The following is a 144,179-nucleotide window of genomic DNA, read 5'->3' on the forward strand; positions in this document are numbered from 1 at the left end:
TGTCTCACTTCCAAACTTAGGAGAAAAGTTTTTAATATTTCACCATTGGGTATGAAATTTGCCAGGAGGGATGAGAATGTAATGTTTTTTTTTTAATTTGTTTAAGAAAATTGCTTTTTATTCTCAGTTTGCCAAGAGTTCTTTTACCATATAATAAATGAGGGAGAAATAAATTTTGTCAAATTGTTTCTCTGCATCTATCAAGATATTCATATACCCTTTCTCCTTTTCTATATTAATACGGTTGGGTTGATTTTTAAATGTTAAACCAACCTTGCACTCCTACAATAAGCTCAATTTATTTGTCACCAGATTCAGTTGTTAAAGATGGTTACATCTATTTTTACAAAAGATTGGTCTGTAATTCTCTTTCTTGTAACGTCCTTGTCAGGTTTTGAAATGTTGGTTGTCCGGTCTCAGAAAACTTGCCTTAGAAAAAGAGCTGTCTTGTCTGTATTCTGGAAGAGTTTGTGGAAGATTCATGGTACTTTTTTTCCCCTTAAAATTTTTGCAAGAATTTACTAGTGAAACCATGTGAGCCTTGTGTTCCCTTTGGGGAAGATTTGACTATTAAAAATTAAATATTTTAATAATTATTGAGCTATTAAGGATTTCTACTTCTGACAGTTTTAAAAAGTTGTATTTCTCTAGGAATTTATCTATTTCACCTAAACTGTCAAAGGAATTGGTGTTAAAGCATTTCATTATTAAGCAGTTGACATTATTTTAGTTACATATTTTTAAAATCAATTTCTACCTTGATTCTACTGTGGAGAGAACACACCATGAGTGGCTTTAATTTTTTCAAGTTTGAAAATATCCAGGTGAATCTTTTGAGTAAGTCCTTGTACAATATATGGTGGTCCGATTATTAGGAAAGATACTAGAAATGGAAGTATAGGTTTCATTATTATTTCTTTTGAAACTATGTTTTATTAATTTTCCTATATATTCCAAGTTTTTCCATGTAGAGAGCGCCAAAGACTTGTTTCTTTAAATTGGCAAGATGAAAGCACAGTAGGATGTTACTCTTTACAATGATATTGTGATACGTTCATTACTATCAGGTAATCAAAATCAACCATCTCACTCCTGTTTCTCCTCCCACTTCACAAATACTAATTAGTATTCAAATCACTAATGCACCGTGAGTAAGAGCTTCACAGAGATTATTCACATACTTCCTGGTTCCTGGGGATCCAATTTGTCCACCTAGCAGACTGGCCACACAGGAAGTGACTAACACGTGTGTTGGGTCACATAATGAGACAAGCAAAGCAAGTAGAATTCCTTGAGTTGAAAACTTCCAAAGGGAAAAAATTCTGCCTTTGGAATTGTGTCCAGACACTGTCCAGGGCTTGATTATCCAATGTGCATCTTAATATTTTAAAAGTGCATACCTTAGTCATAGGATATATTTCTTGTTGCCAACTTGTGGCTATCTGCAAAGACAGATTCTGAAATCATTCAGGCCTTACTCCATGTGATCATGTATGCTGAGTCCCAGACACGGAAACAGAATTTTTTTTAACACACATACCCTTTCTGATCTCATCTGTATTCTAGAAATCTTCTCATAAACACAGCCCTAGAGCTGGGTCCTTTCCATCCTTAGATCAAAAAAACTTCCCCCCATCTGCTATTGTTATTAGTTCCCGAGAGTTATTTTTTCATCACAGAATTCTGTTTGCTTTGTTCTTAGATTGAGCAAAATCTGTATTATCTATTCTATATTTTCTTAATCAGGATCAAGAGGAGTTCAATTTTATTGACCTTTTCCATTTGGTAAGCATTATTTATCTTTAGGTTTTTTTAGTTTTATATTCATTAATTTTTTTCCATATCTTAAAATTTCATCTTTTGGTTTATATTGCCAGTCTTTTTCAGTGTTCTTAAGATACAAATTATGAATCCACTCCTCTTTTGTTTTTCTTCTTTAATGGTGAGGACACCTAAGGCTAACACATTCACTCCGTGGTGTAGCTTTGGCGGGCATCGCAGGTTTTCTGTGTAGTGATCTCCTGGTGGCACTCGCCGTGGTTCATAATTTGTTTTGAATTCATCCTTAATGCAATAGTTACCTAGAAGTGCATTTCTCAGTATTCAAGTACTTAGTTTGTAACCATAGTTCATTATGTAATATTTGATACATTCAAAAGACTATATGTAAGAATCGGTACCCATCAATCAAACTAAGAAATGAAACACTAACAATATCATCAGTACCTTGTGCTCTCTCTTCTTTTCAATCGACCACTTTGAATAACCCTAAAAGAAAAGTTCACTATCTCAATACTCTAGCTTTATAATAAGAGCTCTTAATAACTGTTACGGCAAACCTGTATGCTACTCTATTTCTTAAAAAGTGTTTGAGGAATGTCAGGAAAAAAGACACAGTAAGGAACTCTGAGGGCCCCAACAGGAAAAAAACAAAACAAAACAGAAAAAAAACCCTGCCAGAATCAACTTTATCCGAACTGCAGAAATCAGTAAATTTTTTTTTCCAGCAAATAGGCAAACAGTTAATCAAGAAAAGGGTAATTAAAATCTACCAGGGATTCTCTGTAATTCTTTGTGATTCTATTTTAACCCACCCTTGCCCCATTCTACCCTTCCCAACTTAGTGGTGATCTGGAAGTTATCAGCCTTTCGGGGGAGCACCGCTAACCTTGTTCTCAAAGAATTATGGTTGCCTTTGACCTCTGATCATGCCCTGAAGGACTAATGCAAAGAGCTTGTTCTATTTTGCTTGACTAGGAAATCTCTCAGGTTAAAGAAGCTGCTACATTTTTCAAAACCTTTTACAGGCATGGCAATTACTTTCTGCCACCTTGGACTAGGATATCAGTTGAGATAAACAATCAATGCTCCAAGAGGTGGTTATGAGTTGAATTGTGCATTCCCCAAAAGTATTTTGAAATCCTAAACCCCAGTATCTCAGAATGTGATCTTATTTGGAAATAGAGTTGTTATAGAGGTGATCAAGTTACAATGAGGTCATGAGGGAGGCCTTAATCCAATGTGACTGGTGTCCTTAAAAAAGGAGAAAATGTAGATTCAAATAGACAGAGGGAGGTGGGGGTGCATGGGTTGGGGGAAAGCGGTGGCGGAAAAATGGAGACAACTATACTTGAACAATTAAAAAAAGCAAAAAAATTTAGTACATTTTTATAAAACCAAAAAATGAAAACAATAACAAAGAACAGAAAGAGGGAAAATAATGTGAAGATACCCAGAGAGAGGTCAGCTATATGATGCAGCTACAAGCCAAAGAATGCCAGTGATTGTCAGCAAACACCGGAAGCTGTAAAAGAAAAGGAAAGATTTCCCCACAAATGGGTCGGAGGGACTACGGCTCTGTTACCACCTTGGGACTTCTGCCCTCTGGAACCTTGAGACCATACAATTTCTATTGTTTTAAGTTGCCCAGTTTTTGTCACTGCTGTGGCAGCCACAGGAACCTAGTAAAGGGTCTTCATAACCTATGACTTGGCAATGGTTACTTAGCAATGACGGGGAAAGCACAAGCAAAAATAAATTAGGCTTTGTCCAAATTAAAAACACACTTGTGCATCAAAGGACCCTAGCAAAAGAAAGAAAATCCAATTTACAGAGTAAAAGAAAATATTTGAAAATCATATCTTATTATGCAGCAATAAAAAGGCAAACAGCCCAATTAAAAATGGGCAAGGAACTTAAAAGGACATTTCTCCAAACAATATGTACAACTAATCAACAAGCATAAAAAGATACTTATGTACAAAGATGCTTATATTTGATTATATATACAAATAATCAGCAAGATAAGAAGATGCTTGATATCTCTAGCCATTAGGGAAATATAAATGGAAACGATGAGATATCACTTCATACCTACTAGGATAGCTGTAATTTAAAAACAAAAATAAATGTTGGTGAAGGTGTATAGAAACTGAAGCTCTTGTACATTGCCGTGGAAATATAAAATGGTGTAGCCACTCTGGAAAAGAGTTTGGTGTTTTTTAAAATAAGTTAACCATAGAATTACCGTATCACTCAGCAATTACCATATGACTCCTCTCCTAGGTATATAACCCAAAAGAATTGAAAAGAAGTATTCAAATGAAAAGTTGGACAAAAATGTACCCAGCAGCACTATTGACAATAGCAGACAGGTGGAAACAACCCAGCAACTGATTAACGCACAGACAAGTGAGGCGTATTCATACAACAGAATATTACCGAGCCATAGGAAATTGTAAAGTTCTGATATATGAGACAACATGAAGGACCCACACAACATTATGCTAACTGAAATAAACCAGACACAAAAGACAAGATACTCTACGGTTCCATTTATGTGAAATATCCATGCTATCCAAGTTCACAGAAACATAAATCAGATGATTGGTTTTCAGGAACTAGGAGAAAGGAGAAGGAGGATGGATTACTTAGTAGGTTTGGGATTTCTTTTGGGGGTGACACAAATGCCCTGAAGTAGATGGTGATGATGACTGTGGAAAGTGAATACACTAAATACCACCGAACAGTACACTTCGACATGGTTAAAATGTGTACTTTCTCACAGTAAAAAAATAGGTGACAAAATAGTGTCTGGGTTCATTTTGGGTCATTGTTTGTCCATGTAAAATTTTAGATGAGCCTAATAGAATCCTTGCCATCACACTTTGGAATCTGTAAATCTATTAGCATAGTGTAGGTCTCTATGTCTTCTTTGTATCTTTTTAGTTTTAGTTTTAATTTGTTCTATTTAAAATTTGCACATTTTTTAGATTTATTTATAGATACCATATTTTACAATGATGTTTGTAAAATGTCATATGCATACAGGAGACTACAAATCATAAATGTGTGTTGATAAATTAACAGAAAGTGAATAAACGTATGTAAGTAACCAAATCAAGAAACAAAACATCACCAGTTCCCCACCAGAAGTTTCCTTCGCATTCCTTTCAAGTTACTAACTCTACCCTCCTCCCCAAAGAAACTACTCTTTTTACTTCTAATTTTAATGTAGTTCCATTTTTCAGTGTTTCTGTTGTAATTCACGCTTTTTGCTTCCAGTTCATAAAAATCTCCCCCAAATCAATTAAAGTAGTTCCCCCAAGTTACTGTATTTCAGATGCTTCCATTATGACTTCTTTGAATCATAAATTATGTAAATATAGTTGCTTTGTCTCTGGAAAATTGGAGGCATTTTCTAGTTTTTATTATGGATTTCTAGTTTAATCCCACCAAAGAGTATATTCTGTATGTTTTCAGTCCTGTCAGATTTGTAGAGATCGTCCTGTGGCCTAACGGGTGATCCGTTAAGATTTGTTCTGTGTGCACTTGAACACAGCAGGATTCTGTGACTGTGGGCACACTGTTCTGCATGTGTCATTTATGTCAGCCTGCTAATCCTATTATTCAAATCGTCTTTACCATTAATGATCTTTTCCTTTTTTTCTTACATTCTTGGCAAATGCAAGCACACCGTACGGGATTGTTAACTATAGTCGCCGTGTGCACATTAGATTCTCAGTACTTATTTATTTTATAACTGAAAGTTTGAACCTTCGACCCACATCTCTACATTTTCCCCATTCCAGCCCCTAGCAACCACCATTCCGCTCAGTTTCTACGAGTTCCACTTTCTGAGATTTTACGTACAAGTGATGGTAGATGGTATTTGGCTTTCTCTGTTTGGCTCATCTTATTTAAGGCAATACCCTCCAGGTTTATCCATATTGTCACAAATAGCAGAATTTTCTTTTTTTGTTATGGCCAAATAATATTCTGCTGTGTATATGTAACAGTGGGGAACTATAACCCACTCCACCATTCTTATGGCATTGTTTCTGTAAGTGCTGACTCTGACTATATATATAGTCTCTCTCTCTCTCTCTCTCTCTATCTCTCTCTCTCTCTATATATATATATATATATAATATATATAATGGCTGATCACATAATCTATATATATAGATTATATATATATATATATAGAGAGAGAGAGAGAGAGAGAGATTTTACTTATTTATTTTTAGATAAATTTCTTTTTTAAGATACCAGCAACATTTGAATGTAGGTTGTGTATGTATTAGATGACATTAAGGAGTCATTGTTAAATTTGTTGGAGTTGGTGATATCTACCAGAGATACAGACAGAAGAGTTTATGGGCAGAATATGTAAACATTTTATAGAACTTGCTCAGAATAAAATTGAGAATACTGAGAAATCTATTTCCTTTAAGATTTTTACACTGAATACCTTGTCCTACTAAAAAAGATAGACATTATAAATAAATTAAGCTACTTGACTTCACTTAGCAAGCTGGCCTGTTATTTTGTGAAAGCCTTAGTCAAACATAGACAAAAACCTCCTTTTTTTTCCTATTTCTATATATGAGCCAACACAACTTTGGGAAAAGCTAATCCAGTACGTATAGTTGTGGGTGCATGGGAATATTTTAAGAGTGAAATGAAAACCCATGTGATGGTTAATTTTTTTGATGGCTAACTTGACTGGGCAAAGAGATGCCAATAGCTGGGAAAACATTTCTGAGTGTATCTGTGAAGGTGTTTCTGGAAGAAACTTCCCATGTTTTATCAGGATGATCATGGACTGTTTTGCTACAGGTGAGTGACATCTTCAAGGGGCAGGGAGGTTCTGGTTTTTCAAATGACCTTCTTTAAGGGAGAAATCATTGGAGTATCCCCAATGTCTCATGCAAATTTCTCAGACAGTATTAAACAGCCTGCTGGGTCAGTTTCTTCAACAAAAACTTGCCATAATCCATGATCATTACATGTTCTTTTGGTGACAATAACGCAAAACTTTTCTCTCTGAGAAAGCAGCACACCGGCCCTGATGTGCCTTAGACGTGAACAACTGATATGTCACAATTTGCCATGTCTCTTTTCTTCAAGAGACAAAAGTATCATTCAATCCATGGAGTGTGTTTTAAAAAGGACTTTACTAAGGAATTGCTGAAACGAGGGTAAATTCCTAAATGCTGACTTAAATGATATCCCTTTTTAATTTTGGTAAATATCAAAATGCCGTCTAAAAAGTAGTTCAAGTGCATATTCCTACAAGATTTGCTATCCTGAACCTCATCTCTCTCCACACGCATTCTCATCCTGTAAGCTACTAATGTTCTGGTTATAGAAAATAGAATTTGTGAAAGATAATATCTTGCTTTTCAATTGTGTTTTAAAAGTATGAATGAGTTTTACCATCACACAGTTACTTTACTTATGAATTGCCCATCCAAGAATTTCTTTTAAGCATCTCAGTTTATAATGACTCCACTTCTGGTTGCCAGATGCTGTGGAAATATAATTTATTAGTGCATATTACTATATGTAAAAACTATAAAGCTTGTTTTTCATTATGTAGTTATGCTATAAACCTGTCCTTAAGAACTGTGCCCTGGCTGGTGTAGCTCAGTGGATTGAGCGTGGGCCTGCGAACCAAAGGATTACAGTTTGATTCCCAGTCAGGTCACATGCCTGGGTTGCAGGCCAGTTCTCAGCAGGCAACCATACATTAATATTTCTCTCCCTCTCTCCTTCCCTTCCCCTCTAAAGATAAATAAATAAATTTTTTTTAAAAAAGAACTGTCTTATATGATGACCAAGAAGAAAATTAGATAGTGTAATAAATTGTCTGCAAAGATAACTCTTCCTCCCATTGAGCAGTGAAGACTGTTTCCCCTTCCCTTGACTCCAGCTGTTCTTGTGACTTACTGTGATCTATAGAATGTGATCGAAGTCATGTTTTGTGCATTCTAGGCCCATCCTTTGAGATGTATGGCAGCTTCCACTTTCACTTGTTTATAGGGCAAATAAAAGCTGAACTATAATATAAGACAGTGAGAGATCCAGCTAACTCCCAGCCACTCTGGTTACCCAGCTGAGGTGCCCAGAATGCAAGTGAAGCCATCTCAGGTGTTCCAGGTCATGTGAAGCTCCCAGCAATTGAAGTCACCTGAAGAATCCTAGTCAATACCACGTGAAGAGGAAGAACCCACTGAGCCCAGCTAACTTGCAGAATCATGACAATGAGATTGAACACTAAGGTAGGAACTAAACAGTACCTAGAAAGAAAATCATGTGAAATATAAAACAAAAACCAATTGTCATGACAGGGAAGCTCAGTATAGATGGATAGGGAAGGCCCTAGACAATGGGGAGTACAATGAAGAGTTAGGGTTCAATGGCTGGGACCAGCCTTCTAGACTTTTGTTTCTAATAGAGCTTCCTGCAGTGAAGGAAATGTTCATTTGTGGCTACTGAGCACTTGAAATGTGACCTGTGCATCTGTGGAGCTGAATTTTAGATATTATTTAATTTTAATTAATTACACTTAATTTAAATGCCCCATGTGGCTGGTGACTGCCATGGTAGACAGGATACCTTTGACATCACATGGAGGACTTCACCCTGATGAAGAGCTAAAAATCAAGTAACTCACCCTGAAATTGTGTCTTTTTATCTGCTTCTTCCTCAGAATCCTGAGTGGAACCTCATTACTCAGACCTTGATCTGATTAAGAGTCCCAGAAAGGTGCTTAGAATGACCGTACATCTGTCAACACCTCCATTTGGAAAACCAAGAATCGGAATAAGTGGGTTCCCATGTGTTGTGGTCTTTGGGTAAATAGAGATGGGGCTTTAAAAGAGTCTGTCTTTGCCTTTTATTCTATGTCAGTAAATAGTCTTGAGTTAAAAAAAAACAACACCTATTTTGGAGGAAAATTCTAATAACTTTAATTAGGGCATTAAAATTCAAACCCAAAGTTAATGTAGGTATGCTGTGTTTCTTAAGCTTCTCCCAATATAGAAAAGTTTTTTTTTTTCTATGTGTGATCTCTATTAACCTCTTGCAACAGCAATAGGATATACTTTGGGAATGCTCTTTTAGAAAACTGCAGAAGAATTTTTATTAAACTAAACTAAATGTCACAATGAAATATTGGATATTTCAACCATGAGTACTACATGATAATTTTCCAAGATCAATTCCATTTCCTTAATTAGAAAAGTAATCATTTGAGATTATTAAACAAATATGAGGTAAGATTAAAATGATCATTTTCATTTCCTTATAGGTTAATTTTTAAATATTTAACCAAAACAGAATAATACTCTCTTCTCAGAGAAGGCAAGACTGTAGCTGAGACTTAATTTAATTATATGGTAACAACCCCCTAAAACTTTCCGACACTGTTTTTAACTTTCTTACCCGAGGAAGGCAATATTGACATTCACACGAATAGAGTCGTCTTTCTTCTATACCCACCTGGCAATGAGCCATGCTTTCCGAGGAGCCAAGGGCAAATAATTATTTCAAGGACTTTTTGCTAGAGAGAAGTTCTTGCTTTCTTAGGAGAATAGAATTTGTCCTGCTTCACTGTCTGATTTAACACCGATGAAATTGAAAATGTATTATTTCCACTTCCTATGAGCCCTCAGAGGACTCTCCTACCCTCTGGAGTTTGCTCCGAATGGATTGTCAAATTGAGGTAAACCAGCAAATGAGTCCAATCACTTAAACATGTGGTTAAAATGCGATGTCTCTGCTCCTAAAATTCTTATTCATGAAACTTTGCTGTTGACAGCAGTCCTCCAAGATCATTTTCCTCCATGGTTCTCATGGTGGCTGCATATTAGAATTATGGGGAGTGAAAGGCAGTTGGTACAAATACAGGGACCTGGGCCCCCCTGCAGGCTAATCTCAGCAGGGGACGGGGGAGGCATAGACACCTTTAAAGCCACGTGGGAGATTCTAATGACTATTACAGCAGTGAGCTGGTTCATCCTGCTCACTTTACAGACGTGGAGACTGAGGGCCAGCGGCGAAGGACAACGTTGCCATTTTGTTTCTCATTTGCGAGTCTGTGAAAACTGGCGCATCTGGACCAGAGGTGATTTTCCAGCTTGTACGTGAGTCAGTTACAAGTGTCGTTTTCAGGGCCACCTCAGGGGTGAAAGGAAAAGGTGAAGGAGGGGGAGTCTGATCTCCCACCAGAGCACCTCCCTCCTAGCTATTCGTATATTGAGGTTCTTCATACAGGAGTGGACAAAGGTAGGCGAAGGAACTCTGTGCCAAACTGGGCTTGGGTATAGCAAATAGACTATGAGAATGCGTAAGTAACCAAGGCCGGCAATTTGAGCACTTACAAGGTTGTACCTAAGTGCTCTGTGCCACTGGGACATTCTTTTGAGTTAATCAAGCTATTATAATAATCATAACCTTGTCATATGAACAACTATAAACCTACTTTTGTCCCCCTGGTATTTAGTTTGGAGAAAGGGTTCCATTGCTGAGGTATGTCAAGTTTGAAAAATCACGCCTCTGAAATGTGAACATCCTGTGCCCGTTTCTGAGATGTTATCAAAGTACCCGGGGAGCCAGACAAGAGTTCAACAATTAACGAAACATGAAAACACTTAAAAGAATAAAGGAGTGCTTATTCTTCAGTCACATTTTCCTTGGGTGTTTGATGAGTTCTAAGGGATCTAAGCTCAAATATTTGCGCCTATGAAAAATATGTGTAGGAGGTAAGAATCTCAGGGCACAAGTGTGTGTTTTTAAAATGTATTTCATTTTTCTGCAACTTACTTAATTTCTGTTTTTACATAGTATTACCCTGATATGTGAAGTACTCTGCCTTCTGACACGTGGTTGTGTCTAATCCAGGGGTTTAGGCAATTCCAAGACATCAAGGAAGAACTCTGATTCCTGGTCCTCATCTGTCCTCAGTGGCATCCTTTGAAACATCCTCTTTCCTCCCTAGCCTCAGGTCAGTGGTATGTAAGGATCCCGTTTACTCCCAACCACAGAGTCTGGTAGGTACAGCTCTCTATCAACAACCTTTGGCCATCACTTGGTCTCTTGGGAAAGCAATCTGCAGCTCCCCCAGCCCTCCTGGGTTTGGAGGAGCAGGTGAGGGGGAACTAGGTTCCTCTGCTCAGACATCCTTCTGTCAGACCTTCTCCATTGCTTCCCTACCATGCAGCCAATAGGGGGCCCATGAAGCTTGCTGCCTCTCCTAGCTCTATGCAGAAAGCTTTCTCCAGGACTAGACCCAGCAGTGAGGACTAAGGTACAGGCCCCCCCTGTACACAACAGCAGTGTCTGTGTCCTCTGATTCTTCTTTCTTACTGATACTCTAGTTGGGAGGGTGAGTAGTCTTGAACTGAGAACATTTTCTTTCAAAACCATTATTCTCTTTGTAAGCTTTCAGAATCCACACTCTTGAAACTCAAAGCAAGACCATTGTTTCTGCTGTGATTCTAAAGGCTTGTTTTAAAACTCAGGCATGAAGGACTGTCTACTTGTTCTCCCCTCTCTCGTGTCATCTCTTCCCAGAAGCTGCCTCAGTGGAGGTGAGAAGAGTCACAAGAGACGAAAGAGGACAGGAGGAAGAACGCATTTGTTAATATATCAGTATCATCTCTTCCTACACATGCACGTAGGGGAAATATCAATCGGGCTCTGGTCAATTTCTTGACCTCCCTTCAACATTCATCACTGTGTCATCCCTTTCTCCTTGTTGCATACATTCTCTAACCAGGATTAGCTACTCAATTTGAGGGACTCAGCATAAAAAAATGCCAGGCTCCTTGTTTACAAGTTATTATTAATTTCAAGAGGTCTATGTTAAATCAGGCGCAGGGGCAGTCTGAAAACGGTGGCCCAGGACAATTGTGCAGTTCACACTCATGAAGCTGGCCCTATTCCTGCCCTTCAGACAGGCTCTTTTTTTTGTTTTGTTTTATTTGTTGTTGTTGCTTAGTCAAAAGAATATTCAAATAGCTTTACATGAAATGAGTATTTTTAGAGTAAGAAACAAGCTGTTGGAGAACAGGGAGATTTCAAATCCAAAACTTGGATGAAGTGCAAGGCCTGACATCACAGGATGGCCTTTAAAGCGAAAAGAAGCCTGATCTATAATGATTGGATGTTACAATAGGGGTTTGCAGGCAGCAGGGAATTGGTTAAAAGTGATTATCTTCTGCTATTTTAGAAAGATGACTTTTGCTTACAATTGTGAGAGGTATTGACAAGAAACAACCTAAGCTTCACTTATGTTCATAAAATAAGCTAGATTTAGTTTTGCTTACATAGCTTAAATTGCTATGTCTGCTTGGAGAGTTTTCAAGCCTGCTTTCCATTTTATTTTGTTTTAATAAGATTATCAAAATAATGTAAGAAAATATAAACATCTAACGATGGGAATTCATAATATAAATGATAGAATTGCCATACGATAGACAACTACGAAGTTATTTATAATTACATGGGGACATTAAATAAGGAAAAATGTTATTATGATTTGGCATATTGGAAAAGTTAATGTGCCTGTCCTCAACAGTCGTGGTGGTAAAGAAAACAACCCCACCCAACCTTCTCATGACAGGGAATTGGTTAAAGCTTGTGTGGCCACATGGCTCCTCCCTCCACAATTGCTGGTTGGCTCAGAAATGAGTAACAGATCCAAGAGTAACCAATCAGTAGGCATGCCAGCAACCTATTTTCTGCATGGGCTTGATGGAAAATGAGAAGAGCAATGTTTGAAGTTTGTACTAAAAACCTAGAAGTATGATCCAGGAAGGGTAAAACTGTTCAAAGTTCATAGGCAGAGCCGAAGCTAGAGAAGCTGCTGTAAGAAACAGTAAACTGAAAACTGGGGAGGGCAGCAATTAAGAATCAGGAGAAAAAGCATCTGGAAGCAGGGCGCAAAGACAGATGGAGGGCAGCCAGCCACAGAGTCAGCACTGCTCCGCAGTGAGGACTCCAGCTCCTGATGCCTCTTGGCAGCTGCCTGGGACCCAGATCCCACTCCAACAAGGTCTACAAGGGTCCTGACTTATCCTAGTCCCTGCTTGGAGATGCCCAAGAAAATGTCTTCATCATTCATTGTAAATCCTTTTACTACTCCCTTTACATGGACTGACCTTAGTGGGCTTCTGTCTTGCAACTGTTACAAGAGTATGCAGACTATGAGTCTGCAATTTTACATTTTTCATGTGTGATTACATGTATTTATGGATATAAAGTAGTCATAAACTTACCAAAAATATCCTTAGATGTACCAATATTATGTGGCTTCTTTATTTGTCTATCAGTCAATCTGATCGCTTAAAAGATACTTCTCACTGGGTGCCTGGGACAGTTAGACTTGGCAATGTTCCAGTCATCATTGGCATGAATGTCTCCATCCAGTTTACATCTTCATTTAAAGTTCAACCCCCTAGGTTTTTGTTGAAGATGCATCTGCATGTAGACAAAATAACGTATTTATAAGGCTATCCATTGAGCTGTACATTTGCAGTTTGTAACAGCAAAATTTGATCTATGTACATCAATAAGGAAAGAGCTAGATAAGTTATAAAACATTCTTACACTGAAGTGCTCTCCAAAAAAACAAACTCCAAAATGAGTATATTATATGCTTATTGCTATGAAAATTCCAGTGATATATTTTCAATGGAAAAACAAGGGTCAAAAATAGTTATGTTACCTTTTACTTAAGAAAAGGGAAAGAAAGATGAGGAATATGTGTTCCCATTTGCTAACAATAGCATCGAGAAACTGAAAACATGCACGGAGAGGTCAGTTTTAAATGGTACCTTTGGGGGGAGTGCTGTTGTGCGACTAGGAATGGGGTGGGTGGGAAGCAAGACTTTTTCCGGTAACTCTTTCTATGTTGTTTCAATTTGTGGATCATGTGACTGTATTACTGTAAAAATGAAGCATATTTTTTTAAAGGCAGTAACATTAACCACCTCTGAGAGTGATTTATACAGTATCTTCTGTGTGCCTCTGGGTAAAATATTGGTCCATCAAACGTACCTGAATTCTCCCTGCATAGAATCTGGCTCGGGGTAGATTTGGTCATCTCACCGAGGTGGAGTACGGAGGACCAGGATTCATGGTGGTGATCTCTCTCTGTTCTGCCTAGTCACGCTTTCCCTGCTGGCATTTGCAGCTGAAGTTAGTAACTGGTCTTTTTTACATTCTGGGTTTACCAGGATGGCTTGGTCTTACCTCAGTGCTTGCTGATGCTCAAGGCCTCCTGGGTCTCTCCCATACCCTCCCTCCGGCTCTGCGTTCAGTCTGATCCCACAGCTTCTGCTGTAAGATCATCCTACCCAGGCCTACTGGCTTCTCTGGAGTAATCTGGTCCCCCTTCCTTACCCCATTTCCCACCACCGCTTTCAGGCACCAATTGATATGATCCATGGCACGCAGGAATCAGAAGAGTTCTAGAAAGCTAAACTTCAGTTCTCCATGTGCCTATCATGAAGAGAACTTTCAAGTGTACACTGATGTGGCCAAATCCCAGGTTGGTATGTGGGAAACTTACAAGGCTGCCTTTGCCAGAGACCCAGATGTGAATCCGGGCAAAATCCCTACCCTTAGCATCAACACTGCCCCCCGCCCCCCAACCAACACAACTTTTCTTACACACTTGGTTTTAGCCCAGAGACAGGGGTAAAGTCCCCCTTCCCACAACCTCAGCCATTACTCCCCCCCCACTATCCGGATAGATAATTGTCTCAGATCACAGTGTGTCTGTCTATTCAGATCCAGGCTAGAAACAGATAAGGAGAGATAACTTAGGTAGTTCTCCCATAACTTTATTTTTTCTTTTTAGGTTTCAAAATCCCATGTTTGATGTCATTACTCTTTGGTCAAGAGAACACTGACCTTCTTTATTAGTAATCGCAGATTTTATTCAAGACAAAGGTGTCCTCAGAAGAACACCATCTTTTCCCACCTCTCTTGTGCCACAAGCTCTCAGAGCAGGTCTCTCCCTTCCCTTCAGGGATGGCATGTCACCTGCATAACAATCGAGTTCTACAGCACTCACTGGTACACTTTAATTATTACCTCTCTGAGGGGTAGCAAGCACTCTCGTGGACCCATTATCTTCATTTAGACAAAGGGCTTGGCCTCTTCTGGTAGTTTCAGAGACTGCTGTGATGATTAAAAGAGGCATTTTGGTGGTTATGTCCTTATTGCCTGCAGACCCACTTGGCGTAAAGTGGTCCTGTGCAAGACACTAACAAAGTCTCATATTTAGTTTTGTAAAAAAAAAAAAAAAAAAACCTGTGGCAATTCTCCAGCAGAGTAATTTGATTTCTGAAATTATTTTCCCTTTTGTGTCTTTAAAAAGTCTGAGTTATATAGTCTACGTAGGAGAGAAATTCTCCAGGCAACATGTAGAATTAACAGGGGTAAAAAGGAAATCATTTTTGGTGGTAGAACAAGACTCCCTGTTACCTTTCATTTGTGTAGAAAAAGCCCAGCCAAGCCCATTTATCATTATCAAGAACAATAAGTAATTTAGCCTCCTAAAGACTTTCCCATTCTTGTTCCACATTGTAAAACATTTTTCAAAAAGATCCGTGTCCAATACCACAGTCAATATGTTTCCCTACACAACATGCCTTCTATAGTTTCAACACATTTATTGCTAGTCTAGTATTACTGGAAGGCAAGAAAAATATTCGAATGGTTCTAGTTGCATAACAAAACCTATATGCCAAGAATTCTTCGAGTCACAATTTCAAAGGCACCTCTGAAAACAGGCAGTCCTGTTTCCATCACCCAAACAGCACTTGAGTGGGTTAGCACATCCTGACTCGAGAAGCCTTGAGTAACTGAACGATACTGATGGCAACGGATTCGGCCAGAGATAGCCCACAGCACAGGTATGAGGCTTGCCTAAAGCGCAGAACTCGAGAACCTCAGCACTCATTTCTTTGACTGGGTACATTTAATCCCAACATACCATTTTTAAGAAAGTGTGAAATTGCTTGCAATATTCGCCTCCTGTGACAGTGGACAGAAATGTACTGTGAAATCTCAACAATTTTCCGTGACTTCTGCAATAATTAAACCAGATCCTGAAGTGGCTGTTCTAAAACAGGTGCAAAGTGGATATTAGACTTCTCAGGAGCTCACTTTGTAAGTTACATAAATGTCTAAGCCCTGTGTTGTACACCTTAAGTTGATGTGATATTGGATGTCAACTGTACCTGAAAACTAAAAATATAACATAAATACATAAATAAAACATGGCTGCAAATTCTTTGATACTCCTCCCATTGAGAGGTACGGTGTCAGATCCTCCACTTGGATCTCAATAAGCTTGTGACAGCTTCCACTAATAGAGTCTGGCAGAAAGGATGCTACGTGATTTTCAGGGCCACATAGCTCCTGCCTTGTTCCCTGGAGCACACTTCTTAAAGCCTTGGACCACTGTTGAAGACTCTGAGCACCTCAAGTCTGCTGTGCTGGAAAGGCCTAGGAGAGGCACCCCAGTTCACAGTCTCAGGTGAGTGGAGGGTCCCAGCCTCCACTCTTGCCGAGGAGACAGGTTTATGGGTGAAGCTGGCTTGGACCCTCCAGATCAGCCCATTTTCCAGCTACATATTGTCAAGCAAAGAGAACAATCCCCCAAGTAAACTCTGCCTGATCTTGGCCCACAAGATCATGAGATGCTGTTTTATTCACCAAGTCTTTGGGAGTTACTATCGTAACACCAGGTAACTCCTGTCCAAAGTCCTCATTTTAAAATTAAAAAGCTGTGTCCTGAGGAACAAAGCATCTTGCCAGGCATTATGCCTAGTTATTGGCCAATCAAGTGTCACGATTTCTATTTGGGCAGTTTCACTATGTTTATACAATTAGCCTGTGCTGTGTGCTGTCAGCAAGAACCAAGATTGAGATGAGTTAGTTTACACCGTCACTCTCTATGGAACACCTGTCAGGTACCAGTTCCTGTAGTGGGTCCCAGCAACGTGGTGTTGAACCAGGTGGGCGTGGCCATTGCTCTCATCTGGGTTACCACCAGACAAGAAAGAATCATCAACAAGTAATCCATGGGATCCCTTCCTGCAAATGGCTTCTGTTTCCATCTTATTCATAACAAGAACTATTAATAGAGATAACATTTAAAAGTCATATCATTCAGAATCTTGCTGAGGACAAATGTTAAATTGTAATGGGAAGAGGAAAGAAGCAGGGAACTATAATAATCAAAAACAAGAATAATGAGGTCTCACTTAAGCAGAGTAGGGCCCTGTGGGTAAGAGCACGAGGCAATATAGACGTGTTAAATTGTTATAAAATCACCCAAATTAATATTTAAGGTTTTATCCACTTCTTCCTGTTGTTTATTTAGTTTTGTTTGAGAAACATCATGTTAATTATTCCAAGAATCTTTTGAAGTACTGCATGTTTCAGGTGGCATTCATATAACATGCTTTATCAAGATCAAACTAAACACAGGTAGGAATGTGAGATAGTGAGATAGTTTTGAAAAAGAAATAGGCCACTTGAGAGGGTATGTGGGCCTGAGTGACTTTTGAGCGTCTTGAGATAACAACCCAAACTATCTCATCGATCCAGTCGGAAAAACTCCATCTCTCCAGGCAAAACCAACTGTGGAACTTGTGAACCAAATAACTCTTAATGACCGGGTTTGTTCTGTGGAATATTCATTTCTAAAGGTGCAAAAGATATGTTAAACTTTCTGCTTTAATTGAAATTTAAATACGTAAATGTTCTGCTTGAACACTTGAGAAAGGCTAGCTGTAGCCATAATATCTCCAATTCATTCTCTCCTTTGAAAGACTCAAGTTTTGGCAAAAATCATCTTAAACTCATGCACAAACCCCTTAGTTTGCAGGGTCAATAATTTAGACCCAAAAGTGTTGCTTATTAATAGAGAAAGTTTATTTATCTGGCACTGTTGTCATGGAGCAGTATGTTACATACACAATAGGTACACAGATTTTCTCTCTCCAGATCTGAGGTGAACTCTCTGTGACTACAGCCTGTCTCTCAAAGCTTTGTAATAGCCATCTCTTAGCACAGAAGCCCAGCTCAAAGACAGTACTCAATAAATGTTTGTTGAGAGAACAGACAATAAATAGCACTTTATCGCATTTCACTTACACCGATTAATTTTTATTTGTTTTTCACAACAACCTTATGACTGAGGAAGGTGGACTACAAAAAAAGGCTTAGAATATTTGTCACTTTTACAGCCATAGAATTATTGTATGGCGAAACCAGACCTGGATTTTTCTGACCAAATCCCACCTCCTTTCCACTCCTGGACTCTACCTCCCATCACAGAAGGAAGAAATAAAAGCTGTCACTTTCTTCGTGTGCTTATTCTGTGAAAATAAATGTGTGTTATAGTAAGTTAGTTCATTCATTCATTTATTCTCTGGCACTGTGTCTTTTTCATTTGCTTCACAATACTTATTATAATTTATAGTTCCTTACATTTTTGTTTGTTTGTTTGTTTGTTGTCTGTCTCCCCGACAAGCCTGTAAGTCCTACATGGGAGAGGGCAGGTCAGTTTATTACCCAGAGCCCAGCACAGTGCCTCGTGCATAGTAGGCATTCAGAAAATTTGTGTTGAATGAATATTCAGTGAAAGTTACAGAAAATGGTTCGTTCTGTCTGCAGTCCTCGAGCTTCCACAGTGTCCAGCAGCGTGCTGACTCAACAGGGGCAGGTGACAGTGGGCAAATGGCACTAGAGCCAGGTACCCCGGATCCTGGCCTTGTGTTTTGACCACAGTCTCAGAGCCAAGTAACTGACATTCACTCTCAACTATTAGCTTTTTGTCTCATTTTGATGTTTGCAATAGAACCTGACATTTTCATCCAGGATTGACTTCCTCCATAGGAAAAATAAAGTTTAGAATCCTTCTTATTACTTGGCAGGTGCTTCTTGTAATTGTTTTAAACTTTTTTAAATTTTGGAAGTAAAACATACACGTGATAGAAATTCAAACGAATAAAATACAATTCTCCCCCAAACGTAGTCCCATTTCCAAAGAAAATATTGTTTCATTTCTTTGCAAATCTTTTCAGGGAAGTTTTATTCCTGTACTCCTGTGTATGGGGACATGTGTGACATAATTGATTATCCAAACCAAGACACTTCTGAAGGTGAAAGAATGTACTATTAGTCATTATTCATATGTGGTCACCCAGCCATAAAGTGTTGCCCGAGCTCCCTTGCCGGGTGCATCGAGTTCGTGACCACCATTAAGGACCTAGCTTGGTGAACTGTCCAGTTACTCCGTCTTTCTGCTTTAGAACTTAATCTGTGATGAAGCTCTTACTGGTCCCAGAGAAATAAGAATAATTAATACTCAATTATGGGATTTTTTATAAAGCTAACCTGATCCAATTTTTAAGAATTATATTGTATTCTGAAGTTATGTCCTTCCCACCCTGTTTTGGCAATTAAATGTCATCTCAAGTGTGTAATGGCCATTTTTTCTTTTTTTACTTCTCAGAATCAGTTACAGTTTCAATTTCAGTTACAAGGAACAATAACACACTAGAATAGATGTAACAAAAAGTTTGCACCTAGGTAGTCAAGGGCTGTTGTGAGTGTTCAGTGATATCACTAGAGACCCAAGCTCCTTTATTTTACCTCCACTATTCTTAGCACGATACCCCTTCACCTCGTGGCAGAAAGACAGATGCTGAAATTCCAGGCATCACATTCAAGTTCCAGGCAGACAGGTGAAAGGGCCAAAAGCCCTCTATCCATGACACTTAGTTCCTATTGAAAGTTGGGCCAAAGAAGCCCTTCCCTGTCCATGTCCTTTCACACTTCAATGGAATGAATGAATGTGTTACTACATAACATATAGAACAATAACTGGCCTGAGAAAGACAGCTATAGAGCTTTTTTTTTTAAAATTCCAGATATGTCATGCCTCTGTTCACACTTCCAGTGGTTCTCCCACTGTACTCCGGGTAAAAACCACAGCGTACTCAGCCCCACACCACGTGACCTCTCTGCTGTTTCCCCCTCACTCATGCTATCTCCAAACACCCCTCCCCTTTGCTGTTCTTTGAGGACACCCAGCATGTCTGCTCCTCAAGACCTCTGTGCTCCCAGTGCTCTCTCTCTGCCTCCAGAGAGCAGTTTGTCTCACCCTGCCATGGGGGCCATCTCAAGGCAAAGCGGAGTGACAACCATTCCCCCGCTCAAACCATCTCTCCTTGTCTCATGGTGCTTCGCGTTTCTCCCTAGCCCACCAATCTGCAACTGTATTTGCTTTTGTATTTAGTTACTGTTTGTTTCCTCCAATTAGACTACAAGTTCCTTGAAGGCAGGAGCTTTGTCTGTTTTGTCCACTGCTGTATCCTTAGTGCTTAGAACTGTGCCTGGCTCATAGAAGCTGCTGGATTAATACTGAATTAATGAAGGAATGAATGACCACAGTGGTCTGGAGTCTCATGCTTCACCCTGAGGCCTGAAATAGAGGCCTGTCTCTCCTAAAATCAAGGGACCTCCCCAATCTGACTGAGCCCATCTGGCTCCTAGTGGGGTGGGAAGTGCTGCTCAGTAGGTAATAGGCAGTACTTGCTACAATGTTTTTACCTGGGAAAATGAAAAATTGAAAACTGTCTGTGGGTTCCACCCATTTAAAAAATAAAACCCATAATTATACTACTTAGAAACCTTTTTGACCACCACCATTTCTACCTCCCTGCCTATTCATCTTTGCCCTGCCCCTTCAACAGGGCTAATGACCTTGGTCCTCTCCGCTTCTGAGTTGGGCTGGCCTTGCAGGTGCACCGTCACGTCTAGCTGTCTGCCCTCTCTGGGTTGACCCTGACAGCCTCCACTTCCCAGGGCCACCCTGCGGGCTGCTCCTTCTCCATATCCCAGTCCCCTCTGTTATGGAAAATGGGACTCAAACGTATAAAACAATCTTCTACGTCTTAAATGTGAATTCCTAAGAAGCAAGCCATCAGTGAATCCTAATGACTACATCTGTCAAAACTAAACATATATTAAAGGACACATGCATAAAATGTTTAGCAATGAAATAATTTCATAAGTATTTAAGTAGAACTCATAAAGTATAAATTCTCACTCTACTACTAATTGGAATCAAGATTTTAGTTCTCAGTCTTCCATCACCATTGGAAATGTAATTAGATTATAACTAACATATTCTAAATCAGTCTTGTAACTCTCACAAATTGTGTTCTGCCTCTGAACTATCCCTCAGCCTCCACTTCTCCCCGGGTCATTACAAATGTATGAGGAATTCTTCTCTATGATTAGCCTAAAATTATTTTTTTGGAAAATAATGATCAAATGTCAGGAAATTAGCAGTGCTCTGTGAGCTCCTGTGTTTCACAATTTGGGGAGTGGATGTGCCCACGATACGGGGAACAGTCAGTGGGGCTGTGGGTGGGAGGCAGGGAAAGGAAAGATCACCCAGCCCCTGGCGTGCATGGAACATCTGTTCCTTCATATTAAATGGAAAAATCAGATGCACCACAGCATGCCAAACCAACTTCTGAGGTATAATTGAGTAGTTAATGTTCAAAAGAAATAGTATGCTCTGTAAAAACAAACCATTTTCTCCTGGCAAGTGGGACTTTACTTTTGAAATTTGTATAAGATTACATGATCTCATCACCATTTCAATGTTGGATTTCAAAAAATACTGAAAAGTGTTTTTTACATATTTGGCCTTAAAACAATAAACAAAGGTGGTGGTCCTCTCCCTCCTTCTCTGTTCTCTGGGTTTAACTTTTACCAAAGTCCCATTGGTCTATCTATTCTTATGTCAATACCATATTGTTTCAATTAATGTAACTTCATAGTAAGTCTAGTGGAATTACCCCTCTACCGAGTTCTTCTCCAAAACTGTCTTGGCTATCCTTTTATTCATTTTTAGGGGGATAGTTTTGCTAAAGGGTTTCCCATTTGTTTTTAATTTTATTTTGCAGATAAACATATCTTAATGCATGCTTTTTTGATGGGCATAGTTTTATGAATGGTAACACAGATATAGATGCTCATAACTACCCCCAAGCCAGGGTGAGGAGAGTCCCAGGCCCCCCAAAATTTCTCATGCTACCCCTAACCTCTCACAATTACTGATCTGTTATCTATTGTTAAGAGTTTTCCCTTTAAAAAAGTTATATAAATGGAATCATACAGTAGGTAACCTTTTGAAATTGGCTTCTTTCACTTAGCACAACGTCTTTGATATTCTTCCAAGCTGCTGAGTGGCTCAATAGTTTGTTCCTTTTTATCACTGAGCAGAAAGAATTCTACTGTGCAGATGTATCTAAATTTGTTTGCCTATTCACACTTTGGAGGACCTTTGATTGTTTCCAGTTTTATGAAGAAAGCTACTATGAACATCTGTGTATGGGGCTTTGTGGGAACACAGGTCTTCATTTGAATTAGGAAACTACTACATAGAAAGGGGATTGCCTGATACTACGTGGATGGTAAACTGTATAAGGAACTGCCAAATTGTCTTCCAGAGTGGCTGTACCATTTTGTATTTCCATCAGCAACGTTTGAGAGTTGCAGTGGCAGGGGGTACGCGATACCGTCTTTTTTTGAAGCCATCCTAATAGTCTGAGGTGGTTCCTCAGCCCTCGTCGGCCTCAGACGCACCAAACCCTGCACTTGTTGCATGTTCGCATGCAACAATGTCTCAGCACTTGGCGCTTCCTCGGGACACGCAGCACTTGCTGGAACTTGTATGAGTCACCTGCAAAAGAAGGCACTCCATCCTTTGGTACTCACCGACCTCAGCACTTGTCAAGAGTTCTGAAATGAGTTCATGAGGAGCACCAAGGTACCACTATATTGGCCATCGACTCTGTGGCAAAGTGTCTATTCAAGGCTTTTGCTCCTTTTTGGATTTGGGGAGTTTATTTTCTTATTGTGGTTTAAAAATATATTTTTTTAAAGATTTTATTTATTTATCTCTAGAGGGGAAGGGAAGGAGAGAAGGAAAGAAATAACAATGTGTGGTTGCCTCTCTTGTGTCCGCTGCCAGGAACTGGGAACCAGGAACTGGCCTGCAACCCAGGCAGGTGCCCTGACTGGGAATCGAACCGCGATCATGTGGTTCACAGGCCCGCGCTCAATCCACTGAGCTACACCAGCCAGGGCCTAAAAAATATTTAGGAATACTGAATATGAGTTTTTTTTTGTGGTTCCACGAATTGAAGGTGTTATCCTCATCTATAACTTGCTTCTTCATGCTCCTAACTATATCCTTCACAGAGCAAACTTTTTAATTTGAGAGACAACGTTGATGCTGGTGGTGCTGCCAAAGACTGGCTGCAGCAGTGACTGCGGCAACCCCCCGAGAGCCTCAGGGCACTGTGGTGCCAGGGACGCCTGTGGTACTGGGTGCAGGGTTCCCTAAAGGGGGCCTACTGGAGTGGTGTCCCTAAAAGTCTCACCCTTCAAGCGCGGCCTGAGCATGTGAAGTAGCAGCGGCTGAGGTGGTGAGGGAAGGGTGGGTGGGAGCAATACTGTCTGGGGTTTATGGTGTGACAAATCTTAGCAGAATTTCCCTTATTAAAGTGGAATTCAGAGGAAGAGAGATCCCTTTTGTTCACAGAGGTAAATTAAGGTGAGCTCTTTTATCCCAATGCACCTTAAATTGTAGCATTTCTCTTTTTCCTGCCCTGGGTGTCCACTTCACTGACTGCAGCAGGTTGAATATTCAGTTAGCTTGGCACAACATAAGAACACTCTGTCTTGCAAAATAATTACCTGGATTCATCTACAACAACAACAAAAAAAACCTTTCCAATAAAATCCAATACAAAGACACATTTTAAATAAGCTGTGCTTGCCTGCTCATAGTTTCCTGTGTCAGATTCCCAGAGAAAGCCAATTATTCCTCCAAATGAGTTTCCTGATCACTTAAACAAAGAGTGCATTCTGTGTCTCTCATTACTTGTCATAATGAATATTCTCAAATTAATGCATCACACAGTTACTATGTATGGCATTGTTGTTTTCTTGTAAGTTTGCTGTCAAACTTTGAAATAAACAGCCTCATGGCAGCAGAATAGATCTGTATGGTTTCAAATATTTTTAAAGCTCATTTCTATTCATATCATTGTAATTTCTGAAAGAATAACAGAAGCATAATGAATGCCTCCTTTCTTGAATATAATTTCTTGAATCTAATAAAAAAGCACTAAAAATGCGAAGCCTTAAAACTGAAATCTTTCACTATTTGTCCCACAAAATATTAGCTTCTCTCTCATGTTCAGATGTTGACTTTAATAGAATTTATAATTTTCTATTGCTGTTGGTTGTTAAAGTAGTGAAAAGAGAGTGGAAAAGAAATGAGAAAATTCCCCATTTCTACAGAGGAAGATATTTTTATAGACGAAGTTCAAGATGTCTATAAATATAGTTCTATTCCAAGTCAATATGAACATTAGGACACTTTGGGAATAATACAAGTTTAAAGAAATAATTTTACAACATTCCTTTGATAGCATGGGCAAAGTCAAGAAGAATAGATCTGCATTTATCAGACAAGAGATTCAAAGAGATAAAGTGACTTGTCTTTGTTTTTTTTGTTTTTTAGAACAAATGGGTGCCAAGTTCAGCATGATCAGTAGTAAGACTTGGGTGTTCTTGGCCTCTTTTCATAGGACCCCTGACAGAGGACTTTTCTTTTGTCCTTTAAACCCCCCTCGGTAATTTCCATTCCCTCACTCTCTCCCCTCCTCTTTCTGAACTTTTTGTACAATTTTGAACTTTTCAGTACTATTCAGTGGCGGTACAGTAGGGGTGTAGGAACTCAAGTTTTCACAATAATTATGGTAAACATGTTCCGGAATATGGGTAAATGAGTGCGAATGGGTCCTTGAAGACTCAAAAGAAGGCCAAGCCAATGTTAGCTTTAAAAAGTTGTATTATCCGAGGAAGACGACTCTGGAAGCCACCAAATAAACTTGAGTTTAACGACATAGCTTCTTGGTGAACTCACTGAGACCAAACTAAGAAAATGCATCCTTTGAAAATGGGTTGTTAACTCTATGTAGGGGAATATTTCCCAAACTTGATGACTTCTTTCTTCAGTGTTAAAGTCTTTTTTTTTTTTCTGGCAAGTTAGAAAACTGGATCAGTTGTCAATTTCATGGCTGACCAAAATTAAAAATGCTCTGCTCTTAGGCTTCGATATATTAATTAGAGATGTTGTCACAAGAAGTTACAGTCGAATAATCAGATTTTAAATCCCCGAGGCATATTGGACGGGCCCTGCCTTACCCGCCCTGTCCCTACTTCCCAGCCCATTGTTTGTTCATGGAAGAAAAAAGAGAGAACCTAGTAAACTTGTCCAAGGCCGCTGGGGGAGTTCGAAGTAGCCTAGAATTAGCCAAATGCCCCAAGAGCTCACCTGCCTCTTGATTTTGCTCATGGTGTTCTCACCACCTCAGTCTCCTGGAACTCAATTGTCATCTTACCCACCCAGAAAGTTTGGGGAAGACTTTCACCTCCCCCCTGGACTGAGTCAGGTGCCCCCCCTCTGCCTTTCCTTGGCCGGAAAGTGCACCTGGCATTTATCTGCTTTTTGGAACCAGTGATGTCGGTCTAACTCCCTCTCACTCCCTCTTCAGACTGGAGGACGGGTATCCTGAGTCTGAATTTCTGTATCCTCAGCATCTACATAATACCTGGAATATGTATATGAAGCTTAATGATCTGTATTTTTAAAAGATTCAATCATTAGAATCAAAGCCTTCCTATTCCCAAGACTACATGTTCACTGTACATTTTATAGTAAACATTTTATACTTATGAAGTATAAACATTTGTTTTTATTATTTCACTGAACACCTAGATTTTGTTGTTGTTGTTGCTTATTTGTTTTGATTGTCTGTGAGCATCCACCTCTATTTTTTAGTTAATGACACGGGAAATCATTCAGCTCCCTGGATAGTTTGGATCAGATAAAACCTACCCCCAGCCTCATGGGTGCTCAGGAGACCTGGTCACTATACTTCATGTCCTTGGCTGGAGACATTTTTTCCAGGGAAGGGTAGAGAAGTCGAGTCAGAGGAATCTGACTAAATCTTGAGACTGACTCTGTTCTCTGTGGAGGTTCTCCTCAGGCTAAAATTGACATCAGTAAATTTGATGTTAGTTTGAACCTCCTTGGGGCCACTACCTGAGGCCTGAATGTACAGCCAATATTGAGAAAAACAGATAAAGACTTCATAATATCCCTTAAGCTTCTGAACATAACCATGCCTGAAATCAGCACTATCAATGAGGATGCCTTTGGCCACAAATAATAAAACATTCCATTAAAATTGGGCATTTCTTTTCTTCCTATAACAAACAGTCCTCGCACCGATTCAGTAGACCAAGTCAGGGCTCTGGGCCCACACCTCTTGCCCAAGCACTGCAGGACCCTATCCTGACACAACTGTGGCCATAAACAGAAAAAAAACCAGAAGTGGACTCTCCTCTCTCCTCATTTTCATCAGGAATGTCTTTCCCAGGGACCCCGGGTTGAGTTCTCTGCATGTGTCATGGGCCAGGATTGGTCACACGGCCACTCCCTAGCTGTAAGGAAATGGGTAAGTGCAGATCTGTCATTTTTCACCTCCACAGTGAGAGACAGAGTCTTCCAGCAAGGGGGGAAAAGGCAGTATGGGGAGGTTGGCCACAGCAGGGTCTCCTATCCTGATTTTCTGTGGCCTTTTCACGTATTTGAGGGCAAATAGTTCATTTATTTGAGCTGCTTTGAGTCAGTTTCTGTCTTTTACAACCAATCATGCAGTGATATCTCATTTAAAATGTATCTATTATATATTTTTAATATTTAAGGGAATCTCTTATAAGTTAGTGTATTGTTACCAAATAAATAAAAACTTATAAAGATTATTCGTGTTTACACATCCGTTTTCTGTCCACATTTTCATATAGATTCACCTAAACGTTCATCTGTGTGAAGTATGCTGAGAAGATAAATGAACTATTATCTCAGAAACGGGGCTTTGGTACAATATCAACATAAAACTAGCTTTATTTAATAGGCTTCTTCATCTTTATCTTGTTTTTGATCTTTGAGATAAAAATATTTTTAGAATTCAAGATTAATGTGCTCTTCGATTCATCACACATTCTACAAATGCATGTTTGCCATTTTATTGCTCACTGTTCAAAGTTTTGGGGGGTTTCTTGGTTTGATTTTTCTTACAGAAAAAGAGAATAGAGCATAAAAACATATAAGCTGTACTCAGTTGACTGGCAGAATTGGGACTCAGAAGTTTTCTTCACTTCAGAAAAAAAGTAGGCTACTTAAGTAAAAAATGTATTTTTTAGTGCATTTTCAGTCAGTTTAAAGACTGAACCATTTGTAAATTAGATACTCTTTCCAATTTTTTCTAAATGATGTTGCTTTATTTTTCAAAAGCCAGAACAGATGGCTTTTTTATTTTCCAATTTAATTATAGCTGTACATATGAGAAGCAAACTTGTTACTGCCTTTTGCATAATTTTTCCCCCAAATTTTGAAGACGATTTTATAAACACTAAATTTTCTCAGCTTTCATAATAGGTTCAGAAAATAGATATCAGCAGGCAGCTGGACTAATTTGGAATGAGTAACATAGAAAAATGAGCTTTGTATCCCAAGCACAGTTATTTGAGATATCAACTCTTCTGGGTATAATTATATTTTAATGAATAAAAATGTAATCTGATCAGGGAACCAAGGTAAATGCTAATCCTAACCGCAGTTTTTAGCCCTCTCTGAATCATTTAAATACTTTTTTTAACCTATGGTATATTTCAAATCATATGTTAAAAATGATTGAATTTTATGTAATTCAAACAATGTTTAAAATGTGAAGATGATAAAAATATCCAGACAAACTGGAAAAAGTTGGAGGGAAATTGAACTTGACTTTGACCATGTCTCTAGAGTATTTCGACCTTGACATTACTGACACTGAGCTAGAGAATTCTGTGTTGAGGGGAAAGGGGTTGTCCCCTGTACTGCAGGACTTTTAGCAGTATCCTGGGCCTTTTTCCAGCAGCACCCTTCTTCACTGTTACATCCACAAACGTCTCCAGGCATTGACAAATGTCCACTGGGTCACAAAATTATTACCCACCCCTGCCCCCACAATGAGGACCGCCATTCCAGACACCACTACCCATTTACAAGAAATTCGGAGGGCAGGGAGCGCAAGCAATAAAATCCCAACTCTGGGAAAGTCTACGAACATCTTGGTTTTTCTCTACAACAGTTGCAAGCAAGCAAGAAAAAGATATTGAAAGAGATTTAAGAGGCATATTGAACAATTGTAATGTATGAAACATATTTGACCTGATTCATAAAAACAAGGTATGAAAATACTTTGCAACAATAAGAGAACTAGGAACACACTGACTAGATATTTGATAGGAGTGAGGAATTATTGGAATTGTGGGATTGTGGTTATGTGTCTAAAGAAAGATTTCATTTTTTATGGAGCCTACTGAAATGCTTTTAGAAGGAATGATATGCTGTTTGAGATTTGTTTCAAACTGGCCCAGGCCTGGGGCTGGAAGGAAGGGAACAATGTAGATAAAATAAGATAGTGTTGAAGTTAGGTGATGGGTTCATGAGAATTTATTAAATTATTCTCTTTACTGTAGATTATGTCTAAGATTTGCCATAATAAAGAAATTTAAAAATATTTAGACATGTCATTTCTAATGATTTTGGCCTTATACACTATTCCTATATTAACAGCTTAATTTTTTTTCTGGGTGATTTAAGTTATCAATTACTAAGTTAATTATCCATACAAAACCACAATGCATTTGCTTTAATTTAAATTTACTGGCTCTATTGATCAAGTTAACAAAAGTTTTGCGAAATAATTTTTTTAAAGATTTTATTTATTTATCTTTAGAGGGGAAGGGAAGGAGAGAGGGAGAGAAACATCAATGTATGGTTGCCTCTCGTGCGTCCCCTGCCAGGAACCGGTAACTGGCCTGCAACCCAGGCATGTGCCCTGACTGGGAATCAAACCACGATCATGTGGTTCGCAGGCCCGTGCTCAATCCACTGAGCTATGCCAGCCAGAGCAAAATAATTTTTTTATATTGAGTAGACAGAGCAAAATCTATCACAGTTGCCTGTGTAGTCAATTTCAGGTAGTGCCTCTCACCAAGCCTGGGGTTCCACAGAAGTGCTTTCAGAAATATTTGATTCAGATTCCATGTTCTAAATATTTTTTCAGTTATTTTTAAAAATAACTGAATTAAAAATAACTGTCATAAAAAAACCCACCGTGGAGATTTACCTACCCATTACCATATATATATATATATATATATATATATATATATATATATATATATGGTAAGACAAGTGACAACAAGTGAAATTACTTCTGCCCTCACTGTTTAATTGAATAAAGAACACCCTGAGATTACAGGTGAGTGGTTGAAAAGTAGTACAATTTCCATTACTAGTTGGTGTGAAGCTAAATTTTCTCAGCATTTTGTAAATCCCCCCAAAATGTGAAGGTTTAAAGTATTTTATGACTGTAGCTTGCAATCATAATATCTGAATATTAATTTTCTGTTTATTATTGTAAATCAGTGTAATATAGCAGAAATATTTTTTGAAGTACTTAAATCACTTTACACTGATCAAATGCAGACTTATTTACTTTATACATTTGAAAAAAATGGTTTGGCTCCAGTAAGAAGTTTGAGTATTGATGTCTGTATGGAAAGCAAAATTAGGAGGCCTGGTGAGACCTAGGCATCAGCTCTGAACAGACGTACAAGCTGTATCTGCAGCAGGAACACATCCCAAGAAATGAGGTCTCCTGTGGAGGAAATTTCATTTTAGTTAGAAGCCCTACGGGGTCAAGAATCATGTCTGGTGTGTTCACAACTGTATACCCAGACCATTACCAAGGAGTGGCATCTTTTAGCTTTCACCAAGACACTCTAAATTCAAAATTTTTAAAATAAAAATAATAAATAACTGTATCAGTTGGGGTACCTGCAGGAAGAAGAATCCGGATCAGAAGATTCAGGAGACTCTGAACAGAGTCAAGTCTCTTTCCTGAGCTGTGAGAGGAGTGAGGGAAACGAGGCAGGGCGAGGTACCCAGGGTCTAGCAGCAGGGGGAAGCGGTCGGGGCTCTTATGCCTAAGGGAGAAGAGAGGAAATAATGTTCCTGAAGGCCAATGGCAGTTGGAACCTCAGAGTAGAAGCTGAACCTGGGAAGGGTTACAACCACTACTCAACGCAGGAGGGAATGAGGAAGAAACACTGGGGCCTCTGCCCGCCCCTGCCCCCACCCCTCGCCCTGCCCAACCTCCAACTAGGGCCAGTGACTCCCACTGGTTGAAACAACCAGAAGCCAGCAGGAAAGGAGGCTGAGGCAGGTCACAGGGCTCAGCCTCCAGACCACAGAGCAGAGCAAAGACAGTGACTGGATGATGGGGGTGGGCAAACACAATAATTGGAAACTGTCTCCCTCCCCAAGAAAATTGACAAAAGAATATTTAAAATCCTCACGCCAATGATATCACCAATTAAATAATAAAAGAACAAAATCAAGTAAATCATTCAATGTAAGGTGGGAACACTGGGTGACCAGCAGGAAGTTAAAACAATCCTCACTCTAGCTCCTATTTAAAGATTCCAAGGCACATCATAATCACATTGGCCAAGATTAAAATGAAGGAGAGAATCCTAGAAGCAGCAAGAGATAAGGGGACAGTCACCTACAAAGGAGTTCCCATCAGACTGTCGGCGGATTTCTCAAAAGAGAACTTCCAGGCAAGAAGGAGCTGGAAAGAAGTATTCCAAGTCATGAAAGGCAAGGATCTACATCCAAGATTGCTCTATCCAGCAAAGCTTTCATTTAGAATGGAAGGACAGATAAAGTGCTTCTCAGATAAGGTCAAATTCAAGGAGTTCATCGTCACCAAGCCCTTATTATACGAAATGTTAAAAGGACTGATCTAAAAAAAAGAAGATAAAAATATGAACAGGACAGCAAACTCAGAGTTATTAACAACCACACTTACAAAAAAAAACAAACTAAGAGGACAGCTAGATCAGGAGTGGAACCATAGAAATGGAGATCACATGGAGGGTTAGCAACAGGGGAGTGGGAGGAGGAGAAGGGGGGAGAAGGTACAGAGAATAAGTAGCATAGATGGTAGGTAGAAAATAGATAGGGGGAGGGCAAGAATAGTATGGGAAATGTAGAATCTAAAGAACTTTAGACATGTGGACATAAACTAAAGGGAATGGTGGGGGAGGGGTGTGCAGGGTGGAGGGGAATGAAGGGGGGAATAGGACAACTGTAATGGCATAATCAATAAAATATATTTTAAAAAAGATTCTATGGATGTGAACAGGGTCCACATATTCCTAGTAAGTTTTAAGATTTCATTTCATGGTGATCAGTTTATTCTCTCTCCTGGGGTGGCAGTCTCACACCATATCACTGCCTCGGGGAGGGGTCTCTCGTTGCAGCAACGTCTACCTTCAGTGACATCTTCTGAGATGGCTACTATCTTGCTTGTTCCTTCATTGCAGGTCCTCACAGGTTGCTGGGAGCATCCCTTCAGGCCCACCTGCAAGATCCCTTCAGGTCTCGCACTCCCCCTGCCACTTCAGTGCCACTCTCAAGGTGCCCTGGGACCTGCACGCCACTGGGGAGCCATGCTGGGCCCTGGGCGCGTGCTCAAGAACCTTTCCCTCGGTGCCGTCACTCTGTTCCTGCAGAGTGACAAGGGAAAGAGCCGAGCCCGTCTCTAGTGCATCTGCTGGTGTGGACACTTCACAGGTAGCTCCTTTCCGTGGCTACACTGCTCTTCCAGTCTCTACCCAGGAGTGAGGCCCAGGCCCTGGTAATTTCAGATCCCCAACTTGCCTAGCATTTCTGTCAACACCCGTCTCCCAGGGACACAGTTTCTAAACTCTGAGTTTCCCCTCACATTTTTCACTATTCTTATTAATATCAGTTGAATTTTTATCAGGTTTGGAAGTGGTTACGGGGATGCCTTCTGGAGTTTACAATACATGTCTCCAAATCTTTCTTTGGTAGAGATCAGAGTTTTGACTTTTTTTTCTTAATAGCAACAAACATACGGTTCTAAACCCTACCAGACACAGCCTCTTGTATTGTATTGTATTGTATTGTATTGTATTGTATTGTATTGTATTGTATTGTATTGATGCCATTGTAATCTATCCTATTCCATTCCATTGCAATTGGAAAGATAGTATAGTAGGTAAGCTCTAGAATCAAGCAGATACGATTTAAATCCTAGCCAGGTTGTTCACTTATTAGCTATGGGAATTCAGCAAGTTACTTAGCTTGTGAGCCTTCTTCCTTTCCTCTTCTGTATTTACCTGCCCCAGGGTTGCAAGGACTAACTGAGATAGAAAATATAGAGCACCAAGCATCATGACTGCAGAACAAAGATACCAAGTAAATATTAGCTGCTGCTGTTGCTGCTGTTATTATATGCAAAGTCTCTAATTCATACTTTATATTATAAGACTACTGAAAAGATTAAATTATTATCTAAGTGGACAGGCTTCAATTCCATTTTCACAGGGGGAGAATATTTAGAAATGTAGAAAACACTTAGAAAAGTGGTTGCTTTTATAAGCATACCATTTATTCAGCACAGAAGTAATTTAAGAGTAAGTACATGAACTATAAAGTCCAAATCATTAGGAAAACATATACTGCTTTTCAGTAATGTAAGGAGGAAATTGACCCCAATTAAGTTAAATGATAAACTTAATATTAAGAATAATTGGCTGGTACAATGTTTTTAAAATGTGTTTTCAAGCCCTGACTGGTGTGATTCAGTGGGTTGAGAGTTGTCCTGCAGACCAAAAGGTCTCCAGTTCGATTCCCAGTCAGGGCTGCAGGCCAGGTCCCCAACGGGGGCAAGTGAGAGGCAACCACAACGGGGGCAAGTGAGAGTCAATGTTTCTCTCACATATCAATATTTCACTCCCTCTCTTTCTCCCTCTATTTCCCTCTCTCTAAAAATAAATAAATAAAATCTTTAAAAAATATGTTTTCAAGATATCTGCTTATCTTTATTCTGCAGTTACTTTCACATTTTTTCCATCTTAATATTCACGTGTAACTTAGAAAAATTGCTAAATAAAATGGTAAATTCTACAAGTACTTAAAGGGAATGACTTTTCTCACAAACATGGTGGAGCAAAAGTTGGTTTACAGTTGTTTGTGTAGAGAATAACATAATAACTAATAAATAATAATACAATAATAAACTCTGTTTCCTGTACTCACAATGGTAAATCTACTTACCCTCCACCCTCTATAGTAACCACAGAAGAGCTTAACCTTTGTCAGACTCTCTACATCTCTTGAACATGACTAAGAATTAAAAATTTAATACTCTCGACATTTCAGATCTGTATTCTTAATTGAAGCTAACTGGGTAATATGACTTTGTTAATATTGTTTCCTCTGCTTAGAAAAAAGGGCAGGTTTGATTCTTAATCTCTTGGATTCTAGCCTAAGTTAGTGAAACATTTGTGTAGCAACAATGAGTCTCAAAAATCCAAATCATAGAACAAAATAATTAAAAAATTAAAGACATTGTACTTTATAATGTGTCCTTCTGTACTTTTAGCTACGCATCTTCACAATGTTTCCCCTAACCAATAGTGTAATAGTGAGAGGAATGTTTGTAGTATGAAGTCAAATATAATTAATTTTAGAACAAATCAATTTTTACAAAATGTATTAGAAGCAGAACTAATAAAATTACTGTGGTATTATCATATTAGTGCACAATAATTAAAGAGAAAATGAGCATGTCAAATTTAAAGGATGAAAACATGATTTATAATATTCTAAGGATTAATAACTTACAAGAGAATCACTCATTTCTTTAAACAGTTTTGATTTATTGAAAAGCAGAAGTGTAAATGACTAGGACTCATTTTGTATTGATCTACTTTAGAAAAAAAAGGCAACTTGATTATTAGGAAAGCAAATGAGAGCCTAGAGAAATAATCTATCCTAACTGATCATCAATTAATTCTGACTGGCTATTCTTGCTAGACATTTGTATGAAATAATTCATATAGAAAGTACCTCGATAATTTAGCCAACTACTTGACATGAGTTATTTTAATGATACATGAAAGACCTCTTGTTCACATTCTGGTATGAATAACTTTATTCATTTAACCATAAATATGATGTTCATAATAGTTTGTGGTCTCATTTGTTAAGTTGATTACTATGGCATCAGACTGACATTTTACCTAGTGTTGTGTAACCTTTTGATATTAATCTTGTTCATTTGAGGTTTGAAATGTAGCCACAGAAATAAATAATAATGATCCTGAGAAATGACTTGCTTCAACATACAAAATTTTACAAAGTATAGAGGTGTATTGAGCCTGGGGGTAGAGATGTCAAATCTTTTTATTATACTTTTCATCTGTAAATTAAAGATTTAAAATCCAACAGATGAAATGCTGTGTGTGGTTATACTGCTAATGGTAATCTTTCTCTGATAAAAGCCTAAAAATAAAATCTTTTGGCTTTAGAGAGAGAGGGAGATGTGACTATTATTCAACTGTTCTGTCATAAAAGTTAGATTTGGCTTTATTTTTTGAAGAGAAAAATTGCTGCTACTGTAAGAAAGAAAAGCGACTTTCTCAGTGGATGAATGAATATGTTTGTTCTATGGTGGGTGCAGCTGTACCACAGTGCAGTCAAAGAAGCATTTTATTTAAAGAGCATTGCCACTGGCAAGACCCCGGAGCTCCTGGGTGATTAGTGAATCTTACATAAACTATGACAATTGGCTATAGATGGCAGGAAAACAAGGAGCACAGCAGGATCCTTAGTAATGGGCATCTTTTCTTTCTCACTCTTCCTTTTCTTTCCATAGAACTGTCCCCCCCACCCCACCCCACCCCACCCCCCCACCCCCACCCCCGTCCAACAGCACTTATAACTTTCAGACTCACAGCTGGAGAGACAAATCTCAGCCACAGCCTTTCATATGTTGCTATTACAGTTGAGAGATAAACATAAGAAGATAGTCCTTGGAAAAATCATGTATTGCTATCTGGGTGAAACCTTTGCCAATACTATAAACAGTCATTTTTACATGATGGAAAATATTGTGGTGTATTTATAACCAGTTCACATCTCAGTAAATGTTGCCATCCAAAGGCCACATCAGAAAATCATTTTGTAAAATGTTCTTTTGTCGGATATAGGATTTGTACCCCAAGATGACAAATAGTATAGATAAATGTTTATATGAAAACATAATAAATGAGAGCTAGCAATTGATCATATTACTAAAGGTCTTTAGGAAGGGATTGCCAATATGCACCAGTAGCATAATAAGGCACTCAATAAGTAATAAGTTCTTTTATTTTATATCATTTCATAATGATCACATTGTTTCTTCCCTCTTCTATAAAACTTTGAATTAGAACTAGATGGATACTCTCTAAGGCTTGTTCTAATGTATAAAATTCTGTGATTGAATCTTCTTTGCTTTTACAGTCCAAGTCACAGAAATTTTTCCAAGTCATTTTTCCAAGTCACATACATTTTTCCAAGTCACAGAAATTCTGACCTGACTACAACCCATGGACATTAACAAAGGTGGGGATTACTGGAGGGAATGGGGGTACTGGGTGGAGGGGGGAAAGGTGGGAAAATGGGACAACTGTCATAGCACAGTCAATGAAATACACTTAAAAAGAGAACTGACGTCAACTTAGACCTATTATTGCTAACACTGATACACAATACATTTTATCTTGTACCTTTTAAACACATAAGTATAGCATCTACCTTGTACATTTGGTGATAATTACCAAATCATTTTCATGTTCAAAATACGTATGATAAAATCTATCTATTTAACAAACCTAATCAGGTGGTCTATTAAAATGGATCCTCTGAGACAGCCTAAATTTTTTGAGGGGGGATTATTTTGTTTGAAAAATGCAAGGTAATTAATATGCACAATCAATAGTTAGTTGTTGCCCCTATTAATGAGTTAAGATATAGAAAAAATCAGTAAGATACACTAAGGGCTTTTAAGAGTTCTAAAAATTTCTACAGCCATTTTCAAAACTTATAAAACTCATTTTTTGTTAAGATTGCATTATGTTAGAAAGTAATTTATGGTAATCCTAATTTCTTTAATAACTATTTTTATTTTATGAATATTATGAATTTTAAACATAGCTAATAGAGGTAAATTTAGTTTCAGTAAATAAGGTCAAAAAGCAGAAAATAATTTTACTTTAGAAAATAATATATATTATTTTCTATGTAATTTCCATAATTAGCTTGAACATAAGAAACTATTAAGCAAAGAAGCCAAGCAGAAGTCAATGAAATAAAAACTATACAGGAAAATAAGATATTGGGCATCAGGAAAAAAATTCTCCCATCAATGGCGCTACTTGGTATTTTCTATTTAAAATGAGTTTCTTTTTTCTGAGGATAGTGATAATTTAAAAGACAATTTTGGTTAGACACTTTTCAAATATGAAGAAAGTATATGATATTAAATCTGCAGGTAAAATATCCAATTTTATTTATACAATGCTAGAGAGAAAGAGTGACACTGTTATACCAACATCCACAAAGAAATAAAACTCCCAAAGATGAAGGTATTGTCAGGTCATAAAAAATAAAGATGTATATCTGGTGACTACATTCATTAGCATGCACAAGTATCTCTCCAAGGAATCAGAGTCACGTTATTTGAGTTACAGGTAACAAAAAGTTTCTTGGTGATACTATGCACTATTTTACGATGTATTTATTTATTCCAACTAAAGAATTTAGTGCATGTTTCACAAATGAATGATTTTCCTTCTTTCTTGAAGAAATGAAATTATATCATGGCAGAGTTAATAGAGAGAAATTAGAACAACGGTCAAATCTTTTCTCAAATGTCGCCTTCTTAGTGAGGCCTTCCACAAGTAGAGAAAATTATAAACCTCTCCTGCCTCAGGTTCTAGTAGCCTTTCTTGGTTTGTTTTTCTCTGTAGCTCTTAAACCTTTTGGTTTGTTCTTTGTGTCTATTTGTGTCTTGTTCCCTCTTTTCCAGTTAAAGTACTTTAGGTTTGAACTGCAATTTCCTCTCTAGTCTCTGCAATGGGCTCTACTTTGTAAACCAGAAGAATATGATTTAGAAGAAAACAAATTTCTGCATCAGTAAGTCAGATGGTTTTATCGGGTGATTTCAGTCTGAATGTAAATTGTTCTCTGGAGAAAAAATAATATTTCCTAAGGCCAAAATAAACCTTTTTCTTCTAAAATTATCTTTGGTGTTATTTTTGTTAGTCACAACATTTTAACTTACGACAAAACTCCAAAAACATTGAAAACTCTTTAAAGGAGCTTGTGGCCATAAAAGGAGGTTTGTGTAGTTTTTTTGATATGTTAGGTGGAATGATCACTAGCTTAAGTTGAAATTATCAAGTCATTCATTCCACTGTTATCTGATTTAAATCTGGAGTTTCCATATCTCCCCTATGTTTTCTTCTTGGGGTTGGCATTATATAGATAGGAATAGACCAATTCGATCCTGTTAAGATACTACTGGCATATTTTCGCACATGCTTTACATTTTTCAAACACATTTGCAAACACTGGATACCAAAAACAAGTCTGTGAAGCAGACAGGGTGAGAATTATTAGTCCGACATCCTAGGCAAAGAAACCTGGAGTCAGAGATGTGAAGGCTAATATTACACTTTAGATGCTCTTCTCAGTGGATCAGTCAAGATGGGCTAGGTTATGCTGCAGCGACAAACAGTCCCCATATCCAGGGGCTCAAAACAACAAAGATACATTTCTTGTTCTTAATACATGCCCATCACAAGATGCCTGGGGGCTTTCTTTAGTTCTCTCTTTCTGAAACCCAGGATATTGTACCACTCACTATATGAAAAGTTGCCTATCACTGGGACAGAGGAAAAGAAAATTATAGTAAATCACACACTTGCTCTTCAATCTGGTACAGAAATACTCCTGTTCATGGTTCATCAGCCAAATCATACTTCATAGTCATGGGTAATGACAAATTGGCAAACCTCTGAGACAGAGCCAAACCAGAAATATTTGGCAAGTATCACTGTCAGTCCTTTGAGGCACTAAATATTCAAGCTACTCCCGTTCCCTTAGGCAATACGTACTCATTCCTTCCCAAAGGAGAAAAAACAGAAGTGTCATTTAGTGAGGACATCAAGCTCAAAGAAGAGGAGCTAGGAGTGAGTGATATTCTGTAGTCCCTACATCAGGGAGAAATGTATTTCGGTGTTTTGGGAGAAATGTCTAGGTATCATTCCTCTTGAATCAAAAACTTATGAACTAAAAAGGCAAGTCATCTGCTCCCCAAACATCCAACATAAACTGGTAAAACATGTTCAGGCAACCTCAATAACTATTCCCACTTAGAAGAAGATTGGGAGACAGAGCAATGCCAAGTGTGAAAGCTCACTGGGCAGATGCTCCCCTGAGGGGAGAGAGATGTTCCCTGGTTAGAGCTGGAAGGGACTTTCCAGTCTACTTATTCCCCGTGGCTCTTTGTTCTCCCTGTCTTTTTCATTTTCCTCTTTGTACACCTTCAAAGTAAATATTAGGGAATATGACCTTGTTGAGACACTGAGTAAGTTTTTCCTGTGGCTACATTTGCCAGAGAAAAACAAAGATAATATGGTGAGTTTCCCTTAAAGCCACGATTATTATCCATACTTAGTTGTCTACATAGAATATCCCCCAAAGCCAACAGTTTATTATAAATATGAAAAGAATTTAGCAAGGTATATGGACAATAGACAAAAATCAGTTTTATTTCTCTATACAAGCCATAGACAGAAGACACATTTTTAAAGAATTATTTAAAATAGCAAGAAGAGATATAAGGAATCTGAAACTACCGGGTGGGGCAAAAGGAAGTGTGAGTACATGAAACACAGTGTTTATTTTTGCATTATTATTTATTAACTGTGACCGTATTTTCCACACAACCAACTGAAAACCTATTTTTGCTCCATTCTGTATTTGGAACAAAAGATATGCAATGCCTATGTGAAAAAAAAATCCTGTAAAACTCTATTAAAAGAAATTAAAGATGTAAATTGGCAACATGGATGTTCATGGATAGGGATGCCAATAACCTAAATATATCATTTCCTTCCAAATTCAATGCAATTCCAATAACAATTCCAACAGACTTCTATTTTTGTTTCTTTAGAACTTGAGAAGCTGATGCCAAAATGTATGTGAGAGAGCAAAAGCTCCAGAATAGTCAAGGTACTATTGAGACTGAGAAAACATGGGTGAATATCTATAGGGAATATTTATAGAGCCAAAAGAGGGAGAGAAGAATTTGTTCTTAGCTTAATCGATGGCATTAATACACCTAAAGAAAAAAATCACCTAGAGAAGGAGCTGAGTCTCTCTGGGAAACTGGAGGTGTGTATGGGGGACTGTGAGGGTGATGGAAGTGGAAGAAACGGAATCACAAAAAAAAAAAGTTGAGGAAGTAAATCTGCAAGAGTGCTGTTAGGCACGGATGCCTCCAGGTATTGTAGTGCAATGCTATTAGATATGAGTCAGCGATTTCCAAAATATTTTTTGCAAACACCTAAAAGATTTAAATAACTTTTTATCTTTTATGCATCTTTAAAGTGGCATCTGTTATGTTTTAGTCTATGTTTAAATAGTTACATAAGAAATAATTGCTGGTGTACTGAAAATAATAACAATTTAAAATATAAAACATTATATTTATTAAGTGTATCCAAGGAATCCAAAATGTTAAAGGTTCAATATTCAGATGCCATCATTCATTTAAAAACATGTATGAACAATTTTATCTGTAAGTTGGAAATTTTAGTTATTCATTTTCCTATTTGAATTTGTATTTTTTATTTCACTTCCTCCACAGAATATTATGCCTGTATGAAATATTTTTATGCTTGAGAGGTCTTTATTGTTCATCTTATCATGTTTCTCTGCAACAAAATATGCATATAAATTGGAATTTTATATATTTTTTACATTTCGTGTGAGTATAAGATTTAATTCAAGAGTTTTCTTTTGGACTGCATTATTTAAATTATTGGTAGCACACAATTGATAAGAACAAAATAAGTGCATAACAAATCATAAAGTGGACCAGATTTATACATCAAATGAAAATTTTTCCTGGAAATGACTCTTAGTGAGATAGATAAATTCTTTCCCCCCCTGCAATTATTTTATGTCTACATGGGTATTATATAATGCTAAAATGACACGGGTTTCAACATCAAGTCCACAGCTGGTTTTCACTTTTATAAATGTAAGCCCTGAGCCTCTGGTTCATCACAGCGACATCAACACCAATAAACTGAATTGTCCCTTCAGCCCCCAGATGGATTTTATACCCTGGGGCAACATGGAAGGAATGGGTTAATGCGAAGCCTTTCTTTGTTCAGTGGGAAAAGGAAATCGTTAAAGGGAAATTCATGTGAGGCCTAGACAGCAGACAAGTTGTTAGATTTTTAGGATGGGAACCATAAAGTGAAGGTCTCGATAATGATTCCTTTTACACTACCCAAACCTATATAAACCTTGAAAAGTCTTTGTGTGCCACAGTCTGAGAATCATTTATTCAAGTCATGTAACTAATTTCTCTGGCTGATTTGCTTGCTCAGTAAGGAGCCCTCTGATTTTAATGTCATTCAAATACCCTATGCCTGTGAATAATATGTGGGTCACGTTAACAGTAATAACTCACGTTGCATTTAATTTTATCCCCACCCACTGACCAAACCTCTAATCTTTTGCAAACTCCAGCCACCCAGTCCCCAACCAAAGCTCCCAAGCAATGGCTCCGTGGTGTCCGGAGAAATCCACATGGCCAAACGTCACCTCTCACTGGGCATAGCTATTGTATCATTGCATTACAGCTCTGTTTTCCACACTTTCATGGGGTAAGATTCATTGGAAACCAATAACATATAAGTCCAATTTTGTAAGCCAGAAAATCACATGTATGTATTCCTAAACAACATATTGTTTAGTTTGTCAAATTATTCAGCTTTATAAAAATTATATATTCTATGTACTCCTCTGCAACTTGATTTCTTCATTTCTTCATTCAATATTTCTAAGATTCAGCCATAATATTACATGTATCTATGGTTTATTTGTTATTACTGATATAGAATATTCCACTGGGTAAATCACCATAATTTCTGTATTCTTTCTTCTGAAATGAACATTTGGATTGTCACACACACACACACACACACACACACATATATATGAGAGAGACTAAGCCACACTGGTCAGGGCAAGAAAAGAAAAACATACTTCTACATTTATTAGTATTATCTAAATTGGTTGTCCTACCTATGTCAAGCACTGATTTTCTATTTATTTAATTATTAAATATTATCTATTCACTATATTAGATATAACTAATATATTATTAACAGCAATAAATATTGAACTTATAAGGGGAAATCATGTTGGCAGGACAGTTATCTCATCACTCACCCTCCAGCGGAGACTTCTACACCCGGATGGTTGGGTGGGCAACCACCTACAGTGGGAGCTCAAGGAGGGTGGGATGCTTTTTCTCAAATGAGAGATGCCCGAATGTTATCTCTCAAAAATTCGAGATAGTCAAAGACAGTATTGTACTTCTTACTTTCTGAAAATTGTTTCACTCATTCATTCATTCATTCATTCGTTCTCAAGCTTATCAAACTACTGCATGTGAAATGTGTAACCTGATGGTAGTTTCCAGGGATCATTCTATTCTTAGGTACATCTCATACACTGGAGAAAACTATGTTTGATGAAACCAGCAGCAGCAAGAAAGGACCTGTGGGTAAACAGAGAAACAGCATTCCTACTCTGAGGTGTTTTAATCACCATATAAATGTTGTATCTTAAACACTGCCTGGGTATATCCCTTGAGGAATACAAAGAGAGGACCACATCATATCTTCTCCAAAGAGAAAGGTCTTTAATAGCAACTTCTATTCTACAGATAATAACTAAATACGATCTTTCCTGAATCTCTTTGAGTATTATACATGATCTTCAGTTATATACCTAGTATTTACTCATCAAATATTTCGGCATCAATGTCCAATTTAAAAATGTTTGGTTTGCCCCTATTTCCATGAAATGATGGTTTCATTTAGTATTTTGATCTGAACCTGAAAGCTGTGTGTGTTATATGAGAAATAATATGCAACTGATGATGAGCTTCCTGTGTGTATTTCTTTTATGAGTCAGGTACTCTGCTAGTCTCATGAAGCTCACTTTGGGTAGGGGATAATTACACCACAAAGTGGTAAGCATTAGAGGTGTGCACTGGGAGAAGGCTACTTAATGACTTGAAAATTCAGATCTGTGTTTGGAAAGAATGAGGTAAACTCTGTATTGGTGATTCTTTTTTAATGCTCACTGGAGGACACGCTTATTACTTTTAGAGAGAGGGGAAGGGAGAGAGAGAGGCAGAGACACATCAACGTGAGAGAAACATCAATAGGTTGTCTTTCAGACGTGACCCTTCCGGCGACCTCTCGAGCACACTGCAACTAGAGATTGGACCCACAATTGAGGCATGTGCCCTGACCAGGGATTGAACTGGTGCGTATAAGTGTATGGCTCATTTCTAATAGCCCATACATTTCTAACGCAAGGAGAGTGTCATTCCTAGCTGGGCAGCTTCTAGGATTGCCAAGTCCAAAGGGCCTCAAAGAAGCAAACTGCCCATTTGAGAGGAAAGTAACCCACGTTTTTACAAGTATGTCTCCAAAGCAACTACTTTTTCAAGGTTTTTGTGGATCATATGGCCGTATAACTTAATATCTACTTTGGGACAAGTAGATATTAAATCCATAGGACATTGAGACAATATATCCAAATAGGGACTATCTTATGCATATGAAAAATATGCTTGCACTCTTTATGGAAGGAAAAGCACCAAAGGCCTTCTATGAGGACAGGGTGGGAGGGCTGATTTGGTAGATTCTTCTCAGTGTAAAAAATGACAAGCTGAAGAGGCTTCCAGATACCTTTTCAAGGGCAAGTCAGGTTAGACCAGAGACAGTGGATTTTAAGAACCCCTCCAAGGGCCTGAAATCTTTGGCTCTACAGTTTTGGTTTTTTAGATTCCATACTTTCCCGTTATAATTAATAACAACTCTTTCATTTAAAAAAGTCATCGTGTTGGTCTTTAAGGACAGGAAGAAATGTGCTCTGGGAAAATCTCCATTTTGCTATCACCTTGGTTGGTGGGGAAAGAGTAAGGAAGAGGTTTTCTGCATGAAAGAACAGACTTCTTGGGTGAGTGGAGTCTGGAATTATAAAGAAACACTGAGGCAAAAAGAACAGAGGTTGTGAGATGCCTCACACGGTGTCTCACCAGCCTGATCAATAATGCCATGATCTGAGTGACTCCCTGTGTGTGAGAGAGTGCAAAGAGCTGAGTAAATGCGGAGAGCAGTGTCACTTGCCACTTGGTTCTTTGGGAGTGAGATCAGGGTCTCCTAATGACATCCTGGGTCGCCAAGCTGTTTGTAGGAGCTCAGCAACTGCAGTTTTGTGTCGGCCCTCCCCGAGAGCTTTGAACGACCTTCGGTGGGTTGCAGGCAGAAGGCTCCCGGTGCAAAGAGAGTGTCTGGAAAACCACCAGCCTAAAACTCGGAGTTAGGTCAGGTGCACTCGGGGGCGGACGCTTTCCCCACAGCCCCACCCTATCATTTCTCAGGCCCGCCTACAACCTAATCGGTGCCTTAAATGGGCCAGCTGCTCCCCACATCCTAGTCCCTACGTAGAACTCGGGTCTCCGAAAACTTCCCGGAGGAGGCGAGGGGCGCCGGGCGCACCCATTGCGCCTGCGCTCGCCAGCTCGGAGGTCCCAGCATCCCCTCCCCCTGCGGTCGGTACTTGGTACGACCGGGCGGTTGGTGTCCTCTGTGGCTCCAGCCAGAGGCGGGCTTTTCAAATCTTTGGCGGACTGGCACCTGCCTAGGTTGTGGCACTGGAGATGGAGGGCCTGGCCCAGAGGGGTTCCAAGCTCGGCCCGGTGGGGCTTCCCGCTCAGCAGGTGAGTGAGGAGGGGGCCCAGCTCCAAGCCTGCTCGCTGTCGTTTCGCCTTGTCGTAGGGAGAGCCCCCACTCCGCGTGTCCTCGTATTCAACTGTGACCAGAAACAAAGGGCAGAGCTAGGAGACTGTCCCTTTGAGAGTCTAATGGAGCTTGGGAATCTGCACACACTCCCATCCGCTGTTTCTTGGGGAGGAAAAAGGCCCGGAACGGGGAAGCGATGCCAGAGGCGCACCTCGCGTTTCCGGGAGCACCTGTCGGATGCCCCTCCTCATCCAAGTTTTGGACACCTGTCTCTTTGCAAGTGTAGGTGACGCAAGGGGGATAGGATCCTCGGGACTTCCGAGAAGCCTACCCAAGGCCAATAGAGGACAGTTTGCTTATTTTACTGGATTTAATGGAAAGCCCAAGTACTGGAGCAATGTCTACACACAACATAAATTTGCAGGGGCGGAGTGGAGAAGCAAACTTCATGCAACCTCTGAACTCTCTTGGTTTGAGAGTGGATTCTTTATGAGTTGGTTAGAAGTTTGGTGATTTTATTTAGCCTTGTAAGTGTGTCAGAAACCTTTTTTACTTCATATAGACCAGCATTATTTCTTGGCAAAATTAGTTATTAAAATGGTATCCTTTCCACTCTTAACTATAACTTTAGGGTCTTAAAAGAGAACATTGATATCTTTAATAAGGGTGGATTTTCACTTCCATTTAATCTCCACTTCCTTTTACCTACCTCTGAAGTAGGTTAAGCCATATGAAATAGCCAGTTTTGTAGGTCAAAATCGTCCGAATATTAGCAATTTTGTATGATCCAACATGCTATCTTTGGTTTGAAACCTGGCAAAACCTGTGTTTAGAAACTGTCACTTTTCCAGAATCTTAAAAACCTCAGCAGATACAAAGTTGTTAGGAAGTCTTCAAAAGCACTGTGAAAAATTGAGCAAAACAATAATCATTATGCGAAAAGTCCAGTGCCTTTGTTGGTAATTTATGCTGTTTTATGCCAGCATTTTCAGATATTTCAAACATTTTGATGTAAAATGCTTCTTTTCTTCCCTATCTTGTTATGTACTTGATAACCAAAATATCTTGTTTGTCCTGTTAACCAAAAATCTTGATTTCTAGTGAATTGGCCATTTGTGGCACCTCTTACACCCATAGTGGTTGGTGCAGTGGTGAAAGTGTATTTACTGAGCTGTGTGCAGCAGTGATACTTAGGAATGATGCAAATAGAAAAGAGGGTATGGTCATGAAAGAAACTTAGCTACGTGAAATTAAAACAAATATTTAAATATATAAGAGCTGGATTACTGTATCTACATTCTTTCTGTCTGAATCTTAGAGAAAAATTGCAAAATAGGTTTCAACCCGACAGGAATATTGAGGGTCAAGAAAAGCGTTTTATTTTTTTCCAATTTTTTAAATTAAATTATTTTTCAAGTACAGTTTTCTGTCATCCCATCCCACCCCTGTGCTCCCCCCTCCCTCCCATTTCCACCCCCCTTGATTGTTGTCCATGTGTCCTTTATATATGTTCCTCTAAATCCCTCCCCTATTTCCCCTGAAATTCCCTCCCCTCTCCTCTCTGGTCACTGTCAGCCTGTTCTCTATTTCAGTGTCTTTGGTTATATTTTGCTTGCTTGTTTGTTTTGTTGTTTAGCTTCCTGTTAAAGGTGAGATCATATGGTATTTGTCCTTCGACACCTGGCTTATTTCACTCAGCGTAATGCTTTCCAGTTCCATCCATGATGTTGCAAAAGGTAGGAGCTCAAGAAGAGCGTTTTATACGTGACCAACACTGAATTTTTATTTGGTATACTTCCCATCTAAGAGGGAGGGATAGGAACAAAGCCTTTGTCCACTAGTGAAGTGCCTCTCCTCAAACCGTGGAGTCATCTGTGACCACTCCCAGCATAGAACAGCCAACTGTCAACCTTTTTCGTCTCATGGCACAGGAACGATGACTAAAATTTTGTGGCATACCAGAAAAACTATTTTTTGTATAATTTCAGTTAATTCAGCTTGGACAGCTATTGTTATGTGGGCTGCTGTCATTTTTTATTAGATAACTAAGGGAAAAATAGGTCAGTTCCCCTGACTAAATAGTCAGGTATTACATGTTTGAAAAATTCTTGTGGCACACCGGTTGAAAATCACTGGCATAGAATATTGACTCCTTGAGTCAGATTAAAGTAAAAACCGAATCTGCTTGCTGTGCAACCTTGAATAAGTTACCTGTCTTTTCCAAGGCCCACTTTCCATAGTTGCAGAATGGGTAATATGCCAGTCCCAGAAAGTTGCTGGAATTTGAGAACCTCTTTAAAATATAATACTTAGCATGCTACCTTGCACTCAGGATGTGTTTGAGAGATGAATATTTTTGTTATTATCTTTTGTCCTATTTATATAAGCAGTTGGGGCTGTCACCTACCTTTTACAAATTTTTGAGCTTTTAAAATATTAATAAATTTTGAGAAGTAATACAATCACATTGCAGAAAAGTTAATGTATACAGAAGCATGAATTTAAGAATTCTTTCTTCAGTTCCATTCTTCAGAATGATTACTTACAATTTCCAGATTTTATGCTGTATATAAGCAATTCTTACAATTTCTTTTAGAAGAATGCCTACTGTATACATTCTTCTGCAATCTTTAATCATCTTGGTTTCTTAGCTAACATGGTTTAACTATATCCATCAGGTGGCTGATGGTTTCTATCTGGGTTAGTACAGTTGTCTTATCAACAGCCTGACTTCATTTTTTTTTAAGTTGGTGCTTAATTCGAACACTTAAGCTATTTTCTTTGCACTTCCTTTGTGCTCAGTCTAGCTCTTAAATCCTAGTGAGTTTCTGTTTCTTACATAATGTAGGTTTTTACTTTTAAGTCATCTCCCTGTTTCATTTTTAGCCTTGCCTTGCCCATTTATTTTTATCAGCCTGGCTTTAATACATACAAGAGCAAGACAGTTTCATAGGCTTCTGTTGACTTGATTACAAGCAAGCCCTTATTCAGAAAACTGAAGGAGGAATGGAAGAAGGATGGCTCTCCTCTTCACCCAGTGGCCTCCCTACACCGCCATTCTCTTTTTTTTCCCTGGGGACTTGCATTCAGACACTTGTAAAAGGGATGGATACAGGGAAATGTGCTTCTGTCATGGGTCTTAATCAGTCTTGACTGCCATACTGTCCAGGAAGGACAGTGTTATTTTTAGCTTCTTACTCTTCCTTTTTGAGGTAAGCGTCCCCCTCGAATGCCCAATGAGTGCCCTCATTACATGATCATTGTTTTCACTGTGGATAGCACTAGACCTCAGCTCTAGCCGCCGGAGCACTTTGCATCCCTTATTAACTAAAGGCAGGTGCTTCAACTCCATAAAGTCTCCATTGGCTAGAGTCCTATAACTTGAACAGAAAGGTATCGGTACTGAAAGAAGTTGCATGGAGAGTGCAAAACTGGCTAATACAATAGCCCTCACAGGTTTACATCCAATCATAGAGCAGGGGAGGCAGAGTCCCAGTTTATTAAGTATGCTGATTTGGCTGGGTTAGGAATCAGCAAATTATTTCTGCAAAAGGACAGATAGTAAATATTTTCAGCTTTGTGGGCCAGAGGTTCTGTTGAAATTACTCAGCTCTGCCCTTGTAGCTTGGAGATCATAGACACTACAAATGGGTGTGACTGTGCTCCAATACAACTTTATTTACAAACACAGGCACTGGCTGGGCTGTAGTTTGCTGACCCCTGCTCAAAAGGGTTAACTTACAATATTAATATTTGCTAGATATATTTTATTTCCTTAATAAATATTTAATCTTACAAATAAGGGTTTTTTTAAAAAATCTGATTTTACTTTTTTCTTCTCCTGTTCCTCAAACCTATAATTTAATAAAGTCCTTATCAATAAATGATGAGAAGAAGACAGTCTTCATTTACAAGATGGAAACCCTGGGAACCCTAACCGGTTCTTTAATGTGGCTGTGGCCATCTACTGGTTCCTTAAAGTGGTTGCAGGTTCCCAGATGCTGTAGAATTTCAAGTCCCGTAGTGGTTCTCTGCTCTGGCTGTGTATTGAATATCAGAGGAACTTGGAGGAGAAATGCTCAGGCTCCACCCTCAGAGATCCTAACTGCTTTGGCGTAGATCATAAGCTTAGGTACCTTTTATGAGGCTTTCCTGGCTGCCTCACTGTAGCATTTTAAAAAGCAAAATTGAATTTAATGGTTTCAGGTGGTATTTGTTTGTCTGTGAGGTATGGGGTAAAGCTATTCATTCCAGCTTCAAGTTGATCCCTCTGTGTATTCTCCAATTCTAACCAGCCTACCAGAGTTTACTCATATTGCTATAGACATATGGGTCGCATAGATAGTCTTATAATTAATTACTAATTACATTAAAGACGAATTTACTTCGGGCCTGACAAGTCATAAAAAAACGAAATGGAGCTGTTGGAGTTCGGTCATGTGTAAAGAAGGAAAACCATCAAACGCCTGCATTTATACAGTACACCGGTTTTGAGTTATACTACAAGAGAAGATTTTTATATGTAATGTAATTACAGAAGATAATTAAGCAGATCTGTTTTCTGCAAGTGACTAGCATATTGACTGATTTGAATAGTCATCTAGTTCAATTTCTCTGTGGGTAATCTTTATAGGCTATTGCTTTCCTAACTTTTAGCTTTTCTTTTTGAAAAGATTATCTTTTTTTAACATCTGGAACTTTTTAAATGTTTTTTTTAGATCCTTGCCCAAGGACATGCTTGTTGATTTTTTTTACACAGAGGGGAATGGAGGGACAAAGAGAGGGAGAGGAACATCCTGTGGGAGAGAAACATTGATCAGTTGACTCTTGTATGTACCCGGACCAGGGACCAAACCTGCAATGTAGACAGGTGCCCTAATTGGGAATTGAACTTTCAACCTTTGAGTTTCAGGACGAGGCTCCAACCAACTGAGCCACATCAGCCATGGCAACATTGGGAACTTCTATTATTAGATTTTTTAATCTAATTCACTTTTTAAAATTTAGATTTCGATCCAAATAAAAGGTGAATTATAGGCTTTATTTTTTACCACATAAACCAGGATGGCCATTTTATTTTAAACGTAGATGTATTAGAACATTATTATGTGTTTTAGTATAGTATGTGATGATTTATAATTTTTAAAAAGCCAAAATGAAGTCAGAAAAGTCAGTTCTCAGAATTTTAATGTTAGTATGAAATTAGTATGGAGAGTCGGGCCATAAGATCATTCTATGGAATAAAAGACTTTCAGAACTAAAATTATTTAGTAGTTTTATGGTAACTCTTAAAACTAAAATATATTCAAACCTATACTCTAAATCTCTGTTCCAAGTAGCTAAAACTTACGACATGTTCTAAGCACAGTGCTTTCACTCCATTGCTGCTGAGATTTTATTTACATTGCTGACCATGACCAGTAGTCCGTTCCTCCCTGGTGCTGAGCCTTAGTTTGTTTGGTCAGCATCTATTTTAGAAAGTTTTTCCTTCGTTAATTTAGTGTCATCAACCGCAAGTTGCCGTTCCATGATACAGCTTATACAAGATGTACATGTGCTGTGTTGTTCACATTAGTTACTGTATTAGTTTCCTGGGGCCACCATCACAAATTACCAGAATTGGGTGGCTTAACACAACAGAAATCGATTCTCTTGTAGTTCTTCTGGAAGCCGGACGCCTGAAACCAAGGGGCCTGCCGGGCCCCGCTCCCTGCCGGGCCCCGCTGTGTGAAAGCTCTAGAGGAGAAAGAACCCTTCCTTTCCTTTGCCAGCTTCTGGTGGTTGCTGGCAATCCTTGGTGATCCTTGGCATGGTCTCACCGTTCCACTCTCTGCCTCCATCTTCCTGGGAAATTTTCTATGTGTGTTTTTCAATGTCCTCACACATCATTCCTGTAAGGGCGCCAGTCCTTGAATTTAGGGCCCACACTAACTCATTATGACCTTGTCTTAACGAATTACGTAAGTAAAACTCTACAGCCAAATAAGGTCACATTCTGAGGTTCCGGAGGACAGACTATTTGGGAGACACCATTCAACCTTGTGCACTTACGGTAGGAATATATCAGGTTTCTTGCCTTTGTTTCTGTTCTTTTTATCCAATAGGTTGTAAAGACTTCCAAATAAAGCAAGTAATTACGGTTTTGCAAGGAGCTTTTCAAAATAGCTCCATTTTTATACTGCAATACATGAACTTTGTCACTTTCCCAATGTGGTATAAAATTATAATGACATTGAGTACATTTTCTACCTATTGGGGTAAAAAGAATTGTTATCATTTTGGATTTTTGCTATTTAAAAATGCTTTTCTCTCTTTCTTTAAGGACTGTAGCATTCAAGAAAAAATAGATTTAGAAATTCGGATGCAACGAGGAATATGGAAACTCCTCTCTCTGAGCACTCAGAGAGACCAGGTTTTACACGCAGTGAAGAATCTCATGGTGTGCAATGCTCGCATAATGGCTTACACGTCGGAGCTGCGGAGATTAGAAGAGCGGATTGCAAGTCAGAGTGGAAGAGGGTTAGTGACAGAGTTTCCTTATGGTGACTTAAACATTTGAATTAAAGACATAATGTAATTTAACCTTAAGGTCAAATGTCAAATCAGCAAAGCCTTTAAAAAATAAGTATCCCAAAGTAGTCTCTGATACCATAAACATTTTGACAGTAGAGCTCAGAGTAAACTTACTACTAAGGCAGCATTTTTCACAGGGCAGTTTTGTCGTGCTCAGTACTTCCAGCTGTAAAATTAAGTGGTTGAAAAGCAAGAACTGATGGAATATTTTAAGAAGGACCAAGAATAATAGTTGAGTATAAAGAGATATAAATTAAAGGAAAACTAATGGCTTAAAAGTATGCTAACAAAGAAGGTACTAGCTGAGAATAATGGAAACTTAGGTATATAAATTGAAATCAGTGGACAGCAAAATTAAAATGATATAAAATCTTATAAATGGAAGGGAGCTTAAAAGTCTGCTAGTGTATTCTCTTTATTTAGTGAATAGAAGTCTTAGGCAAGAAACTTACTAAGACGTGTAACTAGCTAGTGGCAGGAGCTAATGAGTGGTTAGTTAGGAGTGCTCAGTAACTTCTGTTTTTGTTCTCTGTCACTTCAGGCCACACTTAGGGATCAGGTCTAGGATTTGTGTATGAAATTTATATCATATGCTATTTGCAATGCCAGGTCTTACTTGGGTCCAAGATTTTACTCAGCTTAGTGGCTAGATGTTGATTTCTTTTTTTAATGTAAATGGTCTTACATTACTCATCGCTGATCAGTCTTAAAGCTTCAGCATGGGTAAAACTTTCTTTCTAGACATTAGTGGCCTTTGGACTGTTCACAGAAACATTTTAAATTTTTGAAAAGTAAGGTAAAATAGAGATCAGAGAAAGAGGTTTTTGTAAAAATAAAATGTTGATGAGATTGTGATACAATAAGCCTTGTGAATAAAGTAGCTAACATTTGTTAGCTGTATTTTCTCGAGATAGCTATTTAATTTTTGTGCTTCGTTTTCTTCATTATGGTTGGCGTGATAATGTTTACATTTGAAAATCAAGATTATATATAAAACCTATTTTAATACCTTTTACATAATTAGTACTCAACAAATGTCAAATGATTTTTTTACTATTTATCCCTCGCATTATAAAGTGAGGTTATTCCACTATCATAATATAGGAAAATAATTTTCAGATAAGATCGGGCACATTTAGAGTGGTATGGCTGTAGACAAGGACAATAATTTTCTTTTCTTTTTTTAAAGATTTGATTTATTTATCTTTAGAGGGGAAGGGAAGGAGAGAAGGAGAGAAATATCAATGTATGGTTGCCTCTGGTGTGTCCCCTGCTGGGAACTGGCCTGCAACCCAGGCATGTGCCCTGACTGGGAATCGAACTGCGATCGTGTGGTTTGCAGGCCTATGCTCAGTCCACTGAGCTACACCAGCCAGGGCGACAAGGACAATAATTTTCAAGTAGACATGGCATACACTGGTTTAAGTCAGTGCTTCTCTAACTGGGTCACATTTGTCACTGAGGGTACAGGATTCTATGCCAGGACATATGCAAAGCCGTAGAATAAATACAGCATACCTTCTTATTGCATGAATTTTTAAGGTGAAGTGTGAGAAATTTAGAAGTGTGGCATAGTTTGGGGGTTTTGTACGCATGGGGATGGGTATGTGTTCTTTTTCCCAGGCTTTATAAGGGTATTTTATCAAGGGAATATATTTCAGTGGGAAAGTTTAAGAAGCACTGGTGTAAGTACAGTGTGAGACTAAATATTATATCATCTCTCACAGTTATATAGAATATTCATCTGGGAACCATATCTGTCCTCCAAATTTATGTTTCTAAGTACTTACAGTGGTCCGTGGGAGATATATTCCACACCCCCAGTGTAATGCCTGAAACTGTGGATAGTACCAAACCCTATTCAGGTTCTTGAACTCTGCTGGAAATGCGGCAACAGCTTCTTCATCTGCAGATGCGGCCTTCCCAGTTATTTTTATATTTTTCAGCCCACAACTGTTCCTGAATGTATATGACCATCCCCTGTTTTTACAGTAAGTGGCTTTGTGTCACTTGTTTCAGGGGATCCCTTGCTAAAGTCCTCATACAGGCCTGAGGCTATCCGACAGAATACATTGCCCTCGATTGGGACAGGTTTTCTGTTCATTTCTTCTACCCACAAATTTAATGCCTTGTTCATCTTAACTAAACACTTACTGTATTCTGTGCTGTGGCTAAAATTTTTATTAAATCCTCACCTGAGGATATGTTTATTGATTTTAGAGAGAGGTGAAGGGGGAGAGAGAGAAACATCAATGTGAGAGAAAAACATTGATCAGTTGCCTCTTCCCGCACACCCCCCTACCCGTTTTCAAACCCGCATCTAGGCATGTGCCCTGACCAGGGATCAAACCCAGGACCTTTTGGTGTATGGGGACAGCACCCCAGCCAGCTGAGCCACCTGGCAGGGCTGTGACTGTGACTTTTGCAGTTTGGGGCACAGCTGCAGGAGCAGCACGAATTTCCTTTTCCTTCTTCAAAATTTCATGGATGGAGTTGTTCTCACCACAGTTCTTCGTAACTTCAGCACACAGTTTTTTTCTTTCCTGTTAAGTTGAGAACTTCTACTTTTGCTTTGGCATATCCAAGTTGCCAGATCACTACTGTTGTGCATGGGGGCCATTAAGTAAAATAAAAGTTACTCGAACACAAGCGCAGTGATACCGTGACAGTTGATCTGATCGCCGAGGTGACTAGTTAGTGACTAACGGGCGGGTTTAACAGAGTGGATATGCTGGACGAGGAATGACTGATACTCCGGGGGGGCAGAGTAGGATGGCGTGAGATTTCATCACGCCACTCAAGTGCACGCGGTTTAAAACTTATGAATTGTTCATTCTAGAATTTTTCATTTAATATTTTTGGACTGCAGTTGACTATGGGTAACAAATTGTGGAAAGCAAAACCATGGATAAGAGGAAACTACTGTAAAATGAATTGTGAGCTGGTCATTTTCTTAACTTGGCTGTATGACTTTTCTGAAGTTTCTGATTTATAAAAATGTTAAATAAGGCCCAGGCCAGGTAGCTCAGTTGGTTAGAGCATTGTTGTGATACGCCGGTGTTGCGGGGTTCAATCTCTGGTCAGTGTACATATAAGAAACAACCAGTGAATGCGTTAATAAATGGAACAACAAATTGATGTTTCTCTTTCTCTCTCCCCTTCCTCTCTCTCTCTACAAAATAAATCAACAAATTAAAAACATTAAATAAGTTGAATTCCTTTTGGATTTATATAACAAAGATAGAAAAATATTTTGGACTCTCAAATGAAGATGTAGATGATTTTTAGCTCCTTTACTGGTTATCTTTGATAGATGAAAATAGCTTTGATGCTACACACATTTATTTTTCATCATTCATATAAAGATACTGTCTCCCTTACCTATTGAATTATTTCCATCTTTTAGAAAACCTGGGTATTCTATATTAATTTTTTGTTTATAACTTCATTTTATCATGTGCAGATATAACCTGAGTTCATAGACCAAATATAACGGGAAAGTGTAGTTCTTGCCTTCTTATTACATAAAAATGATCCAAAGATTAATGAGAGTCTAATAGTAGGATTTTTGTTCCTTGAAGAAAATTATGTAAAATATGCCATTTGACTAGTCAATCAACTATTTACCAATATCTAGTACTTATAGAACACTTACTAAGTACTCTGCTAGCATATCCAAATTTAAAAAAAAAAACGAATTTGTCAAAATATGGGGACATATGAATATTCAACAGACAAATATTTTTTCTTTAAAGATGTAGAAGTATGTTCCTTAGCTTGGTTTTAATAGTCTTCAAGGTAGACAAATGCCCTGTTTTTATATTGCTACCAGAGTTAAAATCGCATTTTAATGAGTCTACTAACACTAGTCTACCTTCTCTAAAATTGCATGATAAAATGTAAAAAGAAAAATACAAATAATACATCTGGACCTCTTCAAAGAGGAATCAAATCAGTAAGAAATGGTGTAACTAAGAAAGGTTTAATGGAAGAAATGGATCTCAATCTTCTAGATCATGGAAGATGGATAGAGTTTGGTTAGGTAAGTAGGAGAAAGAAGCATTCCAAAAAAGGAAGATAAAATAAAAGCTGGGGGTGGACGATGAGCGTGAATTATTCAGGAGCAATGAAAAGTCATGTTTGGTTGAGGTTAAAGATCAAGCCAAAGTTGAAAAGGAAGGGGGAATGTGGTAGGAAGATTCAAGAAAATTTGGAATGCTGGGAAGTGAATTGGTATTGGCAGCCTTTCTAGGCGCCAGACTTTGTGCTAAGATGATCTCAAATGCCACATTATGAACTGAGAGACATATAAGCCTATTTATTAAATAAACATTCAGAAACTGGGTCTTAGAAATATTAGGTAACAGTTTCAAAGGGCACAGAGTGACTCTGGCCAGGATATGAACCCAGATGACATAAAGCCTGAGCATCCCTCACCCGCCGAGAGGAAGCCCATGTGTTTTGTACCACTCCAAGCTGCCCTAGTGAGTGCTTGTAGGACTTTACATTTGTTTCATTGTTTATCTTTGATTATTTTATTTTCTGCAAGAAAGAGACATCATAAAATGGGTATTTGGGAAGGTTATCTTATAGTAGAGTATTGAAAAGGATGGTGAAGAAAAATAATTGAAATAACCAATTTTTAGGAAATATGTTTAAGAATAAGGCACACATAGAAGTGATCAAATAGTAACGTTTGATGAGAGAGTTCGGGAGATCAGAACACTGCCTGAGTTTTGTGTTTTTCTAATAAATCTTCACTCAGAGTTCTCTCAATTTATTAAAATAAGCAAATATTTTTACTTCATTTTACAGCCTTTTTGAATCAGGATTCCAGGAAAGAATTAAGCCCTAATACCCCAAGTCATGCATTGCAGACAGTGACTTCACTTCTGTGTATCTAGAATAGTGCTAATTTTGTGTCATTATTGGGAAAATGAGAAAATAGTCATTCTTTGGTTTAGATGAGGAACCTCCCATTGACAAATCAGTTATATAGTCACATCATTTAGTTTTTTAAAACTACATACCTGAGAATATCAGTAACTGGTCAAATGTCCTAGTAGCGTAATGTCCTAATTCTATAACAAAAGCTGTTGTAATTAATCGTGTGTAGTTATGAAATGCCTTATGGTATATACCACCTATTTTTATGCCTAAATATGCAAAAGATACCCAGGTTTGTGTACAACTCACAATACAGTCAAGATAAGTCGGAAAAGTGGGCTATGGAAAGCTTTCTAGGTTGAGTAAACAGTAGATCATTCGGCCAAAAACACAGTTTCCTGTCTCATTGTAGGTGACAGAATTGCTTAGTGAAGATTGCTCGAGGCAGTCTGTCAGTTTGCTGGTCTTTTGACTGGTACACTCCACGTCCTTACCTTTTCCCTGCTAGTTACAGCCAGATCATCTACTTACAAGACTGCTTACGTCAGTCCTTTAAAAAAAAAACAGCGAATGATTTCCATTTACTAAAATTCTTTAGATGGGCATTATATTGCAGGGCCTTGGTGGTTTGATTTCAAACTACTTTCATAGTCCTCTCTCTCCAATTTCCACTTTACAAATTCATTTCAGCCAAATGCTAGATAGATATCTATCCCTTAAACAGTTCTTGAATTTTCTTGTCTCCAGTGCCTTTGCTTATACTGACACTCCCTGTCTTTCATTTCCACTTAATAAGACATCTTTTGTTTTGTATCCTTAGTTTCTTCGGTGGTTCTGTTTAGAAAATGATCATTTCTTTTTTTCTTCTTTGATGGAGTAGATAGTATTTACATACTAACCTTGTTCTTGTATCTTCACCTTCATTTTTAGCCTTTGAGCTGCAATTGAACATGTGTAATGTTTGCTATCTGCCTTTTTGTTGGACTTCCCCAAATCATCTCTTGTTTGGAGGAAGCTTAGGAGGGAGGTAGTAGATTCCTCAACAGGAGTACGTTTTTCTTTCCCTTCTTTTGTGTTTACTTTTCTTTAGTTTTGGTACTTAAAGGGCAGCGTGGCTGGATGCAGATGCTTGGCAAACACCTTTCCTTGAGTTTCTTGAAATCCTTGATCCATCCTTGTCTTGTTATCAGCAAATATAGTGTCTAATTATTTTTCCTTTGTAAAAGACTGATTTTCTTCCTTTGTAAATGACTCAGGTTTCCTTCCTTCCTCCCTTCCTTCCTTCCTTCCTTCCCAGAGGCTGAAAATAGATTTCTTTATCTTGAAGTCTGATCATTTTACTGGAAGATGTCTAAGGCTGAGCATTTTGGTTTACTCAGGACCCTTTCAATAGGTAGTTCAATTATTTTATTTTCAGAAAGTTTTTCTTGAGTTAAAACCTCCAGAATAAAGCATCAGTTTTATCTTATTATTTTGCTTTTCTTATTTAAGGACTCCAAATGCACAAAATGTGGATTTTCTTTGCTTGTCTTTTATGCCTATCGCTTTCTCTTTAATAGTTTTAAGGTCTTTATTTCATTTAAAAATTTCTCATTCACCATGTACTTTCATTTGTACACTAATTTGTGTACTTTCAATTTTATCTCTTTGTCCTTAGGCACTTTGTATTTTTATTTCAGAAATGATTTTTTCCAACTTCTTTCTTTGGCTCTTTATTTTCTTCTTCTTTTTACATTACATCTGCTTTACTAGTCTTAATTTTAAACTTGAAATTCCTGTTCTTTCATTATTGAGTAGCTTATTTAACTGTATTTAATTTATTTTGTATTATCGTGTTACAGTTTTTGTTCCTTATTTTTTGAAGAGTGGGTGTAGAGTATTTCTATCAGCTGAAGCATTGTGCTTCTTTCTACCTTTATTTTGCAGTAGCTTTCTCAGAGGTCTGGATCCCTTTTTTTGTCCCTAATATTCGTGAAACAGGTAGGGTGCAGGATTTTCCAGGGCCAAGTCAGATGACTGGGGTGGAGAGGGCACCAGTGTAGGAGGGTTTACTTGGTTTCTTAGTTCAAGAGTATTTTCTATTTTTGGAACTGTGAAGAGCAATTTCCTTAATAAATGGTGCCCTTTGGGATGTGGGGTGGTAAGTTGGTTTTCTGAGTTTTCGACGGTACAGTGCTACCTCAGTACTCATCATTAACCGTTCCAGAGCCCGTGACAAGTGTGGGAACTGATGAGTAGCCAGCAAACGTTGAGTGCTGAAACACGTTTTTCTCATCAAAGTGCAACAAGCCCGGGTTTGATGAGTTCCGAAGCCAACAAGTTCCGGGATATGACTATATTTTGTTTCTTGGGGTTTTTAACTTCATTTGCTGTTGTCCCCATTGTATGTCTGTCTTCACAAGACTAACATCTTCTGAACCAGAATCTTTTGCAGCTGCTTCCTTTCAACTCCAGGGACCAGTGCTGTTGTGTCCACCACGTCTTATGTCCGTTCTCTTTTCTTTTAGGGGAGATCACAAGTTGATACTGTGTTTTGCAATGTGTACCTGACTCTTTACTTGGGTAAGGCCTCCAGGAGCTAGGTTTGATGGTTTCAGTTGTTAATTTTCCTGTAGTAGTCTCTATTTTCTAGTTATGCTGTAGTTGTCGATGATAGGTGATTTTGTTTGCTTTCCTCGTGGATCTGAAAGCTTTTGTAGGATGAGGGAAGAGATTGTGATTTCGGTGGCTGCCATTATCTTACAGGAACTGGGAAGTCATACTCTGACCACTAACGAATGTTTTAGTGCTTCTTTCACATAAGCTCCAAGTTAAATAAATACTGAAGCCAAAAAATATAAATACAAAGTAATCTTTGTATTTGTGCAGCAGTTTCAAGAATGATATAGAATACATATAAAATATTATTTCATTCAGTAGCTTTGAGGTTGGTAGTTATTTCCTCTATTTTACAGATGAGAATGCTGGGGCTAAGAGGTTAGCAGCCACTCATTAACATAACTCATTACTGATGAGTGACAGTCAGCCCTGAGACTTTATTGTCTGAATCCATCAAAATGATTATGTCTTATTTCACTTCATTCCATATTTACCAAACACTTATGAGTGCCTTAGAATATACTGTATATACTGGGCACTGGCAGCTCAGCAGTGAACAAAAAGACCAAGAGAAAGCCCTATTCTTACCAAGCACACGGCAGTGGTATTCTCCCCTTGCTGCACTCTCCAATCTAACTTCGTTTTAACTTCTGAAATAGTCAGTTTGACTTTTTAAAAATAACACTAGTCAAAGTCACATATAGAACCTAAATACATGTATCATTTAACAGTATATTGTGATTTTAATAATACCACAATAGCTAATTTCTTAGACTCTAGTTGCTTATGTACTGTAATAAAAAAGGAAAAAGTGTAGATTGCAAGAGAAAATTCTATACTGCTGGTATTTCTATAATAAAACACAGTACAGCTTAAAGACATTACTGATTTTATTTTGTAAACTTTGCATTATTTAGTGTCTTTTGAAAAGCATTGTTGTCAAGGTTTGAAATAGAAAACTCATCCTTTCAATTTAAGATACTTCGAAGATATTAATTTTCTACCGCATAGTGTTAGAATGGTTTAAAATTCCCTATTAAGCATTTCAGAGTGTTACAGTTTTTCACTGATTTGCATTGGAGGTGAAGAGTTTTATAACCTGCTTTCAAATAATAGAATCCCATTTAGAATTCTTTTACTACTTCATTAAGAAAATATAAAATGCTTTTTATCATTGTGCTATTTCTCATTATAGCTTGTTAATTTTGGCAAAGAAATGTTGTTTTACATTCCCATGTGGAACAATATAAAATAGGGTAATCTGTAGTTACTCGGTCAATTTTAATACAGATTTTTGAACAACAGAGTAGCTGATTGGCACCCTCTGTTGGTCATTTTATTTACCTACACACAGTAATATAATAAAACAAAGATAAAATTTGTCTTTTACATTTTTCTCTGCCTTTTAAATTAGCATTTACAAGTCTCAGCAAAATAATACTTGAAATTGGGTTTCTAAGAATAAGGTACACTATTATTTAGCTGTGCTTTTATTTGAATAATTTTGTGGTTATTTGCTTTTTCCTCAGGCTGGCTCTCTAATTATAGCATTTAGAATTGGCATTAACATTGCAGATTTTCAAACAAGTATTTAACTGTAGCAAACTATTAGCTACAGTAGCACATTATTAAACAGATAATGTTTAACAATTTTATTGTCAATTTGGATTAATTAGAAAATATCACATTTTAGCACCCTAAATAACAATTTGAGGAGTTATTTGAATTGAAAATAATTCAAGCTTCAGAAAAATGAGGCTAAATTACTTCAGTTCCTCTCCAGTTTTTTAACAACAGGCTTAATTATTCTGTGAGATTATATAGTTAATTGGATTTATGCTATAGTTTGATAATATTTGTATATAATAGTTTTGTTTATTGGTCCTAGAAATGCCAATGCAAGTAATTTATAATTATAGGAAAGAAAGCTGTACTTTGCCAGGTGGTTGAATAGTTGGGAAGAGAAAATTTTTTTTGGTAAATATTCAAGTCTACTTTTGGTCGCTCTAGTATTTCAGAACATTACTTGTCTGCCAAAGCCTCAAGTTTAATCCAATTTAATAATAGCTAATGGATCTAAACTTGAGCATAATCTGTGACCTATTCCATAACACTCAAGTTACTTACCATATTAGAGTTTCTTTATATTTTTCATTGAAATAAGTATTTTAAGAATTTATATTATGCATTGCTCATATAGAAGGTATTTTCAGAAATATTACTTACAAACGTCAACCAGCTATATTTGTATTTGTATTCCTTGTTCCAGTTTGAGAAAATTGAGATTTGTGTTTGATTTCTAGTGGGCCTGTCAGTATATTATTTTCACAAAAGCATAGTAGACGGTTCAATTGGATTTTCCACTCTATGAGGAACTAATAAACAAATTAATATTCTTCAGCATGACAAACTAAACTTTAGTATAAAATGTTGAACTTGACTCTTTCTTAAATTTCTGATTCAATAAAACATTAGTGTGAAATAATCACTGAGGACTTCTTTATTTCATTGAGTGAATTCTGTATTTTAACTCAAATATTGGTGTGTTCACAAAGTAATTAGATAGGATTCATTACTCTAGTTATACCTAGTATGTGAGTGTGTAAATACCATGTAAATGTCCCATATGAGTTTATCACCATAAATACATTAGTAAATTATTGGGTTGGCCAAAGAGTCTGCATGCTTTTTTCTGTAAAATAAATGATATATTTTTCACTTTCACCAATAACTTCATTGATTTGACTATTTTGAGTATGTGACATGTGTAGTATAACATTGATTATTCTGAATTAATGTCTCAATTTGATCTTTGTCAACAATTGGTCTACCTGACCATGGAGCATTGTCCAGTCAGAAATTGCCAAAATGAAAGTCCACAAACCACTTTTGACATGTTTGATCAGTCACATGCTGCACAAACCTTTTTTCACATTTCATTTACTTTTGTACCTTTCTTGAAGTAATAAAGTGTAATATGCCAAAAATGCTATGTATTTTCTTCCATCTTCAATATTAAAATGGCTACACAAAATTCACCAATTTTGATAAGTTTTTTTTAATGCAGACTGATATGACAGCTGTCACAATGCAGTCTAACCAAATTCTTTTGAGTGAAGTTAAAGACAACTAAGCACTAGTAGAGCGATTTCACGGAAAAAATAAAATGTTGGCCAACCCAGTATTTTATTTAGCTCATTTGAAATACACTTTACATATAATACTATGTGCTTAACCCAGTAGGAAAGTAAACGAAAATAGTAGGTTGATATATTTTATTCTCAAATTTGGACACATGATAGTGAATACATGCAATCTTTTAACAAGCCCCCTGAATGACATGCAATGAGATGGTGTCATGCTCTTCTGCAGATTGGTTAGATGCACTTCAAACTCCCACCCAATCTTTTTCTAAAAGCCTCTTAGAGAATTAAACAGTAGTCAAATGAAAAGTTTCTATCTTATATGTACTTGAAGTACCTAATTAAGTTAGCTAACAGTTAATTGGCTAGCCAATTTAAATAAAGACCCCCCCAAAAAAGTGCTAGGAAGAATACTCTTGGAAATACTGCTCTAGAAATGGAATGCTAATCTCTAAATACAGGATATTAAGAAGTAGGATATTGGAGAAATGTGAAAGGGAGGGATTGATTTGGTCTAGTAGTAGATAACCATTTTCAAAGATTTTAAAAAATGGTAATAATATATTTATTTTATTTTATTTTTTTGTAAATTCTAAAGTCAGACCCGGATATGTTTTATATCTCAAGAATTTCCTTTGAAACTGTTTTCTGTTGTCATGATAATATTTTCCTCTCTACATTTTATTTTCTCTACAGAGCCATCCCTTCCTTTTCTACCTTAGTTAATTTTAGTTTGTTGGAATTTCAAGGAAATGAATTATTGTCTCACTGCGTATAAATATAGAACAGAGTTATTCTGATACTTGTTATATTTTATGAGATAAGATACTCTTGGGCAAGAAATTTATGACTGGAACATTCATTAACTTTTTCGGGCAAGCTAGAGATATATTTTATGAAATGGTGACTCAAGGTATTACACTTCCTGGGATATAGACAAATATTGTAAATATTGTTTATAAATGTAAGGAATCACAAAAGGCTTTCATTGTAGAATAAACCAGGATGTAGCCACCAGGGAAGGTAAAGCTTTTATGAAAAATTAAAGAGAATTTCACTCTATATATTTTCTTTAAAACCAGTTAGCTGTTGACTAAACATCTTAACACTTGAGTCAAGTTCGAGTTCATATTAACTAGAAATCATTGTTATTCATGGATAAGTGTTTGCTTTTAATATTTAGACATTTTGTGAAAGATTGTTCCAACAGTTGCTTACTCGAAAAGATCTTTTTTCATGAGGTGTTTTCCTTTTGACAGTGATGCGAACTTTGAAAGCAAAGAGCGAACAGCGTGTAAAGGAAAGGTTGCCGTATCAGGTACGCGATAGAGCATGTTTATGTTGCTGATCACATTCTGTAAAGTCACGTTCTAGAGCTGGTACGGTTTTTAAAATTTTCTGTGCCCATTCTCTTCATTTTATTTTGCATACCTCTATCAACATAAATTTTTTAAATACTTCTCATCACTATGCTCTACAAATAAATAGAATTTTACAAACAATTTGAGAAACCCATTTCATATATATTGCATATATTATGCGGTTTTCTTCTCGGTGCAGTTTTATGAAATATGTAGGGTAGTTCTCTTTTTCATAAACTCAAAGGTTAAATGACTTCCTGTAAGTGTTTGAGTTGGGCTGCAGACTCAAGTCTTTTGACTCTCCACTCTTTCTGCTCAAAAGTTTCAAGGTTTTTATTGTTTAGCTAGGCTAGAAGTTCCATGAGGGTTGGGACTGTTTGTTTCGTTCCTCACTGTATACCCAGAGGTAACACAGCGCTTGCACACAGTCATTGCTCAGTGAGTACTGACTGGATGGATGACTTCTTCATGCCTGTAGGATAGAGACCAAACATTCCCCCCCAGACTTTTCTGTTCTGATCCAACTATTTTTCTAACTATATTTCTTACTATTTCTGTACATAAGCTGTCTGCTTAGGAAGACAGTTCTCTCCCTGTTCCTCCTGCACACCCCATGCTTCTGACACCCGGTTAGCTGTTGAAATAACTATGTTGTCTTCAGGATCTGTTTGCTCATCTATAATGTCCTCACAGCTAGAAATGATGCTTTTCCTCTGAATTTCCAGTACAGTTAAGAGACTCTTTACCACTAGATGGCACTTACGCTGTGTTGTCTCAGTTTCTCCAAAGTGTTAAGAAAGCTAAAGACAATGGCTTGCAGGTGCCATAGATGGAAGTGAACACATGGCTGACTTGTGTGTGCGCTAGTTAGATCATGCACCTTGTACAAATACCGGAAACAGCAGTCCTCCATCGGTTCTTAAGTAATAACTGAGTTGTGTCATTGGCCAATAGCCTTGTTTTCTTAGCTCTAGGGACCCTGCTGCTGCATTTCAGGCCCTCTCACTCAAGGAATATTTTTTAGAAATGTCCTTATGTGTAAACAAAAATCCTCATAGAGGAAGGACAGACCTGAATTTCAAAGGATATCATTGTCCTGAATCAGAGGAATTGCCCTCACCAAAAATTCATCAGAAAAAAACTGGACTATGTAAAGATTTGTTGCTTGTTTTATATTTATTTATCTTTTCATCTTTCCAATTATAAGACTGGAATAAAATGTCTTATGCCTCTTACATCCTTTCGATGCTGAACACAGTACTTTTACATACTAGTTGGTCACTATATTTAAAGTATTTTAACGTGATAGATAAAATATAGATCTTCAAAGGAGATTTTCTAAAAATACTTAAACGTGATCTTTCTTGCTTCCAATGTAGTACTACTCAGTGCACAACTGGGATGCGTTAAATTGCTATTGAACACTCAAAGGACACAACAGAGTTAACATCTGTTGTCATTCGATAATAGTTTGTTGACTGTAGCAATTCGTGAAATTAGCATTAACTGTACATTTAGAAGGGTGCTTAAGTAACAGCATTTAAAGTAAGAGGAAACACTATTTTCTTGACCGCAGATACTCGCGTATAGAAATTAAACTTATTTCTTCATGTGTTCCTTTTTTCCCAAAGACAAGTTTAAATTAAATTGAGGAACTGAAAGTATCTGAAAATGGGATGCATATATAATCTTTGCTTAGACGATTATATCTTGTCTGTATATTTGCAAAAAATAAAGATTGAAAATGAATTCACCCTTTCTTTTTTTAAAATAATGTTTCTGAGATTACATCAACTATAAGGAGATAGCAGGGTTTTCATTTCCAGCTTCTCAACTCACGGGGTAGATCATTATAAAAGTAAAAAGAATAATTGAGGTTTATTGTGATTATCTGCTAAACGTCAAATAATTGCATTGTGTTAAAGTTGTTTGAGCTTATTCACTGACTACTAATTCAGTGACTAAAGCCAAATCAGTTCACAAGTGCCTCAGTTTTTATTTTTGAAAATTATAATAGATAAACTTGTAGGTCCTGATAGCATCAAGTTAGCCATCCTATTAATAGACTCTTTCAGTTTTCCATTAAAATCACAATAAAAACAAAAAAAGAGACAAAGGTTAGGGCACTGTAAACTAAAACTGAGTCAGCCATTTTCCAGAATCCGAAAGGAATTTCTACTATTTGAACCTGAATTAAGAAACATAGTTGGTAGTTCATACATTTTTTTGTCATCTGACAGTACTTGACCACCTGGGAAATGGACGTGCCCACTTTCTCTTGTGGATCTAGCATAACTAGGCATGGGTGAGGGCCAGAGGGACCCAGAGGCTGTAGTAACCAGCAGAGGAAGTCAGGGTGCATGTTCCTCTTAAGACTGTAAATAGTTAATACCACCCTAATAGAACAAGAACAGCTGTGAACAAGAACAGTTGTGAAATGAAATGAGTCAGCAATTGTGGTCAAGTAAGATGCAGGCTCTTTGACAGGACAACAGCCAAGTCATAATTATAAAACAATAAAGCAATCCCATTAAAAGCCAGAACAAAATAATGTCTATTGTATCACCATAATTTAACACAGTTTCAGAAATCCTAGCTAAAGTAGTAAGAATGAAATATGAAACTGCTGAAAAGAAATAGGGAAATTCAGTACTATTTGAAGACAATAGATTGCAGAACTAGAAAATTTAAGGAAATTTACTGAACTATTTGAATTAATAAGGAATTCAGTAAAAATGGCTAGACTCAAGATAAATATACAAAATGGTGGTAGCTGCTCTCAAAATCAGCAATAACTGGTTATGAGATATGATGGCAAAAAAAGGTCTCCTTTACAATAAACACAACAGCAACAACAACAAAAACATTAACTACCACCAAGAATAACCTTAATAAAAATGTAAGGGCAACTTTATTGTGCTACTCTGTGTAAAGACAATATTATAACAGTATCAGTTTCCTGATTAATTTGGACAATAGAATTGTAATAAAACATTTTAGAGGGGAAGTTTGGGCAAAATATTCTGAAGTTCACATAAAGAAATAAGCAAGTAAGAGTAAGATATTGCTGGAAGGATATATTCTAACAGTATATTATAAAAGTTCAGTGATTATAATAGTATGGTACTGATATCAGGGTGGATAGTCATTAATAAATGATTAAATTAGATCCATAAAGTATACAGCCAAGGAATCTACATCTAGAATGACATACATGATAAAGATGGCATAATTAAATCAGTAAAGAATTTCTATTAGGTATAAGTAAATGGAACTGCAACAATTATTTTTATAAGAATAATTATTTTTATATTCTGCTTCACACACTCAAATTCTCACATAGATTAAATAATGAACTTTTAAAAGTACAAACCATAAATAATGTGAAAAAGAGAGAGAGACATGAGCCATGGACACAAACAGACGCACTGAGCAAACCAATAATCTAGGAACATTTTTCTTGTTAAGCAAGAAAGCGCAAATGTAAACAATTAAGTCCTGTTACTTGACGGTTAAATTGGTAATCACATTTTAAAAACCATTGTTTGGTGACATGTATGTAAAGTGTTTAGCTTGGCACACAGTAGAGAGCTCAGTAGGTACATAGTGTCAGTGCCATACTGTGAGAGCTGCCGTGGCGCGGGCGCTGGGGCACACCTCCCTGGTTGCATAGGTTAGGGAAGAAGGAGCGATATAAAGCTGTTGTAGAAAGGAAATTCAAAATAGGCACTAAGAACCTTCAAAATCGAATTCTATGCGAATAAAAATATAAACAACAGGTTTGGGGATCTAAAAGTGAAGCCCCACCTAAATGTAGCCAACCAGCTTACTTCATTAAGATTTGTAACTCATTTGAAAGTGGCATAATTAGTAGGTATGAAAAATGTGCACATAAGCTTCCTAAATATAATAAGGAAGTGTCTTACTTTTTCCACAAAGGTCTGAAGTGTTTATGTGGTTTTCGTACTCTCTGAGTAACTAAAACCATGTCGTGGAGATGTCTACTGTGTTGTGTAACGTGGTAGTTCACACAGCTTGGTCTGTGTGGTAGAACCTCGATACTCTAACTTTGAAAATATATAAAGAGTTTAGGAATGTCAGAGAAGTTGTTACTACCGTTAATCTAGTATTAAAAGTAAAGAATGGAGGAAACTAGGAAGGAGAAATTTTGACTATATCACAGCTCTAGATTAATTTCTGGAATAAAGATAATCAATACAATTACTTTCCAGTTTGGAGGGTGTGCAAATAAGAGAAAGTATGTTTAGGTCACTTTTAGAACATAAAACTTTTTTCTTGGACTGAGAGAAGTAATGCATTCCTCTTTTTAGCTTTATTTCTTAAGGGAAATGCTGCAGTTTGTAACATGAATACACAAAGATGTCTGCAAATTCTTTTGTAGACAAGTTAATCTTCTTACTGGAAATAGTTTTGATCTGTTTGTCCAGAGCTACATTTCTTTCCAAAATACCAGTGATCTTAGACAAGTCATTGAATTTTCTTCATCTTTGAAGTTTGCATAGTGAATAAAATTGTCAAGTTTTTTCTGCCTCTACTATTCTGTATAGTTTGAACATATCTAACTACTTTTGCTGCTACCGCTCAGCCCAAATAGAAATTCAACACTAGGGTTTCCCATAATTCACTTCAAAAACATAAATCTTAAAATGAAATGGTATGGCATAAACTTATTACAGATCTCACTTAATATGTTAATTTCTTGAGCTATATAGTTTGTGGGGTTTTTTAGTAAATTATGTAAATAAATTTAACAGATTTTATATGTCTAGTCTAAGCCATTCTTAAAGGAACTATTACCTGTGTTAGAATATTTAATAATAAATTTTAATGGCTTTAGTGGTCAGAACCCATTATGAAATTCAGAGGTGCATTTCACTCTAAGAAATGAAATTTACCAAAATTATTACCTGTCATTTCTTTTTCCTCTCTTTATAGATATTCGAATACCACTAATGTGGAAAGACTCTGATCATTTCAGCAATAAAGAACGTATGTATAATTTTAATTTGTAATTGAAGTTTTTTCTAGTGTGTAATAAATTTGTGTTATTGGGGAAAGAGCTGCTTCCATGCTGAAATAGTATAGAATTTGACAGAATGTAGCAAAATCTTGCTGAACTGTGGTTTTTCTTTTTGGATTTTTAGTATAAATGTGCTGTAATTGCTTGATACCAATTAAGATGACGCATATCTAGTATACTTTTAGTTGTTGATAGGAGACTGTGCAAGGACAGTATGTAACAAGTTCTAAGGGAAATGTGAAACAAAGAAAATGTTTAAGGGGTGAAGGTAAAGGCACCATTTCTTCTGTTTGCCCAGAATCTGGGAGATCTTTTCTGCCTTGTTTTGTTTCTTCAGATTATTTAACAGGACACAAGAGAGAAAGATTTTTAGCTTGATCTGTTTTTTCCCCCCTTCAGCATTTTACAGCTCTATATAGTCTTCACAAATCCATGTAATGTTGAGGTCATGGAAATTAACCTCAAATGATTTCTAGCTGTTAGAGGCAAAGCAGAAGAGATCAGATAATCCTTTTTCTTTCTTGTCTATTGTGATAGCTTTGTTACTCAATATTTTAAAAACTGAATCATATTGAGCATAATTAGTTTAATATAAGGAATCCAAAATCAGGTTAGTATATGTTATTCAATTAGGAAATATCATTTACTTTACAAAAGAATACATGTGGGAATTAATACATCTTTTTGATTACTGTAGAGAATAGGTTTTTCTGAAGAGCTACATTTTCTCAATAATGAGGATTTAGCCCTTTAATCACCTAATACTTTTTAAAAAACATCACCAAATTGAAAGACCCAGCAGCTATGTTTTTTTGTGTTCGCATGTCTACTTTTATTGTTTTTGTGGTTTCCTCCCTTGCTTTTAGTTTGGTGGAAAATGTTTTGCTGTTGTTAACGAGCCTGCTGTTAACCTCTTATAATAGAAAACATTTTTTCTTAAATAGACTTGGAAACCAAAATGACAAAGGTAATAATATATATAATATATAATAAATTTGCTATTAATTAAAGCTTAAAGGGTCTTCTAGGGATAAAGTTTATGAGCTTGGTGATTATTTTAGGCTGCTAAGAGGCCTATATTCTTAACTTTATTTTTGATATTCCCTAGTTTAATTGTTTTGATTGGGTAAGGGCTTAATATACACTGACAGGGTAGTCACTATAAAAGGTTGAGGATTACAATGTAGAGAAGTAAGAATCTATTAATAAATATTTAAGCTAACATTTTTCATTTTCAAGTAGATTTTTAATATAATTAGACATGATTTGTCACCTGGATTGTGGCTTAAAATGTTTCTTTTTTCTCTAGGATCACAGCGTTATGCCATTTTTTGTTTATTCAAAATGGGAGCTGAAGTTTTTGATACTGACATGGTAATTGTTGATAAAACAACCACAGATATATGTTTTGAAAATGTAACTATATTGTAAGTACTTTTTTATCCTTCAAGAATGAAAATAGTAGAAATTTATGCCTTTTAAAAGAAGGGCATAGTTATTGGGTCTTTGAGTTATTTTTAAAGCATTAGATCTTTAAATGTTTACATTTATTTTAAAAATTATTCAAAGGAAGCCTATGTCTGCATTTGAAATTTTCCAGTTTAAAGTAAAATGGAAATTGTGTTATATAAATAGTAAATATTTGACTTGGATATAATAGATTTTTATTAATTTTTATAACATTTTATAGTTTATTAACTAAGCTATGAATATAAGGGAATCTCATTATAGCAATACTTCATATAGAGAGAATTTGGGCATAAAACAGGTTCCTATGTCTCATGTCGGAGGTTTAGTTACAGAAATAACTAAAATAGTATTACAACTTTATTTATAAGATGGTCCTGATATATGTATCATAGGAAAAGCGCTTTAGTAAAATTGAAGATATTCTTTTTCTTATGGTGGACTCCTTTCATGTACTGCAAACAATAAAGACTTGAGGCATCCTCAGGGCTGTTGTTACTGCCCCTGCTTTTTTGGGGGCTCGTTTTATTGTGGTCGTGACACAGCACCAGAAAGGACTCCTTAGGTACCCAGAGAAATCCTTTTTAACTAACCCAAGTTTTTCATGGCCCCTTTAAAAGATTCTATTGGCCTAAATCAGTGTGTGAATTGTGTTTCTTTCAGGGTTTCAAAGACACTATCTTAATATGTAAATATTAATAGCTATTTAACTATTAAAATAAAATCAGTATGCATGGTTTTTTCCATTTCCAGCTGTGGAGCTATATAGTTGAGATTTTAAAGTAATGTTGTATGATTTACCACTCAACCTAACATTTAAGAAAAACAACTTTTGCAAACCGTATTTTGTGGCTTCTGTCTGGTATCCCCTAAATCATTGTGTAGCGTGGAAAAACAAAATGCATTGTTCTGGGTTATGAGCAGTTGTGCAGGCCTTTTTTACAAGCTTTATTGAAGCAAATTTATTTAGGGTCCCCAAAATATTGCCACATGCTCACATAATTGAGACAAAAATAATTTTTCTTAGTTACATAAATACATTTATCTCCATTACCAACTATTGCTAGTGAATTTTTTTCTGTCAAGGTCAACCTGTTAATGGACTCTTTTCTTCACATGACTTTGCTCCTGTTTGTTTTATGACAAAGACAAAAATAAGAATTTTTTCAAGGAAAGAACAATGCCAGTTACTTGGGAAAACAGCACATGATTTGTAATTTTTTAAAAAATTCTGTAAATATTTTAGATTGTCCTAAGAATAACTGCAGTCAAATGTTCTAAATGTTGTTTAAAAATGTGCTTTTTGTTATGGTTGTTTTTAATAACTGTTCAATATTTATGAACCTCTGGTTTTCCTCTAAATATTGACATTTGTTAGTCATTACCAGGAATACTGTATGTTTAAAAGTTGCCAAACAATAAACTATAAAAATATCTGGATATTATTCCTGGGATTTATGCAGACTCTGGATTGGCCATTTAAATCTTCAAAAGCCTGTGCTGCAGTTTTAAAATCTCTGAGGCGGATGGATCATCCGGGCAACCTCTACTGACGGACTCTTCTGCAGCTTCGCGTGGTTTTGTTGGTGGTGACACCACCACAGTCTTTTATGGGAGAGGCAGTTCATTGTGCCTGACAAAGGACAAAGGCCACCCTAGTGTTTGCTAAAATTGCAGAATTTCTGCATATGGGTTTAATAAATATTCATTGAATACCTTTTGTGCTAGATTAAGAGTACAAAGATTAAGACAGCCCTTGCCTTCAAGGAATTCATGTCTTGAGCATATCTCCTTCTACCATTTTTTGTTTGTTTGTTTGTTTCTTTGTTTGCTTTCCCCTATATAACCAAATATTGAAATGTTGCTTTAGAGTTGTTAGGCAGAAAGGTGGGACTGGTATATGGGATGGGTTAGCAGCATGTGGTGAGTGGACTATAAGTGACGATGAAAAAGAAATGAAAACTAAAGGTTTGAGTGGAAGAAATATTTGCTTCTGCTTTTTTTCTTTTCTTTTTTTTCCCCAAACCTTTTTTTCTTATGGAAGAACAGTCATTTCAGGAAATTACATGTATAATGTAAATACCTTAAAAATGGCTGTGTTAAAGGGATGACAAGGAGAAATAGCATTGGCAGCAAAATGACCAGGGCATTTTATTCTTTTTCTTTAAGTAATGTGCCTGTATGTGTTGGTTAAATTGAGTTAAGATTGACCTACTTTTTAGAAGCTGGTAGCTCTGGAAGTTGCAGACTCTCTCAGGTCATTTAGATACTAAATAAACACTGGGAGAGTCTGTCTCATTAACATCTATTAACATAAACCCATTTCACATGCTGATTTTAAGTGTAGGAAACATCAAAGGATGTTATAATTCTATTTTCTACTGAGTTAAATTTCTAACATTATGAATATCCTTGTTTTCAGTAATGAAGCAAAGCCAGACTTTCAGATAAAGGTGGAAGTATATAGTTGCTGTACAGAAGACTCTTCTATAACCAATACACCAAAGAAATTAGCTAAGAAACTGAAGACATCTATAAGTAAAGCTACAGGGAAGAAAATAAATTCAGTGCTTCAAGAAGATCATGAAACATGTTTGTCCTTCAGTTGTGCTATTTCGTAAGTTTCTAATACGATATTTATAGTGACAGTATAATTATATGTTTGTGACATTTTAAAGTACTGTATGTGGAGTGTATGTTTACATTTTAAATGGAAAAAACATCCTGCAACAGAAACAAAACTTGGCTGTCTGACATTTACCCAGCTGAAGTAGCCTTAATACCTTACTTCAAAAGTAGGAATTTGAGTGAGAATGTGTTTTCAGTGATTTGGAATTCCAGAATCTACCGGAAAGATGAAATGTTTTTCTTGAAAAGGAACTATCTATATGTAAAAGTATTTGTTACATATCAGGTGCTAATTGAATTTCTGTATGGCATGCTTTCTTCTTACAGATTTAAAAAATATTTTACCTTTATCACTAAACTACATTGCCATTATCACCCCTAACAAAATAAAAAGTCCTTAGTATCATGTGATATGTATCTAGTCTGTATTCAAATTGCCTCAACTCTGAAAAAGTCCTTTTATGATTTGTTTGTGTAAATCAGGATCCAAACAAGGTCTACATGTTGCTTTACAGTGAGTCTTTTAAATTTCTTTTAATCCTTAGCAATTTCCTGTTTACTTTTTTCTGCTGCTATTTATTGAAGAAACCAGATCTTACAGAATTCCCCATATTTTGAGTTTAGCGTAACTGTGTATTTGTGGCTCTTCTTTTTAACATCTTTTTCTGCCCCCTGTTTGTCCTACAACTGGTAGATAGTAGATCTAGGGAACTGATAAGGGTCAGGTTTTGTTTTAGGGCAGTAATACTTCATATTGATTATATATACTTTTTACTGTCTCCCATTAGGAAGCCTTGTCCCACTTTTAGTCATGTTAAAATTGATCGGTGGATTCAAATGTTGCCAGCCTGATTCATCTATTATAAAATTGCCTATCAATCTTTTATCTAATGGTTTTAGCAACCATTACTGAGCATTCATTATTTCATCAGGGATTATAATTTGGTGACTTTAAAAATTTGTCCTGCATTTTTTTTTAAACCTGGAATTCTCTCAGAGAAGAACTTTCCTTCATGAACTATTAGTGCTAAAAATAACGGATGAAGGAAAGGCAGGGAAAAATACTTCCTTTTGTTTACCCAATTTTAGAATATTAAGTTGATACCCTAGCAATCGTGGAGGTGATCAGCATTATCTTTTATTTGAACTACTGGATTTTTACAAATTCCTGTCTCATTCTTTTACAGGTATTATTCTTTCTGAAACCAAATTGTCCCCTATTTGATCGATGGGAAGCTTTTAAACTGACTACTGTGTCGTTTTGACGCAACCTAATCTCTGATAGCTTCTCTGGTTTATGACACAAGATGTTCCACTTTCATCTTGTATTTTTCTGCCCAGGCTTGGAATTACCGTTTCTTCAAGGAACCCTGGTTTCTTTCAGATACTTTCTTTAAACATTGTGTTTGTTGCCTCAGCAATTGTTTTATGTTTCTGTTTCTTGGGAAAACTGTTGGTTGGGCTACATTCCTAGAATTTCTTTGTATGTCTTAGTAGAGTTGGCTCTTCAGCATGTCAATAATTTTACTATAATTACAAAAAACAAAATACTTTAGGTATAGAATCTGGAAATATCAGTCATCAGAATGTAATTAAATAACTCTTTTTGTGTCAGATATACTTCATGTGAAAAACGCCTTGGGACTCTATCTAGCATTGTGGCTTTCAGTCTGTTTTGATTGAGACCCGTGGTGAGAAATAAATTCTATGTTGTGACTGAGTATACAACTCCATAAATAGATTTCATGAAGCAATATTTAGCGCTTGCTATTTATAGTACAATTATCAGAATTTTTAATTTCTAGTTATTTTCAGTCTTTAAAAATGCTGGTTATAAATTATTAAATTGATTTTGTGATCCATGAATTGGTCCCTTCTACTAAAAAACTGTCATAGAAAATGTCTTTTTTAACATAAATGTCATTAAAAAGGAGGAAAGAGGGGACCTTAGATTTTCATCCTTTGGAATTAAGGACATTTTTAAAGTTTTCTAGGTTAAGATTCTATCAAGTTTTTGCTGAAAGGTACTTTAATTGAACCACAAGGTAGTGGAACTATTTCTTTTTGATAAATTAAATGAGCAATTATATTTCTAGGTCAAAACAGAGATTTTAGAACTGAAAGAGATGTTAGAGGAAATCACCAAATTCAGTAATTTTAAAACTTATTTAAGCAGCAAAATTTCTTATCTAAAAATGACAGGGCCAGTTGTGTCCTGGACCCGTTGCAGTATTCCCAGGTCCTCTACTTCGTCACAGGGAATGTCAGGACCGGTGGACAAAATCGTTTCTTTTTAGAAGGCTCCATGGAGACATTTGCAGGGTTTTATGCACCTTTAACGCATGTGAAGACAATGAGTGACACTCTCAGTTTGTGACTTCGTTGCAGGGCAGTGAGTGTTTCCGTTTTTTATCTGTCGTTTATTTGTGGGACCCAGGGCAGATTAATTCACCCTCTGGGTTTTTGGTTTTCCCTCTGTGAAGTGGGAACCATGGTAATAATGTAATTGTATCTAACTCCTTAGGACCATTATGAGATTCCAAAAGATAATTCCTGAACTTTACATGTGGTAAGCATTTAATAAATATAGCTCTTCCCATTATTGGTATTATTCTAAGACCAGTCCTTTTTGAACTTTTTTTTTCCAACTCATGCTGAAGCGTTGCTGTTTAGAAACTTGACGTAGGATTATAAAATGTAGACATATTTCAAAATTTAAAATTATTGTTTATTATGTCATAGAACATAATCTAAGTAATGTTCAAACTTGTATTTAACCTATATTCCTCTTTGAAGCCTAGTGGAATTTTTGAGAATAAAATTATTTGTTATTAAGCTTTTTTTTTAAAGTAGTGATTGACCTATTGTTTTGAAGCATTTCTTCTATTTAGATTTGTCATTGTACTTGGTTTACGTGTGAATCGAAACAATAATTTTCCTTATGAACATTGTCCATGAAACTTGCATGTCATGTGTTTATACCATCAAAGTAGGTCAAAAGGTGGGATAAAGCCTTTAACAACATTTCACCAAATCATATTCTCCTAACACCAGCATCTGGTGGGAACCCAGAGTGTGTGAGGTTGAACTCACAGCCCAGGGCTCCTCTTACCTGGTGCTTCCTCAGCTGGCCACTTCAGCACCGTGGTAAGAGTTTGAGAACAGAATTAGTAAAAAGAGTGTGTAGGGGATAAATTTTATTTATTTAACAGTGATCTAGTTCAAGACCAGTGCAAGGATTCCTAATACAATTTTAAATTTGTAGCCGCAGTGGGCACCAAAGATCCAACTTGGGCAGTATGTATCTTCTCTGGTGGTATGGTATGTGATCAAATACAGCTGTTCTTCCTGACAAAAGTCTGTACTTTTTTTAGACTACCATTTAAAGTAGTAATTTATTTTTTTCATAACATTTTTGGATGCCCCCGCACCTAATCTTATAACAATTGGCCTTTTTAATTTAAAAAATGTAGCTGATTAAACTTTTGGGAACTCAATATTAGGGTTGGCTAAAAGGAATGAGTGTAATGTTTTAGTAAGAAAATGTTATCCTGACAGGAATGTTTTAAAAGTGAGATCATTGTTGCTTTTGGAAGTATTGCCATTGTAATTAGTCATGGCTTAAAAATGAAGTAACGTGAAATGTCATCATAAAGTATTGTTTGATCTGAAAGAGGACAGTGAACATTTTTGGTAATTTTAGCATGCTCCCTGGTGTGATTTCATTTATTCATTTTATTTGTGGAATTTAGCTAGATTTTCCCAGTGCCTCTAGTCGCTGAATTCACCACATTATGCTCCTTAAGAGGTATTCAGCACATTATTTTTCATTGTGCAAATAAATATACATCACTTTAAACAGTCATCTTGTGAAAACTGGTAAAGTTGACGATGATTATTTACTTGACAAAAAAGTGTATTAACTTTAAAAAGCCACTATACTACATTTTAAATTAGATTGAAATTATGAAACTAGTATACTAACACTTGTCCAGGATAAATGGGTTACTGATGTTTTGAGGAGTAAGGGTGTTAATGGTTTGGTAGTATGAAAAATTATGCAGTGTTCAAACATAACTAAGGAATTACTCAAGTACTGAATATAATTTATTCATTTATTTAAAGATCTTAGAAATGGTTATTAAGTAGTTATTTCATGTGGCACATTGGAGTCAAAGGTTAGTAAGTCATGTTCCATGCCTTAGTAAAATATGGTCATTGTGTATCTGTTTTAACAGAAGAGGAACCTTAATTTTGAACAATTCCTTAATGAAGTATAAAGGTACTAAGTGTAGTATAGTAGGCTTCTCCTTCCATATACCACTTGCTAGCCGCAGGCAAGTTAATTATGTTCTGTGAACTTTAGTTTCTCCATCTGCAAATCTCTGCCCTGCCTACCTCAAGTAGTTATTATAAGCCTTTAAAAAGATATTGCCTGTCAAAGTGCCTTCCGCTGCACATTGCTAGATGGAGTATCATCACATTTTGCATGTCTGTGATTTTTAGGGGAAGTTTTTATCCTACAACCACTTCACCACATTTATTACTTCATTATAAAAGTAATATAAACTTGAGAAATAGAATCTAGAAAAGTTATTCATAGTTCAACCACTCTAAATCAAATACTTTTTACAATTTTGAACTAATATTTTTCTTCCAGGTTTTAAAATAACTCGCTTTAGGGGAGATTTAGACATTCACAATTATACTGTGCATTCAAGTTTTTTAAGAGTTATTGCAGTCTTCACAAAATCATTTTAATGACCACATTATCTATCTAAATAAATAGTTTATTTAACTATTCTTAGAGGAGATTATCAATAGCTTTTTTGTATTGTTATTTTCATACGTGTCATTCATTGGAAATAGAGGCAAATGTGTTCTATGTTTACCTTAAAGTAGTTGAGGAAAAGATGTTTTAGTCACAACCATTTCTTAAGGCTTGAGGGGGAAAAAGTAAACATTTATTTTGTCATCACATAATTTTAGCCTCTTCTCCCACAGAGATTGCTGCCTAAACATACCACCTCTCTAGTTCCCTCAGTGCAAATGCACAGCCTATAGCACAGCTACTTCCTGTATTTTTCTTTTTAAAAAATTTTTTTGTTGTTCAGTTACAGTTGTTCTGCCTTTTCCCCATTGATCCCCCTTGCTCTGTTCCCCCCGCTCCCACCGTCAACCCCCCCGCATTGTCCATGCCCCTGAGTCTCCTACTGGTGTCCTTGGCTTACCCCTTCCCCTTCTCTCCCCAGTTATTCCCCTCCCCACTTCCCTCTGGTCACTGTCAATTTGTTCTTTATTTCCTTGATGGACTTAAAATACTTATGAACTATCCGTTTAGTACTTTTACCCCTCAGTTTCATGACTCCCTTGGCTCCAGTGATCTTGTCCTTTCGCCCTTTTCCGCCACCCACCTGTGATTGTACTCTAAGTCTTGTCATTACTAAAAATTACACACCTTCTAAAATCTCGATAGTGGGCATTCCACTTCGTCTCCCCTTTCGCACATCCCCAGCTTGCTCCCTTCAGTGCTCTGCCTCCATCTTAGCTTACATTCCATGACTTGCCATTTAATTCTTTCTAGAAGCATTTTCTCCTTTTGTCATACTAACCTTTGAAAAACTCGAACCTTGGTTAAATTTTACTTTTAACTCCTCTGCACCCACACTCATGAGGAATAGATGAGGAAGCTGGAGAAAAAGAGTCTTGCTGAGTGGTTCACGTTAGACATGTGATCTCTAACCTTAAGTGAGTTTCAGTGTGATTGCGCAATCCGGAGTTGTCATAGCCTTCTACTCCACTTCTCCTTAGGGTAGGAAGTTTACATCATATGATTCTCTCTTCTGAAACCACCAGCACCCCATCCTCTCCATGCCTTCCCCAAAGCTGCTGACTGTTCCACTGATGAAGTAGTCTGAAAAGAACTTGCATATCTTCCCTCCATAAAATCCACCAGCATTTGGGCCTGTATTTGCTGCTCGCCTTTGCGAACCGCCTTTGCCTCTCCTAGTTGTACACTCGATCACATCTTCTCAGCTACTCAAAAGTAGGCTCCTACACACGCACCCGCCCCGCCTCTGTGGCATCATGAATTTTTCTCCTGCATCATTTCCACAAATACAAACATACTGAAATATCTCTCACTTCTACTGCCTTTTTCATAGCTATTCTTTACGGATAAGAGTTTTTTATGTTCCCCATCTCCACTTTTTCTGCTCCCATTCTTTCTTAGAAAGTGTCGGTCAGCTTTCATCACGTTGCCTCCATCCCACTCTATAGAAATTGCTCTTGGCAAAGCCAACAGTGATCTACGTGCTCCCAGAGCCTGGGGTCAGTTGTCAGTATCCCCTTTCCTGGACCTTTTGACATTATTTAACATAATTGATCACTCTCCTTGAAACAGTTTTTGTGACTTGCCCTCTAGAATACCACTTCCGGGAATTTTCTTCTGTCTCAGTGGCTGTTCCTCACCTCTCCTTTGTTCATTGCTCTTCAGCTTAATCATTAGTGACAGAGTGCTTGTGTCCCAGTGTTCGGTCCTCGAACTTCCTTTAGATTTCTAACTTATATTAAATTTTATCTAGGTACTAGTAATTTCCAAATTCAATTTTTCAACAATTTTCCTCTCCTGACTCCAGATTCATCTACCTAGCTGCCTGTAAAGATACCATCCAGATACCTAAAAGTATCTCAGACTTAACTTATCCAAACTAAATTCTTTATCTATTCTTCTTAGTCAGACTCATTGCAGTTAATAACAATTCCATTTTTTTCCGTTGCTCAGGCCAAAAGCCTTGGAGTTATCTTTGACTATTTACTTTCACATCCATCCAATGTCCACATTGGCTCAACTTTAAGGCTATATCAAGAATGTTACCACTTCTCACCACCCCTCCAGCCATCACCCTATTCCAGGCCTGCATAGCTCTTGACCCATCCATTGCAGTAGCTTTTTGCTTCGTGTCTCCATTCACTTTCGCTCTTGGCCTCTGTGCTCTGTTCTCCATACAGCAGCAACCAGAGGGATCAAAAATACAAGTCAGATCACAACACATAGCCCAGAACTTACCATTTGCTCCCCATTTTACTCAGAATAAAATCCGGTGCCTCATCATGCCCTGCACAGCACTGTGATGTACAGAGTCGCCCCTCCTTCCTGTTGGATGTGTCCCGCCCCCACCCCGCCCTCCAGCCGCTGGGCCTGCTGCCACCAAGGCGAGCGTTCCTCCCCTGCAGCAGTTACCCACTCACTGCCAAGAACCTCCTCCCTAGGATAACACCCTGTGCTAACATGCTGACGGGAGTCTATTTCCTACCATTTTAAGTGGGGAAAAAATGATAATGTAGTCCCATGAAATCTGTATATCAATGACAAATCATCATGTTGAACTAATACTTAAAATATTAAAACAGCTTGTGATTGTTAACAGGCAGTTTTTGTGTAGTGATGTATGCTCTCCCATTATAATCGCTGTTCTCAATTGCTTTGATTCTTTCTCCACAGTTTTTTTAATACTTCCTCAACTTTTTTTTGGTGTGTGGGGGTACTCATTGTCTAACACCAGGGAAAGATAAGAGCTAATTATGAGAGGCATTCTAGACACTGGTTCAGGATAAGTGAATAACAGCAGAGAATCGTGACGCTGAATATGAGGCTGGGGCCTCTTAGCTCTAGCAAAGTGGAGATTTGTTAATACTTAGCAAACTTTTCCAAAGTTTCACATATGAGTCTGATATTATACCAGCTGTATTTAGAATGTAACTTGAAACTTACTCATACATTGTTTTTTGTGAAAAAATGTTTGGGAGACAAAAACATAAATTTTCCTGTATAAACACTGACAAAAAACGTGGGTTATTGAAAGACAGGTGTGGTTTTTGATAGTTGCGTGTTAAAACCAAGATCAGCCATCATGCTGTACATCTTAAACTTCTCCAGTGATGTGTATCAATGATTTCTCAATATAACTGGAAAAACAAAAAACAGGAGGTGTTCTCACGGGGGGTAGTATTCTGTAGGGCATGGCATTACACCAAAGAAGCGTAGTATGCATGAACTGCATAGCACATGTATACCTGTTTTTCCTTTGTAGTAGAGATTTTATTAAAGATTAGTGATATGACACCCTGGCTGGTGTAGCTCAGTGGATTAAGCACAGGCCTGCAAACCAAAGTGTTGCTGGGTTGATTCCCAGTCAGAGCACATGCCTGGGTTGTGGGCCAGGTCCCCAGTAGGGGGCACATGAGAGGCACATTGATGTTTCACTTCCCCTCTTTCTCCCTCCCCTTCTCTCTAAAAATAAATAAAATATTTAAAAAACCCCAAAACAAACAAACAAAAAAGATTAGTGAGATGAGGTTTATAAAACATATAACCTGGCATAATTAACAGAGATCCCCATCAGACTACTTCTTTTTTTCCCTAGGTTTGTCTATATTTCTGTCTGTCCATCTCTCTGTCCCCTTCTTTTAAAAAACACGTTCTTTACTGTTTTCAGTGTTAAGATTTATTATTTTGGAAAATTAAAGAACTGAGAGGAGTCTTGAAATAAAATTAAGATTACTAGCAGGGGAAATACAATTATTGAACAAAATTTTTCACCTTTATAACCACAGAAAGTCAGGATATGAAATTTATCATCACAATTTTTAGATACTTTGGCAATGTGCTCTTTTAACTTAGGTAGCTTAATGAAAAAAATGGAAGTAGGAGTGGGGAAAATCTCCATTTTTCCATACTATAGAGAAAAATTACAAATCTTTAAAGTGGATAACCAGAAGGAGATTTAGTCTGATCTCCAGGAAATAAATATGAACCAGATCCTTCACTGTCCTCCTAATTAACCTTCTCCAATGGCTTCCCATTACACTTGGAAGTAAATCCACTGTTCTTCCAGGGCTCACCGTCTTAGGTGATTCAGTCCCCACCTGTATTTTCAGTGCTGTGTTGTGCCGTGTTCCCCACTTGCTCACTATGCCTCAGCCACTCTTGTCTTCTCTCAGCCTCTCCTTGCACGTGTTATTCTCTCTGCTTAAAATGTTTTTCTGCATCCTTTGCTCGGCCCTATCCTTTTGTTCATAACTGTTAGTTCTTTGGAGGGTCCTTTCTCAATTCCCTACCTAACATAGGTCCTCAGTATTCTTATACTCTTTGTTTCTTTCATAGAAAAAAGTTGCATTATAACTTTGAAATACTAGTATTTGATTTATTCCTCTACTTTCCCCCCCTGTCTCTTGCATCAGAGTATAATTCTGAGTCTTGTTTACTATTCATGCCCATTACCTTGTGTACGACTTGGCACATATAAGGTGTTAAGTTTATAATTTTGAATGAATGGAGATCTTTCAAAAGAAACATTTGTAAGTTAAACCAGGGAATTTTCAGATTTTCTTAAGATGAAATAGTATAAAGAAATGAAGAGTTGATTAATCATTTATGTTAACTTTAAACTGTCATTAATAACACCTAAATGTGTTTTTTCATTTTTTTATTTTGGTAACATATACATAACAAAAAATTTGCCTAAGTATATAATTCAGTGGCATTAAGCAGATACACAGTGTTGTACAACCCTCACCACTGTCAATCTCCAGAACTTTTTTCCCTCCTCAAATGGAAACTCTGTGCCCACTAAACACTAACACCCGGTTTCCCTCTCCACTCAGAGCCTGGAGACCTCCATTCTACTTTCTGTTTCTGTAAATTTGACTTTCCTAGGTTCCTCATATAAGCGGAATCAATCATATAGTATTTGTCCTCTGTGAGTGACTTATTTCACTTAACATAATGTCTTTGCAATTCATCCATGTTGGAATCAGAATTTTCTTTCTTTTAAGGCTGAATAATATTCCATTGTATGTATATACCTGTTTTTTATCCTTTCAGCCCTGACTTGGGCCACCTTCCCTATTTGGCTGTTGTAAATAGTGCTGCTGTTGTCATGTGTTTACGCAGATCTGAGTCCCTACTTTCAGTTCTGGGAATATGCCCTGAAGAAGAGTTGACTTATTGCTGACTTATATGGCAATTCTATTTTTCATTTTGTGAGGAGCCACTATGCTGTTTCCATAGTGGTAACACCATTTTATATTCCCATCAGCAATTTGTCCGCATCCTGACCAACATGTGTTATTTTCTATCTTTCTATGTTGTTGATGTTGTTATTGTTTTTTTATGATAGCCATCCTAATGGCTGTGAAGTGGTATCTCATTGTGGTATAGATTTGCATTTTCCTAATCACTGGTGATCTTGAGCATTTTTCATGTTTTTATTGGCCATTTATGTATCTCTTTTGGAGAAATGTTCTATCCATTCAAGTAATTGCCCATTTTTTAATCAGGTTTATTTTGTTGTTGTTAAACATCTAATATTGTATGTGATAGAAAATATACTAGAGTACTTAAAACATGTCTTCTTTCTCACTATTAGTGGTGCAAAGTATAATTTGCTAGCTCACACTACACTGACCTTGGAAAGTGCTGAGGACAGTTTCAAGACCCATAATCTGTCTATTAATGGAAATGGTAAGTACGGTATATAATTTACTTATTACATGTATTATATTGATAACGAGGTCTGTCCAGAAAGTATGCAGCCATGTAATATGAAAAATAGGTCCATTTATTGAAGAAGATACAAGATAAAAGAAACATTGTATATAAGACAATGATGCCTCAGTTGCCTTCAAAGAAGGCACCTTGGAACCTCACACAGTTCTAATTGCCATCAGCTGTCCTATCATATTTTCCTGAATCTCATCGATGGTCTGAAATCTCTTCCCTTTCAAAGGTGATTTTAGTTTTGGGAAAAGCCAGAAGTCACAGGGCGTCAAGTCTGGGCTGTAGTGGGGCTGAGTCACCTGGGCAATTTGATGTTTGCCAAAAAACTCTTCACCAGATGCAGAGTTTTTTTGTGATGCATGACTGGGTATGTTGTCATGACGAAGCTGTCAATCACCAGTTGCCCATAGCTGTGGGCTTCTGAATCACCTGAAGAGTCTCTGTGGTGGAATGTTCAAGCTTAATGCAAAGTTTGGTGCAGATTAATTGCTCTGCTCGTGCGGTCATTTTGAATGTAACGGCCACACAGAACACATGCTCACTCAACCGTGTCTGCTGCCCCACTCAGTACAGTGAAGTCGTCATTGTTCATGCGTGCACATTCCAGTCTACTCTCTTTGGCTGCCAGGTTACATCGATGTCACACAAAAAGTATACCTCCCATTACAGTAGCAATGGCTGGACTTTTTCCAGACCGACCTTGTATATGTGGTGAGAGTAATAACTTTTAATTTTAATATGTTCCCCTGAAGTGGATATTAGCGTAAGTAATGTAGGCATGAGTCATTCTATGTTTTTTTTCAAATATATTCATCCCTTTTCTCCAAAAGTGAAGTTTACTTTCCTCTCTATGCTCTTGCCAGACATTTGTTTGTGAGGCTAGCTTTGTGAGAACCGGACTGTTTTGTATGTGCGGAATCCTTGTCTTTGACTCAAAATTGATGACCACCATCTTCTCATTGGCAAACAAAGACCTGTCTTATTTTGAAATTTAAAATTGAAGAAGCCAACCCTTTTATTGGTAGCAGAGGATATAAGAAAACCTGGGGCTAAATTAATCTCAATCCTCTTCTCTCTGGATGATATATCAGTAGTTGTAGTTGATGCAAAAGAAACATAGCAATGTGTAGAAATAATTATTGTCGTTTACATATACTCTGTTATTATGAGAGGTGTAACAAATTCTGATTACTGTGGATTTTTCTAGTTTTCATAGTTATGTCTCTTTTTGCTTTATATAAATTGAGCCTTTGCTATTTGATTCTCACACTTCTTAATTGAGTATTTTTTCACTCTTTACCTCAAACTGTACCTATTTTTATATTGTCAATATGCTTCTTCCAACAGGGTTATACATTAGATTTCAATTTTTATCCAATTTGACAATAATTTTGGTTCTTTTACCAGCCCATGTAGTGATTTGCCATTTAATACCAAATAATTTATAACCCATATTATATGATATTAAATATTTGGGTTTAAATCTCCCATCACATCCTGTGTTTTCTATTTGTCTTTTCCATAATGGTTTTTCTATTTTGTCTTACCCTTTAAAGGATTGATAGTTTCATCATTTCAGTTTTTCCTTGTTCTAATTAAAGTTATAATTCTTTCTCACCTTTTAGAAATTATCTCTAGAAATATTAATAATATTTAGTAAAGTATAAAATTTAAAGATAGTTTTTACCTTCTCCTCAGACAATGTAGAGACTAGCAAGTTAGACCCCATTTGTCTGACCTATGGGATATTGTTATGTATTACAATTCTATATGAGTTTTAAACTTCACAAAGTTTTTCCTTTTTTATTATATTTTTTCATTACCATTTACTCCCCCGTGTGTTTTATGTACTTAATATTTATTTAGATGAACCCACATGTTCCTATGGACTACCTATATCTTATTCTAAACACTAGGATCGTTTTCCTTCCGCTTGAAGTATAATTTAAAGTTTCTCGTAGTGTGTCCTGCCGGTGACTTACTTCCTTCGGTTTGCAGGCCGGCATTCAGTCCACTGAGCCACATTAGCCAGCGCTCTGGCTATGTACTTCTTGAACCTTTGTTTTTGTGTGGTAGGTTTATTTTGATTCTTCTTGAAAGTATTTTTTACAGAATATATAACTTTGGCAGTTTAAAAAATTTTGACTCTGGCCCTGGCTGATGTGGCCCAGTGGATTGAGTGCTGGCTTGCAAATCAAAGGGTCACTGGTTTGATTCCCAGTCAGGGCACATGCCTGGGTTGTGGGCCAGGTCCCTGGATTGGGGTGTGCGAGACAACCTGTCAATGTATCTCTCACACATCAATGTTTCTCTCCATCTCCTTCTGCCTCCCTTCCCATCTCTCTAAATATAAATAAATTAAAAAATTTTTTGACTATGAAAGATATAATTCCACTATCTTTGTTGCTCTGGGAAAAACTTAGAGTTAATTTAACATTTTCATTGGTTTTCTGGAAGACTGGTCTGAACAGTGCAGCCTTTTATAACAAAACTTGAAGTCTGCAATAGTATTATCAATTTCACAGAAAATTTAGTAAATGAAGTTTGTTGTAATCCCACTTACGCCACTTGTGCAGAATCATCCATACTACTACCATATGATGAGTGCCTGTTATGTGCTAGACACTATTCTATGGGACACTACTCAGCCTTCAAGAAGAGGGAATTATATGATACATGACAACGTGCATGAACCGCGAGGACGTTATGCTAACTGAAATAGCCAGTATGTAAAATAACCCAACTCACAGCCGCAGAGGGTAGTGGCATGGAAGTCACCAGGGGCTGGAGGAGGGGCGGAGGGAGAGTTGCTGATCAACAGGTATAAAGTTTCAGTCACACAAGATGAGTAAGTTCTAGAGATCTGCTGTGCAACGTAGCACCTGCTGTTAACAATACTGCACTGTGCACTGAAAAATCTAAGAGGGTGTGTTTCCTGTTACGTGTTCTTACCCCAGTAAGGTAGAAATAAATTAGCAAACAAATATTTTTAAAGCAGGTTTTATTCTTAGTCACTGTGAGATGTGGTTATAAGGAAACAGCACAACGAAGTGGTTAAAAGTGTGGCCGTCAGCCTTGGATTCATATTCTATTTCTACCACTGGCTAGCTCTGTGACCTTCACAGGTTCCTCATTCTATCATGATTTACAGTTTACAGATGAGTAAAATACAGTTTAGAGAACGTAGCACACTGGATCGTACAGCTAGCAAGTGGTGGGACTGCACTTTAAATAATCCGGGACAAGCCGCGCGCTTCCTGCTGTGCTTTCTGGTCAGGCGTGATAACCGTTAGAGCCACTGAAGACTCAAAATACTGTCAATGTGTGAATGGACTTGATGATGAAAGGCCCCATTCTCTCAACCAAATCGTCTGAAAAGTTGTGGAAAGGAGTAAAATTCACAAAGGAAGCATCACTTTTAGCAGTAATTCCTCTGTTGTCTTCAATGTTCTGTAAGATGTGACTCGATTCTCCTTTAATAAAATGCTTATGAAGCACGGGAGCAGTTGTTATAGCTCTTTCTTAGAGAAACACGATGCAGATTAATATAGTAAAGACTCTGAGAAGACCTGTGCCTAGAGCAGTAACACCCAAAACTGTTGACTTTAGAACTTGTAGATTCCACTGAAAATAATTTAAGAAAAAATAACCTATGATTTAAGAAAAAATGCCCTACTCTTTGTGTAATAGGTCTATGCCTAGGACTGCATGTATATTTGAAACCTGTAATTAAATTTTAAAATTAAAGTGAAGACTTTTATATAGAAAAAAGGCCACCTTCTAATTTTTTTCTTAATGTTCATGTAATGGGGTTTTCCTAAAAAGAGTTATGTTAATGTCTACCAAAAACTGTAAAATCAAAGGGAAATACAGGATTTTTGAAATTTATAAATCATCTTTATTCTTACTGGTTGAAGGGAAAAGCCAAAATGGTATCTTCAGGCTTATATTTGTCATCAAGAAAATTTTATACTTTTTATAAGACACTGAAACCACATTGTGAGGACTGACTCACCCGGAACTGAGATGTTATCTGTCTTCTTTGTCTCGCCTGTGTATTGTTTTGTTGTTGCTGTCACTTTTAAAACCATTTTGTTCCCCCTGTGAAACTACAGATGGACTAGATAAAATCTTTTAGTAATGAAAAGTCAAACTGCTCTCACTTCCTGTTTCATTTTATCTTGTCCTAATACCTCCCTTGCCTAGAAAAGAAGAATTAAGACTTTTGATGAAATGTGTTGCAAAAGGACTGAGAGAGAGCGTTGAAAAATGGGAAGGGTACAGTTTGGGGAGTGAAATTATGAGAAGCATCTATTATGTGCCAGACACAGTGATAGATGTCGTGTGCACATTATCTTATTTGATTTTCACAACCCTCCTACTTAAGATAGGTAGTATTTTTTTAAATGAGAAATTGATACTGAGATAGATTAAATGACTGGCTGAGATGCCATATTTCTTGTCTGAAGTGGAAAGAAGCTGTGACTGCATTTTATGTAACAATGCTCCCGAACTGCAAAGAAACCTAGAGTAGAAGTATCAGATGATTATGGGGTATGTGGCAAGGAATTCTGCATCCAATATCCAGTTTCAAGACTGCAGTCAGGAAGGATTATTTTTCTGGGCGGGCCATGGAATCTGTGCCGATTTAGCTAGAGCAGCACGTTGTTACAGGGAGTATTTAGGTTCCAGTGCGTTGCTGGTTGAACAAACTGTATGAACTGGTACGGAGAAATAATCATCATTTATGATTCTGTTTTTTTAGGAAGTGCATCCTGACTTAAAAATTACTAGTTTACAGATATTTAGAATATTAGTTATTAATAAATCTTGATTACTGTATAAAGAAATTTGCTTTTGAACTTTAAATTCATAAATCACGAAGTTGATTTCAGGTGTTAGTCAAATTCTGCTTTTATGGAATTTTTATTTCATTTCCTATCTATTTTGGGAAAGAAGATTCTTCTTTATTTATTTATCTATTTATATCCCCATTTTGGGGTCATTTCCTGTATTGTATTTATTTGTTTATTCCCAGTTTAAACCCTTTGTTTCTGAAAGATAGACTCTCTAATAAGGTATCAATAAAAAAAGATTTGAATAATCCCAGACAATTTGTTGTGTGCTAATGTAAAATAGAATGTGGAGAAGGTAAGTTAATAAAATTATTTTTGTTTTACTTTGTACACATCATTGTAGGCTTGTCTTTTTCATTTAACTTGTGTATGAAACCTTGGCTACATAGCATCTATATGTGAAGTAACTGTATTTTTACCAAAAATGTTTTATTTTTCAGAGTTACTAAGGCATTTGGGCAATAAAAGTGAAAGTCAATAGCTATCCATTTTATAGGTACTACCAACAGGGTCAGTGAAATCTTTAAAAATCATTTTTGTTTGGTCAAAGAACCTTATGCTGGATTTTTACTTTTACCTTGATAAACAGAATAAATTATGCAGTGCTCTCCTTCCATATTGATTTGAAGGCTGTATACCCAACTACACACATAAAAAGAGTATCTTAATGTTTTTTGAAAGAACTTTTTTAAGCATATGCATACTTACAGAAAATTTATGATCTGAATGTCAAAATCTTTCCCCCCATAAAAATATATACATATGAAAATAAAAATATATGCACATATTTTTATAAAACATACATGTATATATGAAAGCAAGTTACTTAGATGATGCTCCTCCATTATCCCCAAATATGTTAATATGTATTTCTTACTAATAGGGCATCTGGCTACATCACTGCAGTCATGCAAGTCAGGAAATGCATGATAATACATTACAACCATCTCATTCTCAGATTCCATTCAGGTGTTGTTCATTGTCCCAATAATGTTTATGGCAGAAGGATCCGGTACAGAATCATGAATTGCCTCATTCTTCCTTAGTTACTTTCGGTCTGGACCAGTTCTTTTGTCTTTCCTTGGCTTTTTTAACTTGGCACTTTTACACATCATAGTAAGTCATTTTGTGGATGGTCCTTCAGCCTGGGTTTGTCTGATAAGTTCTTGGCATTTAAAATTCTGGATACACATCTTAGGAGAAATGTCAGAGAATTGACGTGTTTGATGCGTCCATTAGGTGGCATATCACTTCGATTCATCCTGTTACTCATGGTGTGCACTTTGCTCGCTCGATTATGGTAGTATCTACCAAACTTTTCTATTGTAAAGTCACTCTATTGTTTCCCCTTTTGTAATAAATGCATACTTTGTCCGGGGGTACGATGAAACTATGCATATTATTTCTTGTTGGACTTTCAATTTATTCACTTATGTATTTATATCAATATGGATTCATGTTTTTCTGTTTTGTTCAGTGCATCATAATCTGTTAAATCATGTTTAATTTGAGGTTCAAGTTGTCTCCAATTTGGCCAATAGGAGCACATTCAAGATAGCTTCTGTGTTTTTTGACAGGTCTTCATCATTTTTTAGTATTTCCTTGCTTTATGGCATAACAAGGTCTTTCAGGCTCATCGTCTACTTTCCCTGCCTCAGCCCTGGAATCAGCCATTTCTCCAAGGAATGCTGGTTCTTTTTCATGGAAATAGTATTTAGAAGACATGATCTGGGCTCTATGTACTTTCGTTGCTGTCAGAGTGTCACTATTATGTGGCTTTTCCTAGACTCCCCTCAGTGGACAGAGTACATATCACACATATATGTTGATATTCTGTCATGTATTTCTTAATCCCTGTGGTTGAAAACCTTAAGTTCACACTGGTATATCCAGTTCTAATCCAAACCACAGAGAGTTCATTCTGTGTATGTGTAACTCCTTTCTCTGACAATAGGAAAACTGTTTTCTGTTGTCTTTAGTGGTTTTTCTTCTTTAATCAGTGTCTCTGAAAGCCACCGTCCTCCCTTCTCCGCGTGGGTGATTTCTTCTGCTTGCTGGGGCTCTGACTCCCCTCGGGGCAGCCCCTGCCCATGTGGACACTCCTTTCCCTGCTCTGGCTTTGCTTCCCCAGGTCTGGTTACCCTCACCGTCATCAGAGTGGACACCCTCCTCCGCCTGCCTGTGCTCGGACACCCTGTGCCCAGCTGTTCTCTGCTGGGATGCCCTTCTTTCTGGGTCATTAAACCTCTGGATGGCTTCTTTGCTGCCCTCAGACTCTGACTTTCATGGCTGGGCGCCCCTCCAAAATGTACTCTTCTCACTCTCCTTGGGCTCTGATACCTCCCATGGGGCAGACCCGTCCCTCTGCACATGCTCTGACTCCCACTGCCAGGCCATTCCCTGAGCAGAGATCTCCTTTGGCCTCTAGGCTGTGCCCCATGTAATCTGTCATCCTCAGCCCATTCTGGCCCTGATCCCTCGTGCCGGGCAGCTCTCTTACTCACCCTCCTCTCCGCCTCTCACCCAGCTGGAGCACACCACGGCTTCACCCCAGCCCCAGCACAGATGCCCAGCTTGGTGGATTCCACCTAATGACTTACAACTAAATTCTGCAGTTAGGTAGGAGAAGAAGAAGGGAAGGCAAAAGGTTTCTTAAATTATTTCCTTAAGGTTGTGTTCCGAAATGATTTATTCAGAGGGTCACTTTGCTAATTATTATAGTGAAACTCAGCAAAAGTAGACTTTGATATACAAAAATCACTGAATTAGAATTTTCTACATTAAATGAGTTTACTTATATGCCCTGAACTACCGCTGTTGGTTTAATCACTTTAAGATCAAACAAGAGATCAAGAGACATGATGGTTCCATGTCTATTCCAGGTGATGGCACGCTATAAACTGTTTAATACCGTCTCTTACTTGATTTTGTCATTAACTATGGTACTGGTTGTTTGAGTAGGATGGACATTTACCTATGTATGTTTTTATATAAGCCCCAAATAATTGTTAAAAGGAAAAAATGTGTAATGACCTTAAAAATATTTGTAATTTGACTTTTTTCTCTCGTTTAAATAGAGGAGTCTTCGTTTTGGCTTCCCTTGTACGGCAACATGTGCTGCCGAGTAGTCGCTCAGCCAGCTTGTATGGCTGAGGACGCCTCTGCAGGATTTCTTCATCAGCAGGTTAGACAACCTCAATATCCTACAACACTCACAGCTCCAATTTAGCTCTTAATCCTGATACCGAGAGGTATTTTTTAGAGTCTTCTTTTAAATAACAGCTTTATCAGTGTTGGACGCAGATTTGGAGGTGGCGGGGGAGACCTGGGGATGAGAAGGGAGGAAGGGGGTCGTCTGACGCAGTTTGGATGGCTAAGGAGCTACCTTTCTAGGTTCCTCTGCTTCCTTAATTGCAGTACCAGGGTCATCAGCAACAGAGGACTCCTTGTGGGAACCTATGCGGGCTGCTCAGCACCTCTCACATAAAGGCCCTTGTGGCGGACAGCTTTTGGCACAGTTTGGGCCTCCGGGTTTCCGAAGCTGCCTCTGTGCCACCTACTCCTAATTTATTTATAACCATAGTTATTTATATTCAGTAAATAATTAATTACGGGCTCCAATGAATCAATAGCTTTTTCTAAAAGATTGCATTAAGAGGAAAGAAAATTTGCATTCTTACAGGGTAATAAACATTTTCCAGTGTTTTAAGAACAGTAAGGGAAAGTTATATTTTGAATATTGAGCTATTTTTATAATTTTCCTGAGCCATTAGATGAATTGCTGTGGAATTCTAAGTATTCATTTTTAATAGACTAGCTTTTCAAAAGCGCACTGATTTATGACTTTCTGTATGTAAAATTATGTGGTGATCATTACCTCCATTTTGCTTTTTTAATGGATTTAAGAACTCCAGGCCTTTACTCTCTAATAAGAACTTACTCTTTGGTTATGGGTTGTGCTGTTGACTTATACAATAAATTGATGGGTAACAAACACATTTAACAATTTCAAAAAAACTAATTAAACTTTGATAATTTAGGCATTTTGTTGAATTTAGAGTTAAGATGATAAATGATGATTTGGGGTTGATAGTCTCTTGATTTATTTCTCCAGCAGATGTTGGAAGGTCGGATTAGTTGGAGGCGGTTGTACTGTGTTTTAAAAGGAGGTAAACTCTGCTGTTTTTACACTCCAGAAGAAATTGAAGCTAAAGTGGAACCAGCTTTGGTAGTGTCCATTAACAAGGTAAACAAAGTGTTATTTTGGAACTAAAAATATAACATTTAATGATGTTTGTCCATTTCTATACGATTTACATGGTTGCCATCTTAAAAAGAAAAGGGGAGTAATACTAAAATAGGTTTGTTCACAAAGATAATCCTATTTTTCTTTCTATGATACAGCTTATTCTGTAAAGGAAATAATGTATATTTCCTAAGAAAACATAGTAATTGGAAATCTATAATAGGCTTTAAAGCAGAGAATTTAACTCTACATTAAGAGGATATTTAAATTTTCCATGAATTTTTAAATTAAGGGATTACATAACCATAAATTGTTAGCTCATGTTACAGTGATGGTCTTTCTGGCTAATATTTAAGTGAATCCATGAAAAGATATTTCTGAGCATCCTTTCTGTTGCTTACAGGACTGATGGGCAATTGTCCAACCTTCTGTCGGAATAGGAAAGGCCGACGGTTCATTTAGAATACTGGAGTGCTCTCACCACATTGAGAAAGTAGTACCATACCACCCAGGGCAGCTGTTAAACGCACACACAGAGAGTATTGACACAAAGGAAATGATGAAAATTTAGTGACAAAAATTTTTAGCCGCAAATCTTTAGGAAAATTTTTCACGTTAAGCCAGATTTTTTTTATTCCAGGATCTTAAATTTATCTTCATCTAGTTTCAGGTTTACTAGAGCCCCCCACCGCGCTCTTTAGGATTCTTGCTCTAGAATACTTGAATGGCACCTCTAGAGCAGAATGTCCGTTTTTCTTCCTAAAGACTGAACTTAATTTTTCTAGTTGTTTTAATTTGTGTGCCTTTGCAGTGGTTAAACTGAAGTATATGATAAAATATAAGCTATCCCATCTGTTAACTATACATGGTCCACTTGTCTTTAAGTTTCCTTTTGAAGAAATATGTAAAGTGGCGTGTCTTTAAAAACATGTAGATACTGGTTTGCTAATAAGTAAGGATGTGGGTTAATTTCTATGAACTCTTCCAATAATAACATGTGGTTTGTTTCTATCCTGCTTTTAGAAATTACACAGCTCTTTACTTAAAGGAAATCCTTCAGTGAGACCTTTTATTATATAATTAAGTCCACTTAATTTATCTCTTTTGTGTATTAGAAAGATTTGTGTTGCTCTTAAATAATGCCTCAGCATTACAACATAATGAATTTATTTTGGTTTAGAAAATTGGGTTTATCAAAGTAGAATTTTATTGGAAAATTGTTAAAGATTTTAAATTACTTGCCAATGCATTGTTTTGTTTTGTTTAAGCAGCACTTTTCTCCACCTTAGTCTTTTGAAAATTTCACGCGTACAGAAAAGTTGCAAGAATGGAATAATGAACATCTGTATACCCTTCATTTAAATTCTTTATCTATTGTTAACATTTTGTCACATGTGCTTTCTCGCTACATGGTTCAAATTGTTTTCTGAACCATTTTAGTGTAAGTAGTAAAAAGCATAACAGTTCTTTCCTAGAATATTTCAGCATGCTTCTCCTAAAAACAAGGATTTTTCCCTCATAACCATAATATTGTTAGCATACTGAAGAAATTTACTATTGATAAAATAATATCTAATATACAGAGCAAAATGCCTCAGTTGTCCCCAAACAGTTCTTTTTAATTTTTATTTATTGTTGGATCCAAGACCCCATCAAGGATCACAGATTGTATCTGATCACCAGGTCTGTTGTTTGTTTCCTTTTCGTCTAAATTGTGCCCTCCACTTGCTGCCTTTGGTTTTTTAATCTTTCATTATATTTTTGAGAAATCCAGGGAGTCCCCATATCTGTGTTTGACTAATTATTTAGGTTAAATATTTTTGGCATGTGTTCTTCATAGATGATTTCCAACCTGTTCATTAGGTAGCTAGGTAGTAAAAATTGAATCCCATGATTTTTTTCTTACATGTTGTTCAGTGGAATATGGATAACCATAAAACAAATTAAAATGTAATTTAAACAAATATATATTTTAAAGATTTTGTTTATGTATTTATAGATAGAAGGGAAGGGAAGGAGAAAGAGCGGGAGAGAAACTTTGATGTGTGGTTACCTCTTGCATGTCCCCCACTGGGGACCTGGCCTGCAACCCAGGCATGTGCCCTGACCAGGAATCAAACCAGTGACCCTTTGATTAGCAGGCCAGCACTCAATCCAATGAGCCACACCAGCCAGGGCTAAACAAATATTTTTAAAGTCATTGATTTTATTTCAAAACAGTCTTCAAGGTACTCATTTTACTTTATCTCAGCTTTTTTAAGGTAGGCAGAGCAGATTGAAGTCAGCCCTGTTGTACAGGTACATTACTCCTGTTTTACAAGAGAGGAAATGGACTCAGAGATGAGATAGAACTTGTCTGTCCAGTAAGGAAGATTATGTAGCTCATTCTTTTCATAATGGGTCGAAAAAAAGTAGATAAAAATTTGTGGACTCTCTTCCTATTTCCTCATAAACATACTGCTGGACTGGATTTGGAAGGCAAAATTGGACTTTTTTCCTATCTCCATATCCACTCTGAATCAGTTTTGAGAGTAAAAAGTGGCTATGAAATGAGGTTGTGAGCCTGAAGCTGCAGTCTACCTCTTCCTGCAATGTCTTGGGCATGTGTCGAATCTTTACCGTTTAAATTTTGGAGGACAGTTAAAAAGGAACTCCTCTTTATTATAAGCAATATACCTGTAATTTTTTTTGTCTGATGACAAGGGTCTAATTCCTGAAAAGTGGTTAACAGTGTTTGCACAGCCTGACTGAATTGACCGGATTTCAATCGACTCATTTTTCCTTGTGGTAATAAAGGCTGATGACCTAGCAACTAATAGGATTCTGTAGTCAATCAACTTTGTTACTAAGATAACTGAAATTAGCATACGTAGAAATCCCAGTGGTGGTTCAACAATTGACCATTACAAATTCACGGGCAAATGGTAAAGCTATTGATTTGTATAGACTCAGCCTTAGACTCAGCCTTGGTTATATTGACTCTGAGGACTGATGACAGACACCTCTCGTGTTGTACGTGACTTTTGTCTCAAGCACAAAAGGGAATTTAAGGTTAAACTATGAGATAAGAGTTAGGATTGGGAAAGTTTATATAATTAATTGATAATCACAAATATTAAACAGATGGGAAAGTCTTCTTCTCTAGCTTTGCAATCTCCTCACCCCAATTTTCCCCAGCATTCTCTCTAGAAACTTTTCCTGCCCTTTCTCTAGAAACTTCTCTCTTTGCAATTCCTACTGCTTCTGCAGGTTTCTCTGAACACTTCTGACCACCTGAAAATTTCATTCTAAACAGTAAATTCCACTAGTCTATTTATTTAAATATAAATTTCTTGACCAAAGATCATTTTGGTCAAGAAACTTATTTAACTTATGAAAATACAACATATAATTGTACCTCCTATTAGAATAATTTTTACTTATTTTTCTCTCAACTTATAAAACTTCAAATTTACAGAAAAGTTACTATAATGGTCACTTGTATACTACCTAGACTTAACAGTTAACATTTTCTTGCATTTGCTTTATATCTTTTTAAAATTTTATAAATAGAGCTAAATACTTTACATTAATCTAAATTTTAATTAGGTGGTAGAGTTCACGTAAAACAAAATGCACAAGTTTTAAAAGTATAGTTTGATAATTTTGACAAATACACAATTGTGTCATCAGTACTACAATCATTGCATTATAGTTTTATTTGTTCTTAATCTTTTTTTTGGTGGAAAGTTCTATTCAGCGAATGTCAATTATTCAGTAATGTTATCAGCAGTAGTCATCATGTTTTATATTAGATCCTAAGACCTGCCCATAGCTGAAAGTTTATAAAACCTTTCATCTATATGTTTTGCTGATCCATTTGAAAAACACACACACACACAAACACACACACACACACAATATCGTTATCACAGCTAGGCAAATGAACAATAATTTTTGTTTCATCTTACATCTAGTTCATACTCAAATTTTTCTTTTGTCCTCAAAGTGTTCTTTTAGCTTTTGCTTTCAGTCTAGGAATATTTAAGTATTGTGCATCATTTGTTCTTTTAACCCGTTAATTAGGTCCAGAGGCTTGATTCGATGATTTTAAAGTATTTTTTACAAGAATAATTCATGGGCAATGGTAAATACTTTATAGAGCATCCTGTTCAAAGCACATGATATCAGGTTGTCTTATTATTGACAATGCTGAGTTGACATGGTGACCACTAGCTTTTTCCAGTATGTAGTTAAGCTTTCCTCTTTACAATTAGCAAGTAGTGTAAGTGGTGATACAGTGCTTTGTGACTGCTCTCACCGGAATCGGTTATTACCTTGCAGGTTGCATATGTTTTTCTCAGACTGCCCTTCCTTGTACATGTATTAGCTGGCATTCTTTTGTATTCTTTTTGAGAACTTTTCTCGGCAAGGAATGAATTATGGTTCCTCCTATAAAGGCAGGATAAAATGTTTGAAGTTTAAATTGCCAGTTTTCAGAGTAATTAATTAGTACTGAATATTGGTGTTGTATTAATATTCACAATATGTGTTGGAGTGGTATTACCCCTCCAGATGTAGCAAATGAGTGTTGTGTTTCTGGGTCTGCCTGAAATATTACAATAAACTTATAGATTTTTACTTAGTCAATATTTGGTTTTTACTTAGTAAAATTACTTAGTTTTTAAATATAAAGTCGATGTTTTAATCATCTTGCTTACTTTGGAAATGTTTAAGGGACACATACTGTTCATGCATCCTTAAACAGGAGCTTTGATACATGTCAGCTTCTTATTTTCTGATATGTAGAGGAGGTAAGCTCCAAAGAAAACTTTTAAGAATAATGTTTTTCAGTTTTTAGTGTATTTCCCATGCTGAGTCTCTAAGATCTTTTGTGTTTAATAAGCTTAAATATTAAGTACAAATCAGAGTTCCTTGTTTTGGTGGTCGTCTGTCATGAATTAGAAAATAATTTTGCTTGCTGCTTTAAAAATTATGTGAAAACATACATTTTGCAGTGACTAAGGTATATTAATAATAGTTCTGTTATTTTGATCACAGGATCTCTTCTCTAACTATAATTCTCGTCCTTCTAAATGGCATTTCCTGTAAGGCTAAGTCAGTTCATTAATTTTCATAGGGAGCCATCTGTGGAAATAGTCACATTAAGGAAAGAAAAGCCTAAAAGCTATTCCCCTCTTCTTTTCAATCTAACTTTGAAAGGATGATTTACTTCAAAGTGATTGCTGCAACTTCAAAAAACTTCCCTGTGAATGTTGTTGAGTAAGACGTTCTCAATAGGGGTACTTAACTGGAGCACGGAGTCTCCTACACATTGTAGAAGGCATTTTGTTAGCCCAAGTTTTATCCATTGCCAGTGGGGTGGGGGGTAGAATGGAAAAGAAGTTTGGGTCTTTGAGATCAATAGTCTTTTCTTGATTTAAATAGTATGCATCACTTCATTTTAATGACTAATAAAATTTGCACTAAACAAGTCAATGACACTTGTTGGGGTGATAGACCTTTGTTAAATTGTCTTGAAATTGCTTTTCACCATTACTTTTATCACGGACCCTAGCAAGCAAAATTATTAAGAAGCACATGGGGTTTCCTTCTGATTATGCTAGTCCTCTTAATGTCTGAACTCTGCCAACCATTCATATTGACCTTTATTAAATACAACAAAAAATGATTTTTTAAACAGTCTTTCTTTTAGTACGAGTTTATGTCTGATTTCATTGACATAAATTGAAAATAATTATATCCCACTAGTACTAATTATACCTAATGCTTGGCTTAATTTATGGTTATACTTTACATATTTCAAACATTCCTCGTCACATGTTATCAAAGTATACTTTGTTTGCTATTAGAGTACATACAAGGTCTAACACTTGTTTTTAGCTTGCAACATTTTTTCTTCATCTCCTGTCAACAAAGACTTTAGAACAATCACCATCCACTGAACGCATTTATCTTTAGAATATGTTTCTGAGGAAGACAGGAGTAAAATGATATTATCTCTGCATTAGAGATAAGGAAGTGGGCACTTCGTTTTTAGTACTTGTCTGTTATTTTTGAAGTGTTAGTTTTTCAATTTCAAGATAATCTATATAGAGGATAATATAAGTGAATTCTTATACCCTCACACATTACCACCACCATAGAATTATTTTGAAGAAAATCCTAAAGAAAACGTTATCATTTTATTTGTAAGTATTACAATGGTGATACTTCTGAGAATTTATACATATGGTAAAAAATCCCTGGCTGGGTACTCAGTTGGTTAGAGCATCATCCCCATGTGTCAAGGTTGTGGGTTTGACTCTGATCAGGGCATGTGCCAGAATCAACCAGTGAATGCATAAATAAGTGGAACAACAAATAAATGTTTCCCTCCCTCTCTCTTCCTCCTTCACTCCCTCTCTTCCTCCCTCTTTCCCTCTTCTTCTTCCTCCCTCCCCCTTTCTCTAAAATCAGTAAACAAAATTTTAAAAAATTCAGACAGTGTTCAAATTTCCTAATCTTGTATTTTTGAATGGTTTTTTAATCAAGATCCAAATGTGGACCACACATTGTAGTGATAGTTGGTTGATTAGGTCTCTTTATTAGCTTTCATTCTCTCTCTCTTTCTCTGTCTCTCTCTCTCTCTCTCTTACTCACACACACACATGCACACACAATCACACCCAATTTATTTATGAAGAAATTGAGTCATTGATCCTACAGAATTTTGCATAATTGTATCTTCATTTGTCTTTTTTCTATGTCAGATTTAGACTGGTTAATAAGACTATGTCTTAGGAAATATTACTTACTTTTATCAGGAGGCATATAGTATGGGTCTTCCACTGCTGAACGTTGCTTAGATCCTTTATTTCATTAGTAATCGCAACTTGTGATATCTTAAATTTCTTCATTTACTAAGGGATATACCACCGCTTTATCAGCTATGTGATTGAGGTACTGTTTTTTTATAGGAAAGGCAAGATAATGACTTGATTGTTTTGCATTTATATCCTACTCACCAAAACAATGGAGTAGTTCCCTAGCATTCTTGAAAGGTGATTAAGGAGTTAGTTTTTAAATATCATTATGAATTTATGGATTTAAAGACATTTCAAGCATCAGTTCATTTCCGTTGTTATTGATATTCAGATTGTCCTATCTTTGGCTACTGGAAGCCTCTTCAAGTTGATAAAAGTCCATTTGATAAAACCCTAGTAATCTTTGATTTTTGGGGGGACAAGATATTCCAGAATCATCTCATACATTTCCTGACCCAGGCTAGGAATCAGCCATTTCTCCAAAGAGCTCTGGTTCTTTTTAGTAGGAAAGTATTTGGAGACCATAATCTGTGTACATAGTAAATTTCTTTAAAATCCTATAGTCAAAAGTAAGGTGAGATACAATTCATAAATCTGTCTTGATCTTAATTTTTCATTACCACAGAAATGGAGAAATTGAAATACATTTTTAATTCAAACTAATGAACAACCTTAACATTCTGTTACAAAATTGGTTTCTCATGTTGTATTTTTCATGACTTGAGTTGGCTGTGGAACATTGCAATTCAATGTGTGCTGGCCGACAAAAGTTGAGTCAGCAAGGATTAAAATTTCACAGTGAATAATCTCAATTCTACCCAGAAATCAATAACAGGTGACTGTAGTGTCTCCCAAATATCTACAAGTTTTGGGATTATCAAAAGCAAGACGAGAAACTTGGACCTTGAACTTCTATCCACTTATCTTAGAACATACATTTCCTCATCTATAAATTAAAGAATTGAATTGGAGATTATATCTGGGATCTTAGTCTATCAATGTAAAACTTGTTATCATTATCTGAGTCCTTTCTCTTTCTCATTCTTTTATTCATTAAATATTTTTCAGTCACTTAGATTGTATCAAGCAATAGTTTAGTTGGTAGAAATAGTGTAGGCAAAAATATTCAACTTCTTTCCTTTTGTACCACGCTAAGAGGAAATACTTGCATCATTTGTGCATTGTGTGAGCCGGAATGATAACAGTCCTAAAATTCACCTGTTTTCTTTTTTTTTAAAGATTTTATTTATTTATTTATCTTTAGAGAGGAAGGGAAGGAGAGAGGGAGAGAAATATCAATGTATGGTTGCCTCTTGTGCGTCCCCTGCTGGGAACTGGCCTGCAATCCAGGCATGTGCCCTGACTGGGAACTGAACCACGATACTCTGGTTCGCAGGCCCCTGCTCAATCCACTGAGCTACACCAGCCAGGGCCTGTTTTCTAATCTATTCTTTGTTTGGGAAGTGAAGTCCTGAATACTGTCATACTTTGCCCACACTGAAAAACAGCTTGCATGAGCTTTCTGACATTACCAGAGACTTTGTTTAATCATTTCTTTGATATTCAACTTTTGGGTTTAAAATTTTCCCATGAATTAAATTATTTTGGGTGATAAAATAGAGAAGCTAATTCAAATGATCTATTCTGTGTTTCATTTGCACCCTTTGTTTATGGTTACCAGAGCTAATGGAGTGTGTATGGTGTTTATGTATTTATTGTTGCGCTATATTCTTTGAGAGGGCTATAAATGAGTATAATCATTTATAAATGTGTTAAAATGGATTTGGGTGGAGGGAAGCAACAAGAATACTTCATATTTTATTGTTTGGAGTTTTTAAAAATACTAACAGCAAGAAAGAATTGTCTCCTTACCCTTCACTGAGTCTGCCTTTGGTTAATCTGTTAGAGAAGCATATCGAAGATTCTTCCTTAGAGTTTTCATTCTCAACTCACATTCCTACATTTAAAAAATGACAGGATAGATCATCTCTAAGAGAGTTACCCTATATTCTGTGATACTCCAAATGTTCAGTTATGTTGCTATTTTATATAGCATGCATTTTCCTAATGTGACTTTTCAATAAGAATTCCTTCAAAAAAGAACTTCTTGTGTGTAGGGTTCACCTGCATGTATATACTCATTTTTCCGGGAATGGATAGATTTTTTCCGCTAACTCTTTGTTACTTTGGCGATGTCCACATAGACATTATTATGTGAGCATGTTGGTTTTACTGTGTGGCTGTGCAGTCTCTCGTCACCCTATACGCAGCACAGTGAAGAGTTTCTTCCCATTCTTCACCAGCTTTTGTAACTGCCAGCCAGGTACTCTTCTGCACCCTCCTGTGGTCCTGACCGGACCCCTCTAGAACTGCTCTACCCAGTATGGCAGCCACTAGCCATCAGTGGCTGCTAGGCTCGCGTCAAATGTGGCTCACTCAAATTGAGGTGTTCTATAAGTTGGACAAGATTTTGGAGACTCAGTATGAAAAAATGTAAAATATTTCAAAAACTTTGTATCCATTATATGTTAGAATTCTGGATATGTTGGGTTACATAAAGTACATTATTTTAAAATGATATAATAATTATTATACATAATTATTTTTACCAGTTACATTTTCCCTTATTAAATGGGATTACTAGAAAATCTTAAATTACATATGTGGCTCACCTTATATTTCTAATGGCATCACTGCTCCCGAATAATGTAATATCAATCATTATCCCCGCAGCCAATCCCTGTCTTTGCATAATAGATAGTTCTCTTCCAGACTTTTCTCCCCAAGCTTCCTCGGAAACTTCAAGTCCTAGCTAGCTTGTGCTGTGGCATCGAAGTGCCTGTGTGTGACTTGGTCGACTTTTGTACATGTCGACACAGTGAGCATCACCACAATGTCATGCTCAGTACCACTCAGAAAACGGTCCAGACCATCCACATGAATGAAACCATTGCCTTTGGTCTAGAGTCTTGCATTCAATATTTGAAAAAATAATATTTACCATTATGAGGATTATACAGTATTATTTTATGGATCTTTTGCTATGAGCTTAGTAAATGATTGTTACATATGAAATAAATGTTAATGAGGAAAACCTGTTTTCCTGCAGTAAACAGTGTTATGATTTTACTGCTTTAATTGATAATACTGTATATTATGCATGAATATTAGAATAAGAAACATACTTTACTATTTCTTCTATTTTATTACTGTTGGAAATCTAGTTAACATAATTCACATTACATGTATGACATGCTATACTTGTTTCATTGCAAATTTTAAGGGGTACGTAGAAGTCAGCAAACTCCTGCATAAGCTGAGAGATCAAAACAGGTTATTTTTAATCTCATGTAAATTTAACATAAGTGCTATCTGTAGCATACTTTGAAATATTACTCAGTATTTTTAATATAAAGTGACTTTTAAAAGCCCTCTAGATTTGAGTTTGAATATTGAACATTCTCAAAATTACATACTTTAAATTCCAAGTGATCAGCAATAAGATTATCCTTGCACCTGGTGTAAATATAGTAGTTAAGCAATAAAAGTTATTTGATCATTACAGAAATAATTCTCCTATAGCACACCAATTTTGTTTTAATTTTTAGGAGACCAGAATTCGAGCAATGGATAAGAATGCCAAGAAAACCCACAGTTTCTCTGTCACCAATCCCATCGCCGGAGAGGCAGTAACTCATATGTTTGTAGCTGACAGCAGAGAAGATCTTCAGAAGTGGATGGAAGCCTTCTGGCAGCATTTCTTTGATCTTAGTAAGTTAATGTTTGCGTTTTCTAGTAGTATATTTATGTATCCTGAAGATACACGCAGCAATCTAAGTATTAAAATTATACACATTATAATCTTATAGTTTGTATCAAGAAATGTGTATGCTCTTGAATGGAGTAGTAGTGTATCACGGATCACCGGTGCGCCGACGCTTTTTCTCTTCACCTCTCCCTTTGCCACTGACTGTAGGATAATACACCTTTGAATTCCTCGTACTTCCTTCTTATTTTTTGAAGTATATGACATTTTAATTATTAAAATATTCAAAAATCAACTTGATGGTTGCAAACTATGATTTTAAGTAGTTTCTTAAAAGAATGAAGTCACCATAGGCATTGTAGACAGTCTGTGACCTTTTTATTTATGTTAAGATTATTTATTCATATTTTAGAAAGAACTAGATTTTCACTGATGTACTTCTGTGCAAATACAGTTTCTCTTTTAATTAAATTTGCTGGGGTGACATTGATGAATAAAATCATATAGGTTTTACATATACAAGTCTATGGTACATCATCTGTATATTGTTGCCCTGTGTGCCCACCCCCCAAAGTCAAGTATTTTTCGCCACCATATATTTCACCCCCTTTATCCTTTACTATCTTCCCACCCCTCTTTCCTCTGGTAACGATCATACTGTTGTCTGTGTAATGAAGTTTTTTTTTTAATTTTCATGTATTGATTTGAGAGAGAGAGAGAAAGAAACATCAGTTTGTTGTTCCACTTCTTTAAGCATTCATTGGTTGCTTATTATGTGTACCCTGACTTGAGTCATACCTGCTACTTCAGTGTGTTGGGAAGATGCTCTAACCAACTGAGCTACCTGGTCAGGGCCTGTGTCTGTGAGTTTTTGTTTGTTTTTCTTATTTTTCATTTTTTGCTTTCACTTTTATATCCCACATATGAGTGAAATCCCGTAGTCCTTAATTCTTCTGTCTGCCTTATTTCACTTAGCATGATATTCTCAAGACCATCCATGTTGTTTGATAAGACACCATATGAGGAATAAACTTCTCTAGATAATAATGATCCTAAAATGTTGAAATGCTTGAAAGGAAATTCATTTTCCTGTAATCTTCTATTAACTTTATAATATCATCTTGGATATCATCCAAAGAGATTTTTTTAAACCATACATACCATTCTCAGTTTCAATAATACACTGCAATGGCATGGATTATCAAACAATGTGAAGGTAATGTAATAGAGTTCTAGTGTAAAATATATGGGACTCTAATAAAATATATGGGGCTCTAATTGTCTCGGTTTAAAGAGGGATTTTGTCAATGGGAAAATATTTCTATCAAATTAAGCCTAGTGTTAGATCCAACCAGTATCTTATGTATTTAGAATACTTTTCTACAGAATTACAAAGTAGAGCCACTTTCAAACAATAGTAGTTACTTCTGCAACTCCTAGAAATAGTCCTAGAAACGTTTTAGGACTTCTTATAAGCAATTTTGGGAAACCCTATAAAAAGAGTTAATATCTGCAGTTGCAGTCCTCAGATTAAGTTTTATAAGCCTGTTCTGATCCGTGGCCTGGTCGAGTATTATAGTGATGGCTGAGGAGAGGGCAGAAAAGGAACCACGTTTGATTGCCTTCCGCGTACCATATGGCTTTGTTTATTCCTCATAATATACCAGTGGTATAGAAATTATTTCCCTCTGCTTTAAATATAAGAAAATTGAGTCCTGAAGAGGTTTCTAGTTTGCTCCAGGGAACCAGAGAGAGGACGCCTTCCTTAGCCTTTGTGGATTCTTCAGGAGGTGGTTTTTCTTAAGTACTGTACCTGAGCACTCAGTGTTTAAATAGTTGTTCCATGCTGATAAGCAGGGACTACATGTCTTTCTCTTAAAATTTCAGCTGATGATAGGTGTGTTGTCTAAATGACAACTTCCTTTCACTTGATAATCACAGCTAAAAATTTAACTGCTTCCCTGAATGCTTTCATTTAGAGAGTCCCTCTACAAATGACTATTATTTTTAGAAGTGATTCTGCTATTTTATAATTTTTATATACATAAGAGCAGGAAGGAAGGATAAAAGGAAGTTAAAATGCCAGAATATTATTGTCTGGATATCAGCTTCTACTACATGACCTCATGTTTTCATTCTCCAGATTATGTAAAATAATTTATCCCGCTAAAAAGGGGAGCTAGTGGAATCTCATTGCATTTTTTACTGTCAAAGTAATAAAAAAGTGATGACAACAAGGTTCTCAGGTCTGGCTCTTTCTTCAGTACTTAATGTTTGGGGGATAAAATCTGCCGATCTGTCTAGTTTTTAAAGTATAAATTCTATTACATTTGTACTTTAGAATTCATTGTATATATAAGCAAAGATGCAAATGTTTATACTATCCTACAGATTGCCTTGCACTTTAAAATGTTTGCTTTCCTGGTGGTAAGTGTAGGCTCCTGTAATCATAGGTGAAATATGACAATACAACAAAGTAGAGGATAGATGTCCAGGTCAAAATAAAGCAAGAGCAATTTAACATTTAGAACAAATTTCTATTATTTGACTCTGCTTAAGAGTAGAAAGTCAGAAGAGTGAGATCGTTAGAAATCATGAGGAAACATTAATGGAACCGAATGCTGTTGACCCTGCTGAAGAGCACTCTGAGCGGTGGAGGTTGCCAGGCAAAGGGTAATAGGTAACTTTTAATTTTTTTCCATATAATGATTTTAATCTTTTTTAAAATTATGGTTTCCAGTCAATATTTTGTATTAGTTCCAGGCGTTTGGCATCGTGGTCAGACAATCACACGTCACAAAGTGCTCCCTTGAGACTTCCGGTACCCACCTGGTACCATACATGGTTATTATATGTAATCGTTAATTTGTAATAATTGGAACTAACAAACATGCATAAGAGGAAATGCCACTTGTCTTAGTTGATCAAAAGGGTAGAGCTAGGAATGGTGGGGCAAAAATAAGTTTTTTTCAGATATTTAATAATATAAACATTGAGTTAGATGAGCACCTTAGCATAACGGATTCTTTTGACTGGGAATAGTATAACAAATATTGTGGGAAACACCTCCGTACACAGATTCTATGTAAGTAAAATATATGCATTGAATATTGCATACTGAGCCTTTGTTTTTATGCTAGCGTATGTAACTGTGCATACCAGTTTAGTCCTGGTAAATGTTTCTCAGCTGTGAGGTCTTGACCAGTGGACATACCACCTTCTTGTCCCTCAGACTTCAGTAACACAAGGGATAATGTGGCTTTATGTTCCAGTTTTCAGCGTGATGGGCCTTCTGCTACCAGTTTAACCATCAGAAACTTGCATCCATCAATATAGAGAAGATACTGCACTTTATAATTTGTGCAAGATTTGACAGAGAAATGTTTGCTGGTTTAAAGTGATTCATTAGTTTTCCACTAAATATGGCCTTTTTTTCCTGCCCCCAAGAAGGAAGACCTGGCTTTTATATACTTATCTAAAGAGGAAGTGGAGGGGAGGAATAAAAGGTATCAGATCTCAGATCCCACTAGATTTCAGTTCTGCAGGGCAACCTTTGAAGCCTGGAGCTCGAGATTTGATTCCCTTTACAAGTTGCTATGTAGGTTATTTTGAAATTTTTATGATATTCTGCATTTAGCATTATAATAAAACATACTGAAGGGTTTTTGTGTTGCTTAACCAGTTAAGATTATGGATTTAAAATTTAGCATATATTACCATAGTACTATGACAGACTTAAAACAACAAAAATGAATAGCTAATTTGACTAAACATGAAAAGTCTTTAATTTTTAAGTCCTGGAAACTAGCTAAGTTGGATATTGAATATGGAGATTGAGAATATAATAAAAGGGAAAGAAATATGGATGATTAATCAGTCTAAAAAGGCACTTGTGTGTTACATTTACTTTTCTACTGATACAAGAATTTAATAATGGTGAACCTCAATAACTTAGGCTCTTGTAATATGAATTTATAGACACACAGTTTCTCCCGCGGCTGTTCTCCAGCGTGCAGGTGCACGGTAAATACAGAAAGCTTCAGTTTTTTCACATCCACTCAGAAGAAATAACTTGAGAATTTTATTTTAAGATGAAAATAGTAAAATATAATTAAAAGAAAAATTAATGTTGTCCACACTTTTAAAGTTTAACTTAATAAGTGAAACAGCTTATTCAAGAGCATTTGTTTATTCTGAGTGCCTGATGGCTTTATTTAAAGTGTTCTTCCTAAAATAAATTAGATTCTGCTAGGGTATTGACGGCTCTGTCTTTATAAGCTTTTATATACCTTTTACTTAAATGAAAACATTGTTTTTCTAGAGTTGCATGATTTTTTAAAAAGCACGATAATCATCTTAAAGATGTAATTGTTAGATAACCAATCTTTATTTTTTACTTAGAAATTTGAAAGTTGAAATTACTTTCCAGAAACCCCTACTCCTTTTTTTCCTCCTGGGTAACTAACTATATTCCATTTGATGTTTTACCTTTCAACTGTCTTAAATACCGAACATTTTTATTTACTATGTAAGAGAAGAAAGCTTGTATAAACTTTTGTCATTAATAAAAATTTTAATTATTGACCATTTAGTGAAGTAGTACAGTATTTAATAGCCTAGAGATCTTAGCTCAACATCTGTGCATAGAACTTTATTTTTCAAGTAGATTATTTTTATGCCTCGACCTGGACTTAAAATGATGGGTCGTACTATATTTTTATGGCTTTCTTAAGGCAATGCTTTATAAATTCGCTTTTATTTTGCACAGCAAAATGTGTTGGTATCTACTGAAAATGAAATATACTCCTTCACATTTATGTTTTAAACTAGCCTGCCTTTTTCTTTCTTCCTTAGGCCAATGGAAGCATTGTTGTGAAGAACTTATGAAAATTGAGATTATGTCACCACGGAAACCACCTTTGTTCTTGACAAAAGACGCGACCTCAGTGTACCATGATATGAGTAAGTGGGGTTTGTCTTTTCTAAGCTGCAGGGTAACAAAAACAACATTGTCCATAATCAAGCAGCTTATTCATTGACATTAAAATGCTAAAATTTTTTGGGCACAGTGAAAATGAATAAAAAAAGGCTGTGATTATAGACTAAGGAACTCATGTTTAATAGATGAATTAATGCAAAATTAATGAATACACATTTTTGTAGCTTGAATGCTTGAGATCCAACAAAAATGTTAAGGTTTCAAAATGAATAAGGGTGCACTAAAATAAATATTAGCTGAATAGCTGATGAAAATTCTGAAAATGTAAAGTTACAGGTTATAAAATATTATCATGTTCAGTAATTTTAGTATTTTATTAAATTTATTTTAAAGTAGTGCTGATAAATGAATATTAATAAATGGAAGCTTTTATCTCAGGCCAAAAAATGGTAACATTTTTTTCTTAAGATTTTATATATTTATTTTTAGAGAGTGGGGAAGGGAGGGAGAAAGAGAGGGAAACATCCATGTGAGAGAGAAACATCTATCCATTACCTCTTGCATGTGCAAGGACTGGGGACCAAACCCACAACCCAGGCCTGTGTCCGGACTGGGAATCGAACCAGTGACCTTTTGATTTGCTGGACAACACCTGACCAAATGTGCCACACCTGTCAGGTCAAAAAATTAGTGATATGTAATACTTTGGAAAATTTTAAAAAAACAGACTCATTAATATTTCATTTTCTTACCCTTTGAATGGCATTTGCAGGGCATTCGTTTGTCTTTGCAGGATCGCCTCCATGAGCCGTGTTGTGGACAAGCACAAGTCAAGACTAAATTCTAGCCTGTTTTGCCCCCAGTGGCCCTGTACTCACATGTACTATAAAGTTAGATTTAAAAGGATACATTTGGGTTTACACATTTGAAAATACCAGTGATTCATTTAATGACATTTAACTCTGTTCTTTTATTTTTACCAATGAAAATTTCACCCAGAATTATCAGCAAAATGATATCAGGGTTTCACTCTATTTCTCTGGATTTTTGGTTTTGAATTTTTACCCTATTAGAGAAACTAGGCTGGCCTATAAGAAAAAAATCCATTGTGTTCATCGCAGTTTACGTCTTAGGTTTTTATAAAAATGGAATCCTCTCTTACTTAGAAGTCAGAATAGATTTAAAATCCAGGAAAGTGATTGAAAAAATTCTGATGTTACTGTTTTTTGTAAGGTAGACTTTACTCATTTATTTAGGAATACACATATTTATGCATATACATATATATGTGTGTGTGTGTGTGTGATACATAGTATGTGATCTTATTTTTTGGTTCTACGAGCATGGTTGTTTTCACAAGTAAATACTTTTAAGAAACAGCTTGCTATCCTAGTGTGTTTGTGATGACTATTATAGATAGCATATTGGTTTAGAAAATAGTAACTGAGATAAAGTGTGTACTCTTTTGATTTTTGTCCCATGTATCTTTTTCTTAAAATTATTACAGGCATTGATTCACCTATAAAACTCGAAAGTATAACTGACATAATACAAAAGAGAATTGAAGAGACAAATGGGCAGTTCCTTATTGGTCAGCATGAAGAATACTCGCCACCTCCTTGGGCCACAATCTTTGATGGTGACCATGAAGTGGTCATCCAGAAAAAGATCCTGTCTTCTACAAGCAAGCAGGTACCCGACGGGAAAAGGAAAAAGAGACAAGCTCCCCTTCCCCCTTCTGATAAAGCTCCATTCAGCTTAAAGACACAGAGCGACACAGATCAGTCGGTGAAGGACAACCGGGAAAAAACAGATTCATCTCAGGCCTCCTCTTTGGATACCAAATTATCAGCCCTAATGCGTCCCTCACAGAAACCAGTGGCTGCCCCTCGAAAACTCCCTCCTGCCAGGAAAAGCAGTCTGACGGATGGTGATCACTCGGACACCCAAACTGCTTCTGAAGCCAAGCCAGTGCGCGCTCCACGGCAGAAATCGATCAGAGACATTTTGGACCCTCGAGTATGGTTGCAGGCATAAATACAGAAAACCCTTAACTCTCTAAGACGTGAACAGAATCTGTAACTGTGAGGCTTGATTCAGAAGCACTGTAGATGTAGTAATGTGGAATTATGTAGGTAAATAAGGTAGTGATTAAAATCAATAATTAATACGTTATAAGGTATAAACATGTTTTATCATGAAGAAATGAATTTCTCATTTACTTCTGATTTTCATAATATGAGTGATTTCCCCAGCAGAGTGCAAGAGGCACTCTCTAGACAATACCCTAATTGTTGTAAGGGTTCATTTATTCCTAAGTTAGTACCAGGCAGTGAACAAGAGCTAGGCAGAAGAAAGCATGAACATTTCTTTGGGGAGAGGCTGTCTAGTAATTTAAAATGTGTTAAATATGAGCCATATTCTCATTTTGAGAATTTTAACACTAATGGAATTTTTCAAAAGTTTTGTTCAAACCACAAATTATAGAATTCACCCAAGAAAATTTCTTCTCAGCATTCTGGAATTCTCATCTAATGATTCACTGGCTCTCATCTATTGTTTAACCCACTTAGTTAACTCACTGACCTTTCAAATTCCTGGGATAAATTTGGGATATTAAATTCTTCATCTTTAAAGGGAATTTGTAATGTGCTATTCAAAGTTGTCTCTTTGATGAGCCCTGAAATCCTGTGGACATTAACTCTTATAAGTGAAGCATACATTTATTAGTTTAGAGAAAAGGTAGATGAAGTGTTCTTTCATTTTTCTATGCATAGTGCTGATTTCCATTGTTACAATGGAATTCAGGGAAGTGAGTAGCTGATTAACACTTTAAAATTTATTTAATACTTATTTTAAAAGCAGGTGGTCAATTCAAAAATATCAGGAAAGTGGCCCATGATAATAACTTTCAGAATTAATCCCCCTTTTAAGAATTTTAATTAGATTTTCTTTTTCTAGCAAGGTTTGATGTCTGCTATTGATATGATTCATTAAAAATCATATTCTTACAATAATGACATCAAAATTATTTCCATAGGAGGTAATTTCCATAGCAATTAATCATAGTGACTGAAACAGAATTATGAAATCAAATAAGGAATAAATAGCAAGAGATTGAATACTTCACAAGAACAAAAACATTTATTTTTTATAATAATACTTTTTGTAAACAAGAGCTGAACAGAATCTAATCAGAATTTCTAAATAAAACAGTTTCCATAAGGTGTCAGCAACAGCCCTAAAAATCCCAAATCACAGTGAACCTTAAATATCATTGCAAGAAATAAGAATTAAATTACGGCCCTGCATATCATCTCTAGAGATCTTTTTAGAGCCTGTAAGAACTCTATTTGGATCAGAACTACATTATTACAAAGTAAAATGAACACTTGACAAAAATAACATTAATTTAAATGGAGCCTTTGGTTATTTTTAGATAGCAAAGTCTTTTTTCATTTATATAGAATGATGTAACTGCCAGGTTACTTTTGTGTTTGCTCAGGACTCTAGTTAGAATTAGGACTCCAGGGAGCAGTGATACAAAAGGTCTCTTGTGACTGGCGACATCAGGACAGACATAGTATTTGATGAGAAGGAAACCCTATATACTTGCCTGATAGAATTTAGAGACAATCACACACATAAAACCTAAGAAGGTAGGATTAATTTGTTTTTTCTAACTAGAAGGCTCTTGTAAATTTCTGTTGTGATTGCCAGTTTAGTAAATGGCATATTACAAATCTAAAGGATATAATTATTTGAATTGTTATTCTTTAAATCTCACTGCTGTTTTTGACAGCATTCTTAACTGTCGTTGCCCCAGAATTATTGAGTTAGAAGGTGCTGTAGGCAAAATTGTTTCTGAAACTGGTATGTAAGCATCTTTTTTTTTAAAGCTGAAGCCTGCCTTATAACAAACCAGTGTTAAAACTTCTAAATTATATTCTTGTCATTTCTCCTTATGCATATTATATCAAGAAGGGTTTAAGTTGTATAGGAAAGGGAATTTATTCATAGAGAGATTACCTAGCAGTTCCCTCAGTGGGACGCTTTGAAACAAGGCTGAGGCCCACGCTCCTAGATTCTGTGTAGGTGAAACCTGACCAAGGACTACCTCCCCCGCCCACATTATTCAGGCTGTTTCCAGGGGCCCATTGCACTGTATGTTACAAAGCTTTTGAAATTGGTCTGAAGTCTTCAGCTGCACCTCCTCTGGAATTGTGCTCATTAAATGTCAGCGCAGCTCTCCCCAAAGGTCTAAATTGAAGTCGGGCCTCCTACCTCCCTCTTTCCCTTTTTCTCTCCTTCCCTCCCTTCCTTACTTTCACAGTTTCAAAAAATCTGAAAAACTAAAAATACTGAGTTAAACATGTTGTTAAGAAGTTCGTCAAAAGAAGTATTTGTTTTCTCATTTCCTAAACTGGAAGTTTATGACAGAGAAAAATATGCCATGTAATAAAAGACATTTCAGGTTTTTATGAGATGGCTTTTCACATTTCTTGTTTATCTTCTAATTTTTTTCTTGGTATATGAAGGCTATAAACTTGAAACAAAGAGTTAGCTGTCATATCTTGGTAATATAATTGGAGAAACATAGTAGAATATATATTTCAGAATATAATTCTAATGATCTGAAAAATGGTTTAGAAAATACTTTTCAAGCTCTGGGATATAAATGACAACAGCATTAAGATATTATTTTTAATTGCTACAAAGTGGTAACTTTTAAACAAAGGACAAAGAAGCCATTTTGTTATAAACACACACCTTCTAAGGTAAACAGTCCTTCAAAATATCATGCATGCCAGCTCTTGGTGAGTTTTATTAAATCCTTCTCAACTGTCTGCAGTGCCCCCGAGTTCTTTAAATGGATGTGCATGTCTGTCAAAACCTAAGTCTACTCGTTATGAATGTTATATCTTTACCCTTTCAGACCCTACAAAATGTGTTTAACCTGGTACTGTTTACTAAAAATGGAAGCTGCCTTACTTAAGAGACAGTTCATGTACGGTAGGTTAAAGAGTGAAATATTTCTTTAGGCTTAGGTTCAGCATCTCAGCCACCTACCAAGAAGTTAATTAATTCAGTGCAAAATGAAATTATAGAGCAGTTCGGTACAATTCCTGTTAAATGCCACCTGAATGTAATCACCTGTGTTGGCGCGAACGAGGAAAACCTTCCCTGAGGGGGGTGGAGCGCAGCAGCGTGGACAAGAGGAGCGGAGGAGAGCTTCGGCAGGACGGGTGTCTGCTCCTGTGGGCCAGGACGTATCAAAACCTGTTCCTTTTTAAAGAGTGAATTACTGAACAGTAATGAAACTTCAACTGATGACCCTTTGTATCCTAGTGGGTGTTCTCAGTGTCCGTTTGTCTGGAACTATAATGCAGATGGAGTTGACTTGTTGTACTTAGATTCCAAAAATGGTACAACTTTTCAATGTCTATGTGTTTATGTGTTACTGCTTCATTGCTCATAGTAGTTACATGAAAACTGTTTATGCCAGATCATGTATATCCTTAGTTACTAGAAAAGATGTTACCTTTGAGTTTTTAAAAGACAAGGTTTCTTTTGAAAATATGGTGTGTTATTTTCTGTGACATGCTTGTGTAATGAGCATTGTTTGTATTTTTTAATTTTTAACTAAATGTGAGTCAAGCTTCCGAGTTAAAAATATTATATCACGGATTATATAATTTTTAGAGTACCAAAAATTGGTAAAGAAGCCAAGGTCATGTGATTAAAACATATACATATTTCTGATTCATGAAGACATTTTCTAGCTTTTTTCCTCTCTGGGTTAGACCGATAAAAATGAACAGTATTGTGAAGCCCGTTTATTCGAACAAAGATATACCCAGTAGCTGGTGCTAATTATTGTAAGACCAATATTTAATATCTTTGGTATAGCTAACATTTATTAAACTGTTTGCATATAATCCTTCTTACAATATGCTCTTTTAAAAATCCGTTGATGTAACCTAAGTGTTAAGTTAGTGATGGAAAATGTCCCCAGAGCATAAGTCACTGTGATGAAAAATTGGGGACCCATAATACTCAGGTGCTCTCAGCCACACGGAGACTCCCTATTTTAACGTACCTCCCTGAGCACTTAATTTATTCCCATGGAGCACCTCAGGGAGGGGGAAGAGAAATGAACAATCGGCTCAATTATATTACTTGAGCATTTTATTTCTAAACCTGTAATGTGACCAAAAATATTTAACGTTTCTTTTTAGAAAAAAACTTCTCTTTCCCTAAGAAGAGAAGCCTGCTAATCAGTGTGCTCAGTTAAACAAAGTACCTTCAGGTTCAATTAACAAATTAAACTATTACAGACATGTCAACATACATTTTTATTTATACTAATATGAGAAAAATACCGATCTGGGATGTTTGGTCATTAGAAAGCTGGGCAAAAATATTCCAAATCTTGCTGATAATCATGTTAATTTAAATTGTATCAGTTTGCTTTGAGAAAGATCGTAATCTCTTTTTAAAAAACTTTAATTAAATTTATTGGGGTAACATTAGTTAGTAAAGTTATATAGGTTTCAAGCATACAGTTCTACAATACGTTATCCATATACTGCATTGTGTGTTCACCATTCCAAGTCAAGATTCCTTCCGCCACCATTTATCTCCCTTTGCCCCTTCCACCTGCCTCCTTTCCCTGTGGTAATCGCTATGTTTTTGTGTCTGAGTTTTTTCTTAACCCCTTCACCCTTCTCACCCAGCCCCCCAACCTCCCTCCCCTCTGACAGCTGTCAGTCTGTTCTCTGTATCTGAGAGTCAGTTTCTATCTTGTTCATTAGATTCCACATATAGGCAAAATCATATGGAATTTGTCTTTCTCTGACTGGCTTATTTCACTTAACATAATACTCTCCACATCTTATAATAGTGTTGCAAAACGTAAGATTTCCTTTTTTTATACCCTTCAGAATAAACATTTTAACGCAATTAGTTGTAGCAGATTTATATTAAAGGGGTGAAATACTATTAAAAAGTTATTCATCTACTTACCTCAAATATTAAAACATCTATTGTATATATAAATATAAAACTACAGGTATACACATACATACACTCTGTCTTTAAATATTTTCAATTAATTTTAAAAGATTTTTCTCTAAATGTGCTGCCAGTGCTGGTAGAATGAGACCACACCCTCCTGTCTCCAGGGAACAAAAGCGTCAGCCCGGCTCCAACCTGCCACACCCCACCTGGCGCCTCACCCTCGCTGCTCGTCCGTTGGACATTGCTTCCACAGTATTTTCAGTTTCTGAGTGTTCATCCTTTTCTTACTGAACTCTCTGCTAACACGTATTTCCTCCTCCTCCTTCATGCAAGGTCCCTCCACCCCACAGTCAGCAGATTTTATTCACTCTTCAAAATGGTAGTACCTCTCAATTTGCCAAGGCTTCATACCCTTCTTAGCCTCTCCACCCAGGTGGAATTACGGTCCTTCCTTGTGCTTTATGTCTCTCCACCTCTATGGATGGCTTAAGCCCTTGTTCATGTGTTTGTATTACCCCATGCAATAATTCTGTAAATCTGTCCCTTAACAAATTACTATAAACTTAACATCGATTCATTATCTTACATTTCTTTATATCACAAGTCCAGATGGGTTCTGATGGGTTCTGTGATTTAGGATCTCACAAGTCTGATATCAAAATGTCAGACAGGCCGAGTTCTAATCTGGAGACCAGGGAAAATCCCCATCAAGGCTTACAGGTTGCCATCAAAATTTGGTTCCTCACGCTTGTGTGTTGGCCAGGGGTCTCTTTCCTAGGCCCACTCTCCAGCCCTTGCGTCTTCAAAGCTGGAAACAGATCATTAAATCTGACACATCACATCCTCTTGGTGCAGGATTGGAATCCGATTCCAACCTGTCTCATTTGCACTCGCTACTGGCTGGAGAGAAGTGCTGTTTAAGGGCCCATGTTCGTAGGTGCGGCACGCCAGGATAATTTCCCTTTTGGTTAACATGGAGTCCACTGATTAGTAACCTTAATCACATCTGGGTAAACTCCTTCTACATACAAGATAACCACGGGCATGATACCAATGGCAGGAAACCTTGGGGTGCTATTGTATAATTCTGCCTACCAACAGTTAGACAAATTTTTCAAGGATAGGGAGCACGTCTTATTTGACCTTTTAACCTTGTCATGGTGTATTGACATGAGGGCAGATGGTTAGGGACTGTAAGATATTGCGCTAAGAACCTGAATTAGCTCACTTAACCCTTACCGTAGCCCTCCTATTTACTCCACTAAACAGATGTAGGGGACTTACCCTGGGCCGCACCCCATGGCAGTTAAGAGTTTGAATTCTGGATGTAGACCTGGATTCAATTCTGCCATGACCTAGCTGTGTTATCTGGAGCTGGTTTTTTAACCTTGTCTAAGTTTCGGGGTATCTTTTTAATCTTCAAGATAAAAATAGTACTCACCTCAGTGATTACTAAGTTATGATGCATGTAACATGTAGTCCAGGGCCTAACACATGAGTTCTTACACTGTTCCTACAGAATAGCATGTAGCATATAATAAATGTATAACAAGAGGAATGAGACAACGTAGGTGATATATATGTATATATACATACATATGTACACACATGCATATATATTCATTTAAAAGAACTCATAGCCCCTGCCACATTTTCATTTATACTTCATGTTAAAATCATGGGCTTAGCATGCAGAAGAATTTAGGAGACCCAAACACATGTCCAAATCTCCTTACATTAGGCACTATTGGAGTTTTTAAAATTGAAAAGACTATTTATTCTTGAGAAGTTTGCATTCTAGTTTGTGGAATCAACCATATTTAAAAATATTGAAATGAATTACTGCTTGACCTTGCCTCTAGTATATCTAGCAAATATATCTGTATACAGATGTTTAAAACAATCCTTACCTAGCATCAGTGAATATAAGAAATTACTTGAAAAGTTTAAGTAATAATGTAAAACTGATACAGGGTGGAGCCAAGAGGGGGGTCCCCAAAAAGGATTTGGAATGGGGTCCAGAACTCAAGGTGTCTAGGAAATATTGGAGAGAAATATAAGATGTCCTTCCCCCTCCCTCCACAGGTGTGAGTTGGGGGAAGGGACACATGGAGCAGGAATGTGCAGGGCTGTTTTGTACAGCTACAGCCTTGCAGCTAATCCATGGAATAGTCATTTAACATATCTATAGCCTTTGGTGGGTCACTTGGACATGTTAAATAATAGCTCTGGCCATACTTGGAACCAGGGGGGATGGAAGTCACTACCTGCATGATGTAACTGGGGGGCAGGTCCTCTGAGTTACAGTGCCTGTGTGGGAGCTTGGAGAAGATTGGCTCCATGACATCGGGCCACACCTGCCCAGACTCACAATGGCAGCCCAGTAAACTTGGAATAATACAGGAATTCTGGTAGTTGTAACTGATTATAGGAGGAGTCAGAAATGGGGTTACAGAGGAAGATTGTCATGGGGATTTAAACCCAGACATGACAGCCATTGAGAGAAAAAGCCACATGCTTCTGGCAGAGTGGGGACCCCTGCAACTTTGGTAGAAGAGGCCCATGTGGCTTTGGGGTGCTCCCTTTGGCCACGTGGTCTGGGAAGCAGGAGAGACTTTGCCTGGAAAAATGGGTACAAAGAACTCTTGCCAGTAGACCGTGAGAAGGTGCCACATGGCTTTGGATTAATTAAAGATCTTGCCTGGATGGTGACACAGATGATGGTGCCAGCAGCCTGGGAACAGGGATGTGTGCTCTTTTCCTGAGTTATGGGACCCTGAATTAGGGCAAGGGGAGAAGGGAGCGCTGTGTGCATCTGTGGGTATCACAAAGGACTTTGATATTTCAATAAAGACGTTAGGTCACTACTTTAAGTCTGTATAGCATTAAATAAACTTGTCCTTTCCTTTTCACAAATCTCTGGCATCAAGAGATGTCTTTCCCATTGGCAGCGAAAAATCGAGCCCAGTAGGTGGTCTGGATGGTATTAGTATACCATCCTCCGGAGTCCGGGCCCCTGTGTGTCTGTTCTGTAACAAAACAACAGTGGGCAATATGAAAGTATAACACAATCAAGCATTTAATTTTAGGTTATATCAGAGATTAGTGAAGGGTATGAGAACTTTTCATAAAACAATTTTACAACAAATGCCAAAGGCCTTCTATCTTTTTACTACTAAAATAATGAGTTAAATCGTGCAAAATCATGTACTATGAATCTCTTGGAGTGATGTGCGAACCAGTCATAAAAGGAAAAATGTTTGGAAGGGCAGTGAGCCTGCTGTCAACAGAAGAATCAACAAACCACGATGGCAAAACGATGAGGTTGACATGGCTGAAGTGAAAGTGGCAATGTCAGAAAGGCAGGATAAGTTGGCTGACAGGCAGGACCTGGAATGCCAAGTTAAGAAAACAGGACAAGATAAACTAAGTAGGAAGAATTGACATCAGGACTAGAGTTGGGAGAGTTAGTGGAAAGCGCACCCAGCTTATGAGTTGGGGGAACTGGGTTATAGTCCCCGGTTTCCCATTAATTGGCCACGTTGCCATGGGAAAGCTATTTATTCACCTGTTCAACTTCCTTATCAGTAAAACGACTAGAATGGCTGTTGGTGTTTGTCTCAGACTGAACTGGAGAGCCCTTGGCTGCTGAGCTGATTCCCTCAGAGGCAGCTACCAGTGAGGGCGAGGCCGACTGACCGAACCTCTGGTTCTCTCCTAATCCGGCCAGAACAGCTCTGACTTACCTGTTTTATGTTTAACCTCATCAGATAGTATTATATCAACCACCATCTTACAGATGAACAATTTGCGGTACAGAAAAATTAAGTAACTTGTCCAAGGTCTCACAGTGAGTGAGACAGACTCTGAACTGAATCGTGGTCCAAAGCGAGTGCTAAACCTCCTCATTGTACTGAAACAGCCTCTAACAAATGTGAACAAGCAAAAAGGCATTGGAAGCATACTAGCCTCCAAACTCTTTTCCCCTAGTGATGTGGTCACTTGGTATTTCCCTTGGTGTTTTGCCCCCGAATGAAAAACTACTTCATTTGCAATTAGGTTCAGGACATATTATTCTAGGTACAATTCCTGGCCCTTGGAGGCTTTTGGAAGGGAAGGTTAGAGTACGTGTAACCCTGACTCTACTATTAAGCTGTGGAAAGCATTAAAATAGAAATGAAGGAGAAGAAAAGATAAATGTCATCCAAGAACATCTGGGAGAACGGGGAGAAATGGCATTTGAGCTAGAGCTTGAAGTATGAGTTGGTTTTTGTTAATTCCATTCCTGTAGAAAGCAACCACAGCTAATATAAGCAAAATAATAATAATAATAATAATAATAATAATAATAATAACAACAACAGAGGAATGTATTGAAAGGCTATTGGAATCACCCAAAGGAGTAAAAGAAGCTCAGGAAGAATTGCACAGGGTAAGTCCGTGTCTTCAGCAACATAAAGATTGAAAAAATAAAGTCTTATTCTCCTGGCTTGTTAGACTAGTCTCTTAGAGTAGTTAATATCAGCATATGAGGACTATTTTAAATTAGGGTTACAACATGAATCCCAAAATAAAATATCTAGAACTGTGGTTCCAAAGCAGGGGTGATTTGTGTCCACGGGGGCACACGTGGCCATGTCTGGAGACGTTGTTGATGATCACCCCTGGGAGTTCGGGGTGCGACTGGAATCTGGCAGGAAGAGACCAAGATGCTGCTAAATATACAGGCACGCAGGAGTGGGCTCTGCAGACATGGCAAGTGCCCTCTGTGCGGAGGGAACAGCCTGAACAGTGGGGCGGGAGCACTATGGCGGTTTCACATATGTCCACAAATTTTGGGCATCCCTCCTCCAGGGTGAAGCCTAATTCCCCTCCCCTGGAGTGTGGACTGAATGATCCACGTCTACCCTGTGGTAGAAGGGATGCTATGTGGCTTGTGAGGCTGGGACAGCCTAAACCTCAGCACTCTCTCTTGGATCATTTACTTTGAGAGAAGCCAGCAACTATGTTCAAACAGCCCTGGGAGAGGCCCCCGTGGAGAGGAACCCAGACGTCCCACCAACGAGGCGTGCAGAAGACATCTCCGAAGCAGATCCTCCGTCCCCGAAACCTCCTCATAAATTCCAAGCCAGAAGCACCTAGCTAAGGGCCTTCTAAATCCTTGACCCATAGAAACTAAGAAAACGTCTATCCTTTTAATCAGTAAAGTTTGAGGTAATTTGTTTCCACAGCAACAGATAACTTTTAATAGCATGAAATATGGGGTATAGCGAGGGCTTGAAATATAGGTTAGCTGCATTTGGTAGGGGATTAGTGAGCAAAAAGATGGACTAGGCAGGTGGAGTCAAATCACGGAAGGCCTTGAGTGTCAGGCTAAATGCTTGCCTTCTATTCGGGAGCTGAAGAAATCTGCGATGTGGGCCTACTACATCCAGATCACGCCGGACTTATCCTCTGTTGGAGTAGTAAGGGCAGAAGTACTTATCGGTACCGGGGAGCATGCTGGTCATTCCATCGTCTCTAACAACGAGGAAAAGAATAGCCTCTAGATGCCGCCACTACACAATAACATCATGGAGCGCGGGGGCCATTTTTCAGCCACACTTTGTCAACATGAAGATGCTGAGTGGATCAGGCCTCCCCTGGCTTCATTCATTTATTTATTTTTAAGTGTTTAAGTAGAGAAAAAACCCTCTCACGTGCATTCGGGTCACTAATGTGACACCACTGACTTGATTTTGCTTCCCTGCCAGCCTTTTTGCAAGGAGAGGGTGACACATTGAATTGCCTCCACCTGTGCCATCCTGGCATGACTGAGTTTGTTGAATTCTCGTTTCAGCAGGCAAGAGGGAGGGAAAGGCCTGCAGGGCTGCGAAGAGTGAGTGGTACAGAGCGGGGAACAGACTGCACGGAGGAAACACTCAGGGGCCCAGGGCAAACCTCATGTACCTGCGCCCACACCCAAGGCTTTGAAGGGAGTTCCGCGACGATTCCCAACCCACTCTGGGACACTCAACTGTGCATTTCTTTCGTTCAGGTTTTTTTATTTGTTTGTTTTGTAGCTTGTGGCACCAAAGTGTTTCTTAAACAGTCAAGGATGAAAGCAAAGCTGCCATCATACCCAAATCAGTCACTCAAAGATTCCCCGGGAGATTAGAATAGCGCGCCTGGTGTACTTCAACACTTCTGCTCTCTTACGCAGCAGAGCATTCCAAGAAATTAAATTCAATAAAAATTTTGAGATATGATTCCACTTTAGATTGATTTCAGCCCAAATCAATTACTAAAATAAAATGTTTGGAGTGGAGAACCGAGTGTTGAACTAAATGTACCATACGTCTTATCAACACCAGCGAAAATAATCTGTTGTTTAATTTTCTGCCATGAACTTCCTGGGAAGCAGTCGATAACTTGTCCTCTTAATGTGATATCTGGAGGAGAAAAAAAAAAACATGCCTCAGCCAACACTTTGCTTAGTTCCCATGTAGGAATCTGCTGGCCACCTGGGCACATGAGGGTGAGGATGAAGTCCATTCTCCATCCTCCCAAAGTTTACAGATTTGTTGTATGATTCATGGGGTTTAGTTCCAGTGTCAGTTTCTGGTCAGTAACTAGCATTGAAATGACAATTGCACAATACTATGCTTTCATTTTGTTGTAGCAGCAAAGTCCCGTTTCCAAGCAAGATCTTATGCAGGCCGTTTAATGTGAAAAATGGATCAAAGTGGATGTACTCTCGAGGAGGGAGGGAGTGAGGAGCACTTGGCCTCCCTGTCCTGCTTCCTCACCCATCCCACTCCCCAGTGGTCCCAGAACCTTCTCTGCAGGACCCCAGGGTTTCCCAGAACAGTTTGGAAAGTGCTGGTCTAATACATTGCTTATTAGTAAAATATTGCTAGACATATTTTACTAATTTTACTCAAAAACCAGGTGGGAGAGGCAGTGACTGGCAGACTGGGTGGTCCCACATTTGTGGGCAGATAAACCCAGAGGAATAACTGGGGAGCAAGACAGACTGTCCAACCCAAGGTTCTAGCACTGGGAAATGAAGCCTCAAAACCTCTGGTGGTAAAAACCTGTGGTGGTTACACTGGTGGGAGAAACTCCCAGCCTCACAAGAGAGTTCGTTGGAGAGACCCATAGGGTCCTAGAATGGACACAAAGCCACTCACCCAGGAATCACCACCAGAAGGTCCCAATTTTGGGGAGGGGAAGCAGTGGAAGTGACTGAAAGCCGCCTGAGAGCTGAGCAAGCAGCACTGTTCCCTCTCTGACCCCTCCCCCCTAGACAACACCACAATGCAGCAATGTTAGTTGCCCAGCCCTTGCAAATGCCTAAGGCTCTGCACCTTACAACATAACAGGTGCATTGAGACAAAGAAATGCCCAAATGAAAGAACAGATCAAAGCTCCAAAAATAGAACTAAACTATGAAGAGATAGCCAACCTATCAAATGCAGAGTTCAAAACACTGGTAATCAGAATGCTCACAGAAATGGCTGAGTATGGTTGCAAAACAGAGGACGAAGTGCAAAGTGAAGTAAAGCAAAATGTACAGGGGAACCAACAGTGAAGGAAAGGAAACCAGGACTCAAATCAACCACTTGGAGCAGAAGGGAAAAATAAACACTCAACCAGAAAAGAAGGAAGAAACAAGAATTCAAAAAAATGAAGAGAGGCTTAGGAACCCCCAAGACAACTTTAAACATTCCAACATCTGAATCATAGGGGTGCCAAAAGGAGAAGAGAAAGAGCAAGAAATTGAAACTTATTTGAAAAAATAATGAAGGAGAACTTCCTTAACATGGCAAAGTAAATAGATTTCTAGGAAGCAGGGAGCTCAGAGAATCCCAAAGAAATTGGACCCAATGAGGAACACACCAAAGCACATCATAATTAAATTACCCAAGATTAAAGATAAAGAGAGAATCTTAAAAGCAGCAAGAGAAAAAGAGTCCCCTACAAAGGAGTTTCCAAAAGCCTGTCAGCTGATTTCTCAGAAGAAACCTTATAAGCAAGAAGGGAAAGAAGTATTCAAATTATGAAAGGCAAGAACCTACATCCAAGATTGCTCTATCCAGCAAAGCTTTCATTTAGAATGGAAGGGCAGACAAAGTGCTTCCCAGATTAGGTCAAGTTAAAGGAATTCACCATCACCAAGCCCTTATTATATGAAATGTTAAAGGGACTTCTCTAAGAAAGAGAAGATCAAATCTATGAACAGTAAAATGACAACAAACTCAAAACTATCAACAACTGAACCTAAAGAACAAAACCAAAACAAACCGAGCAAACAACTAAAACAGGCACAGAATCACAGAAATGGAGATCACATGGAGGGTTATCAGCTAGGAGGGGAAGAGGAGAGAATGGGGGGAAAGGTACAGAGAATAAGAAACATAAACGGTAGGTACAAAATACACAGGGAGAGGTTAAAATAGTACAAGAAATGGAGAAGCCAAAAGTTTATATGTATGACCCATGGACATGAACTAAGGGCAGGGAATGCTGTGGGGGGAGGTGCAGGACGGAGGGGAATAAAGGGGAGAAAAAGAATTGGGACAACTGTAATGGCATAATCCATAAAATATAATTAAAAAACTACATTAATGTCAGCATATGTAAGATTTACATTTTATAGATTGCTATTGTATCATTTTTTAATTATATTGGGCATACAAATCTTTAGTTCCTGGAGTTTCCCAAAGGCTTAATTCCCACTGATTTGCTCTCCACTGGTTCCTGAGACCATGAATCAAGGGGAGAACATAACTCCTTATTACCACACATCTCCTAATGTGCCAACGCCCATTCCAGTCAAGAAACAGAAAAAAATGCAAAGATATTCATTGTTCTCTGTCTTGCCCCATTGTTGCAAATTCTCCATGTTTTTCCCCTTCAGATCAACAGAAGTTCCCCTCATCAATCCTGTTTCTAAGTAAATTGCTCACTTAACTGTTCTTTATTTAACAAAACTTCACAGAGACTTGTACAGAAGGACTTTTTTGGAACTTCACAGTACCCAAATGCATTAAGCAGGAACTTTAGCTGAAGTGTAAATATTTCCCTTATAAAACAAAGTAATAGAGAATAAATGCATCTATGTTAAGAATAAGTGAAAGAGGCCCTCTAGGCTCTAGGCAGTGGAGTTAGGGTGCAGGGTGCTTAGGGTGCAGGTCCAGCTGCCTCCCATGGTTGCACCTTAGTTGCCATTCACAGCTAACATCACCCGCGGGTTCCAGTCCCCGCAGAACTGCCTTCCCCAACTCTGCTGAGTCCCAGACCCTGTAAGATGGCAACAGTAGGACCTTCTCCAGGGGGCCATTGCAAGGATTCAACACGAAACCGTACATACAGCTATCTGTGAAGCTGCAAGAAAACAGCGTGTCCCTTAAGTGGTAGCTAGGAAGGCCACTATTTTTCTGACCTCTGAGGTTGCTTTAAGCACAAGAAAGATCTTTATGTAGGAGATAACTTAATTTAGGGTCACCGCAAGGTGAGGAGCCAGTGGTCACATGTAAATGTACCATAAATTCTGACATTAGGTTAACCTGGCCTCTTCCTCAATGGCCCAGACCCAGAACTCCTCTGTTGTCTCACCACAAAGACAGACGATGTCTTTGCCAGGGGCATTTTTATGCAATTAAATGCTCATTACCTTAAGATTTAGTGCCTATGTGCCAGTCAACTCGGAGAGTCTGCCAATCAAAGAAGTTTTATTTAGGATAGATTATAGATGTGAGGAGTAGCAAGTTAAATTATCATAAAATGAAACAAGAGTTATTTGAGGTTGGCTCTGAAATTGGAAATGTGGGTGGCAAATTAATTAGAACAGAGAGACAAAAGCAATGGGAAAGATTTTAGCAAGATTTCCAGGGAGTTGGGAATGGCAATGATGGTAGGGGTCCTGGACTGATCATTTACCAGTTAGAGGCCTGCCTATTCAATCTGACAGGTGGTTGACCAGTGAATGGTAAGATTTCTAATGAGTTTCAGGCAAAAAAAATACCTGGTAAGACTTTTATTCTCTCTTCAGTAATTAACAAGGTCTGTTTGTTTTCTTTACTCATCTCTGGTTTGACATCATTGTTAAATAATTCTAAAATATAAATAGAATATTAGCATCTTGGGTGTATTTGGTTGCTGAGAAATCTTTCTCCCAAGAAAATGTAACTTCACAATTGCTGTATGTGTTTCATGTTCCTTAGTCTAGGAAGGAACCTCAAAGGCAGTCTACTCCATCCCCTTTTCCTAGCAGAAGCCACTTCCCCAGTCTATAATATCCATGAAGGTCCAGCTTCTGCTGAACACAATTGTTGCTTGGGTGTTTTTTAAAGAAATTTAGATTGTTTGTTTTTAGAATATTCAGTCTGATTTCTTGTAACTTCAAGTTCTAAGAAAGGCCTTGTTACATAATAAGAGGGCTCATCTTTCCTGAAACTTGCAAGTTTTTCCACTGACTGCCCTTTGTGATTCTGATTAGTGGTGACGTTGTACTTTTCTTTTCACCGTTGTGGGACTAAAGGTAGATTTTTCAAAATAATAGTAATCAACTACATAACCTCCCAAAATGGAAACTGCCAGCAACCTTAACTCCTCTTCACCTACCATCTCAAGTACTTCATTAGAACAGTTGTGTAAAACTTAAAATACAGTGTGGCGTATGTCTGCCAGAATATAAGCTTCATGAGGGAAAAGACATGTGTTTTTTTTGTATTCTTAGCACCTAATACAGTACCCAACACATAATAATGGCCTTACAAGAACACTTAAGAGGCATTGATTGCACATTTTATAGAGCTGTCGTTGTTTACAATTTCCACTCAGCATTTACCAGGAACTGTCTTTTAAAGATGGCTATTTAGACAGTCACTTCATTGTTCATTAGTGCATGATTTTAGTAAGTATATCTCCTGTGAAGAGAAATATTGTAACAAACTATTATGGCATCCGACATTGTTATTTCAGTTACTCAACTAATCCACCCACTGATAGAGTGAACTTTGAATGAAATGCTTTGAAGAATGAAGTCAAGTAAATCTTGATAAAAAATCAAAGGCTAAGGAAAGCTTGTTTGACAGAAAGCAGGAAAAATGCTAAAATGAATACTGTCAGGGAGAAATACTCGTTGTGCGGCAGACTAAATGAAGAGTAATAGTCTGAGAGTATCAAAATTTCTATGGGATCAAAAGGCAAAAGCGGCTTCCTCTTACTATGCGTCTTGATATTCCAGGGCTCGCAATATCCTGCCTACCCGCACACCTGCCTTTGTGCTAATGCAAAGTATTTGAACACCTTATCTCATCCAACCTCAAATTTCCTGTGAGGTAGGTAAGCGTTGAGAGCTCTTGGTACTGTTTTCAAGATGAGGCAAGTGAATTAGAGAGGCTGTTTACACACTCCAAATTTCACAGAAGCCTCGGGAGGAAGTGAGGGTAAGAGTTAGCAGTTAATTCGCCGATGTAGAAATCGGTATCAGAGCTTGAAAGAATATGGTCAAAACCCTGCTCTATTGTGGGCTTTCCTGGTAAGACTTACTTGTGGTGACAGGATTCATTTCACCAACCACACAACTTTTATGTAATATTTTTAGCAATAAAAGTAATACAGGATGTAGTAATTCATATATGTATATTACATGGTCCAGAAGGTATTAAATTTAAAAAAAAGATAATCACTACTTCTCCTTCTTGCATCCTGGTACCACTTTTGAAGATTTCTATTATCCGGAGGTAATAACTATTAATATACAATAAGCTATTGTGTATTTCTCAATTTTTATGCACTAAATGTGTGTGCTGTATGCATGTACAAACACATACACATACAATTAATTATATGTTTCATTTCCCATTACAGAGCTTCCCTTGAAGGTCTGAAAGTCACTCTGAACCCAACTTGACCATCTCTCCTCTCTCAGTTCTGAGGTTCTTGGTTTTATCTGGTAAATGCCAATTCCATCCTTCCTGTTGCTTGGGTCAAAAATATTGAAAACACTTTTTGGCTTGTCTATTCTTTCCCACTCTGTGTCCAATTCATCAGCAAATCTTTTGGGGTATGTGTTCAAAGGATATCCAGAATCCACCAGTTATCACCATCTCTGTTGCTTCTACCCTGATGCAAGCCACCATCATCTCTTGCTTGAATTATTACAATAATCTTCTACGCGGTCTTCCTACTTCTCTTTAGCTTCCTATTGTCTATACTCATTACAACAGACAGAGAGATCCTGTGAAAACACAAGTAATAGTTTATCTCTTCCATACTCAAAATTCATCCAACACCTCCCCAACTACTCAGGATACAAAGCCACAGTTTTTACAATGACCTACAAGACTCTATATGATTGCTGACCTGTCACCTCTCTGACTTTATCTCCTCCTATTCTTTTTTAAATTATTTAAAAAATACTTTATTTATTTTTAGAGGGAGGGGAAGGGAAGGATAAAGAGAGGGAGAGAAACATCCATGTGTGGTTGTCCCTCATGCACCCACTACTCGGGGCCTGGCCTGGCCGAAACTCAGGTATGTGCCCTGACTGGGAATTGAACAGGTGACCCTTTGGTTTGCAGTCTAGTGCTCAATCCACTGAGCTACACCAGCCAGGAGAACTCCTCCTATTCTTGAGACTGCCTCACTCTCTTTGCTTCAGACATAATGGTCTTTTTGCTGTCTTAAAAATGCCAGACATATTCCTGCCTCAGGGCCTTTGTACTTGCTGTTTCCTCTGCGTAGAATGTTCTTTCCCCAGCCACCCACACTTTCTGCAGTTCTTAATTTAAATGTAACTTCACCAATGACTCCTTCCCTAGCTATCCTACTTAAAACTGCAACTCTATCCCCAAACTTGTATTTTCTACACCCTTTCTGGCTTTAGTTATCTCCTAAGAATTCATTTTTACTTACATGTCTTATTAGCTATCTTTCTTTCTGAGTCGGATTGTTTTCAAAGATGATTATGTTGGCTTCTATCCCGCCTGCTCTTTTCAGTGTGACATTGCTACTCCTCATGAGAAAACGGAGTCTATTCCCCTCCACTTGAATATGGGCTTCTGCCTTCGATGTTGAAATGCTTCCTCTTGGGAACCAACAGCCATGTAAGAAAGCCAACTGCACTGAGACCACCAAGCTATAAAAAAGCCCGAGCTAAACAGGGGGAGAAAGGTCACATATGAATGAGTGCCAAGGCTCTAGCTGTGTGAATGAAACTTTCTTGAACTTTCTAGCCATCATGGCCATCCACTGAATGGAGCTGATGAATGGCCCACACGATGCTGTATGAAACAGAACTGTCAAGCCAGGGCGAGAATTGCTGACTGCAGAATTGTGAGGAAATAAAAGTCGCTGGAAGACACTACATCTCGGCGGTAGTGTATAAAGCAGCAGTAGATACACGAAACATTCCCGTACTAGGATGGAAGCTCCGTGAGGACGAAGATCTTCGTTGGCTCTGTGGACGGCCCCCTCCCCAGTGCCTGCAGTCATTCTTGGGTCATGGCAGGAGCTCAGCAAACGTCTGTTAAATATCGTGCTACGTGCTCATTTGCCAACCGTATTTTCTTTGGTCACATATCTGTTCAAAACTTTTGCTCCTTTAAAAATAGGATTGTTTGTTTTCTTATTAGGTTTTAAAAGTTCTTTATACATTTTGTATACAAGGTTGTTGTTGGTTTTTTTTTTACCAGATATATGATTTGACAGTATTTTCTCCGAGTCTGTGGCCTGTTGGTTCATTCTCTGAACAGTGATTTTAATGCTGATGGTGTTGAACTGATCAGTTTTTTATTTCACGGATCATATTTTTGATGTTATAGCTAAGAAGGCTCTGCTTAACTCAAAGTCGCTGAGATTTTTTTCTATGCTTCCTTTTAACAGTTTTAGTTTTTAGGTTTTACGTTTGGTCCATGATCCATTTTATAGTTTGTTTGTGTATGGTGTTATGTATCAACCAAAATTTATTTTTTGCACAAATATCCTATTTGCCCAGCAGCATTTATTGAAACAGCTACTTTCTCTCCATTAAATCGCCTTTGCACATTTGTAGAGAATCCGTTGTTCACATATGTGTGAGTCTGTTTTTAGCTTGCACACTTTTGATTTTGTTACACTGATCTATTTTTCTATCTTGACTATAATTCTCCAGCCTTATAGCAGGTCTTGAGCCCACATTGTTTGTCCTACAACTTTATTCCCTTGCATTTTCATATGAATTTTAGAATCAACTTGTCATTTCTACAAAATTCCTGCTGGCATTCTGACTGGAAGTACATTTCATGTATAGATTAATTTGGGGCCTTGAAGAGCGACTTGAGAAGTATTTCATTCTCTAGTTTTCTGGAAGAACATGCATAAATTTATATTATTTCTTCCTTAAATGTTTTGTAAAATTGACTAGGAAAGCCATCTGGGCTTGTAATTCTTTTTCTTTTTTTTGTAATTTTCTTTTCTTTTTTGTAATTTTCTTTTTTAAAATAGTTTCTTTGGAAAATTAATTTTTAAAAATAAATATAGGTCTATTCGGGTTCTCTATTTCCTCTTGAGAGAGCTTTCCTAATTTGTGTTTTTCAAAGAATTTATGAATTTCTTCTAGGCTATAAAATTTTTCCATAGTATCATTTGGAATAGTCTTTTATTGTGTTTTTAACATCAGTAGACTCTATAGCAGTGTCAGCTCTCTCATCCTTGACACTGTTAATATGTTTCTTCTCTTATTTATTCCTGACCAGCCTGGCTAGATATTCATTGATTTTATATTAGCCTTTATTTTATTGATTTTCTTTATTGCTTCTGATAAGATCACTGATTTCCACTAAATTCTCTCTTCTTTTTCTCCCATTTCCTTTGAGATTTATTTGCTCTTACATTCTAGTTTCTTCAGGTGGAAGTGGAGACCATTATTCTGAGACCGTGTTTCTTTCCTGCCACAGGCCTTTCATGTGCGTGAATTGCCCTTTGAGCCTGACTTAGCAGCATCCTACCAATTCTGGTTTGCTGTTTTTATTTCATTCAGCTCAAAATACTTTTAAATTTCTCTTTTTATTCCTTCTTGGATAAGAGGTTATGTAGAAGACTGTTATTTAATATCTAAATATTTGGAGATTTTCTACAAATCTTTCTGATATTGATTTCGAATTGAATCATCACTGTGTCCAAGAACATACTTTGTATGGCTTGAATTTTTAAAAATGTGTTGAGATTTATTTTATGGCCCAGAACATCTCTGTTGATAAGTGTTTCATGTATGTGCATTTGAAAAGAATGTTTATTCTTCTGTTATTGGATGATATGTGCTATAAATGTCAATTAAGTTCAGTTGGTTACTTGTTCTGTTCAAATCTTCTGTATACACACTGAGTTTTTAAACGACCTGTTTAACCATTTATTAAGAGAGGGATGTTGAAATACCCCTTGCAATTTTATCGGTTTTTACTGATGTGTTTTGAAAATCTGTTATTAGGTTTATAAAAGTTTAGAAGTTTCATGTCTTTCTGATGATCTGATCCCTTTATCTTTGTGAAATGATTGTCTTACTGCCTGTCACTATCTTTGCTCTGAAATCAACTTCATCTGATATTAATATAGTCAATCTAGCTCTCTTTTGATTAATGTTAGCTTGGCACATCTCTTTTCAGCCTTTTACATCCTTTTACATTAACCTATTTAAAGCAAGTTTCTTGTAGGCAATATATAATTAATGTCACACTTTCTAATTCAATCTGACAGTCTCTGCTTTTTAATCAGGCTGCTTATTTAGATTACTTACATTTGACGTGACTGTTGATATGATCAAGTTTGTCTGTTATCTTGCTATTGGTATTCTATTTATTCTCTCAGCTCATTGTTCTCTTCTTTTTGTGCCGTCTTTTAGATTAACTGAGTATTACTATTGTTGCATTTTATCACCTTTGTTAGCTTATTAGTTATAACTCTTATTTTAATGTCTTTTTAGAGTGTATAGTAAATACTATCTCATTAGATAAGCAATGGGATTTCTCTGCTATACAACTGTCTACCTCTTAAAATTTTACAGAAATAACATTTTTGAATGCCTACTATGTGCCAGGTACTATTCAGCACTTTAAATACATTAGCTCATGTAATACAACAAAAACAATGAAGTGTGGCCCATTGCTCTGATTTTACACATGTGAGAACAACCCACAGGAGGCTCCGTGGCCTGCTCACATTCGCACAGCTAGCAGATTGTTGGGCCTGAAGTAAATCACTTTTTCTTCAGCCCTGAATCCGAGTCTTAGTAAATTCACGATGTTCAAATCAATACTGTAAGTGGTAACTGCCGCCTTCAAAATTTAGTTTTCTGTTATCGTTTATATTGTTATTATTTTAACTCACAGACCTGTTTGTAGTAGCTTAAGCATTGAGGATTTCCTTGCATTTTTAATCTTATGTGATTTGGAAAATTGCCACATGGCTCTATGCGTAGCCCTCTCAGTTCCTGCAAAGTAACCCATCAAACAGAAACCATGGCGTTTATTGTTTTAAATATCCTTCCACTGGATGTTATATTGAATTCTATAATTCTTAGGTTCCTTACCAACTTTACCAGTCTGCATTTAAAAATTCTCCCCAGGGCTGATTACTAAAAAGTTTTAATTTTATAAATGTGATACTTTACTATGTAGTATGGATATATATGTGTTACCAAGAGGTATTATACCAAGGAATAAGATGCTTGCCCAGTGATTTCAGCTAATACGGATGCATGGCGTATAACCTGTGGCTGTCTGGCCCACATATCCCTGAGTGGTGGTAGTGGCGGTGTGTGTCTCTGAAACCTTTCCAACAATATGATAAAGTATAACTATTTTCACAGCAACTCTAAGAAGACAACTGGCCTTCATTCTAATGATATTTTCACTAATGGTAAAAAAGAAAGAAAGGATAAAACTGCTCTCATTTAGCAGAAAAATGAGGCTTTATCCTAGTAGTCATTACAGTATTCCTACCTGTCGTGCAGAGGAGAAGTAAGTTTGGTTTAATGCCCTTGATGGGGCAGTAAAAAGTTATTAATTTTATTAAATATTGACCCTTGATTACATGTCTTTTTGACATTCTATCAGATAAAGTAAGCATGCATCGAGCACCACATACCAAAGCGTGATGATTTTTACCAGGAAAACTGTATGGTTGCTCGAGTTGTGAGCTCAACTAGCTTCTGGTTTTGGTTCTTGTTTTTTAACATATTTACTTAAAAGAACAGGTGGTTACTTAGACAAATTATGGTTATTTAGACTCGGTTATTTGGCAAATGTTTTCTCAGAAATAAATGGAGTCAGCCGGACACTACAAGTCGTGCAATGGACAGTGTTTGTTGCCAAGACTAAAATTTGAGTTCTCAAATGAAAATTAGATTTTGGAGAACTTTTATCTGTCACCATAAGTGTAACAGCTTCCCAATACTTAAAAATTTTTCTGATAAAATTGATAGTGATACTAGAAAATGTGACTTTTTTGGTATATTGTATAATGAAGTATGTCTTATACTTCATTGATAGTGATACTAGAAAATGTGAAGTATGTCTTATACTTCATTATACAATATACCAAAAAAGTCACATTTTCTAGTATCACTATCAATCTATTTGGACAGTATGCGTAACTCAGTCCACTGACATTTCCCAAATGACCAGTGCACGATGTCACAAAATCATGTGTGGGTAAGAGTGCACAATACACCGGTGAATGCTCTTGTAACAAAGAACACAATGGTCACCAATATGATTTCAGATTCCAAATTGCATCTTTCTCTTGTCAGGTTTTGGTATATTATCCAGAATATCTATAAATATATGAAAGGGCTATTAAAATATTCCTTCCTTTCTGTAATACTTATCTGTGTGAGGGCAGCTTTCACATATACTTCAGCCAAAATAACAACAGATTTAATGCAAAAGCCTACAGGAGAATTAGGCTGTTTGTTTTCAAGCCGGAGACATTACAGAGATCTACAAAAATGTGAAAACAATGCTACTTTTCTCACTAACTTATTTTTATTGTGGAAAATACAGTTATTTTTAATTAAAATGTTATCGATATTAACATACAGTTGATTTGTTATTTTTAAAATAAATTAAAAATTAAATATTTTTAAATTTCTCAGTTTAATTTCTGACATGGTAAGTACTGATAGCTATAACACACACAAATAATCTTTGAGTTCCTCGGTAATTTCTAAGACAATAAAGTGATTCTGAGGCTAAAAGTTCACGAAATGTTGGTGTAGATCTCCCAGCTCGCCCCTGAGCCCACCTCTCTAGTAACTGCCTCTTCCTCACTCCGTGGCTTTGACTATTTACCTAGGCTGTGTCTGCCCCTCCTCCCCATCAGTGTATCAGGGGATGGGAGGCTGGGAGCGGGGAGAGACAGAGTGCCTGCCCGACTCCAGCAGGCCTATCTAGTTCTCCTCTTACAGTTCAAGCGAGGCCAGAGTACTGGCGTCTCCGTGATGCGTGACCCCATAATGCGTGATGTCCATTACCACGCAGAACCCCCTTTCTACCTAGTGGAAGGAGTAAGAGCGGATATTGGTTTGCAGACTGAGGAGAGGATGAAGCTGATACACAAGGAGAAGTAGAGATGAAAGGCGGAGAAAACATAAATGCCCAGGGTTTCCCACAAACCTCCAGTTCTTGGTTCCAGTTCACTGCCTGGGCACAAGCTTGGGTTCTATGAAAGAGCCCAGTGTCATGGTAATAAATATCTGTCCCCTTAGCTAGCTTGAGTGGGTATTTTTTATTTGAAACCACATGAATCGTTTCAAGCTAACAAAGTAGGACACATGTGATCCGTTATCAAACTGTAAATTTTCTGATGTGCTCTGCATTTTAGGATATGATTAGTCTAGAAACACAAAGCCAAAGTTTCCTGGAAATACAAAGATACTATTTCTATATTGAAATTAAAAAGAAAGATTACCATAGGCTACGCATGGATTAATTACTATCTTCAGAGAATGAGTACTCTGTCAAACATTCTCACCATGAAATTATGCTGAACAAAATTTAATCTTTCTGTGACTATTCAAAAGAATTTAAAATCTTTTAATGCTCCAGGGACATTACCATTTTATAAATTGCACCAAAAATCCTCATTATTTCAGCTTTCTGGTAGTTTGGATTTAGTATAAATGGGAATTTACTGTAATACTTTGAATTATTAAGTTCTGGGGAGCTCAAAATACTTCAAAATGCATGAATTACATCACTTATCTTTCTCAACAGAGGAATGAAATTTACAACTGGAAGCAGCAATGGGTGGATTCAAGATACAAAGTCCTGTTTCTTGACATTCTAATGAATAATTCTTCTATTTGGCTATTCTGAACTGATACTGGCTTCCTTTTCTACTTCAAAATATGATTTTTTTCCAGCTAAGGATCAAATAGGACTAAGGCCAGCAGCAAAAAAATTTGGGCTATAAATTTATTTTATTATTAAGTACATAGTGATTTGATTATAGATTTCAGCTCATAAATTTTCAAATGAACCTGGACCCTGCAGTGTATATTCACAAAAGAGGAAAACTCATAGTAGTAAAAAAAAATGCATTTACATATAGTCCCGGCTTTCACCAGAACTAAAAATATGCTTTAAAATATATAAGAAAGAAATAAAATATTTAATTGGAAGCTTTCTCTACTATTCGGCCTTCACCTCAGTCTGCCATAGTTTGACTTCCTATTTATAGATTATCTATGACCATATATAATATATTTAAAATGAAAACAATCCTCTCATCCCTTAAGCTCCCTTCTGAACATCTCTCTCTACCTTAAAATATAATTAGTTCCTCTCTGTTAGTAGAAAATGTGATGTTCTCGGGAGCCAAAGCTTATTTTTCTGCATCACCTGCTGTTTTGGAGTATCTGTACCTTTTCCTCCTGCCAGTTAGCATGGATAATCAAAAGTGAACTGTAAGGAGAAATGTTCTTTTTAGGACACATCAATTTGTACCAAGTCTAAAAGATTAATCTAAAAGATTAATATGGAGCATGTGGTACATTCAGTAGGAAAATGGCACTTAAATATTAATGCTAGATAAATATGCTCTTGCAGCGATCTTTGATAATTTATGTCATACACTTCTAAAAGGAAGTAAATCACTTTTTTCTTTTATGCTGTTGCTCAATAACGTACAGCAGCATGTAAAACAAGGCACCATTTTTCTACTCAGATCTGACAAGAGGAAGTGAAAAATTTGGTCCAATTTCAACCTCATTTCCTTACAGTCTAGATTTGTGCCACACACTTGATCCTAACTGGTTCTTTCCAAATTAAACGTATATTTTTCAAGCCCATATCTTAAGTGGTAACGTTCCAACAGTCCAAATGTCGATTACCAAAACAAACATTTGTTTCTCTAGCAAGTGTTTTCACACAAAAGCATTTGATTCACATGCTGCAGCAAACAAACATTTGCTTTAGGCGGTTACCGCAGCCAAAAGTTCTTGCAGAATCATCTCCCTGGCTGGCGGGCACCCCTCCCCAGAGCAGGGCTGCCGATGTCCGAGAGTGCTCGGGAAGCCAGTTGCTGACCAAGAGAAGCCTTTGCAAGGCATTGAGGCTGTGAAGAGGCACAAGCATTTCCAAAACACATCTTTGGAGAAAATGTGCTTCTAATTATGATGCTTCCATTAGAAGATGTCTTCATGTCTTCACAAAGCTTCATTTGCTAATATAAATTCAGGCTTTGATGTAATCACAAAACCAAATTCTTGTGAACGTACACAAAGGCAGTTTTCACATAAAAACGCTCCTACAGTTCAGGAATCATTGTTTATACAATAGCCCATGAGAGTTCATTACACAAATAGTTCTATTACTACATTAAAACCTATTTTCGCTCTGAACAAGATGTAGATTTTATGTGTAAACATGTTTTTCTTAAGTGCATGTCTCCTTCACTGTGAAGATGCAGTTTCCATATAAAAATCCTCGCTTTCCATATTATTTAAATGTTTTTGGAATGAATCAATATTTCTGAGGAAGTCATTTACTTAAATATATGTTCTTTAAAACATGGGGAAATTGATTCTTAGCTTCTGCTCCAAAGACAGAGTTTCCTAGCAACTGAGCAAAGATTGATTGGGTAGTTCTAAACTGAAAATAGTTCGTAGCCTGCTTCAAAGCAAAGTAAAGGAAATTCTTCTTAAATAAATGAGTGAGTGAATGAATGAATGAGGAAATACACACACACATGCACACACATAGAGTGTCACTTAGAGTGTGTTTGATAGAACATATCACTATTTTATTTTTAATTTGAAAAATTTCTTTTATTTTTCCATCCATCCCCTCAGTCCCCTTTGGCAGCCATCTGCTTGTTCTCTGTATCTATGGGTCTGTTTCTGTTTTGTTTGCTTGTTTTTTGATTCTACATATAAGAGAAATCATATGGCATTTGTCTTTCCCTGACTTGTTTCACTTAGTATGAACCCTCTAGGTTCATCCACGTTGTCCAAAATGGCAAGATTTTGTTCTTTTTTAATTCTGAGTAATATTTCCATATATATATATATATATGTATACATGTATATACATCTCACAATTTCTTTACCCATTCATCTATTAATGGACATTTAGGTTGCTTCTGTATGTTAGCTATTGTAAATAACACTGCAATGAAAACAGGGGTGCACTTTTTCAAATTGGTGTTTTCTTCAGATAAATAACCAGAATTGGTATTACTTGGTTGTATGTCAGCTGTATGTTTACTTTTTTGAGGAATTTCCAGACTGTTTTTTCATAGTGGCTGCACTAATTTACAAATCCTACCAATAATGCATGAGAGTTCCCTTTTCCCCACATCCTCACCAGCACTGGTTATTCATTGATTTTTGATGATGGCCATTCTGACCGATGTGAAGCGATATCTCATTGAGGTTTTGTTTTGCCTTTCACTGGTGACTAGTGGTGTTGAGCATCTGTTTGTACGCCTGTTGGCCATCTATATGTCCTCTTTGGAGGAATGTCTATTCAGGTCCTCTGCCCATTTTTTAATTGCATTATTTGTTTTTTGGTGTTAAGCTATATGAGTTTCTTACATATTTTGAATATTAACCCCTTATCAGGTATATCATTTGCAAAATAATTTCTCCCATTAAATAGGCTGTCTTTTCATTTTCTTGATGGTTTCCTCCATTGTGCAAAACATTTTCAGTTTGAGCCTTGGCTAGTGTGGCTCAGTGGATTGAGCACCGGCTTGTGAACCAAAGGGTTGCCAGTTCAATTCCCAGTCCAGGCACATGCCTGGATTGCAGGGCAGGTTTCTCCCTGGTGAGGGGTGTGCAAAAGGCAACCGTACATTGATGTTTCTCTCCTTCTCTCTCCCTCCTTTCCCCTCTGTCTAAAAATACATAAGCAAAATCTTTATTTTTAAAAATATTTTATTTATTTTAGGCAGATGGGAAGGGAGGAAGAAAGAGAGGGAGAGAAACATCAATGTGTGGTTGCCTCTTGAGTGACCCTCACTGGGGACCTGGCTGGCAACCCAGGCATGGTGACCCTTTGGTAGAGCAGTGCTCAGTCCACAGAGCCACACCAGCCATGGCAAATAAATAAAATCTTTAAAAAAACCTCAAACACCTTTTTAGTTTGATGTAGTCCCATTTGTTTATTTTTGCTTTTATTGCCCTTGCCCAAGGAGATGTATCCAAAAAAGACATTTGTGAGACTGGTGTCAAAATTTACTGCCCGCGTTTTCTTCTCGAAGTTTTATGGTTTCAGGTCTTATATTTTAGTCTTCAATCTATGTCGAGTTAATTTTTGTTTATGGTGTAAGAAGTGGTCCAATTTTATTTTTTACATGTACCTAGAACACAGGACAGTTTGGACCCCTAAGTAATTGACTTGCATGATGAGTTTGCTCCCCACTTCCCAGGGTTTGGTTCTGTTTTGACATTGGTAGGATGGGGCAAGATGATGCAGAGAGCAGGTAAGCAATCATAGTCATCATAGTAGCAATTGATTCAGTATGTGTTATGCGTGGGTGCATACAAGTGAAATAAGTAGAAACACAGGTAAAAAAATGACAGGTGAAGGTCCAATGCAGGTCTGCCTGATATCAAAACCCTGTAAACTGTACTGCCTTTACATTTGTAGCTCAAAGTATTTCGTGCCCTCAAGAAACCTTCAACCTCACTATAAAATAAAACACATCCAAAAGAACTAGAGAGTAATCTGAGAGAGTAGGTGTTTAAAGGTGAATAGTAAACAAAAGCTTGAATTTATCCAGCCTTTACTTGGTGTTGTGCTTTGTGAAGGACCTGTCTTCATGAAGGAGGTGGAGCTTGGGCTGAGCCTGGAACAGGAGGAAAGAGATGGAACGAAGGAGGGAGGGTCCTTCAGAAAGATGAAAGAGTGTGAGGAAAGGCATGGGGGTAAGGAGGGCTATTTGGGACCTGTCAGGCTCTGAGCGGCGGGCTGGCATGGGGGAGTAGTGCTGAATGAGTATTCGGGCTCACATTTTGCAGAGCCCTGCAAACCAGGCTGAGATACAGAGACTTGACCCAGGAGGGAAGTATGAACTCATTCTTTGTTCTTGAAGATTGGAGACATGATCATTTCTCCTTATAATTATTAGGACAAAGTGAATATGCATCTCCTGTTGAAATAGCTACTGCCAATGTAGCTATTGTAGTCTCTCTCCAGAGGCTTGCCACTTATACTGCTGTGCTACCAAGGTGCCAACAGGACCTTGGAGTTTTCCAGCTGCCGTATTTTCAAATATCTTAATATTTGCTAATATTGTTCTTTAAAATTGTATTCCATATTTGAAAAGTTTGCATATGTTTGGCTTCTGATGTGATTGTGCCTTCTATTTCTATGCTTACCGACCATTTGTTTTTCTGTGAATTTGTATTTGTATTTCTTTCTTTTCCTAATGAGTTGTTTTGGGGTTTTTTTGTTGTTTATTTATAGAAGCTCTTTATATATTATGGTTTCTGTTTTTGTTATATATCTGCAATATTTTCTGTAATTTTACATATAGAAATTTTTACAAATCTTTTAAAAAATATATAGATATTGGGATTCATATGCCTAGAGGGAAATGCCAACATTATAAAAGTATTCCAATGTTTTCTCTTAGAACCTAAAATTTTTGATATGCTTACATTCCTTTGCATTTTATCCATCTGGAATATAATTTCATCTAGGTGTGAAATAGAAATTTATTTTCATTTTTGGTACTGATTTGAAATGCCTCATTAGCATATGTTAATGTTCTATATATGGGTCTGATTCTAACTGTATTCTATTTCATTACTCTCTGATGAAACGACATCACGTAGGTTTAATTACTATCACTTTATAAAAATGTCCTGGGCTATCCTAGAACCATGGTTGAGAGCACAGACAAGACCACAGACTCTGCAGCCAGCAGACACTCTGCACTTCCCTAAGGCAAACTGCTCAATCTCTATTCCTCAGTTTTCCCATCTTTAAAATGGTGATAATAATGATGATTTTGAAGAATTCATGAATTTCTGTAGATAAAGCTCTTAATGCCTGGCACACAGTATGCATTCATAAAGGTGTTGACTGTTATTATTCATCATAATTTTTTCCAAAATTTTCTTGCTTTCCTGTGCCTCCTCTGGGTGATTTTTAGAATCGGTCCCTGAGAGGGTTTTTGAAGAGATTACCAGAATACAATTCCCTTCCTGTGAGGAATTCTGAGGTCAGCTGTTTGCTCATTTTTTTTTTCTTTCTACCTGGCACACAGTGAACACTCAGTACATGGTAGTCATTATTTTGGGAGGAAGAACAATGGTTAATAGATTCTCCTTATATCTCGTTTTCCTCGGCTCATAGTGGAATCTCATTGAGAAGGGAAAGAGAGAAACCCGAGGGCTGAGGAGGCTGGGGGTACGTGCAGGAGCAATTTCTCTGAAATTCCTTTGGAGGGATTCGTGAGTCAGCCTCTCTCTTGCCCCTCAGAGCCTTCTCCTGTGGCCCTCGGCCCGACTGAAAACTGGAAAAAGCTGCCCCACCTCTCAGCCCCATCCTCCCTGGCGGGTATGGGGATTCCTCAGAGATGGAGGGGGGATCTGCTCCCAGAAACTGCACTCGGGGGTGGACACAGGCTTTAGCAGAGCGACGACTGGCTGTTGAGCTAATGCGGGAGTCACAGTGTGCAGTGCCCGCAGGTGCCAGCTAGCGATACAGATCAACGTTAGTCAAATTTTTACTCGTGGCTTCCTAAAATATTTTTGGAAAATCATGTACGCCTTCTCAGATTTTAGGTAAACATCTAACATTTTTAATCATAAGCTTAATAATTATTTTTAAAAGATAATTTAGTGCTGTACTATAAATGAGCACATTAGAAAATAAAAAATTTACATATCTCCAATAGAATTTAAACCCCATAGCAATTTGATAATCACTGTGAACTGTAAAAAAATATGTAGTAAACAGAAAATGACTTTTTTCTTTTATTAAACTCACATTTTAATTTCTCTTCTCCCTCAAAATGTTATTGAAATGTAATATTTGGTTTAGGGTCTTTTATTGATCATACTTTCATTCTTCTTTACAACATAAAAAATATACATTGAAAGTTAATTTCCTGTGATGATAAGACATAAGTATTAACATTTCTTCTTCAAGAAATACTTACTAAAACAACCTCAATATACTTGTAGTTTTTTATGAACAATTATTAAACATAAAACTAACATGTTATTTAAAATGCATGCTATATGAGATAGATGGGGTTTTATTTTTTCCAATTAGTTTATGTATGCATGGATGAATATTACTTAATGCTGGAACGAGACAGGTTTCAGCACCGAATCTGTTCCTATGCTTCATGTTTATAGATATAAAGGCTGAGAAACTAGTTTGTAAAAACAGGTAAATAGGAATAGGAACTTTTTCATAACAGATATAACAACATCAATATTTCGAATTGTTCTATCGTTACCCAGAAAGTTCAAACACCTGAAGGCAAGGCACCACAAGAAGACTTGAGATGGGTAAGACATGTGCATTTCTTGTCGTTTCTTGTCTGGAAGCCAATGCTGAAACCGACCGTGGGGAGTGGGGTGAGATGTTTATTAGAGATCAACACCTTAGAAAAGAAGGATCAGGAAGCAACCCCGGACACAGGAGAAGTTGGGAAAGACTTGGCCAAGCCAGCAGGCAGCTCTGAAGTGAATACTGCCCATTAGAGTTATCTTAGTGACCGGCTGAGATGCAGATCTTTCTATCCCACAGCCTCAGTCACCAGACGCGGGCTGTCTTTGCAAGGGTGTGACCTCACTCAGGGTTGCCCTCTCTAGACCCCGAAGCATCTCTCCACAGAGGGGCAGTGCATTTGTTATCTATGGCCGCCATTACCACTTAACCACAGGGTTGGTGACTTAAAGTAACAAAAATTATTCTCTCATAGTTCTGGAGGCCAGAAGTCCAAAGCGACGGTGTCACCAGAGTTAGTTCCTCTGGAGGCTCTGAGGGAAGGTCTGTTCCGTGCCTCTCTCCCTGCTTCTGCAGGCCCCTGGCCTGATTCCCCTTGACTTGTGGATGTGTCTCTACCTCCGGCCTTCCCCTCTATGTCTCTGTGGCTGTTCCCTATTTTTCATTCTCTTGTAAGGACACTCAGCAGTGGCTTTGGAATCACTGTAATCCAGGATGATTGCATCTCCAGATCCTTAACTTAATTATATCTACAAAGGTGTTTATTCCATAGAAGGTAACGTTCTGAGGTTCTAGACGGATATATCCTTTAGAGGGGGGGTCACTACTCAACCCACTACAGACAGCAAGTCCTTTGTTGAAGGGGTAGCTGGGCAGGGTATCTTCTTGTTTACCACGTTGTGTAAATCTTGAAAAGGGTGATTGCAAAGTGCAGTGAGAAGAGGAGGACGGAGCTGAGGCTCAGGAGGCAAGCGTGCTGCCAAGCAGATCAGCTTTAGAAATGAGAACTTGTGGAAGTTGAGTGTCTGGAAACTGACCCTCCTTGGAAAGTCTTTGTGTACCTCCAGGGGGACAAATAACCCAGTTTGTTCAAGCAGATTGTTTCCTTAGAATTAGAAATACAGGCCTCAGGTGGCTAGATCTCCAATTATTTAAGAGAATGACAAATTCACACTTCTAGTAATATCTGTGTTTTTAGATGTCGTCAACTAATAAAAAACAAACAGACTGTGTAGGTCCAAGAAAAAAATGTTCATGGGCTGAATATAACCACTAAGATAATCTGTGCTCTTCTATCCCTGTTCCCACCATAGAAAACAGAAGAAATACCAATGTGCCTTCCTTTGACGCCACAAACCTACCATCTCACCTGGAGAGCTCTATTAGTCAGGGTTCTCCAGAAAAACAAGCAATAAGATGTGTGTGTGGATTTACTTTAAGCAGTTGACGTGGAGAATTATGAGGGCTGGCAGGTTTGGAATACACAGGGCAATCTGGCGAGGTGGAAACTCAGGCAGCAGTTAATGCTGCAGTCTTGGGGCAGAAATTTTTCTTCCCCAGGAAACCTCAGTTTTTGCTTTTAAGAACTCCCAATGGGTTGAGCAAGGCCTGCACACATTATTTGGGGGAGTCTCCTTTAGTTAACATCATCTGATTGTACAGAAGCTTTTCAGCTTGAGGTAAGTAACCCCATTTGTTCATTTTTTCCTACATTTCCCTTGCGCCAGAAGATATATAGGCAAAAGTGTTACTATGCGAGATGCCTGAGATTTTGCTGCCTATGTTTTCTTTTAGGATTTTTATAGTGTTATGCCTTACATTTAAGTCTTTTATCCATTTTGAGTTTATTCTTGTGTATGATGTAAGTTGGTGGTCTAGTTTCATTTTTTTGCATGGACCAGTCCAATTTTCCCAAAGTCATTTAAAGAAGCCATCAACAAAATAAAAGGGGAACCTAGTGTATAGAAGGGCATATTCATCAATGATATATCTGATAAGGGGTTAGTTTCCAAAATATATTAAAAACTTAACTCAAGATCAAGGTGACAAACAATCCAATGAAAATTATAGGCAACAGACCTGAACAGACCCTTCTTTAAAGAGGATATACAAATGGCCAACAGACATACAAAAAATAGTCAATGTCACTTATCATCAGAGAAATGCAAATTAAAACTACAGTGAGGTATCTATCACCTCACATCTGCCAGAATAGCTATCATCAATAAATTAACAAGTGCTGGTGAGGATGTGGAGAAAAAGGAACCCTAATGCACTGTTGGTGGGAAGGCAGACTGGTGCCGTCGCTGTAGAAAACAGTATGGAGCTTCCTCAAAAAACTAAAAACAGAAGGGCTGCTCATCCTAGCAATTTCCCTTCTGGGAATATATCCTAAGAAACCCGAAGCACCGATCAGAAAGAATATATGCACCCCTATGTTCAGAGCAACATTATCTACAGTAGCTAAGATCTGGAACCAGCCCATCAACCAAGTGCCCATCAGTGGATGAGTGGATAAAACAGCTGTGGTCCATTTACACAATGGAATATTATGAGGCTGTAAAAAAGAAGGAACGCTTATCCTTTGTGACAGCATAGGTGGACCTGGAGATTATTATGCTACGCAAAATAAGCCAGCCAGAGAAAAAGAAATACCATGTGATCTCATCTCATGTGCAATCTCATGACAAAATAAACTGATGAAAAAAATAAAACCAAAGGCATGAATACATTGAACAGATTGAAAAATCTTAGGGGGTAGGGTAGGGAGACTGGAAGAGATTAGCCATATATGCATATATGTATAGCTCATGGACACAGACAACAGTGTGGGAAAGGCCAGGATAGGGGCTGGGTGGAGGGGGGCCAAAGGGGAAAAAGTGAGGGACATCTGTAAGAGCATCAACAATTAAATAAATAAATTAAATAAAGTCAACTGATTGTAGACGTTAGTCTTATCTGAAAAATAACTTTCATGGCAACACCTGGATTAGTGTTTAATTAAGTAACTGCGTACTGTAGCCTCTTCGGGTCTACACATGGAAGTAACAGGAGCTATTGCTCACCAAGTTAAATGGAAGAATCTGAGAAGTGGAAGGGATTGCACAAGTTACCAATTTCATCGTGCCTCCCGGTCCAGAGGGGGAAAAGGAGGCCTCGAGGGTGAAGTGACTTGTCCAAGGTCACTCACCTGGCTGACAAAACAAAAACTCAAAGCAATTAATTCTCTGGCCTCCCAGTGTAGCACTCTCACTAGTATTTTTCCTGCGCGTGATTTAACGTCTCAAGACCAGAATCATGGCATTTAAAAGCAGGAAGTCCCTCAGGGGTTATATGGGCCAAACCCCTCATTTTATAATGAGGCCTAGAGACATTAAGCAGTAAGAATTTGATTCCTACTGAAGGCTATTTGTCATCTCACTTCACAGCCTTTCATACATGACAAAGATGGTTGTACACACAGTAAACTTATCTCTGTTATTTTTTTTCCTTCAAAACATCCTCTCTAATAGGAGCCAGTTTTCTTATCATTGACTTCCCATGAGTGTTTTAATGTTCAACAAAACAAAACAAACAAATAGTACACCAATCTGATGAATCGGAAGCTGTATTTGTTGGAAGCCAATCCATACTTTTCCTGAAATTTTTGTAGATATTCACTGGATATATTTCCAGAGCAACAAGCCCAAGAATTCAACATTTCCTTGAAGAATAAACCCTTGAATCTCTGCTCTTATGCTGTACCAGTTATTCTCCCAGAAAACCACAGGGGTGGCTTCATTTTATTGGCTCATAACAAAGTAAATTCTAACTCTAATCAATTTTGTATCGCATTACATTCATTTCTCTGGCTAAATCCACTATGTAAGCCACAGTTCTGAACCACCTCGACAGGGGATCAAAATACTCCACCCCGGAATGTGCCACTTTGGTATAAGGATTATTTTCAGCTGAAGGCAACTGAGAAACGACAGACACAAAAGGCGCTCTCTGTTCCCCCTGATCTGCCTAAGAGCGGGGCATAAATTTCCCTCCGTGACGGTTTCCCCTCCACGCTCCCACGCCAGGAAGGGGGGAACAGCCCTTATCACTGGAGACAGAGACCGCACTGAAGGGTCTGCATAAAAAAACTGTACTCAATAACCCTTATCTACCGTAAGTTTTCTTCATATATTTACCTTAATTGACCACCCCTAGAAGCCCAAGCCCCTCTTTCGTTTATCTAGTCACTTCTTCACAATCTATTGCTCTTTGTTAAAACGGTACACAAGCTTCCAAGTCTAATTGCTTCCTTGGCTATTCGCTTCTCTTCTGTGAAGCCTCCATGCACATAAAATTAA

General features: G+C 37.3%; 1 protein-coding gene across 1 annotated transcript; it reads left to right on the forward strand.

Moving 5' to 3' along the window:
• The first annotated feature begins 43,721 nt into the window (after nucleotides 1-43,721).
• On the forward strand, nucleotides 43,722-111,187 carry RTKN2 (rhotekin 2). The gene is made up of 12 exons (XM_037062696.1): nucleotides 43,722-43,985; nucleotides 50,330-50,526; nucleotides 62,450-62,526; nucleotides 67,526-67,579; nucleotides 68,920-69,037; nucleotides 71,500-71,694; nucleotides 82,136-82,230; nucleotides 90,200-90,306; nucleotides 91,237-91,368; nucleotides 101,783-101,945; nucleotides 106,795-106,902; nucleotides 108,387-111,187. The coding sequence occupies exons 1-12, from the start codon at nucleotides 43,926-43,928 to the stop codon at nucleotides 108,914-108,916; spliced, it is 1,836 nt and encodes a 611-aa protein (XP_036918591.1). The 5' UTR covers nucleotides 43,722-43,925; the 3' UTR covers nucleotides 108,917-111,187.
• Nucleotides 111,188-144,179: the final 32,992 nt, after the last annotated feature.

This window comes from Sturnira hondurensis, unplaced genomic scaffold, assembly GCF_014824575.4.
Source record: "Sturnira hondurensis isolate 20B ecotype Veracruz unplaced genomic scaffold, ASM1482457v3 Scaffold0014302, whole genome shotgun sequence".
NCBI lineage: Eukaryota > Metazoa > Chordata > Mammalia > Chiroptera > Phyllostomidae > Sturnira > Sturnira hondurensis.

What these genes read in the sequence shown, in the direction of transcription:
- RTKN2 (XM_037062696.1), top strand. Translation starts at nt 43,926, where the DNA reads ATGGAGGGCCTGGCCCAGAGGGGTTCCAAGCTCGGCCCGGTGGGGCTT. An exon ending in GCAGCATTTCTTTGATCTTA is followed by an intron (nt 101,946 to 106,794) that starts GTAAGTTAATGT and finishes TTTCTTCCTTAG; the next exon opens with GCCAATGGAAGCATTGTTGT. An exon ending in CTCAGTGTACCATGATATGA is followed by an intron (nt 106,903 to 108,386) that starts GTAAGTGGGGTT and finishes AAATTATTACAG; the next exon opens with GCATTGATTCACCTATAAAA.